Genomic DNA, 144179 nt, shown 5'->3' on the forward strand with positions numbered 1-144179 from the left:
GTTCTTCTGACAATCATTACTTTTTCGATTTCTTCACATTTTCATGAAGCCATTTCTTCCTAGCTTCCCTACAATTCCCATTTATTTTATTCCTCAGCGACTTGTATTTCTGAATTTCCTTACCTTTTTTGTACTTTCTTGTTTGATCGATCAGCTGAAGTATTTCTTCTGTTACCTATGGTATCTTCGCAATTACCTTTTTTGTACCTATGTTTTTCTTTCCAGCTTCTGTGATTGCCCTTTTTAGTAATGTCAGTTAATTGTACTGCCTACTAAGGTAATCCTTATTGCTTATTACTTCAAGGGGATGAACGACTGTAGCAAAGAAATATTCTATCTACAGCACGTCACTTGCAATACTGTCAAGAAAGCCATAATGGGGATTAGATCAGCATCTACAGGACATGATGGCATCACTATCCAGATGGTAAAACTTATTATTGATCAACTACTGCCCTATATAACAGACATTTTCAGCGATTCATTAATCACAAGTGTTTTCCCTGAGGCCTGGAAACTGGGACAAATTAAGCCACTGCCTAAAAAGGACATCGCCACAGCACCCTCTGACTACCGCCCCATCTGCCTTCTTCCTGCACTATCAAAGGCCTTGGAATATATAGCCCATGACCAGCTCACCAACTACCTAACTACTAACAACCTACTAGACGAATACCAATCAGGTTTCCGTAAACATCAAAGCACAACATCCGCAATGATAAAGGTGACAGATGACCTGAAACTTGCCATGGACTGACAAGAAGCGACTGTCATTTGCTTCTTAGATTTCAGCAAAGCATTTGATACTGTCGACTTCTACATCTTACTAGCCAAACTTAGCGGTCTAAATTTCTCGCCAAATGCAGTGCAATGGTTTCGCTCACACATGACGTCTCGTCAGCAACGCGTCCTGTCCGGGAATATAAAATCACAATGGCGGTAGGTAGTGTCAGGCGTTCCCCAAGGCTCAGTATTAGGTCCTATACTCTTCTCTCTGTATGTCAATGATGTGTCATCGGTTCTGACCTATTGCAAATATTATCTGTATGCTGATGACCTTCAGTTGTGTCTAAGTGCGAAACCAAGAAAGCTATTGAAAATTTCAATACTGACCTCAATGCACTATCAAAATGGGCACAGGACATAGAACTAAAACTAAATCCATCTAAAACCCAAGCGGTACTTGTTGGTCACTCTAAGCTCATTAGCCCAAAACATCAGGGATCTGTACCATCTCTTATCCTAAATGGAAAAAATATTTACTTCTCTCCCTCAGCAAAGAGTTTGGGAGTAGTAATAGATGCAAAAATAATTTGGACAGAGCACATAACTGCAGTGTGCAAAAAAGCATCAGCATCCCTTCATGTCCTACAAAAATATGAAATACTCTTCCCTTTCGATCTGAAAAAGAAATTTGTACAAACGCTTATACTCCCAATCATTGACTAGAGCGATATTATCCTACAAGGCCTCTCTCAGGAAAATTCGCGACGTCTGGAACCGGTTATGAATGCCTGTGTCCGATATATCTGTGACGTTCGACTTTTTGATCACATTTCACCAGCATATGCAAAATTGTCCTGGCTGCGTGCAGACAAACGCAGATATTTCCATACACTCTGTCTCATCTACTGCCTTATAAATGTACACTCTCCCTCATATCTCTCCTCGTCCTTAACGCTTATGTCGGAACAACATGACAGAAACACACGTTCCCATCATAATAAAATCCTCTCTGTTTCACTGCATCACTCAGTCACCTTCTCCAAGTCCTTTACAGTAGCGGGAACCCGACTCTGGAATAACCTCCCTCGTTATGTTAGAGAACTTAAAAACATGTCCGGCTTCAAAAAACAGTTAATGACGTATCTACTTAAGCAACAGTAATACCTTCCTCTATACATGAATGCACTTCACCTCATTACTTCCCTCTTTCCCCCTCCTTAAATCTTCCTTCCCCAAAACTCGCTATACTAGTAAACATCTACTTTACACACCAAGATATTAATGTACATCTGCACAAATCTTCATTACTATTGCCAATTTTTCTCATGTTTATCATTATTATTTGATTTTTTTAGTTATTATTATTGATTTTATAATAATTTGTATGTATAGCACCTGTTCTAAAAATACTGACAGCATTTACTTTATTGGTCTTAGTCATTACTCTTTATTCATATTGTCACTAGAGTAATCTAATTTTCTTATTTAAACTATTGTCGTGATGTAACTCTGATGTGTGAAATGCTGCATCTGTGGAACACTGATCCGATGTAAGAGAGGGCCTGATGGCCCTAATCTGATCAGGTTAAATAAATAAATAAATAAATCTATAGCCTTTGAAAACTTCAAGCGCGTCCCGTCATTCCTTAGTACTTCCGTATCCCACTTCATTGCGTATTGATTCTTCCTGATTATTCTCTTAAACTTCACCCTGCCCTTTATCACTACTACATTGTGATCTGAGTCTATATCTACTCCTCGGTCCGCCTTACAATCCAGTATCTGATATCGGAATCTCTGTCTGACCATGATGTGACCTAAGTGCTTTTTCCAAGTATATGTTCTTCTCTTGTGACTCCTGAACAGAGTATTCGTTATTACCAGCTTCCCCTCTCTCATTACTTGTCCCAAGCCCATATTCTCCTGTGACCATTCATTGTACTCTTTTCCCTACAACTGTATTCTAGTCTCCCATGACTGTTAGATTTTCATATCCCTCTGCGTTCTTTATTACCCTTTCAGTATTCTTATATACTATCTCTATGTCTTCATCTTCAGTTTGCGACTTCGGCATGTATATCTGAGTTATTGTTGTCGGTGTTGGTTTCCCGTCGATTCTGACAAGAAAAACCCTATCACGGAACTGTTCACAGTAACACACTTTCTGCCCTACCTTACCGTTTATAACGAATCCTACTCCCGTTATACCATTTCCTACTGTTGTTAATATTACCCCATACTCATCTGAGCAGGAAACCTTGTCTTCTTTCCACTTCATTTCACTGTCCCCTACTACATCTAGATTGAGCCTTTGCATTTCCCTTTTCAGATTTTCTAGCTTCCCTACCATGTTAAAGCTTCAGACATTCCACGCCTCGACTCGTTGGTTATTTAATCTTTTACTCATGGACGCCTACCCCTTGGCAGTCCCCTCCTGGAGATCCGAATGAGGGTCTTTCCCGGAATCCTTTGCCAATGGAGAGATCATCTTGACGCTTTTTCAATTACAGACCCATATACTGAGGACATGCGTTATCTGTCTTTAATGATGTGGTTTCCACTGCCTTCTGCATCCTTAAGCCGTTGAATATTGCTGATTCTTCCGTCTTTAGGGCAGTTTCCCACCCCAAGGACAAGAGAGAGCCCTGAACCATTTTCCTCTCCGCTGCCATCTTTGACAAAGTCGTTGGCGGAATGAGGGTGACTACTTATCCCGGAAGTCTTCGGCTGCCAATGATTATTATTATTCAAAGGCCACGGGTGCTTAAATCACATAATAAGGGCTAGGCCTCCGGTCTTGATGATATACCAGTCAAGTTCTTCTCAGACTACGCTGATACATAAGTTCCATATTTAGCAGACATAAACAACTGATCAGCGCATAAAGACAGGAAAGTTTCACAAGTCACACCAACACCCAAGAAGGGAAACAGGAATAACCACAGACCCATATCTGACTTCGATGTGCAGTAGGATTTTGGAACATACACTGTGTTCAAACACTGTGAGTTGCCTCGAAGAAAACGATTTATTGCTAACGGCCAACACGGATTAAGAAAATATCGTTCTTGTGAAGCACAACTAACTCTTTATTCTCACGAAGTAAGGAGTGCTATTGACAGGGGACGTCAAATTGATTCCAAACTTTTAGATTTTCAGAAGGCTTTTGACACCATACCCCGCAAGTTACATCTAATCAAACTGCGTACCTATGGATTATCGTCTCAGTTGTGCGGATGGATTCGTGATTTCCTGTCTTAAAGTTCACAATTCGTAGTAACTGACGGAAAGTCATCTAGTAAAACAAAAAAAATATCTGGCGTTCCCTAATGAAATGTTATACGCCCTCTGCTCTTACTGGTCTACATAAACGATTTACTCGTAGGAGACAATCTTAGTAGCACTCAGATTGTTTGCAGATGATACTGTCATTTACAGTCTTATAAAATCATCAGTTGATCAAAACAAATTGCAAAGCGATTTAGACAAGATATCTGTATAGCGTGAAAAGTGGCAATTGACTCTAAATAATGAAAAGTGTGAAGTCATCCACATGAGTACCAAAAGGAATCGGCTACACGATAAATACACACAAATCTAAAGGCTATAAATTCAACTAAATACCTAGGGATTACATTTGTGAATAACTTAAGTTGGGACGGTCACATGGCTAATGTTGTGAGAAAAGCAAACCAAAGACAACGGTTTATTGGCAGAACACTGAGAAAATGCAACAACTCGACTAAAAGGCTGCCTACACTACGCCTGTACGTCCTCTTTTGGAGTATTGCTGTGCGGTGTGGATTCCGCATCAGATAGGATCGACGGAGGAAATCGAAGAAGTTCAAAAAAGGGCAGCTCATTTTGTACTGTCGTGGAATAGGGGACAGAGTGCCGCGGATATGATACTTGGACTGGGGTGGCAGTCATTAAACAGAGTCGTTTTTCGTTGTGGCACGATCTTTTCACAAACTTTCAGCCACCAACTTCCCACTCTTAGTGTGAAGATATTTTGTTAGCGCCCACCTACATATGGCGGAATGATCGCAATAATAAAGTAAGTGAGATCAAAGCTGTTTTTTCTGCGCGCTGTTCGAGAGTAGAACATCAGAAAAATAGCTTGAAGTTGGCTCCATGAACCCTCTGCCAGGCACTTAATTGTGACATGCAGAGTAATCATGTAGATGTAGATGATATTTCCGGATGAATCTCTTAAATTTCCATCATTACTAAATTGTGAACTAAGTATATACATAGTCCAGTCAAATTACTGTGACTACCATGTATATTCGACGTCAACGTGCAACAATCACAGAGACAGGTGGCGGCACTAGCAGTGGAGTGTATAAAAAAACGTGTTGGGACTACGCGGAAAACAGTGTAGTCGTTGTCGTAACGTAGAAAAGGAACGATTTATTTGACGTCGAAAGAGCATGATCATTGGCTTTTAGGCCAAGGATGGAAGGATGGTTATTCGCATACCGCGATGGTTAAAGCATACAACCCAGTTGGATTTTGCCCTTACCTCCGTAAATTTCCCAAGTATACCTTCTACTCTCCAATTTTGTAACAATGCATTCGCTGTTACCAGCTGAAATTTATTCCAAAACTCATGTAGTCCTTTTCCTCTCTCATTCATACTAGCGAGCTCATATTCTTCTGTAATATATTTCCATCTATTTTTACAGACTGAATTACGCTTTCAGTGTTCTGACACACTTTCTATACCTCGTTGTCCTCTATTTGTCACGACGGCGTGTACATCATAACAATTATTGTTGGTGTTTGTCTGACCGTAAATTCCTATGATTTTTCAATTTCACTTTTCTGACGCCAGCTAAGAGGCCCTTTTCAATTTTTTTTAGCTTCCCTACCACATTCTTCCAACATTCCGCCCTCCGACACGTAGAACTTTAGCCTTCTGTTAGTTGTTCGACATTTCTCTCACTGCCACGTCTTCCGTGACAGTCGCCTTCCGGAGATCCAGATGGGACACTCATTCGGAGTCTTCTGCCAATGGAGATACCACCGTGATACTTCGAAGTACAGTGTGGATACACATTCTGTGTCTATAATGCTATGGTTTCCATTGCCATCTGCATCTTCATGCCGTTGATCACTGCTGATTCTTCCGTCTTTTTGAGTCAGTTTCCCACCCTAAGGGCAAGGTAGTGTTCTGAACCTCTGCCCCTCCACTGCTCTCCGCGCCAACGCCGTTGGCAGTTTGCAGGTGACTCCTTATATTAAAAGTCTTTTGCCGCCGTTGCTGATTATTTTTATACAAAATGGAAAAAATGGATGGAACCTAAACCAGACACACGATACTTTTATTACAAATGCGCTATCCCTATACCACTTATGATAACCAAAAATGTCTCTGCACTTCAAACGGTGAGGCTTAGGTCTTATCGTACCTGTCTCTTGAGTCACAGGTTCCAATTTTGAACTTGCTTTAGATCGTTCTTTTTTTTCTCGCATATTTCAAATTCAGATTAAGGTTTTTCTTCCTTATCCTTGCCTACAGTCCCCGATCTACCAAATTTCCGAATCGGGGCTAAAACTTGATAGTGGCGCCTCCCTCCCCACTCGAGATTTTGAGACAGGACGTCCAAATTTTTTTGTAAATCTATTTTTCAAAAATATGTTTATTTTTTAGCGTAAATAACTCTGAAGAGTTTGATATATAACACGTATATGTTCGAGGAAATGTAAGACGTTATTTTGTCTTAAGTGTGCCAAAGCGCAGGCCACGCCTCTTCACACAGCATTTTTCTATTGCACGGCACTATAATTTGCTCTGTGGAATTAAAACGTGTGTATTTTGTAAAGGAAGTCATCAAACCTATATTCAGAACAATGGAAATTAGAATGTCGTGTGGTGCCTCTCCTGCATCCACTTGGCCGGTTTGACATCCTACCCCCCCTTAAAAAAAGCTCACAATTTATACTTGGTGGGATTATTTGTGACCGGGCGAATAAGAACTGTTCAGAAAGTTTGCATTATTTCTTGTCTATTAGCTAACAAGTTTCTCTTCTGTGTGACATAAAATTAAATGTAGGGAAGATAAAACCAATAAAAGTAAGAGACGAGCAAGATAGTACGCATTTCTTCAGTCCTTAGGTCCCAGCATTTTTTTTTTCTCTCTAATCTTGCTACAGCTTTAGACGGTGTGCTTCCCTTTCTGTGAAAGAGTCTATTATCTCATCAAAGTTCGTCAAACATTTTGCTATTTAGCAAAAGATCAAAATGTCGTTACGTAATACCGAAAAAGGCGTTAAATCGAATACAATCCAAGACTGGTGCGGTTTCTCGATTTGATTAGGCTACGTCTATTTTGACACTGCCTGCTAGACAAAACGAATTAGGACTTTCTAATGTTGCAGCAATTGTAACACACGCCAAATAAGTGAGACTGTTTTGGCACAAATGGTCATTTTTATCTGCCTCATTTACATAAATAACACAGAATGTAGTTCACGAAGTAGCAATATCAAACGCCTATTATTCGTACCCCAAAAAAATGGTTTTGTGTTAATAAAGAGTTTCACATTTCATTCGTATCTCCAGTTTCTCAAGCATGAAATCAAAAAGTAGGAGTAAGAAATTTTTATATAAATTTGGAATCGCCATATTCTTTCCTATAATTTGTGAAATGTCCCCGTTTCTTCTCCTTCGTCGTTCTAACAATCAATCTTGGTCATGACTAATTCTGCAATTATTCCTGCCATTGTCAAAACTTGTTCTGCGGTTAACTTCACTTACCCTGCCAGAATCTCCGGTTCAGTTATTCCGCGTTTGTTCTCCCGTTAGACGTTATTACGTGTTCGTATAATGCATTTTCCGCGCTATTCCGCGAATACACGTTAAAGCGAGTGCTAACCGGGGACTGTACAACTGGTCCTTAGTAGTGCAGTGGTCTGGCAAAAATTTTCTTTCAAAATTTCATTTTCTTGGATACGCCGAGAAGATAATATGTAATCTTTGTTACCTGTTATTCCTGTTAGGAGTTTATTTCCGCTCTGGTAGTCTGAATCTATGGATTTCGCTAGACGATATAACAAAACTGATCTCTCGCACATCCAGTCAACCGCATAAACAAACAGTTATTGGTATTCATCCATTCGGGTTTACTCGGCTCAACAGGTAGAGCCCCGTCCCATTTTGTCTGCGGGAAGGTTTTTTAATTTCTAGATGCGACACAGATTCCCCTGGCAGCATTTAAAAATCAACTTATGATGCGTTCAAAAATCAACTTTGATTGTGTTCAAAAATGTTCAGAAACCAACTGGGATGTGTTTCAAAATCATATGAACAATCAGTAGACCAACGTGAGCTGGATGTGCCACCCGGGACAGATACCCCTGTTTGTCACCCCCCCTCCGCCCCCCCCCCTTCTTTCGAGAACAGTTACTGTCTTCATATACATAGCTAAAGGCTACCCAGCCATTGACCTTCGTCTGTGCGAATGCGCACAGGTTGCCCAAACTCTTACGGGAATCGCCAAAGCGTCCGCGAGTAATGAGTGGATGGGCAAATGCCTATAAGGTACATTACATATGTAGAATTGTGGACAGTTGGGAATGTGAGTCTCTCGGGAAGTGTGCAAGGGATAAATCCCTGCAGTCGCGTTATTCATCTCTGTCCTCGGTGGCTCAGATGGATAGATTGTCTGCCATGTAAGCTGGAGATCCCGGGTTCGAGTCCCGGTCGGGGCACACATTTTCAGCTGTCCACATCGAGGTATATCAACAACACCTGTCGGCAGCTGAGGGTTTCAGTTAGTCATCATTTATTCCAGGATAAAGCTGCATGGTCATCAACAGTATTCTGTTCTTTCGAGAACAGTTACTGTCTTCTTGTACATTGTTGTATGAGTTGAAGTTATGTTAGTGACACTGAATGGCTGGACGCCGTTCCCGACGTGCCCCCCCCCCCCCCTCTCTCCTAGGCCCTCCTCACCACACACCATCTATGTACCCCAGCTGTCTGCGTCTAGAGTAAAGCACATGTTCAATTGTGAGATGGTTTCCTGAATGTTTGCGTGTCTTGCTTCTGAGACGGGTTGTGGAAACCAGCCCATTATTTACATAGATGGATGTGGAAAGCCGCCTACAAACCACATCCAGGCTGGCTGGCTGGTACTCTGACCGTCGATCATGTTTTGGCGTGGCGACCCAAATCCCGGAAGTAGCGCATAACGCGCTCGGGTATCTGAGAGTGTTCAAAATTCATAGCCTTAATTTTTTCTGGGTATGTTCTTTGCAGAAGGAATAGCCACTAGAACACGTGTACGCTGTTCCTAAATTGAACTGTATAGACCGCGCTTCTTTGCGAACGTCATGTATTCGATCGTATGGGGCCACCATTTTCCTGAAACTGCAGAGACACGAAGTGTGTAGTGAACGAGCACTTGATGATCAGGGATAATTACGTAGTTTCCAACTGTGATCGCAACTGGGTGTTATGTCATCGCTATTTTACACATTATCTCCTGGCGTCCTTGATTAGTATGTCAGTTCGCGAGCCACTTAGTTATGTGACTTGACAGCAGCGCTCCTAGTGCGTAAAGTCAAAACTATATCGCCTGTGACGCTAATGTTTAAGTGGTAACGCACTGATATGAATGACACCTATTTCCGACGTGACATACCGATAGATTATGCCCCAAAAAAGTTTTTTTAGAGAACATTCATTTTGTGTTCACGGCATCATTAGATGTTTACGTATACGGTCTTGAGCATTGTTTCTTTATGGCCTTTTACAATAACTGTCTTAAACTTCCATTGCAAAATTCTGCAGCGCCGTTAGTAAAGAAACGAAGTTCACAACATATAATTAAATTCAAACATGAGAAGATGGGATGCCAGTCATCTTGAAATGTCACCACGAAAAAAATAAACACCAAAGGAGTAACTGGTTGTAGCTAATTCATTATAATACTGATCACTTTGAGCCGACAGCTGACATTAACGTTAATGATAATCGAAAACTACTTAACCTGTATTACTAAACATTGGCCTGAAGGTGTTCAAAGAAACGAAACCTGTCATAAAACAGTAAAAGTATAAATAATACAGCTGAGGTGGTTCTCAGCAATCAAAATAATTCATTATAAATTACTTTCAGTTTCGACATTTTAGTGTTTTATTACGTCCACAACGAACAAGAATTATTTACTAGTGTTAATACGAGAATGAATTGAAAAACATAGTACAGCAATGACACAGGCAATCAGGTCATTCGAGTTTTTGAAATTTAGTGTTTTAATATTAACAAGCATTATTAGCAAGCATTTTTAAATATTTGTCTAAAAATACTTTTGATGACTGATCACATAGGCATGAATTGTTTCTGTAACACTAAATTAAGATATCATTTCTCAGCTCATTTTAAAAATATTAAAAGTCTAAATCGATTGGACTTAAGATACATCGGTTTTATTATACAGAAGCCGAACAGAAAAATGCGAACCATCACTGGTCTGTGCCGCGAGCTGCAAACCCGAGGCGAAACGAGCATCGGCTGAAAGATCCGAAAATACGTCCCAGGTGGAGAAGAACACGAACGAATGAATCTTTCTCTCTCCGACGAATTTCTTTTGCGGGCCGGATTCAAACCAATCGCGGGCCGGAGCCAGAGCGTGGCTCTCCGATTGCCCATCCGTGAGATAAAGCCTAACGATGGGTTGTTCAACGTGAATTGCTATCGCAGCAGTGAAAGCCTCTCTACTGCATTTCGTTCCTTTGTGACTGATGGTGGAGCTGCAACACATGCTGAGACAGACGGCTCGGACAGTTACTTGCAATGTTAGACATAATAAATGGGTGGCTTTAATAGCTACCAACAAGATGCGGAAGGATAATGGTCAAACGGAACTCAGTAATACTGTGCTTTAGGCCAAGTATAGTTGATATCTTACACAAAATAGTACGCTCAAAAGGTTTACCTATTGTGCTTAGTATCTGGTATGCATAATGGTACACACAAGAATTTAAAACAGTGAAAATACAATGAATGCTTGTCTATATGCACTCTGCTACAGAGAAATAAATGAAAATACTTGTTATGAAAGTCTGCACTAACAAAATCAGCATCATCCTGCGCCCTTGCACGTGTAGAGATAAGTTATGTAACAAGGCAGAGCTGCAGCTGTGTATAGTGCAGACACGGCTAAGCTCGATTTTGTTGTCACTGAATGCTGCAGGTCTGTAAATAGAGCGGATGTGATTACACGTTCGACAAATCGATATTCAATGTACACGCGCTGCTAACAGCACCCGTAGTTTCCATGACTGCTTATTTCATTTTAGAGTGTTTAATGACGCAGCTGTCAAAAGCATTTTAACACGCTGACGCTGTTTGCCTTTGAGCGACGCGCGCAGCCCCATTAATAGATCCGCACTGAATTACAGGACAGGGAATGAGCTCGACGGAGTGGCCGAGCGGTTCTAGGCGCTACAGCCTGGAACCGCGTGACCGCTACGGTCGCAGGTTCGAATCCTGCCTCGGGCATGGATGTGTGTGATGTCCTTAGGTTAGTTAGGTTTAAGTAGTTCTAAGTTCTAGGGGACTGATGACCTCAGATGTTAAGTCCCATAGTGCTCAGAGCCATTTGAACCATTTTTGACAGGGAATGACATACCGTGCTTAATGTGCTACCTTAAACATGTAGGCCCGGAGCACCATTCTCGTAGAATTATAGCTTACTCCTTATGTTCGAGCCTTTTCACAGGCCAATCAGTTAAGACGATGGCATGTAATGAAACAATGGAAAGGTACGCAAGGAATATTGAATTATCTAACCTCTTGTAAGGCATCCACCGGAATTTTTGTGTTCAATAGTTGCATACAAACAAGCAGTTGATTGCGCAACACTACAGGCTACTTAAAAGTGTGAACAGTTACGCATTCTCGGAGACGCACGTAATTACGAGGCAAGGAACTACAACACAGTAGATTTAGTTCGTAAGAGACAGGAACGCTAAAACAGTCTTATGTTGTTGCTGTTGTGGTCTTCAGTCCTGAGACTGGTTTGATGCAGCTCTCCATGCTATTCTATCCTGTGCAAGCCTCTTCATCTCCCAGTACCTACTGCAGCCTACATCTTTCTGAATCTGCTTAGTGTATTCATCTCTTGGTCTCCCTCTACGATTTTTACCCTCCACGCTGCCCTCGAATACTAAATTGGTGATCCCTTGATGCCTCAGAACATGTCCTACCAACGGACGCTTCTTCTTGTCAAGTTGTGCCACAAACTCCTCTTCTCCCCAATTCTATTCAATACCTCCTCATTAGTTATGTAATCTACCCATCTAATCTTCAGCATTCTTCTGTAGCATCACATTTCGAAAGCTTCTATTCTCTTCTTGTCTAAACTATTTATCGTCCATGTTTTACTTCCATACATGACTACGCCGGCCGAAGTGGCCGTGCGGTTAAAGGCGCTGCAGTCTGGAACCGCAAGACCGCTACGGTCGCAGGTTCGAATCCTGCCTCGGGCATGGATGTTTGTAATGTCCTTAGGTTAGTTAGGTTTAACTAGTTCTAAGTTCTAGGGGACTTATGACCACAGCAGTTGAGTCCCATAGTGCTCAGAGCCATTCACTCTACTTCGACCATCGTCAGTTATTTTGCTCCCCAAATAGCAAAACTCCTTTACTACTTTAAGTGTCTCATTTCCTAATCTAATTCCCGCAGCATCACCCGACTTAATTCGACTACATTCCATTATCCTCGTTTTGCTTTTGTTGATGTTCATCTTATAGCCTCCTTTCAAGACATTGTCCATTCCGTTCAACTGCTCTTCCAAGTCCTTTGCTGTCTCTGACAGAATTACAATGTCATCGGCGAACCTCAAAGTTTTTATTTCTACTCCATGGATTTTAACACCTACTCCGAACTTTTCTTTCGTTTCCTTTACTGCTTATATACATCTGAAATACCACATCAACAGCAGACAGCAAAACACGGATTATACATCTGACATTCAAAGAGTCATTCTTTATTTATACACAGATGCTGTTATTGCTGAAGAAAAGATAGATATTTCCTTCAGCCACTACAACTGAAATAGTATTTCTTGTTGTGGTCTTGACTCAGATGATTAGTGTACCACCGGCCGCTGTGATCGAGCGGTTCTACGCGCTTCAGCCCGGAACCGCGCTGCTGCTACGGTCACAGGTTCGAATCCTGCCTCGGGCATGGATTTGTGTGCTGTCCTTAGGTTAGTTAGGCTTAAGAAGTTCTAAGTCTAGGGGACTGATGACCTCAGATAGTAAGTCCCATAGTGCTTAGAGCCATTTGAACCATTAGTGTACCCTGTGCAAGTCTCTACATCTTACTAATACAATCCACATCAATTTAATGTTAAAGCAATTACAGCTGCTTGCTACAGGCAATCTTTGGTATTCAGTGCAAATGCACACCATGCTCGAACTCTTACGAGAATCAGCGGAGAAAGTCCGAAAGAAACCGAGTGAAAGGATAAACGTTGATTTTGAAAAGGTGTCATGTGGCGTCCGCCCCGATTAACGCAACGAAAGATGAAGAATAACACGCCTAGTAACAGATTCGAATCCCAGTGCGGCAAACGTTTTCAACTTTCCCCATTGATTTCAATGAACGTCCACTCGCAGCCAGTGTCTGTAATTCCTTTCTTTCTTACTGTGTGGCGCCTCAGGAAGTGTCCTATCAACCCATTCTTCTTGTACTCAAGTTGTTTCATACAATTCTTCTCTCGCAGACTCGCTGTAGCACTTCGTCTTTGATGTTCCGACCCACCCTCCAAATCTTCAGCATTATTCTCCAGCACAAAATTTTAATAGGTTCTATTCTTTTCGTGTTGTGCTACTTTTCGTCCACATTTCATTTCCCTATTAGGCTACAAACGCTTGCAGAAAAGAAAATGGTTCTGAGCACTATGGGACTTAACATCTATGGTCATCAGTCCCCTAGAACTTAGAACTACTTAAACCTAACTAACCTAAGGACATCACACAACACCCAGTCATCACGAGGCAGAGAAAACCCCTGACCCCGCCGGGAATCGAACCCGGGCGTGGGAAGCGAAAACGCTACCGCACGACCACGAGCTGCGGACTTGCAGAAAAGACTTCCTAACACAATATTTACGTTTTTCATTATCACCTATTTTGCTGACCAGATAACAAAACTCGGCTATTACTTTTTTGTGCCCTCTTTATTAATCTGCATCACCTGATTTAATCCGACTGCACTTAACTTTTGTATCTTTTTCGTAATATAGCCCGTTTTCAGGAAATTACCCGTTCTGTTCAACTGAATTTCGAAATCATTTCTAGTCCACGACATAAAGTTTACTTCGTTTTCCAAATTACTTAACTGTTCGCTTTACTGCTTGCTCAATGCTTGATTAATGTGGATAATGATGTAGAACCATGTCTCATTCAATCCTCAGGAACTGGCTCTCTTTCGTGTCGTTCGACCCTTAGAACAGCTGTCTGGACTGTGTTAAAATAATAGGTAAACTTATCCCGGGCAATTTTAAAATTCCGAATAGTGCACAAAATTGTCAGAAACTTTTCAAATTCTACAAATGCTTTAAATGAAGGTTCGTTTATCTTCCCAATAGTGTGCAAAATTGTAAAAAGCTTCTCAAAATCTACAAATACGTTAAATAAAGAATCGTATATTTTCAAGCTGTCTTCTATCTTAGGGTCAGTATACATCGCATGTTACTACATTTCTCTAGAACCCACATGGCTCTTGCTCTAGGTGTTCCGCAAGTCGTTTCAGTATTCTGTAGATAATTTGCGTTAGCATGTTGCAACTATGGCTTACTAAACTGATAGGTCATTAATACTCATCAGTCTCAGCATCTGTTTTTGGTATTTGGAATATTGTATTTTTCTTGAAGTCCAAGAGTATTTCGCCAGTCTCGTACATCATGCGTATCAGGTACGATAATTTTGTCATGGTTGGTACATCTACGGCTCTTAATAATTCGAACAGAATGCCATCTACTCCTTTCGGTTCAGGACTCTGTTAAATTGTTCTCACGGTATCGTGTGCCCCACTTCTCCTTCGTATACTTCATTCCTTTTCCACAAAATTACCTTCGGGTTTTTTTGTTTATATAGATCTTCCCTACATTCTTTCCACGTTTCAGTAGCAGTAGGTTGCCATCTGAGCTCCTGACGTTCCTACGTTTTCAGATTTCATTAACTTTCCTGCATAGGGCATCTATTTTTTCCGTAACCATTCAGCTTACTATTTCTCTTGAAACATCCCTGCTTTGCCAGATATCTGTCAATCACATTTTCCCTTTAACCTGCTTGACTTTCTGCGTGTAAGTTTTCTCCTTTCAAAATTTGCACTTAGTATGTTAATGTTAACTGTAATGTGATAGCCGGCCGGAATGACCGAGCGGTTCTAGGCGCTACAGTCTGGAACCGCGCGACCGCAACGGTCGCAAGTTCGAATCCTGCCTCGGCCATGGATGTGTGTGATGTCCTTAAGTCGTCGGCGCACGGGTCGTGCCGTCGAACGTTAACGTTGAGCGTGCCAAGTTCAACGTCCTGCTGAACGCTCAGGAACGATGCGACTTGTGCATACGGTACGTGGGCCCTAACGTGGTATACGCGATCACAACGCACTCCAGCGGTAGGTGAGGGATGTTTCTCGTTCGTAAATCACATTGTTTGCTCAACGGGCGCTCGTAAAGTTCCCACGTTAGCTCTATTAAAACGCACATTTCCTCCATCGTCCACGAAAAGGAAAGTACCATGTCCAGTCAATAAGGACACAGGGTTATAAAAGTTCCATTACAAACAGTGCGGTACAAATTTGGAATACTACTCGGCATAAGATAAACATTATTTCATCATTCCCACATTTTAGTAAAACCCCAAGGTCAGTCTTAATTGATCACTGTTCCTACCCAGTAGCAGAATCTTTGCAACATATGAATTACGAAGCGTAAAAGAAAAAGGAGCAAAATATCTTTATACAAGTAGCGCAAGCTGTTCTGTAAATTAAGCCAATCGTACAAAGTCGCCCCTCAAAAAAAGGTGAACTTTTATTTATATAACATCAAATATTATAGTATATACTTATATTAAACTAATAATAAAGTATCAGAACCCAATAAAAACGCGAATTTTAGGAAAAAAGTAGGAAGTGGCAAGACGCGAACTACAGCCCCTTCACACAACTCAAAAACGGACAGTGACGGTAGTCATTACGCTACACCAACGACACACCCTGGGCATTTAATCATAGTATGTTACCCGTTGCTGAAAACCTTAATCGTACGTATGTTACCTATTGAAATTTAATTATAACAATTTGTACCAAGAACAATACGTTTTGGGTGGATCTTCAGTGTCTCGCTGCCTTCAAATAGCTTACTCTCATAATACGCAAGTTACAATAATTCTTTTGCCTCGAATATGATGTTTGTCATTATTTTATTGGAACGAATCACACAGTTAACAACGGGTTTCCCAGTGATTCTCAATTTGCTGGTGCTCAGAAACAGAATATATACATATAGGCTTGAAATGAATGCCAACATGGCGCCTCACAACTCTGTACTTAAGAGAGACGGCGTGCGTGTGACGTAGATGGCGTTGTGCCATCTCACTGGTCAACGCTCAGATGCACGCTCAGAATATCTGACATGCCAGATATTGCTCTGCATGTTCGGAAAGACTCCCGAACGTGCTATTCCACTCTATGACGTCATAAACTCGGCACGCTCAACGCTCAACGTTCGGATGCACGGTCCGTGTGCCGACGGCTTTAGGTTAGTTAGGTTTAAGTAGTTCTAAGTTCTAGGGGACTGATGACCTCAGAAGTTAAGTCCCATACAGCTCAGAGCCATTTTTCTAAAATGGTTCAAATGTTCCATAAAAACACGGGAGAACTGCTGTAAGTCAGTAACATCTTGCCACGATATTTCGGCACAAAGTCTCTTGGCCATCTTCAGGTGAGTACAGCTGTTGAAGTACTGGCGAATACGCGCTGAGTTCAAAAAAAAGCTACTGCTTCCCATGTAGTACAAAATACGACGTATATTTGAATTTTTGGTATCTCCGAGGTATTTATAATTCTAGAATCTACTATTCACTCGATTTTATTGTAATGACCCCAAGATTACTTGAAAAATGATTTCACAGAGAGTCCTTTTATAAGTGGGAAATGCACAACTTTTAGTGGCACATTGTTGGTTGTTGGCAAATAAGCTCTGCTATTTGAAGCCAAAGGGGGCTGCATTGCGCATGCGCTACACACGTACTGTTTAGCGTGCGCGTTCAACAACTCCGTGCGCTACGCCTGCCGTCCTCCGCAGTGAAAACTTGCCATTTCGATATCAGATCGATCTTCATCTTTATACCGATAACTACGTTGACTACGAAGTTTCTCTACAACAGGATTCCAAGCGGAATTTAACTGGTAACCGCCATCTCGCTGTCTGACAATTTTATTTCTATGGATTCATTTATAATTGAACTCCAGAAATTTGATGTTTGAGCCACAATTTTTGTATCATTGTAATTCATCCAGTGGGCAGTAGTAATACAATGTTCAGCGATTGCGAACTTGGTGGGTTGGAGAAGGCGAGTATGCCGCTGGTGTTCCACAATACGTTCCTGCACCGTTCTTGTTGTCTGCCCTGTATATGACTTGCCGCAATCACATGGAATCTTGTAGACACCTGATTTACGTAGGCCCAGGTCATCCCACCAGTGATGATATTTTAGGAGGAGGACGAAAGATGACTAACTTGATGCTTCCTCAATATTCCACCTATCTGTGACGAGATGTTCCCAATAAAAGGTAGATAGGCCGTTGGCCTGAAGACCTCTTCTTCCTTGTTGCGTCGTTTGTAGGACTGCATAGCTCTGTTCACTTGCTTAGTTGAAAAGCCATTCATCGGGAATCCTTTTTGCAGTGTTTCAGTTCCGCTTGGAGACTGTCGACGTTAGAAATAGTATGGGCATACTTGACAAAGATTGACTTTTTGATCCAGTCACGTAGTGGAAACCTGACGGCACTTCAGTGAAATAGGGTGCTGAACAATGGCCTTAACAACTAATTTAATAGCTACTTGTGTAGGTAGAGAACAAGGGTTGCTACGCCTACAGCTACAAGAAGTCTTACGGATCGATCATTTTGACAGATAGCAGAGAGTATAAGATAGTTTTCATGCCGCTGAAGGCATACATGGTACTAACGAACAGAAAGATAAACAGTTAGCAAAACGAGCACGAGGATAAGGGCAATGATTAAATCCCAGCTTTAGGTTTTATATCACATTTTAAAGTTTAAACTAAAGGTCAGTTAAAAATAGGAGAATTGCAAAAACATTATCGAGATGTAGCACAGCAGACACTCGCTCCAGCAGTGATATTCGAGAACTAAATGTTCCAGAAAGTTAGCAACAACTAGGGAACAGCCATCATGGATACTACGCAAACTGCTGCCGCGCTGAAGAAGAAAATAGAAATCGGATTTTTATAGATACGATTGATAATCTAACAAACTGGGTTTTTGTTTGCTTGTAAAAATTGAAGCAAAAATTCCGTAAGTTCAAAAAAAAGCTGCTGCTTCCCATGTAGTACAAAATACGACGTATATTTGAATTTTTGGTATCTCCGAGGTATTTATAATTCTAGAATCTACTATTCCCTTGATTTTATTGTAATGACCTCAAGATTACTTGAAAAATGATTTCACAGAGAGTCCTTTTATAAGTGGGAAATGTACAACTTTTAGTGGCACATTGTTGGTTGTTGGCAAATAAGTCTGGGAGCAAAATCGTAGATGTAGAATAAAGAAAGAAAGAAAACAGGAGATACTGAGAAAATGAATGTTCTTTTATACGTAACGTAGCATACAACAAAATAGTTTTAATATATTGTTTTAACTGATATTTGGAAACAAAAGTGTGAATATTCTCAAAAGCAAATCATAAAAATTATGCTTCCTTAACAATAGTGATCAATCGTAGCTGTAATTCACCCATCTGGTCTAAATCAAGTCGATGACGAAAGTTTTCATGTTTGCTGTGATTGTTCGAAGCTATATTTCAAATTCCAGTGGTCAATACACCGCTCTTCAGACTACTAATGCAATATAAGACACATTTTTAAAAAGTTATTGCTGTCCAATTCTACGCCTATCTGCTGCGTGAGAATTAAGTTTGTAAATTCGCCGCTAGATACCGCTCGCCGCCAGAGGTACTCACGTCTGATTGTCAGCACGGTCGCTAGATGGCAGGCAAGCCCAGTTGGCGAATACACTGGTATCCCTCTGTACACCAGATCGCAGCACAGTACACGACTACACTGACGTAGTTGGACTTTGTGATGTAACTTTGCGTAATCTACGGAACTACTACTTATTTCCCTACGATGAATTAAAATTAAGCAAGCCCGATAACACAGATATAATTTAAGGTAAATTTAGTGCTTCTTTTAAGCAAAATACACGAATAGGGGGGGTGACGTTGGATCTAAAGACGAAAATGCTTTTTTTAATCCAAGTAGGCCTCATCTCGTACAAGAAGCACAAGTTTCAAAAACACATTCTAGATATGCGCGGTACGTTGTGTAAAATTGTACGATGAAATTACGGACGGGGAAATCAAAAACAACCACAGTGCAAAAACTAACACAGAAGATTTAGAAAAGAAGATTTAAAAAATTGAGTGAAAGGAATCAATAATTAGCCAACATTTGAGCCAGAAATGTATCTACATCTTCTCTGCAACTATCCTACTAAAAAAAATGCACGGAGGAAAAGTAACATACTAATTACGTAATGAGGGGACGCCGAAAAGCCTAGTTGCCTTTGGCACAGTCCTGGCAGTCAAGACACTATATCCTTACTCAAGCAAGTAATTATTTCGAAAACAGATTGCGTCGAAATGTTTGCTTACACAAACATCTTGGCAATGGCGGAGGCAAAAATTACCTGGCTTTAGGCTATCTTGTTGCAAGAGTTCATCTCCTGTGTTATAGAAGAATAGGAGTTTTTCGAATAGTATTACATTTTCTTAACGTATAACCCAAATAACTAAAAGTTCTTACAGCCATGAAAGAACTTTAATTTTGACTACTTGTGCTACCGGTATGTGAGAAAAGTACTTGTTGAGGAAACTGTCGCGAATTCAACACTAATTTCGAGTTTCACTCAAAAGCCCCCTATAAGACGCTGCTGCCCATTCGTCCAACGACCTGTAAGCCTATTTTTTTTTTTTTTTTCGTGGCACGTGAAATGCTCTTCTAGGGAAATCAAGTGCACGAGTAAAAATTACAGTCGTTGACAAATTTTTTAGTCTTCCGATAAAACCGTGCCTAATGCGCTCTGATGTTCAAACCAGCATCTGTGTTGACAACCATTTTGCTTGGCATTTAGTTGTACCTCATAAGTATTCCCCTAAGCTGTTGAGATCAGATCGTAATCAGCGTGTTTCGTTTACCAATGAAAGTGCTGTATTTAAAAACGAGTGGTTTTAGTAGACATAGGATAGTTATACCCCGAAGCTGATGCGTTCAATCCCTCAGTTACTCGTAATTATATCAGGACTGATTTTCTTATGTTTCCCATCTTGTTCTGGGTTTGTCAACCACGTCTTTTTAACTGGTTTTTTTTCGTACGGCAGATTTTTGCTTTCTACAAGATGCCTTTCCAGTACATATTTTTCATTGTTTATGTATATTAAATACGCTGACAATTTTTATTTCCCATTTAGCGTCTCCACGTATCATTGTCGTTTGTCTTCTGATAGTTCATCACAACTGCAGATACGTCTGAGTTACTGATCAGCCAGAACATTATGGCCACCTACCTAACATGTCCATCTTTGAACGTATAACAGCGGCGACGCCTTGTGGCATAGAAGCAATAAGGCTTTGACAGGTCGCTGGATGGAGTTCACACCACATATTCACACGAAAGTCACCTAATCCCCGTAAATTCCGGGACAGGGGGTGATGCGCTTTGATCCCATGTTAAATCACATACCAGATGCGTTCGATCGGTTCAGATCTGGTGAGTTGCGAGGCCAGTACATCGCCTTAAATCCGCTACTGTGTTCCTCGAACCTCTCAAAACACTCCTGGCCTTGTGACGTGGCGCATTATGTTGTCGAAAAATGCCACTGCCGTTGGGAAACGTGATCGTCATGAAGAGACGTACGTGGTCTGCAACCAGTATACGATACTTTTGGTTGTCATGGTGCCTTGAACGAGCTCCGCTGGTCCCACTAGATGCCCACGTGAATGTTCCGCAGACCATAATGGAGCCGCCTGGCCGCAGTACACGTATCACAGAACTGTTCCCCTGGAGAACGACGGATTCGCGCCCTCCCATTGGTTTGACGAATAAGGTATCAGGATTCATCAGACCACGCAACGCTCTTCCACTGCTTGCCGACGTCAAGATCGGTACATGCATGGGTCGTCGGCTGCATAGGCCCATCGTTAGGGGTGTTCGGTGCACTGTGAGTTCAGACACACTTGTACTCTGCCCAGCATTAAAGTCTGATGTTAGTTCCGCCACAGTTCCCCGCCTGTCCTGTTTTACCAGTCTGTCCGGCTTACGACGTCCGACACCTGTAATGAGGGGTGGCCGCCCAACCGCAAGACGTCTGGACGTGGTTTCACCTCGGTTTCGAAAAGTGTTGGAGACACTCACTACAGCACTCCTCGAACAACCGCAAGTCGTGCCGTTTCCAAAATGCTCGTGGCGAGCCTCGGAGCCATCACAATCTGCCTTCGGTCAAACTAACACGCGGACAACATGCTCACTGATACTACATGTACTGTGCGTATGTCTATCTGCTATCGCCTGGACAGGTTTATATCGACAGTAGGTCGATGATCATAATGTTATGGCCAATCAGTGTACAATGTTTTAAGCCACCATGAATTACTGTAAGTACTTACTGGTAAGCGATAGTCCTGGTTTTTTGAAAAACCTTGTTTATAAAACAGTGAGTTTCATTCGGTCTTGTTAAGTTTAACTTCTGGTTTAAAATGACAATGAAACAATCAGTCACAAAAAAATAAATTTTCATTTACCAGTAAGATGAGAGAGTAGTGGGGAGTTGAACTAAAGTAAGTTCTCGCATTTAGGCTCCACAGCAAAATATTTGTTAAAGGACATACTTGTTATCCACCTCAACTGTGTTTCTTAGAAAACATGCATTGATGTACACACTACTGGTCGTTTACAGTTTAAGCCACAATCGGGTGTACTTCTGCGTTTCGCTCGGTGTACTGTTTGTGACATGTACGCATCCATTTGAAAATGACTCGTAGCGGAAATGAGCCTGTCATGCATTAAAAATACCATTGTAACACTCTAGCGTTGGCGTGACGTCAGAAACTTCACCTACTCGAAGTGATCCCGCGATTTGCTGCTGCCATACGAAACGGGGCCACAAACTGGATCATATTTCAGAGACTAATTACTCGATCTAAGTAAACTGATCAATTTAAATTAGTATAGTCGTTACAACTCGTCTTGGGCTCCAACGGTGCATCTAAAAAAAAAACTCAAAATCTGCACTGCTGAGAATTAGGAAAACACTGAGAATGTAACTATTTTTAAAACTGATCTGTAACAACAGAGCACAACCAACATCAAATATTCGTGTACGAATGACTAGACTACAGATTTCCCTTGAAAACGGCAACTGAATTGCCGGAACCTGAGTTAAAAACAATGCGCACTACTGCGGGTAATATCTGACGAGCCTGTATCACGAATGGGTTGAGATCAAGATTAAAATACATGCTTCAGTACTTGCCACACCAATACGGAGAGCGGCGTTGAAAATTAGACGCACGCCGCAGTTGACGATTATTAAAAAGATTATTTCATTGTACCGCACCCGACTAAAATTTTCATGGGAAAACTGAACTTTTTATCTATATTTTGTTTGCAACTTTCCTTCTACCCACCTCGATCTACACTGACGAGCCAAAAAATATGAGAATCCGTTCAATAGCGCGTTGGTTCACATTTGGAATGCAATACAACAGCGTTTCTGCACGGCATGGAGTTGACAATTTCTTGATAGGTTTCTAGAGGTACGTGACCCCACATATCTATGTAAAAGTCAAACAGCCCTCGTACCGTAAGGTGTGGTAGCTTGCGGGCGCGGACCTGGTGCCTGGTGCACGATAGTGTTCTGGGTGAGTTCCTTTTAGGGTTGCCAGACTGAACCTAGAGGCATGGCCATAGACTAATAGCTGGTCACAGACATTTGTTCAATACGGTGCAGAATTTGTTAAACTTGTTTTTCTGTATTAGAGTTGAACCCGATTTACACGTGTGTCAAAGGAAGGGAAAGATTACTTGTAACTCATAATTACTTAGAAGTCAATACAAATATCGTAATACACATAGTATGTTCTACTAAAAAAAAAAATACGAAGAGGCAACATTTTTTGCAAAAACAGACATAATGTCTTATGGGATAACAGCAATCAGTGATTTTATAATGTTACTTTAAATCCGTCTTGATTGCAAATTTTTTATTATTCATATGACCGGTTTCGGTTCATTCAGAACCATCTTCAGATCTGTAAAAATAATTATACTAATTTACTATTTCACGAAAGCAAATCTTTTTCATCCTATCTAATCAACATTAAATGTACCAGAACGTACCTGATATTTAAGTTACAGGAGTAACCCGTCCAATTCAGTAACTTTCACATGCTACGTCACATAAAATTGGTTGGCAGAGTGCACGTCATTTATATTAATTATAACACTATTACCGACAGGTGGCGTCTGGTACATTTGTTACATTCCATTTGCACATACTGTATTCAGTAGATCTTTTTTATATTAAAAATATTTAATTAAAATATGTAGATGTCAAAGCTAAAATCTGTACTTGTCAGGATTAAAAAACAGTAAAATTATCATTTTTATACGATCTAAAAGGCATAGGGCGATTTATATATCTATGGTGCTGGTGTGATCTTGTTTTCTTCTACGGTCTGCTTCCGTGGTTCCCGCCACTTTGGTGTTGTGCCGCGGTCCGCTCAGTCGTCTGCTGTCCATCGCCGCGGGCAAGAGGGCCGCACAGGAGGGCCCCGTCAACGACGCCAGGCGTTGCACGCGTCTTCCGGCTTCTCCACCGCGCACCATCTCTCATCCCTCGGCCTGGATCTCCATACGCAACAGTTGTCATCTTAGTAGGTCGTCATAAATGCTAAAATAGGCGTTATGATTGAATTCGCTTTGTTCGTTGAGGATTAAATCCGGATCTTTATTTTTGTGGGTGTATATTTCGATCTCTTCTAAAATGTTAAGAAACCGTCCCTTGTGAGCTCTATGCAGGATGTCTAAGTTGTTTTCAATATTCGTGACTGAGTGCTTTGTCGCAGCCATATGCGCCCCAAAAGCTGTTTTGTTTTGAGAGAAGGTGTGCTCCCTGAATCTGGTTTCAAAGTTCCTACCAGTCTGCCCTATATATTGTTTACAGCACTCATTACATTTGATTTTATATACACCTGAATCCTGAAATTTATTCCTACTATTACATATTCTATGCCGGAGCTTCAATTTTAACGTGTTATTTGTTCGGAACCCTATTTTAACGTCGGATTTACGAAAGCATCTTTCAATTTTGTCTGCAATTCTTCCATTGTAAGTGAGAGCTACATATTTTTTCTTGTTGTTCCTCTTAACTGCTACTTGCCTTCCTTCTGTTTGTTCCATTTGCCTCTTCTTTATCTTCCTATAAATATTCATCACCTGCTTACACGTATATCCGTTCGCTACGGCCACTTGTTTTAAAATACTTAACTCCTTTTCTACTTCGTGTTGGCTTAGTGGCAATCTTAGTAGCCTGTATACCATCGAAGTAAAATATGCCCATTGGTCACCCACCGCGATACAATTGCAATCAAGACGGATTTAAAGTAACATTAGAAGAGGCAACACTTTACATACGGCGATAATAACTGGGGAAAAAATTATTCTGTCTTGCTTTAGAGAAATTAGATACTATATGGTAATTGGCACTTGGTACTGTACAAACAACCAAGATTCAATACTGAAGAGAAAATACATAATTTTGAACTTCATCCTGCTTTAAAAAATCAAATACTTAGACTTGTTTCACTTTTCGTGCATTATGTGTATACACCTCAATTTTCAAACTTATTAATGAATCCAGAGCTTTTCACTACAACTTTTCGCAATAATGTATGGTCTGGGCACATCGACTGCACATCACCCACTTTAGATGCTTCAAAATTCAAGTCGTCTTCTCCATCTCGATCACTGTCACTTGAAGCTGGTCCATCTGCTTGATCATCACCATGTTTTTCGGCACACATCAGCAATAGTTTCCTCATCTTGTAGTTCCGCACATAAGGCGAGATTATCATCAAAATGTACAAAATTGCCGAAATCTGCACGCTACTGTAGAGCTACTAGACACGACTTAACCATCACCACCGCCATCATCGTCAGCGGCTGTCTCTTCCAGTAAGACACCAGCTTTACGGAAATAGTTGTTGATTGTGGAAGATGACACCAGCTGACAGGCAGCCGAAATAAATTACATGGCTGGCAGTAAGTTGATGGAGAGGCTTTTATTTCGTGCATCAGTCAGTGCTATCAAATGTTGAACCAGTTTCCTTCTATAATGCACTTTGAAATTTGAAATATTGTCAAATCGAGCGGCTGTAAAACAATGGTACAGTTCGGAGAGAAAAATTCCACTCGAACATTTTCCAAAACTACTTAGTGTGGATGTGCTTGCACATCGATCCATAAGAAGAGCCATCCTATTCTTTTTCTTTTTGAACCATTGTTCCATTAAAATCACGGTCATCTAAGAAGTTTTCTTGGATTCGTATTCTGTATGTTTCCCCTTTACACCTATGACATACGTTGGATTCTTAGATTTTCCTATCACAAGTGGGGGAAGTTTGTCAGATCCATTTGCATTCCTGGCGGAAAACACAGTAACGGGAATTTTACTTTACTTCCCTCCATGGCATGAGTCACCCTTTCAGCTAATATTTTACAACGAAGCAGACTGTAGAATAGATCGCTCTCGTCACATCAGTAGATGTTCTGAGGTTGATAATTCCTTAAGAAACACGGCAGAACCTCAATCCAGCGTTCCACCGTGACGTTGTCCACAGCTTTCGATTGGCCGTAAATTATTCTCCTTGTGATTCCATAAGGACCTTTAAATCGTTGTAACCATCCTGATGAAGCCTTGATATCAGCAGTGATGTTCCTACTTCTAGCTAAATTTGTCGCCTTTGCTTTCAGCATGTCGCCACTCGTCGATAAAGCTCCACCCAGTTTTGGCTGGAACCATGTAAAAGTGCCCTTTTCAGATCAACGCGTCTCTCTTCTTGCTGACGGCTATGTTTTGTTGATTTTACATCCAGTTTCGAAAACTCGTTCAAAACACTGTTTCCTTTGCTGATGATTGTTCATAGAGTGGTACAGGCATCCCTAGGCCTGATTCAATTTCAGAATTTGTTTTGTATGGATTAGCATCCATCTCTCGAATAAACTTTAATTTCTGATCTAGTGTGTAACTTTTCCTTTTTCTGTTCCCCATGGCTGATCGAAAGCGACTGAGTGAGAGTACCACTATTAAAAAAATTGCTCTAAGCACTATGGGACTTAACATCTGTGGGCACCAGTCCCCTAGACTTAGAACTACTTAAACCTCACCAGACTAAGGACATAACACACATCCATGCCCGAGGCAGGATTCGAACCTGCGACCGTAGCAGCAGCGCGGTTCCGGACTGAAGCGCCTAGAACCGCTCGGTCACAACGGTCGGCGAACCACTGTTCAACAATAAACGTCAGCCGACAACTTTAAACTTCTCGACTGCTACCACGAAAGAAATTCCCGAAACAACAGTGCCAGGAGTGTCTTTGGAGTGTCTTTGTTTCCATGCCGCCCGCTCTGGTTAACCATGTCGTCGCTTGTTCCCGCGGCGGCGCCCGCTCGCCGTACTAGCGCACATCAACGAAGTTAAGGACAGTGTCAAACAACAATGCTCTTTAAAATTACACAAAATTTAGTTTATTTCACCGAGATTTGTTACGTATAACAGCTAATTACGTAAAAGTTTAATTAACGCGTTTTTAAGTTATATTTTTCCAAGACCGACAAAACTCTACGTACAAAAAAGAATAACGCAGAACAGAGTTGAGCGTAATTCAGGTTCAACTGTATTACTGTCACGCCAACATAATAAAATTAACTACTACTGCTGCTACCACTTCTGCTTCTACGGCTACTAACCACCTACTAATGTTGCAGTTACCACTAACACAACTCATACCAAACCAAATAAAAACAATACTGGTAAAAAATCACCGTTATAAATTCATACGTTATTATTCATTTATTGTTTGTGATCTCGCTGCGTTCACGTGAGTTTTGTTTTTAAGAACCACACTGAAGAAATCTTCAAACATCATTTTCAAATTCATCCGACCGCTGATCTCGAGTTTCACAACTTCATCGGACGTTCTGTTTCTAGCATTCGATGATAACGCACTCATTTCACTAAACACTTGTTCAACTTGCGCATTACTCACAGGAATTGCGAGGACATGCTGTATTACTTTGAACAGATTTGGTGCATCTGCTGCTTTGAAAAACTCACTCTACAGTTTACAACAATTATTATTCCTCCTATCAAGGCCTGATGCCACCGATTTCAAAACAGAAAACTCATGATACAGTTCGTTTCCAGCGACACTAATTGTCAATTCTAGCACAATTCTAGAACAGACACAGCTTTATACATATTGTCATTCCCACTAAAGTTATCATCATTATCATCATCTTGGACAGTTTCCAGCCCCTGGCCGGGTCTATATGGAACATAGGCCTCTCCATCGTCTTCTGTCTTGCCACCATCTCTCCGTCTTCACCTTGGTCCAGTCTTCTCCTTTCTTCTGGACGCATTCCTCTACTCCTTTCAGCCATCTGTCTCTCGGTCTTCCTCTTGGTCTCTTTCCTTCCAGTTTCATCTCGTGTATCCTCCTGGGTATCCTCTTCTCCTCCATTCTCTTCTCGTGTCCATACCATCTCAGCCTTGATTTCTCTATCGGACCCTGTAATGGTTCCACCTTCATTTACTCTCTGATCATATCATTTCTTAACCTGTCTATTTTTGTCACTCCAATGCTGTTTCTCAAGTATTTCATCTCACCAGCATGTATTTTGCTTTTCTCTCTTCCTTTCATAACCCAGGTTTCTGACGCATATTTCAGGATCGGGACGTAGTATGATCGGTATACAACCTTTACACATCCTTGCTCCATATCAGGTTTGTGACACTCTTCCGAAATGCTTCTGCTTTTCTCCCCCGCTCGTTTATTTCTGTCGTTTTTTCCATCTTCCTGTAACAGGCTTGCTAGGTACTTAAAACTCTCCATTCTCCTCAATCGTCCCCCACCACTTGTTATTCAGGTTGTTCCTCTCTCCTTCTTTCTTGTTGTGATAATCATCTCATTCTTACTTACACTAAATTTCATCCCATATTCTTGTACTGTTCGTTCCCATACGTCCAACTGCTCCTGTACTTCCTCCTCCTTATCTCCTTATTCCCCCAAATCATCAGATCATCTGCAAACACTATAGCTTTCATCTTCCTTTCACCAATTACTTGTGCTACTGTACTCATTATATCATCCATCACTAGAACGAAGAGTAATGGTAAAAGTACACTTCCCTGCTGCAAGCTATTCTTCTGTTCAATCCAAGTTGATCTCTCTCCTCCCACTTTCATCACAGCTCACACTTTCATGGTACATTTCCCTTTTCCTCCAAATAATCTGTTCAGCTACTCCTCTGTTCTTCAGGTCTTTCCACACTTTGCTTCTACGTACACTATCATACGCTTTTTCAGTGTCCAAGAAGGTTATTAGCAGATCTATTCCATACTGATAGTGCTGTTCCTGCAGCTAAAATGAGATCGACTGTGGACCTTCCTTTTCTGAAGCCACGTTGCTCTTCTCACGTTCTTCCTTCTAATTTTGCCCGAAATCGTGCTGCCAAAATTTTCTCAAAAATCTTTGCACAATGACTCATCAATGTTATCCCCCAATAGTTCTTGCACTCTTTTCTATTTCCCTTCTTAAAATCGGGAAAACTATTCCCTTCCTCCAGTCTTCTGGGATCATCTTCGGTCTCCACACAATTTTCATTACTCGATATAGCCATTGTATCCCCACCTGTCCTGCCGCTCACACCATCTCTATACTTAGCTCATCCAGACCTGGTGACTTCCCTCCCTTCATCTTGCCCAATGCCTCTTCCACTCCTCCTCATGTAAGGTCTTTTCCTATTTGCTGTTCCTCCTCTTTTTTATCCTTGGCTTGTTCCTCCTCATCCGGGTTCAGAAGTTCTTCAAAATACTCCTTCCACTAAAGTTATACGACTTACTAATATAGTTTAATAATCTGTTATAAACAAGTTAGCAGTCTTTTAGAAACATATTCTTTCACATGTTTTTTTTCGGAGTCTTTTTTCCGCAGTTGCCTAGACGTATAGGTTATTGTCGTCTTTTGCAACTGTCATAAAAATCCTGTTAAGACCACACGCGTTTATTTTTAATTTTAAAGCGTCTTAAATGGTCACTACAACGATGAAAAAAACATATTCTTACAATGGCCACAGTAGGTGTTGTAGAATATAGTAAAACGTGTCTGGTCATAATAAGACTTTTATTACAAATGCAAAAGACGGCAGTTAACCAATACAGTTTGAATATTCTTTTCTTTTTCTGTAACATGTTCCAAAGACATGTTAACTTCAAATCCATAACACTTATCCTCCTCACTAGCCTCTGTTCTTCACTATCAACGGAAACCAGTGGAAAGTATGTTCTCACGTTTCCAGAAGTCTAATTGGTTTAAAAATACAGAAAACCCTATGGTACTATTAGCGAATCAGTAAATTTCCAGATTAGAGGGTTTGTTTTTTCTTCAACCAGTGCTACATAATACATCTTTTAAAGGCGCCACATCTTAACAAGGCGCTCCACAGCTGACTGCAAAGATAACCATCGCACAACAGTGTGCCGCAATTTCCACTATAGTCATGCTGCCGAAACTCGCAAAATGGCTTTAGTTCGTCGGCATTATTGGTGATGAAGGAAATTCTGAATATATATTTAATAACTAGACCTTCTACATCATAGTTTAGAAGCGTGATTCCAAGTTTAGCACAGTTATGTAATATATGACAACAACAATTATCACTGATTAAGTTTGTGTTTTCATCTTTTACTCTAGCAAAGACGGACTCACGACTAAAGAAATTAATTTTAGCATTGTCGGCTGAAAATGAAACTACATTGTTTAGTGTTAAACTTTTTTCCAATATAACAGATTTCAGTTTATTTGTAATGGATTCTACACATTAGTTTACGCCTTCATAGAAATCAAGAACTTCTTTACATTCCCTTACCTTTGCCGAGTTACGTAACAACTAGCAGGTAATGTTTTTATTACCCTTGTTTGAAGCCTTTGAACGTAACGGAAAGGGAACATTTTGCTTTAATTCGCTTAGTAGCTTTTCTTCAGCGTACGGCAGAAGCCTCTTTTTACTAATGCCTCACTTTTAGTTCGATGCTACAGAGAAGTCTCTGGAAATATGTGGGTATAACTGATTACCAAAATCTTGAGAATTGTAGAAATGGTGGTGTTTCACACCATAATAATTTTGCCGTCTTCTGCAGAAAACTGTTTCGGCAAGAATTTAAGAAGATATTATGTTGGTTCTTTTATAATATTCGCTTTCCGTATTTCTGATTTTAAATATGACGCACGGAAAAACACTATAAACATTCGAGTCGGCACTGCAGTGCGCCTAGCCAGTCTAGATCTACTTCTGGATGATGTCGAGCAGATACTAGGTACCAACTTCGACATACGATCTCGTTCTTCGGGCCACACCACAGTTGTGACCACGACTGACACTTGCAGCGTATTGAGAACATTGCGCTGGCGCAGTTCGTGGTCAAATTGAACAGTACAAACTGGAGGCTTGGCAGGCGTCTGCATTTATGTTCAGTCACACATTTCTCGTGGTATTTCCACATTTTTGTCCGCCCCGCTAGCTACCATAACTTGACGAAACTTTCAACATCGGAAAACAAAGACCATTGAGTGTAAATTGCCTAGGAACGAATCACAGCAGTAGAAACCCACTTCGACGAGCTTTTTCAGTGCGGGGGGAGGACAGAGGGCGTAACTAAGTTTAAAATATCGCTTTTTTATTGTGACTGACAACATTTGTTCGTAATCAAATACATGGTTATAATGAATGAAGTATATTATAACACATGTACGTAACAATATAATCTTATTTCGTATCTACGGCCTATGACGAAGACCCTAAAAATGAAGCCATTAACAATTCTGTAACAATATAATCTTATTTCATACCTATCACCTATGACGAAGAGCCTAAAAATGAAGCCATTAAGTTTTGGAATTACATTTCCTCATCACAGTACCCTTATCTTTCCAGCACAGCTACTGCTGAGAAATTAATTTATAGTTTCTAACAGAAACTACAGCTTTAGCGAAAGCTGAGCTTTGTTTTTCCAAGTTAAAATTACTTTTAAGGCAGATTTACATTCTGCAATGAGTCTGGTCTAGTCATCTGGTTTAGAAGTGTTGTCAGTAGGAGTAAGGTGCCGCTAATGGTCACTGATTTGTTTTACTGTAGGGAGGGTGTTACGAAAGTGTCGAAAAATCTTAACTAGCAGAGTAATCTCTCCGCTCCTTTCACTTCCATCTATTGTCCACATTAAACGGTGTCTAATCCAAGTAATTGATGAAGATTTGAGAGGAGCGAAGATTCGAAGATTGCAATAAATTTTCTAGTTCACTTATCTTGTCATGTTGAGACGGCCCCAATTCTTCTTGTCTAGAGGTCTGATTCTTGAAGCCGAAAATCTCACATCAGGTCCTCACGGTTGATTTGAACTAAATAAATCTGAATACTGATGTTGCAGCATCTTTTTTACGTAAATGTAATTTCTCACGTTTTAGTATATCATACAGTATTTTGATTTTTCACATTAACAAAGCCGAAATACAATGTTCGCACAAAATTACAAAAATACGTCCGATCGCATCAGAGGAATGCTTACGACTCCTACAATCTTCGGAAATAGCAATAATATTTTCCAAAGGGTTTACAATTTTTCTTATCAAATGAATTTCTGCTAGTTTCCGTTACATTATTATTTTCAATTATTCATAAATGAATCCAGAAATAAACATATTAAACAGTACAGGATTTCGTAATTATTAAAAGAAATTTTAAGTGTGCAAATAATTTGTAATTTCAAATGTTTTTAAAAAAATTTAACTATAGATTTTGTAAAGGAATTCCTTTTCACAAATTTTTGCTTGAAATATAGTACACTGTGTACAAAATTATATGAAAGTTTTCAGAAAAGCAATCGAGACATTATTGACCTGTCCATCATTCGAAAAATAATACTGGTATCAACAGCTGCTGTTGAGGAAAAGTAATGCTGGAGGAGGATATCCCGTTGCACAGAGCTCGAAGCAAGGCGCCGTACATCTCCCAAGAAAGTGTTTGGACGACACCTATACTGACCTTCCAGCACAGAAACGACAAATATTCTTCAGCTTCCTACGCACCTGTTCTGCAGAGAGCGTGCGGCCAAAATTATGGAAACTACATACCGCACAGGAGTATAGAGGCCCGCGCTCCGTCGGCGAATAAAAAAGAAACCTACAGTACTTCTATGAATCATTCTGTACACTTTACAATGATTCGCAATTTGCAGATGAAGACGTAAAGCTCTTATAAATTATATAGAACATGAAATAGTATGGATACGGATTTTTCTGAATGAAAGGAATATACTGCACATGCAAGAGAGGGGAAAAACTCACTAAGTAAGACAAGGATTTCGATAACTAAGCAAATGCATTTAATTAGTAGTTTATAGTTTTACTTGTCTATCAGAACTTTTCCATTTCTCTGAAATTATCTAGTCCTTCTTGTTTTGTCTTGCAGTATAGTATTAGACATTATTTCACGTTCGTGACATTCACAGTTTTTTACTTAATCAGGTTTAATATTTTAATTGTGAGAGTAAGTAGATTGTCTTATTAATTAATAAAATATAGATTCTCAGAAGAAACACTTTGCATTTATGGTTGTTATGCGCAACGAAGCAGGGTCAAGTACAGTAGGTATTTTGTGTACGGATGAATCGAGAAAAAGTTATTGAGAATATATTCGCTTCACCAAAGTATTTAAGATACAACAGGCTTTTTTTAGTTTTTCTAACTTATTTCACTTTTTGTCTCAAATTCGAGAAGAGCGACCAGGATAATAGTGTAACGGAGTCTGTGTGTGTATGTGTATGTGTGTATGTGTGTGTGTGTGTGTGTGTACGAGAGGAGAAGGGAGGATGGGGTGACTGAAAGGCTAGTGTGGGTGACGCATTGTTGAGTTGGAGTTCTCGCTTCCCACGCCCGGGTTCCCAGGTTCGATTCCCGGCGGGGCCAGGGATTTTCTCTGCCTCGTGATGGCTGGGTGTTGTGTGCTGTCCTTAGGTTAGTTAGGTTTAAGTAGTTCTAAGTTCTAGGGGACTGATGACCATAGATGTTAAGTCCCATAGTGCTCAGAGCCATTTGAACCATTTTTTTTTAGTTGGAAATGGGGTGGGTTTGATGCAGACTTGCAACAGGAGAGGGGAGGGAATGTTATGTACTTAGCTCGGGACCCCCATGACTGGGATTGCTACATATAGCTGGAACCTCGTAGGGTACTCTGAGATGGGCGTGTAGAAGTGAAGTAAAAAGTTTATTTAATAAAATTAATTTTTATTTACAACACAATCACGTGGAACCCATTGCGGCAGAAGTAGTTGGTACACCATATTTTTCGGAAGATGTCACCTTATTCAGTAGGCTTTTTTTCCCTTCTACGTATTTATAAAACTCCATGCAAGTCAGCTTGTAGTTAAACTGGCACTGAGAGATTGATTCCACTGAGACTGCATTTCCACGCTGCGCTAACGGCGTTACTTCAGCACTTGAGCCTAGCTCATAAGAGTATTTTGCAAAATCGGGACGAAATTGGGTCTTGTTGTGACAAGAAGGCCCATAACGGTAATGGTCCTGACACAAAGGCACGAATGACAACCCCACCAGTGACTGTACTTATTCCCCTGGGCGTAAGCGCAGTGACTATAAAACGATCCTAACCGACAGCGATAGGAGACGAGCATCGCGCCTGGCAACGACAGTCGCTTTCAAATCCGAAAGGAACTGGTGCTTTTAGGGACGTAGACCCATCTCAATCAATTTCCGAGCGAACTCAACTATCTAGCGAAAGGGCACGGCTCACAGCAGCACATAAAGCTGCATGTTTTCAACGAGCCAAATAACATGGAAACTGAACAACAGCTGTCTAGAGCGTGTAGTTCGTTCCAACAAGTTGCGATTTTGTCCCGTTTCATGTGATTCAGGTCTCGAGACCGACGACCCAATCAAGCCTTTAACCAACACTGTAGTTGGAGACGGAGAATGTTCTGGGGATGTTTTATATACCATGACCTGAGTCCATTCAGCCAAGTTACCTTGAACACGAACCAAGATGTACATTTCAACTTTCTCGATGACCAAATCTGGCCCTTACTTCTACATCTTCATGGCGAGTATCCTGTGGGCATTCCCGTCTTTAAAGATCACAATAGCAGTGTTCAAAGAACTTCATGCTTGCACTGCTCGTTCGAACACTCAGACATCCGATAGGTATTATTAGAGTCTTGTCTTGTACATGTTCACTTGAATTATCGTTTGTTATCCACTTCCCTCAATCATTCTAGATATTCCAAAGTATTAGTATGTACTCCTTCTGCCTTGTTTGATCAAGAACTTTTACAACACTTGTCAAACTCTGGCTCTAATATTGGATCCCTTACGTCCTTCACAATCGGCAGCCATTTATACTTCTAACACTTTATCATATCTTTTCTATCTGTCGTGCAAATCGTCGATATACTCTTTCTCCTCTGTGTCTAACTGTGAGACCTTACTATAAGGTACGATAAGAAGTACCCCATGCCACACACTTTACAGTGATTCACAGAGTATAGATGCAGACGAAGATAAACTGTTGCAACAAAACACTTTAGCGTCTCAAAAATTGAGTGAATGACATATCTAACGGGCAACTCACGTTGCACGTGCATACGTAATGGTGGACTTGTCGAGAAGGAAGGACTATATTGTGTCCAACACACTAAGCTGAAGTAGAATTGCCTGCTGAGAGTATTCCAGTACAGTGAATGTCAATGGTTGTGTCAACGTTACGAACTGAGGAAAAAAGTGGAGACGAGACCATTGGGGAATCGTTCCAGCATCCACAGGGCGTAAAACTGGAAATCCAGTGTCACAAGTGACTTCGACAAAGGGAAATCCATTATAGCTTGGCGCCTGGGAACGAGTATCCCGGAAGATGTGTAGACGATCCGTTGTTAGCGCGTTACTGTAGTAAACATACATGGAAAGATTTTTAAGAAAGAGTGAAACCATGTATGGTTGGTTCAAATGGCTCTGAGCACTATGGGACTTAACATCTGTGGTCATCAGTCCCCTAGAACTTAGAACTGCATAAACCTAACTAACCTAAGGACATCACACACATCCATCCTCGAGGCAGGATTCGAACCTGCGACCGTAGCGGTCGCGCGGTTCCAGACTGTAGCGCCTAGAACCGCTCGGCCACTCCGGCCGGCTGAAACCATGTATGGACGACAAGGTGTTCGACGTCTACACCTCATCACAGAATGTAGACGTTGGAGGCTTTTCCCCTCCGTAAAGCACGATAGACACCGATCTCAGCGATCTGCGATAGGTCTGGCGACATACAGCAATGCTTTGGTATGGACAAGTATTTGCAACGCCCATGTATTCTCATGTTGACGCAATGACATCGTCAGTTACCAGTGCAATGGGTTATCGAGACTGGGCCAAAGATCAATGGAAATGTGTCACATCGACTAGTGAATCACGTTTCATGTTACACCAGGTTGATGGTCGTGTCTGAATATGTCGTCATTCAGACCAAAGGCTGCTCGAAGCATCCACTGCGCCACGGACGCAGGCCCATGGGGTCATTATTATGCTATGGGGGATATTTCCCTAGGCTTCCATGGAACTTGAGGTGCCAGTTCAAGGCACCGTGAGAGCTGTAGTCTACGTGAATACTACTGAGGGCCATTTGCGTCCCTTCATACTTCATGATTTTCTCGACAACGATAGAATCTTCGAGTGTCGTGCTGCATTCTTCGATGAGCATGATAGTGAACTCACATTAATGTCCTAGCCACAAAATTCGCCTCACTTGAGTCCAAAGTAACTAGGATTACCAGATCTCCGAGAGCCACCCAGCGTGCCCAGGAAATTCGCCGGGTATACGGACAAATGGCTTTAATCTTTGGCCTACAATGTGACCTTACCCTTTAATCATTTTAAATAACTTTGTTCTTATTGCAACAAAACGCTACGTTTCTATTTTTATTCCGATAAATTTTCACTGCAACATCTATAATATTCGGCTGCCACATTATTAAAGAAACACTGACTAGTTGCAGCCAGGTGTCAGCTGGCAATGTCGACTTTGTATGTTCGTTCATTTTGAGTTATCAGTTGGAACACTCGGATCGTGCATAAGTAGACTGGAAATGGAAATAAAGTCCTATGCTTCTTGACAGAGCGTAGGGGAACGATGCGGGAGATCTGCGCCGCCGTACTAGAGAAGGTCCTAATGGAGGTGGTTTGCCGTTGCCTTCCTCCGACCATAATGGGGATGAATGATGATGATGATGATGATGAAAACGACACCCAGTCCTCTCGGGACAGATGAAAATCCCTGACCCCGCCGGGAATCGAACCCGGGACCCCGTGTTCTGGAAGCGAGAACGCTACCGCGAGACCACGAGCGGCGGACATCAGTAGACTAGCTTTCATAATTCTGAACAGTGAATAATAACAACGAAGTGAAGACATGATACCTAAGTTCGTTTCGTGAGAAACGGTTGCAGGACGAAAATTATAGAGAGTGGTTCAAATATTTGATAGCGATGAGTGTATGTCTGAGTGCATGTGTAGTTGTGAGTGCATTATATCGGAGCTCAGTGCATTCGAAAGTTGGTGCTTTGTGTGGTGGGCGGTTTCGTCACCAAAGTAGTCGAAGTGTTTGATGTGTCAAGAGGCACCATTTCGTAGAGTTACGCCGCATACAGGGGAAACAGAAAGACATTATCTACTAAGTCAACAGGCGGACGGAAATGAATGTTGAGTGATCGTGACGGACAGACATTGAAGAGGATCATGAAGGAAAATAAGAGGGCCACAGCTCGAAAAGACGCTTGAAAACTGAATGACCAAAACAAGACGGAGAGTATTCCATGAGATGGGAATTGCAGGACAATCTGGAATCCCAAAACCAGTGACTAGTGATGGAAATTCCGGTACCATAAAAATTTGGTGCCGAAGCTATAAAACCTGGACTACAGAGCAATAAAAGAATGTCATTAGGTCGGGTGAGTATTTTTTCACATTGTTTCTAATTTCTGAGAAAGTTAATGTCCAGTGAAACATGCGGGGGAGGAGGGGGGGAGTAGGGAAGGAGAGAGAGATCATTGGAGATGATCTGGACAGTCCCATCATGGTATTCCACAGGTGACATGGTTACTTTGCATGGTCGCGTTACTGCTAAGGAATATGTGACCATTTTGGCTCACAAGGTCCATCTCATAGTAAAGTATTTGATCTCCAAAGAGGATGCCGTGGTCCAAGGCGACAGAACCCGCATCGCCCAGGACTAGTTTTGTGAGCATGACGATCAGTCTCCACGGCCGCCACAGTCATCTGATCTCAATATTTCTGAGCCTTTGTGGTCTATTTTAGAGAGAAGGGTGCTTGATCTCCGTCCACCTCCACATTACCTGAAGTTGACACTATTTTGCAGCAATGATGGTATAAAAATTACGTAAATTGAAGGAGGAGGGGGAGAAATGAAACGAAAGGGGAGGAAATATTGATATCAGCTGCATCAGGACTATGTGTAGCATCAGCGACAACGAGCAAAAATGTCTGCCAATTCAGGATTTGAATCTGGTATTTCCTGCTTACCAGGTAGTTGTGTTAACCACTGTGCCACCCGTACACAGTGTATCTCGACACGCCTATCGGCCGACCCATATTCCCACATAGCGCAACATATCTGCAATCCCTGTCCATCATGTCCTACATGCTCGCTACTTGGTGACTCCCGCAGCTGATATCAATAGTCCCTTCTCTTTCCTTTCCTTTCTCCCCCACACTTCGTCCTCATCAGACTTGTACGAAAGAACAGACGCCATGCTTTCATACAAATGATGGTATAAGATATCCTTGAAAACCCTATCTGTATCTACATCTACATCCATACTCCACAAGCCACCTGACGGTGTGTGGCGGAGGGTACTTTGAGTACCTCTATCGGTTCTCCCTTCTATTCCAGTTTCGTATTGTTCGTGGAAAGAAAGATTGTCGGTATGTCTCTGTGTGGGCTCTAATCTCTCTGATTTTATCTTCATGATCTCTTCGCGAGATATACGTAGGAGGGAGCAATATACTGCTTGACCCCTCGATAAAGGTATGTTCTCGAAACTTCAACAATAGCCCTTACCTAGCTACTGAGCGTCTCTCCGCAAAGTCTTCCATCTCCGTAACGCTTTCGCGATTACTAAATGATCCTGTAACGAAGCGCGCTGCTCTCCGTTGGATCTTCTCTATCTCTTCTATCAACCCTATCTGGTACGGATCCCACACTGGTGAGCAATATTCAAGCAGTGGGCAAACAAGTGTACTGTAACATACTTCTTTTGTTTTCGGATTGCATTTCCTTAGGATTCTTCCAATGAATCTCAGTCTGGCATCTGCTTCACCGACGATCAACTTTATATGATCATTCCATTTTAAATCACTCCTAATGCCTACTCCCAGGTAATGTATGGAATTAACTGCTTCCAGATGCTGACCTGCTATATTGTAGCTAAATGATAAAGGATCTTTCTTTCTATGTATTCGCAGCAAATTACACTTGTCTACATTGAGATTCACTTGCCATTCTCTGCACCATGCGTCAATTCGTTGCAGATCCTCCTGCATTTCAGTACAATTTTCCATTGTTACAACCTCTCGATATACCAACAGCATCATCCGCAAAAAGCCTCAGTGTACTTCCGATGTTATCCACAAGGTCATTTACGTATATAGTGAATAGCAACGGTACTACGACACTCACCTGCGGCACACCTGAAAACACTCTTACTTCGTAAGACTTCTCTCCATTTAGAATGACATGCTGCGTTCTGTTATCTAGGAACTCTTCAATCCAATCACGCAATTGGTCTGATAGTCCATATGCTCTTACTTTGTTCATTAAACGACTGTGGGGAACTGTATCGAACGCCTTGCGGAAGTTCAGAAACACGGCATCTACCTGGGAACCCGTGTCTATGGCCCTCTGAGTCGCGTGGACGAATAGCGCGAGCTGACTTTGACACGATCGTCTTTTTCGAAACCCATGCTGATTCCTACAGAGTAGATTTCTAGTCTCCAGAAAAGTCGTTATACTCGAACATAATACGTGTTCCAAAATTCTACAACTGATCGACGTTAGAGATATAGGTCTATAGTTCTGCACATCTGTTCGAGGTCCCTTCTTGAAAACGGGCATGACCTGTGCCCTTTTCCAATCTTTTGGAATGCTACTCTCTTCTTGAGACCTACGGTACACCGTTGCAAGAAGCGGGGCAAGTTCCTTCGCGGACTCTGTGTAAAATCGAACTGTTATCCCATCAGGTCCAGCGGCCTTTCCTCTTTTGAGAGATTTTAATTGTTTCTCTATCCCTCTATCGTCTATTTCGGTATCTACCATTTTGTCATCTGTGCGACAATATAGAGAGGGAACTGCAGTGCGGTCTTCCTCTGTGAAACAGCTTTGGAAGAAGACATTTAGTATTGCGGCCTTTAGTCTGTCATCCTCTGTTTCAGTACCGTTGTGGTCACTATCGAACCAGTAATTATCCACTCTGAGGCGGCTGGAAGCTGTTTTGCATGCCAGCTGTTTTTCTACACTGTTTTTTGTTTTTGGTGTTTCCATACTTTTGTCTGACCCCTATATTCCTGATATGAACCGAGCAATTAGTCGCACTGGTAAGGCACTGGACTCGCATCCGTAATAACGATGGTTCAAATCCCCGTCTACCCATCACTTTCCGTGATTACGCCCCAAATCGCTTGAGCTAAATACCGGAATGGTTGTTTTAAAAAGATATGTTCGATTTTCGTAGATATCTTTCCATAACCTGAATCTTCGTTGCGTCTTAATGACCTCGTTGACAATGTGACGTTAAACCCTGACGTTCCATCTTTGTTCGAACAGTGCCTTCCCTAGGAAGTCGTACGCAACTGAAACCTTCATACCCTCACACTGGAAGTCCTTAGATGTTGTATTAATTCCTTCTAGTGTCTTATATTGAATCTGTAAAGGATAATATTATGTTTTCGAGACTTATTGTTATACTTCGTTATATTCCTTAATCTTACCAATTATTTCTTATTGTATAAGAACATCAGTGTGTCTATATATGTGTACATGGATCGTTAGCAGCCTGCCCCCCTGCGTTGGATTGGTTTCACCTTCGAAACATGGAAGAAGTTTTTAAATCACATGAAAAATTTTGTCATTTGTTTCGAAATACAGGCGCCTTCCTGATTAGCCTCTTACAGTTAGACGATCAAATGACGTTGTGGGCAATAGGCCTGAGGCAGTCAGAGAGTACTCATTGTTTCATGTTATGCTTCATTTCAATGGCATGTAATTTGTAGTAATAAGTATGATTTGTAAATGATCTCTTACGTCTTTGTGTTATCCCTGCTCTATCACAACAAGTATTAATCGTTCACTCTCAGAACCCTATCAGAGCAGTAGCTGACGGGAGTAGCTGTTTCGATACAAATCGAAGGACTGTGTACGACTTCCACTTGATATTCAATTTTTTGTGGTCACTACCAAGCTTACCATAAAACATCTAGTGGGTACAGTATCTTCATTGAATATATCAATGATTTAAACCATATCAAACCAAACTATATGTGACATTTTTGTGATTTTAAGTCCACATGTCATATCTGCTTTGGTTTACGAGTATTTTGACGCGCTGAACTCTGAATCAGCCTGGTCTGCTAGCTGAAGATATTAAATAATTTGCAGTTCTTTACGTGAGACTGATTTCCAAAAACAATATTGATAATTTTAGTACGGATTAAGATTTCATTTGACTGTAATTATATCGAACTAGGAATTTCAGGGAATAAACGGAAAACAAAAGTTCTAGTAAACGGGCGTAATGTCAATAGCAATTGACCGTTTTGGAAAACAATTTTTTTTACAGAGTCAAAAAAGGATATCAAGACTCAAAGTCAATCGAAAGTTTTAGTTATTGGTATACGTCTGCAAGGGCTTTAAAGAATCTAGCCAAAATTACGGGAGGCAAGGTTACTGAGAGATGTAAGCATGAGAAAGAGCTATATTTCGTGATGTATGCCGATTTCTGTGCTTGATGATGTTACAAAAGCCATTAACATTACTTTTCCGGTATTATATAAGAATGAAGTTCCATAACTAGCTCATTCCACTATAGTTCCACAGGATTCTTCCGAAATGTGACAAGCAAATCTTAACCGCATACAGTCTCAAACTGCGATGTGAACAGGAACATAGATCTGTGCGACCCTGCAAACAGTTCTGTCGCGGAGAAAACTGTTTGGAAAATTAAAAGGATAATTTGCTCAGTATCAGAGATGCACAAAGCGCTGCTATAGTCCCAACAATTTTTCTGACTTGGTTCTCATGGTAAGGTGATATCGTGTCACAGTCAGAATATGTCTTGAACGATTTATCCATTCGTTGTTTAAGCCATATATATATATATATATATATATATATATATATATATATGTGTGTGTGTGTGTGTGTGTGTGTGTGTGTGTGTGTGTGTGTGTGTGTGTGTGTGTGTTTGTAAATAGCATGTACCTTGAGTTTCGAGTTAGGGTACCACATTAAGTTGTGAATGTACTTGTGTCGTATTAACTAATTCGTGCAGCGGTAGAGAATATTGTAATTCGTGGTCCAATAATGGATGCAAATAAAACTATGCGCAGATTACTTCGTCAAAAATCTCACTTTGAATGCGAGTGCATCAAAGAAAGTGCGTGTTAAATTAGAAATTGGATCATATTCGATTACATCATTTGTTATACGCTTTTGGACTCTGAAATCGCTGTAAAATTTCTGAGGATATCTATATGGCAGAAACGGAAGCAAAAAATAAATAAATGAAAATAAATTAAGGCAAAGGAAGATTAGGACTAAACTAAAGGTCATGGGACACTAAACCAGATTTCTGATTCGAGAAAAGAGGAAAGACAAAATGGGTATGCGCTTTTGAAAGTAACATCCCCGTTATTCTATTTCAGTGATTTAGGGAACCCACAAAAAATTTATATGTGGATGGCAGAGCAAGAATTTAAACCTATGTCATCCCGAACATGAGTCCAGTGTCTTCAGCGCTGTGCTCCTCTTCAGTAGAAGGTGTTCCGGAATGAGTAAGCGTATGGACTACATTAATTTTGAAAAAAATGTAGCCTGTGGTATTGTAACTCGAGCATCGCATATTACATCACTTCGAAAGCCGCTTTCTATTGCACCCAGCTGAACACTAGCACGCCAGCCTGAACTGTTGTGCAATCTCGCCTTCTTACATAGAGTTTCCACTTCAGTGAAGTCACAAAATGCAATCTTACCTTTCTTCGACAAAGAATCCAGCTCATCCAACCAGCTATCGTGTAATCTTCAATGGAACTTGCTTTCTGAGCCAACGGACAATAAAGCATTTGGTTACTTGAAGCTTCAAAAATAATCCCTAAAACCGTATGGGGTTTAAGACCAAGGAGTGTTTAAAGCTGAAAATATTTGCTCTTACGCTTAACAAAATGCGCCACGTAGCCATTACCTACTTAAACAACTATTCCTCCTTATTATCAGCTCGTGGACAGGAGTTTTTTTTGTGAATTAAATATTTTATTTTATCTAATAAATTAACTTTTGTAGCGTACAAACACAACAGCTCACGGGAAATTTTTGTAACTATAAAAAATGTAGGCAAGGCCAAGCGATACCTTACACTGCAAAATATATTCTCTGGAGAAAAAGCGGTGTGAAAGTATTTCAGTAAACACCCTTCTTTCTGATTGGGCGATGAAGAATCAACATTTCCAAAGTCTCTAACAATTAGATGGAAGACTTCTCGAACATAATGGACCCTACACCGCCAGTATTCGTGAGAACCACATGGGTACTGACGATGTCTTAGATGAAGTCATAGGTCTTCACTGGATTACCCAAGTTAACTGCTCTCACACTTAACAAAATGAGCCACGAAGTCAGTGCCTACTGAATCATCCATCCCTTCTTATTATGGTCTCATGGATAACAGTTTCTAGGGAAACCGTTTACAACAAAAGAAACCGTCTTTCTTGAGTTCTAAATGCGAGTATGGGTTGGCAGTAATCTGCCTACAGATCTCCAGCGAAAGCGTCTTTCTGCTCTCTTCTTCATTTTTGAGTAGGAGTTAAAGCCGAAATCTTTTATAATTGATCTAAATATTTCAGATGTGATCTTCCTCTACTTCTTTTTTCATTGGCACATCGCTCTTACTGTTGGATTTAGGAATCTCGCATATCTCTGTAGGCAATTAGTAATCCATTGTTTTCTTGTTACAACAGTGTGCCATAATTTACTCTCCCTCTCTTTTAAGCACTTAATCGTTTGTGATCAGTGTATTTGTTTTTTAAGATACTTTTTAGCACAACATCTCAAAATAATGCAATCTTTCCTTAGTCGCCAGAGCACAGATCGCACAGCCATTGAGCACCTCTGATTTGTAAGATGTTTTTGAGGTACATACCTTATATTACCACGACAACACACACGACACTGGTCTCATATTTTATAATATTTATTATTCCCTTTTACAAACCGATTTCAGCTGTTCCGCCATCATTATATACGAAGATAAACACGTGTGGATGTGAAAGTGGTGTTGTATCAAAGATTTTAAAATAGCCGAAATAGTGCATCTACAGAGCATATGAGTTCGTTTCCAAAGATAGCAACGGTTAATTTTTGATTTTGGGCTACAACGAGAGGAATAATTTTATTGACAATGTGATGAAAAACTATTGAACTTAGATAAAATATGTGACACATTAAAACAAAACTGTATAACAAATTTCAATAATTTTTCTGAGAGAGGTCGAGGACAGGGTAGAGAACAACCTAAAATCTCAAGACCTCAATAAATGGGGCATGCTTTCTTTTCTAAGTCCCTCTGAATGTGCCAGGGAGCTTAAATTCAGAAACCTTAAAACATGATTTTAAGGGCACAACACTAATAGTCACATGCTTTGATCCATTATAAATGGTATATACAAGGTAACATGCCGGGAATGCTCCATGTTCTACCTAGGACAAATAGGCCGAAATTTCAACACCGCGTACACAGAGGACATTAAAGCATACACACACAACAGACACACTAAATCAGCCATAGCAACACACGTGCATTGTTTGTTGTAGACGTTTCGTACCATGCCTAGTGATTTCCGTGTCTTCTGTTGTCTGTCTTCGTAAGCCAGTTTCTCTGTTCCGGTCGGTTCGATGATTTCGCCTAGGTATCTGAAGTGTGTGACCCCTTTAATTTTGCCGTACTTGGTTGTGATGTCGTCGCCTTCTCTTGTTAGGACTTGCGTTTTTTCAAAAGAGATTTGTAGGCCGACTTTCTCGGCGCATTCTTTCAGGATTTCGATCTGTGTTTTTGCTGATGTTGGGTCATAGGTCAGTATCGCTAGGTCGTCTGCGAATGCTAGGTAAGGGATTTCCAGTCTTTTCCTTCCTAATGTGACTGGTCTCCAGGTGTTTTGTCTCCTGACTTCAGCTTCCCATTCGCTCATTACTTTGTCCAGGACGATGTTGAACAATAGCGGGGATAGTCCATCTCCTTGTCTTAGGAGAGTGTGGATTTCAAAGGGGTCCGAGATTTCGCCCATGAATTTGACTTTGGATTTTGTATTGGTTAGTGTCTGTTCGATTAGTCTTCGGGTCTTTTGGTCTAGGCCTTTTTCTCTGAGGATTTGGATGAGGGACTTTCTGTCGATCGAGTCGTAAGCCTTTTTGAAGTCGACGAAAGTGCAGATGATTTTTTTGGGGCTTGTCATGTGGGATTTTATGATTGATTTCAGGTTGAAGATTTGTTCGGGGCAGGCTCTGTTGGGTCTGAAACCCGCTTGGTATTCCGAGATGGCGGGTTCCAGTTGTCCTTGCGTTCTGGTGAGAAGGCAGGTTGATAGAATTTTGTAGATGACCGGTAGCAGGGAAATTCCTCTATAATTGTTTGTGTCTGTCCTGTCACCTTTCTTGTGTAGCGGGTGAATGAGTGCGGTCTTCCAGTCGTCAGGTATGATTTCGGTTGTCCAGGTGTTCTGTATGATTTGTGTGATTTCGTTTAGCGAGTTTGGTCCTAGGTTCTTCAGCAGTTCTGCCGTTATTCCGTCTTCACCGGCTGCCTTGTTGTTTTTCAGTTTCTTTATGCAGTGGAGGATTTCTTCTTTTGTTGGTGATGGTGAGTCTTCCGGTGCGTTGGCCGGTTCTCGGGGTTCGAAGGTTGAGTTAGGTTCCGGGCAATTTAGTAATTTTGAAAAGTACTTCGCGAGCTCTTCACAGTTTTCTTTGTTGGTAAGTGCCAGTTTTCCGTCTTCTTTTCTGAAGCAGAGGTTCTGTGGTGAGTATCCTTTGACTTGGTTGGCGAACGTCCTGTAGAAATCCCGTGTGTTGAAATTTCTGAAGTCTTCTTCGATGGAGTTTAGCTGATCGTTTATGTATTAGCGTTTCTCTTGTCTTATTGTTTTCGATGTTTGTCTTCGAATTTCATAGAAGTTGTCCTGTGTTTCTTGTGTTTTGTTGCTGTTGTAGTTTGTGAAAGCTGTTCTTCGATTTTGTAGGGCGATTTCGCAGGTAGTGTTCCACCAAGGGTGCCTGGGTTTTCTAGTCAGCGGGATCAGTTCTTTGGCTGTGTTCACAATTTTTTGTTTAAAGCTGGTCCAATCTTCCGCCTCTTGTTTTTCCCAGTGTTCTGTGATGTTCGATTCTCTGATCTTTCTTGTATCAAATTTCGGTGAGGTCAATTTCTTTTTGTGTTGTCTTCTTGGTGTGAGTTTGATTTTGATTCTTGTTAGGTAGTGGTCCGAATCTATGTTGGCGCCTTTTCTCACTTGGACGTCGTAGATTTCTTTCTGGTATTCATAGGAGATTGCCACGTGATCTATCTGGAATTCGCCTAGTGAGTGGACTGGTGATCGCCACGTCTTTTGTTTCTTGGGCTTTTTCATCAGGGAGGTTGACATGATTTTGAGGTTGTTTTGCTGGCAGAGTTCGATCAGTCTGGTGCCGTTTTTGTTGGTGAATTTGTGTGCAGGGAAATTTCCTACTGTTTTTCTGTAGCGTTTTTCTCTGCCGATTTGTGCGTTGAAGTCGCCTAGTAGAATTTTCGCGTTGTCTTGGGGTATTTTTGCCAGGGTGGTTTCGAGTTTGTCCCAGAATTTGTCTGTTTCTTCTGGTTTGTCCTTGTTGTCTGCGTTCGTGGGGGCATGTACGTTGATGAGGGTGTAGTTCTTGTTGGCGTGTTTGATTCGCATGGTCATGAGCCTGTTGTTGATCGCGTTGACTTCTTTTACTGAGTCTAGGATGTTTTTGTTTACTGCGAAGGCCATGCCGAGGAGTGCTCCTCCTTTGCCGATTTTCCTGTTGGTTCCACTCTTGAAGAATCTGTAGTTTCCGTAGTCTATTGTGTCTGAATCCGTGTATCTTGTTTCTTGTAGCGCTAGGATCGAGATCTTTTGACTGGTGAGTTCCGTTGTTAGATTGTGTAATTTTCCCGTTTGTTTTAGTGTCTGTATGTTGAAGGTGCCAAAGTATGTGTGTGTTTTCTTGGGTAGTTTGCCAGAGCGCTCCGACTCGCCCTTTAGTACATCTCCAGGTCCCCCAGAATCCGAGTGCCTGGTTGCCGTCTTGCGACGGGTGGATCGTCCACCTGGGGTAATGTTGTTTTTAGGTGTACTTGCCATTATGCTTGTAATTCGTCTGGCTTGCGCCAGTTTGGTAGAACCAGGGATTTTCAGTTCCTGGAGCTCGCATCAGCCGCACCATTGGTGACAGACGCTGGCCAGAGTACCGGTGGTTACCACACAGACGTGTCTGGGCTTTTGTGTTAGTTATTATTATTATTATTATTACTATTATTGGAGGCAATTTTTACTTGTGCCGTTCTACTTCTCACTTCTTCTTTGTTTCGTACATGTCGAGTGATCTTGCTCCCTACATAAGTAAATTAGTAAACTTGTCACAGTAGCTTGTTACTTGCAAGTACTCTGTATTTAGCTTCTTCCTACCTTTTGACAAAAAATGGCTCCTTTGTTTTACATTCGTTTTTATTCTTTTCACAGAACCCGATTCTATTTTTTCTTTCTTTACGTGGCTTCAAGGTCTTCATTTTCAATTAAAACAGCTACTACATGTTGTCAATATTTCTCAGCACATCAGTTCTTCTGCTATTTGTATCTACACGCCACGTGGGGTAGGCGTGCGGTCTTGGGCGCCTTGCCACGGATCGCGCGGCCCCGCGATGACCTCAGCAGTTTGATCAAACAGGAACTTACTACAAATTTCCAAATTTTTTCTACAAGTATCTCTAACAGTTCTGCGATACATTTATGTGCCATATATAAACTGTTAGATGCTAATAAGAGTGCCAATAACGAAGCACAGCCTTTGTCGAGTCCTTTCTGAAGCTGTTTCTTCTTCCGTCGAGTTCCACCAGAAACACGTGTGCCGTTTTTGTGAAGTTTCGGTATCAGTTGATCTCTATACTTTATTCCTGTTTTCTTCACGTTTTCACCAAAACCTTTCTGTATATTTAAGAAAAGTTACGCATTCGTTCCTCTGTAATTTAGGTTTTTCTCCGGAAGTCAGTACTTACCTTCTGCGAATGTGGCCTCAACTTTCTTTGTATCTACGTAAGGATGACATGGTTGCTATTTTTGATATGCATGCAATAAAGCTAAGCGTTCGTAAGTTTCACATTGTAAAGTATTCGTCGAATGAACTGAAGCAACTATTAAATATTCCGCTAATAAAGCACCTGGATTTGTTCAAATAAATTGTTAGTTTCAATGTTTGCTTTTTATTGTCAGTATTAGGTTCTTTAGCCCTTAGGTTTCACAGAAGTAATTAGTTTATAGCAAATTTTGTATTGTGGTCATCCACAGCTGCTGAATTGAACCATGATGAGTAAGACCGCTTCAGATGTGTGATAAATCTTTATTTGCCACCCAACTACGTAGTTTCACGGCGTTAAAGTCATATCTTGGGGGATACAGATTTATTTCATTATTTACTCCAAAAGATGACCCAGCATTCTTTATCCAGTTGCGATAAAACTGTTTAACCGTCAAGAGGTCAGTACTCCAGTTTACAATAGTCCAGAATCCACGAAACATCACCCCGATAAAATAAAAGTAAGGCATGACATGAGGTCCGCAGTGACCTACTAGACGAACTAGGTGGTCAGGTGATGGGAAAAACCGACAGGTTAAAACCGACATTCTGAATTCTGAATAACCGTATTTCTCGATATTTGTTTGATCTCGATTGTAACATGTGTTCTTTATCTTTTACTAATAACCGGAAATCTCACTAAGCCATTGCAGGTGTGCTAAAACATTTCATTTTTAAGTAAAACTTTTTTTTAAAAAAACGTAGTAATTTTTATTGATAAAATTTGTATTGGTTTGAAATATTACGTCATTATAGAAAATGAGAAACGCGATCTGTGCTATTTTAACAATTCGGACAGAAACAAAACCATGGCACAAGAATTGGTACAGCATTGCTGAGACAACGTCTCTGTCGCCGTTTGTTGTGGCTTTATAAGGTACGCATGTACATGGATTTGTCTCCCATTTCTATGAAATGATAAATGAGGAAGGAAATTGGTTAGAGCAATAAATTAAAAACATAACAATTCGTACACAATACACAATAAAAATAAAAAATAGCTGATGTGCTGCATGTGTTTGGATATTATGCATTTATCTGCTTGTAGCCCTTGAAAACGGACAAACTGACGTGAGAAACATAGTTCTTGAATCACAGTTTTTACCCTTTATCACTGACCATTCTTAATGTCCAAATAATGGCATGATTGCCGATTGCATCATGATTTTTGAGCAGAGTTTCAGAAAATAAGAGTAAATAGGAGATACTACCGACTTTATGTAGTATTCAACCACTTATCACTTTTCTAGAAAATCAGCGAACGATGGACGGACTAAATTTTCTTTTATTTCCCTATTTCATGTAATATTGTATTTTATGTACATTGGAACCTGGAGTGTCAAAATTTTTCAGTCTTTTTTCGAGTTCCACGTTCATTAGAGGAAATAACAGCAATGAAAAACCTAAAATCGGTCATTTGAGAAAGTGGTTGAGTGGTTTTAGCTGGCCGTTAAACTGGAGTGGAAAAAAACGATATAACCGAAAACCGAATGTTTCAGCGATAAACGCCATCCCTAGTAGTTACTGCAGACCTCAGTGTTGTTACGACGACTTTAAGCCTTAGTTATTCTGTGTCGGGATGACGTTCCCTACATTCTGGTCTATTTTAAACTGGACAGCTAAGCTCTTGACGTTTAAACAGTTTTATCACAATTTGACAAAGAATGTTATGTATCTTCTGCCTATCGCTTGGAATAAATTATGAAATAAATCTGCATCTCTGATGATGTAGCTCTAACGCAGCGAAACTAGTTGTACCATGAATAAAAAAAATATCATGCAGCTAATTAGATTAGTTGGTATAGTCTTCTGTTACTGAGCATCTATTAAATGTACACCAGGAAGCAGGAAATGAGCAGGCGTACGAAATACATACAGAGAACACCACATACCTGAGCCAACGTTAATGGAAGTAAGAGATGTAATCAACAAATTGAAAAACCATAAAGCACCAGGATCAGATTGCATAACTGCAGAATTAGTTAAAAATGGGGGACAGAAATTGGTGGAAGTAGTTCGCAATGTGATAACTAAAGTATGGAACTCGGAGATGATACCTGAAGAGTGGCAGGAGTCGATACTGATCCCAATTTTTAAGAAGGGCGACAGAATGGATTGTAGTAATTATAGAGGGATATCGCTATTACCAGTATGTTCCAAAATTTTCTCGAATATTCTGCTAAGCAGGCTTACACCATATGCAGATGAAATTGTGGGGGATTACCAAGCTGGCTTTCGGAGAAACAGCTCAAATATAGACCAAATATTCACCCTGCGTCAAATTTTGGAAAATAAATATGAATACAATAAGCCAGTTCATAATCTTTTCATAGATTTTACAAAAGCATATGATTCAGTATTGCAATAAAAATTGTACTGAATTCTTTTGGAACTTGTAATATCAAAGAAGTGCGTTAGACATATAGAAGCGAGTTTGAAAAACACAAAAGGTACAGTACGCTTGGGGAAATCGGAGTCAGAAGAATTTGTAATAAAGAACCGACTTAAACAGGGAGATGCCCTGTCTCCGCTACTTTTTAATTTAGTCCTAGAATATATTGTACGAATGGCAGCAGATTATTGAGAGGGAGTGGAGTTAAATCTAAATATTAAGATATTAGGGTATGCAGATGATCTAAACATCATTAGCGATAGGAAAGAATCTGTAACAGCAAAAGCGAATGCGTTAATCAAGGCTAGTGAAGATGTAGGTCCAAGGATAAGTGAAGACAAAATTAAATACCTGGTTACTACTAGAATGCCAACAGCAGTAGATCAGGAAATATTAAGAGTTGGTGATATGCAGTTTGAAAAAGTGAACACATTTAAGTATCTAGGCGTGGACATCACTTCGAGAAACGAGATTGAATCCGAACTGAAGAAGAGATTACGGGCGGGAAATGCGTGCTACTTCTCACTGAATAGATTACTTTCATCACGGATATTGCCTAGGAATTTAAAGATTATAAAATACAAAACTATTGTTCTACCAGTTATGCTGTATGGGTGTGAGACTTGGTCTCTCACTGTGCAAAATGGAAAGCCGTTTCGAGTATTTGAAAACAAAATTTTGAGGAAAATTTTCGGAGCAAAAAGGGATGACATTAGTGGAGAGTGGCGAAAACTGCATCACGAAGAGGTTCACGAACTCTATTCAAGCCCTGACATAATCAGTATTATTAAATCACGTAGGCTGCGATGGGCGGGTCACGTAGCTCGAATGGATGAGGGCAGGGAAGCGCGCAGAGTACTGGTAGGGCACTTAGAGGGAAAACGTCCTGGGGGGAGACCGAGGCGTAGATGGGAGGACAATGTGAAGGCTGATTTGAGGAGCCTAGGTATTGAAGGTGAATGGAAGGAAATAGCTCAACACAGGGACTGATGGCGAAAATACGTTGCTGCGGTAATGGACTCTCGAGTCCGGTATGACCAGTGAGTGTGTGAGTCTTCTGTTATGCTCCACAATGTTGTTCATCTGATTCAGTCACACTTTTTCTCCTTACCAAGAAATGAAGCGAAAAATTACGATGGAAATATTTATACTTAAGAGTTCTTATTAATAACAGTTGTTGGAATTTTGGAAGGTACAAGTATGCAAACGATACGGTCTGTCTGGAAAGGGAAATTGCTCTTGACGGACATTGTGTTTTGATGTCACGCAGTTCCAGGAAGGAGTACGACTGCTGTACGCGGCGCGCCCCTGTTGCAGGTACGTGCTGCCGCTGCTGTGCATGATGTACCTGTTCGTGCGCGCGCGAGTCGAGATGAACCTGCGCGGCCCGCCGCTCGCCGCCATCATGTACCGCGCTCGCAACCACGACCGCCCCGAGTCGCCGAGCGTCGTCTTCAGGTGCGTGCCCTGCTGCTGCTCCTGCCGCTCTCACCTCCTCCCTCGAACGAAACTAACCAGGCCACAAGACTCTGGCCCGCTAAAGCGAGGTTCCAGTGCAACTTGATACACTGTCCTCTCATATGCCATAATAATTTACATTGGAAACTTCCTGGCAGATTAAAACTCTGTTTCTCGGTCCGGCACACAGTTTTAATCTGCCAGGATGTTTCACATCGGCACACACTCTGCTGCAGAGTGAAAATTTCACTCCGGAAACAAGTTACCTTGTTTATAATGTACAATAGCAACCAGCCGCAATTCTGTTTTCGTATATTTTATTCCATAAGCAGCGTTAGCGGTCTCGGATTTATGCATTCATAGTCAGATGGCTTGCATTCTTTTATTAAAATACACTACTGGCCATTAAAATTGCTACACCAAGATGAAATGCAGATGACAAACAGGTATTCATTGGACAAATATATCATACTAGAAGTGACATGTGATTACATTTTCACGCAGTTTGGGTGCAGAGATCCTGAGAAATCAGTACCCGGAACAACCACCTTTGGCCGTAATAACGGCCTTGATACGCCTCGGCATTGAGTCAAACAGAGCTTGGATGGCGGCTACAGGTACAGCTGCCCATGCAGCTTCAACACGATCCACAGTTCATCATGAGTAGTGACTGGCGTATTGTGACGAGCCAGTTGTTCGGCCACCATTGACCAGACGTTTTTAAATTGGTGAGAGATCTGGAGAATGTGCTGGTCAGCGCAGCAGTCGATCATTTTCTGTATCCAGAAAGGAACGGATAGGACCTGCAACATGCGGTCGTGCATTATCCTGCTGAAATGTAGGGTTTCGCAGGGATCGAATGAAGGGTAAAAAATGGTTCAAATGGCTCTGAACACTATGGGACTTAACATCTATGGTCATCAGTCCCGTAGAACTTAGAACTACTTAAACCTAACTAACCTAAGGACATCACACAACACCCAGTCATCACGAAATGAAGGGTAGATCCACGGGCCGTAACACATCTGAAGTGTAATGTCCATTGTTCAAAGTGCCGTCAATGCGAACAAGAGGTGACCGAGACGTGTAACCAATGGCACCCTATACCATCACGCCGGGTGATACGCCAGCGTGGCGATGACGAATACACGCTTCCAATGTGCGTTCACCGCGATGTCGCCAAACACGGATGCGACCATCATGATGCTGTAAACAGAACCTGGATTCATCCGAACAAATGACGTTTTGCCATTCGTGCACCCAGGTTCGTCGTTGACTACACCACTGCAGGCGCTCCTGTCTGTGATGCAGCGTCAAGGGTAACCGCAGCCATGGTCTCCAAGCTGATAGTCCATGCTGCTGCAAACGTCGTCGAACTGTTTGTGCAGATGGTTGTTCTCTTGCAAACGTCCCCATTTGTTGACTCAGGGATCGAGACGTGGCTGCACGATCCGTTACAGCCATGCGGATAAGATGCCTGTCATCTCGACTGCTACTGATACGAGGCCGTTGGCATCCAGCACGGCGTTCCGTATTACCCTCCTGAACCCACCGATTCCATATTCTCCTAACAGACATTGTATCACGAGCAACGCGAGCAGCAATGTCGCGATACGATAAACCACAATCGCGATAGGCTACAATCCGATCTTCATCAAAGTCGGAAACGTGATGGTATGCATTTCTCCTCCTTACACGAGGCATCACAACAACGTTTCACCATGCAACGCCGGCCAACTGCTGTTTGTGTATGAGAAATCGGTTGGAAACTTTCCTCATGTCAGCACGTTGTAGGTGTCGCCACCGGCGCCAACCTAGTGTGAGTACTCTGAGAAGCTAATCATTTGCATATCACAGCTTCTTCTTCCTGTCGGTTAAATTTCGCGTCTGTAGCACGTCATCTTCGTGGTGTAGCAATTTTAATGGCCAGTAGTGTATTTAGTATTTGGATTTATAGAAGAGTTGCCCTAGTATAACCAGAAATCCACAGCTTAATAAGAGTGACAGTAGTATTTGTGCTAGATGTGCCACTTAAATGAAATAATCACCTGGTAAATTGTTTTCGTCACTTATCTCTCATGATTAACATTGCTTTTGATGTTGTCACATATAATCACAGTCGTCTTCATTATTACTAACGATCGTAGGACACAAAGAAAAATTACATAGATGCATCGATTGTTTTGACAGGTTTATATTAAAGGAAAACAAATACAGAGAAGTACAGCTTTTATGATTAATTATCAAAGATGCAGTAATGTACACTGGGATACAGCACTTCAAGACAAGTAAGAATACATTATTGCTAATTTAGACTCAAGCCGATATTTCAGAATAAATATGGGAAGAGAGAGAGAAAATACCATTTCTGTATTTACAAAATCACTAATTTAATTTACAAAATAGCGTGGAATTTAATGTCATTTAGTAAAGCACGTAAAAACACAAATGCTCATCTAATGATACTGTCATCAGTACACTACAACTTATTTTTATATATTCACCGCAACAAAATTTATTATGTCCAACCAATAGATACGTAATATCATAAAACTTACCGCCTACAGCAAATACAAACAAAATTATAAAATTAATAACATGATCTGCGTATAGGTGGAGAAGTTTTATTTACTGTGTAGTGAGGAAAACACCTTGTGAAAGTTTTTTTAGGGAAGGGTTATTACACAACTCAGTTTGTTCGTTGAGAATATGGTCAGGGGAGTTATTTTTATATGTGTACTCCTGTTTCTTCTACCAAATTCATACGGGTCTGTCATCTGCTAGATGGAGTATCTTCGTATTATTCTGAATGTTGCTCCCCGGTTTTCTATAAAAAATGGTAGCTGCGAGTGCAGATTTGTTTAAAGTTCCAAGTCTCAAAGAATCAAAGTGTGTTCTTTTTATCTTATTTCAAAACTTCTGTCTGCCTGACGAACTTAGAAATCTGGTTATGTCACATTTGAGCTTTATATTTACTGCAGGAAGCAGGCGAAAGATCTGTATCGTGCGCACTTTTTGTGGCAATTTATTGTTAGTTGAGAAGCTGATTTTAATATGTTCTTATATAATAAATGTGCTATCTGGCAGTATAGACAACCTATTCAGTACAGCAAACTGAAAACAAATTGTGGTTACTTCCTTCTGTCATGGTTCTCCAGTCATATCGACAGAATATCAAAACACAATTGATGCCTGTCATACATATCTGACACGATCCAAATTTTCAAATATTGTTTTCATTACATGACGCTACAACAACTGGGCTACAGTCCGTCTAGATATTTTAAAGGGAGATGATCCTTAAGGATTTATCCAAGACGGGACAAGATATTATAACTGCAGTTATAAACAATCTGAATGTGTATCATGTAACAAGCAGTTAATTTTACAAGACAAGTACAACAATAAATTATTATAAGCGAAGTAATTTAGAGACATACACTCAATTCTTCTGTAGGTTGATTACTTTGAAACCAAAATAAGAAACATGATTGCTTTAACATGTACTAAATACATCATGTCATATTAATAAAATGACTAGAAGTGGCGCCTTTGATAGATATTATTGGAGAGTCGGAGATTTTGGGAAGTTCTCGACTAAAAATACAAGGAGATGAGGAATGAGGTAAGATGAAGTCTGCTATTTACTGTGGTATGAAAAGACCAGCTACACACACTCACACACATACACACACACACACACACACACACACACACACACAATGAGCCAAAACTGGCGTTGACGGCATGTGACGCGGTAAGGAAAGTATGCAACTCGAGCGTAGACGAATGGGGAATCAGTCTTAGCCAGGGTTTTAGTGGAGGCTTCCCCTGGCTGCAAAACAAGTGCTGGGACTCTTACTTCTACCTTTGCATAGAAAGAGCTATACCTTTGTGCCCTTGCAAATCCCAAATTACTAAAACAAAGTGACAAAACAACGTGAAAAACAACAGGCTGAAAAGAGCTTCGCCCTACTGCAGCCCGCCATCTTCTTCGGAGATGGATTGAAAGATAAAAAAGAAAGAATTCTAGTTACGATAGAGACCGAAAATTGGGAAATACAATGACATAAGCGACTTTCCAAAATTGCAAATTATCGTGGCCCGATGTCTGGGAAGGAAGATGTCTGAAACGGCGTAGCTGGTCAGCTGTTCGCGTGCCAATGGCGTAACAATCTATAGATGAAGGATGGTGAAACCAGTAGTAGGCTGTAAGGCACAGGACGTCCACGCTTCGTCACAGGCTGGAACGCGGTGGTTTGCTCGCCCTGTAAAGCAGCTTAGACGGAGATCTGTGGCAGTTCTGACGACAGAATACAATGCTGATACAGGCACATACGTTTCGGAGAACACGGTTGAACGTGGAGCTCTGCTCCGGGTGATACATATGTTTTTCCTTGTTGACGCAATGACAGTGAGGACTGCAGTGAGAACGGAATCACCGAAACTGGAGGCGGAGGCCTGTCACCAGGTCGGATGAATAAGCATCTTGTTACATCATGTCGATATTCGTGCCCGAACGCGTCGTTATCATGGCAGAGGTTTGCTCGAAACTTGCACTGCGCCAAAGACACGGGCTGGTGGGGGTCAGTATTATGCTGTGGAGGACGTTTATTTGGGCTTCCATGGGACTCGGGGTTGTAATCGCAGGCAACGTGATATCTTTGGACTCCGTGAACATTATTGTGGAACATTTGCATCCCTTCATGCTTGTTGCCTTCCTCGATGGCGATCGCAGTTTTCAGCAGAATAAAAGTACATGCCACACAGCCCGCCCGGTTGGCTGTGCGGTCTAACACACGGCTTTCCGGGCGGGAAGGAGCGCCTGGTCCCCGGCACGATTCCTCCCGGCGGACTTGTGTCGAGGTCCGGTGAGCCGGCCAGTCTGTGGACGGTTTTTAAGCGGTTTTCCATCTGCCTCAGTGAATGCGGGCTGGTTCCCCTTATTCCGCCTCAGCTACACTATGTCGGCCATTGCTGCGCAAACAATTTCTCCACGTACACCACCATTACTCTACCACGCAAACATAGGGGCTACAATCGTCTGGTGTGAGACGTTCCCTTGGGGCTCCACTGGGGGCCGAACCGCACAGTAACCCTGGGTTCGGTGTGGGGCGGCGGAGGGGTGAAGTGGACTGCGGTAGTCGCCATGGGGTTGTGGACCACTGCGGCTGCGGCGGGGACGTAGCCTCTCCGTCGTTTCTAGTCCCCCGCTTAACATACAACATACATGCCACACAGCAACAATCGTAGTGTAGTATTTGAGGAACGTGATGTTAAACTCAGGCAGTTGCTTTGGTGGCCAAACTCGTCTGACCTGAACTCGATGGAACACATCTGTGACGCCACTGGGCGCTTGCTCCGCGTCTCAAAAGTTTTGAGTCAAATCCACCGGACCGTAATTTACGGGAATTGCGTGACCGGTGCATGGAAATCTACTGGAAACCTAATAAGAGCTCTTGGGTTCATAACTCGCAGAACTCTGCTGGTCACTGTTACACTGTGTTCTGAAGGTGGACCAACACATTATTACGCACGATATTGCAGTTCCTGTGTTATTAAAAAGAACAATGCATTGTTCCTAGGTCATGCATGTATATCCGATGGAGCAGGCACTGTGGCGACTACAGCCATTATGAAATACATTAAATGTATTCGCAGTTGCGAATATGAACAACCATCAACTAATGGTGCTAGTCAGAAAAGTGATGGGATTAATAGGAGTCCTAAGAACGTTCTAGTTCAATTTAACGATAAATTAAATATGTCAGTAAATAGATCAAATGTTGAGAATGACGACAGTGAAAATTTGTGCCGGACCAGGACTAGAACTGGGATTTCCTGCTTTACGTGAACGGTCGCCTGATGGTTCCTTGTATTCGCAACTGTGAATATGTTTCACGCACCCGATTAAGCAGGTGGTCATATTGTTTTGGATCATCTAAAACTTGCACCAGCGCAATGGTAAGTGCTATTCATGTGTGGTTTTCACAGAATGGATTGATAGTAATGGGCTCATGTTTTCACCCATTACACAGGTTCTAATAATACTCAGAAAGTGTACTTTTTGTGCAAACATGCAATTTTTTAAATGAAACAGTGCCCATTGGCATTAACAAACTAAAAGTACGGTAAATTAGAATGTCAGTGGTATATGTTGCAAGATTCTAGAGTGAGCCGTTTACGACATATCGTATGTTGAAAAGTTTCCACCATGGCACCTGTTTGCCATTCAACCTGTGTAGTTGCTATGTAAGATGCTGTTATGTTTACTTACAGTGTGCGTGTGTTTTCCTTGAGCGCATTGCGACTTGCTGGTCAGTTAGTGTATGACAGTCCAAGCTGGAGGTCGTGAGTGAACGATGCGATTTACCAATGCAATGCAGAAAAATCCAACATGCTCATGGTGTATGGAGAGTGTAGGAAGAATGCAGCTCGTTCTCGTACGGTGTATGAGGCGACATGTCCCAATAGACGTCAACCATCTCAGCAATCATTTGTACGCCTCTTGAACCACTAGCGTGAAAATGATAGTGTAACACCTAGACAACGTAACAGATGGAAACAAGTGACAACAAAAGAGGGGGAAATTAATGTTCTTGCAGCTGTTCAAGTTGATCCACACGTTAGCTCCCGTGCAATCTCACGAGGAAGTAGCACGAGTCAGGCATATGTATGTCTGCTTACAAGGAAATACCAATTACACTCTGTTATATGCAACAATGTATTACTGCAACCTACTCGGACATCTCCGCTGAAATGCTAGCAGGTGTGCAGCAGTCGTTCCGTACCAAACTGGAAGCGTTTATTACCACTGCCGGTGGTTACATTGAACTTGACCTATGACGGTCAGTTGTCTCGTTACTGGTCAGAATCTACATAACTAGTGTATGCCCTAGTATTGTTCTGTAGTGTGGGCGACCACAGGTATTGGTGTGGCAACTTGTCAAACTGCGATATCTCGTAAATGACTCGCACTAGAATCCGGCAACAAACACCCCTGACATTCTAATTTACTCTACTTTTAGTCTGTAAGTGTCAACGGGCTATGTTCCATCTAAAAACTTTTAAGTGTTATCACAGTCTGTTTCTGGCCTGACAATACGGGCCCCTGACTACCGATCTGTTTTGTGAATATCGCAAATGAATAGCACTTTCCATTTCTGCAACGCGTTTCGGTGCAAGTTTTAGGTGATTCACCCTGGATATGTGTGATCAGCGTGTCTAGCTGTCATCTGGAGGTTCTGCGTTCAATTACCGGTTCTACCAGAGTTTCTTGCATTGTGGCAGAACTGTAGTGGGATGGGACCAGTTGAGGACCTGCTTGAATGAGAAGCAGCTGTTTCCAGGCCTCAAAGCTGACAAAGGTCAGGAGACCCCATTCCCCTCTTTACTGCATACAAATGACGTTATATGACAGAGGATAACGCGATAGCCAGTCGGAATCGCGAATTGTTCAGGGTATTATCAGGGAATTAGTTTTTTACTTTTACTAATATTCAGAGAAGCCTGAAATGTTATAAGAGCTTACACACTACATAGAAAGCCCAGTCAGTTGTTCCATTCCGTTCAGCCATTCTGCTCTTCAACCTGCAACTGTTATGATGCCACATAGTCATAGGTGTACTCTGACATGAGCCACTACCCTACATAATACTTCATATCAGGAGACGAATGGTGTTCGGACTCTGGCAGAGTGCAGTTGTAGTTTTGAGATCTCAATGAGCTCCGCGCAGCACCTCACTAACGTCTTCAGAATGTGAGCGGTGCTGTAACCCACGACATAGCGAGTTACGTTCTTGGAACTATGCAGCCAAAAATCAGATGGGGCCCTTTAGGGCAGTAATTGTTCCCAGTAACGTTCGAGTGACATCACCTTCTCCCTCCTGCGTGTACAAAGATACTCCGCAATAGAGTGAATGGCGGAAGGTACCCTGTATCACTACTTGTCATAACATTTTCTGTTCCACTCGCTAATGGAGTGAGGGAAGAACGACTGTCTGTATTCCTCCGTATGAGTCCTAATTTCTCGTATCTTGTCTTCGTGGTCCTTACGCGCAGTGTATGTTGACGGCAGTAGAATCTTTCAGCAGTCAGCTTCAAATGCGGGTCTTCTAAATTTTCTCAACAGTTTTTCTCAAAACGATCATTGCGTTCCCTGCATTTGAGTTCCCGAAGCGTCTCAATAATACTTACGTGTTATTCGAACCTACCGGTAACAAATCTAGCAGCCCGCCTCTGAATTACTTCGATGTCTTCTTTCTATCCGAAGTCGTAAAAATCCCAAACACTCGAGCAGTACTCAAGAATGGATCGCACCAGCGTCCTATATGCGGTCTCCTTCGCATGTGAACCACTCATTCCTAAAATTCTCCCAACAAACCGAAGTCGACCATTTGCCTTCCCCACCACACTTCTCACGTGCTCATTCCTCCTCAATCGCTATGCAACTTTATGCTCAGGTATTTAAACGGCTTGACTGTGCCATGCAGGACGCTAGTAATACTGTATTTGAACATTACAGAAGTGATCTTCCTGTTCGTCCGAATTAACTTACATTTTTCCACATTTAGGGCTGGCTGCCATTCATTACACCAACTGGGAATTTTGTCTAAGTCGCCTTTTATCTTCCTACAGTCACTTAACTTCGACACCTTACCGTATACCACGGCATCATTAGCAAAAAACCGCAGATTACTGCACTCCCCACACATGGCGTTCTCCGCCGGCGAGGTAGCGACGAGCAGCGGTGGCTTTTGTCTAAGTCGTCTTTTATCTTCCTACAGTCACTTAACTTCGACACCTTACAGTATACCACGGCATCATTAGCAAAAAACCGCAGATTAATGCACTCCCCACACTTAGCGTTCTCCGCCGGCGAGGTAGCAACGAGCAGCGGCGGCTTAAGGTTGTGTGGAACCCATAGCGCTAATAAACTACGAGTCCCTACTCAGGAATATCTACCGACAATATGTAATGTAATACTTTATGTCCCTGTAGTACGTGAAGACAACGTCTAATAAAATGAAATTTTACTGATTACTGACATTGCTAAAAAAAAATACTAAGCGGCTTAAGGTTGTGTGGAACCCATAGCGCTAATAAACTACGAGTCCCTACTCAGGAATATCTACCGACAATATGTAATGTAATACTTTATGTCCCTGTAGTACGTGAAGGCAACGTCTAATAAAATGAAATTTTACTGATTACTGACATTGCTAAAAAAAATACTAAGCGTCTTGATTTTTGAACCATTATATGAGAAGGATTATCGGATTTACTCTTGAGACTAAAAGTAACCATCTCATTTGCCTCATTAGTTCCATTCATATGCTAAGTAAACAAAATCCGAATAATAAGACTCTCCATCATAAAATGAAAAAAGATTTGAAACCACTGCTTACTTGAGGGATATATGCACAAAAACTGAACAAGTGATCGTGGTTCGTGTTTACACTAAGAGGAATGAATACGATAAGTTACCAAATATTTTCCATCTCTCGAACTGTCAGCAAGCTGAATTGTATAGATTTCTCGAAATTGATAACAATTTTTTATAGTTCATGGTACAAAGTAAATGTTTAAAGTAACGTAAAACAAGTCGCAAAAAACAGCACTAAGTGAGCTCGATTAACAGTAACCTTAATTCAAGTGAATATCTTTCAGTCTTTGGGAGTGCTCTGGATGCCCCACTGTTTCGCTGAACGGCCAATCATTTGATGCAAGACTATACCAACAAACGAATTTTAAGGAAGCTTTATTAACCGTGTAAGCCAAACAACCTCTAACGACAGTAAAGTTCGTTACAATTCACAACAGTTCATAGCGCAACAGAAGATGGAAATAAAATTCTTGTATGAATTTGTAATATGTCTGTTATTTCATGGCAGAGTCAGGGAGGAGACAAGCGATTTTAGAAGTTTAATGAAGCAAAAAAACTATAAACAAAATCTTTTAAAAGTCCATATTGTAAATGTACAGCACACGATGATCACTAGTTTCAACTGAATATTCATCCATCTTCAAAACAATTCGAGTTCCGTGTCCAAAGCAATTAGAGTGCCGTCTCTGATCGTAAGATTAGACAGAGACACATTGTCATCAACTTAGCAATAGCTGTGCAATGGCTCCAGGATCTAATCACTGAAATAACAGTAAATACTCTCTCATCTCGTTTCCTCTTCCTTTACTGAATACTTCACTTTCTTTGTCAGGCAGTGTATAAGTATGGAGGAGGGCACGGTAAGTCTCACTTTTCACCCCATCTATACCTCCGTTGTCACGGTCCAGCACAATGGACCCACTGTTCGACTTAAGTAAACGAATCAGCCGTTTGGCCTAGCGTACTTATCCAAACAAACTGCTCCCTCGTTTTCTTAAGTTATGTTTATGCATGTTTATTTTATGACTAGATGCTTTCAGCTTAACGTTAATTACTATCATTTACGACCCAAAATGGCGACCTTCCCCACTCCTGTAGATCTATTGGGTCATGTATAAATGTCAGGTCAGGCTGAATTATCTTAATTACTATAATCTATGACCCAAAAAACGGCGTCATAGTCACCCAGAAGAAGTGCAAGGTGGTATAATCTTATCATGTGATTACTATAATTTGAAGATGTCATGATTTCCCATACGCTTTGGCATTCACATTCCAGTGTATGACTTCATTCCATTGCTATTTATAGTTGTGGGCTAATTCGTCACAATTTTAGGCCAATTTATTACAGTTTATGATCGATTTTCTTCCCGTATCCCAAATACCCACTTGCAACTACTCTTTATGATCATCATCAAAATAAAGACGTAGACTATCGTGTCATGAGACTTTTACTCACCCCTCGCCCCCACCCTATGAACCATGAACCTTGTCGTTGGTGGGGAGGCTTGAATCCCTCACCGATACAGACAGATTTCCGTAGGTGCAGCCACAACGGACGGGTATCTGTTGAGACGCCAGACGTGTTGTTCCTGAAGAGGGGCAGCAGCCTTTTCAATAGTTGCAGGGGCAGCAGCCTGGATGGTTGACTGATCTCTTTGTAACATTAACCAAAAAGGCCTTGCTGTGGTGGTACTGCAAACGGCTGAAAGCAAAGGAAAACTAAGGCCTCAATTTTTCCCCGAGTGCATGCAGCTGCACTGTATGGTTAAATAATGATGACGTCCTCTTGCGTAAAATATTTCAGAGATAAAATAGTCCTCTATTCGGAACTCCAGGCGTGGATTACTCAGGAGGATGTCGTCATCAGGAGAAAGAGGTATCGGAACGTGGAATGTCAAATCCCTTAAACGGGCAGATAGGTTACAAGATTTAAAGAGTGGAATGGATAAGTCAGTTAGATGCAGTGGGAAGTAGTGAATTTGAGTGGCAGAAAGACAGAACTCCTGGTCTAGTGAATACAGTGTTCTAAATACAAAATCGAATAGGGATAATACAGATGTAGGTTTAATAATGAATAAGAAAATAAGAATACCTGTAAGCTACAATGAACAACATAGTGAACCCGTTATTGTAGCCAAGATAGACATTAAGCCCACACCTACCACAGTAGCAAAAGTTTATATGCTAACTAGCTCCACAGATGATGAAGAGATTGAAGAAATGTGTGATGAGTTAAAAGAAATTATACAGATAGTTAAGAGAGACGAAAATTTAATACTGATGGGGGACTGGAATTCGATAGTAGGAAAAGGAAGAGAAGGAACAATAGTAGGTGGATATGAACTGGTAGAATGGAACGAAATATGAAGCAGCTTACTAGAATTTTGCACAGAGCATAATTTAATCATCGCTAACACTTGGTTTAAGAATCATGAAGTAAGTCTGTATAAGTGGAAGAGATTGAAGACAGCGGAAGGTTTCAGATTGCTTATACTCGTATGATGGTAAGACAGTGATTTCGGATCCATATTTTAAATTATAAGACATTTCCAGGGGCAGATGTAGACTATGACCGCAATTTATTTGTTATGAACTGCAGAACTGTGGAAATTAAAGTCGGGAAATTAAGGAGATGGGACCTGGATAAACTGAAAAAAAAAAACAGAGGTTCTAGAGAGTTTCATAGGGAGCATTAGAGAAAGACTGACAAGGACAGGGGAGCCGGCCTGTGTGGCCGTGCGGTTCTAGGCGCTTCAGTCTGGAACCGCGTGACCACTACGGTCGCAGGTTCGAATCCTGCCTCGGGCATGGATGTGTGTGATGTCCTTAGGTTAGTTAGGTGTAAGTAGTTCTAAGTTCTAGGGGACTGATGACCACAGATGTTAAGTCCCATAGTGCTCAGAGCCATTTGAACCAAGGACAGGGGAAAAGAATACGGTAAAAGAAAATGAGTAGCTTTGAGTGCTGAAATAGCGAAGGTAGCAGAGGATGAAATAGGTTAGAAGAGGAGGCTGAGTGGAAATCCTTGGATAACATAAGAAATACTGAATTTAATTGATGAAAGGAGGAAATATAAAAATGCAGTAAATGAAGCAGGCGAGGGAATACAGACGTCTAAAAAATTAAATTGACAGGAAGACCAAAATATCTAAGCAAGAATGGCTAGAGTACAAATGTACGGACTTAGAAGCATATATGCCACTAGGGGAAAGATAGATATAGCCTACAGGAAAATTAAAGAGGGCTTCGGAGAATGGAGATCCACTTATATTAATATCAAGTGTTGAAATGGAAACCAATCCTAATCGAAGAAGGGAAAGTTGAAAGGTGGAAGTAGTACAAAGAGGGTCCATACAAGGGAGACGTTTTATAGAAATGGTAGAGGACGTAGATGAAGCTTAGAAGGGAGATATGATACTGAGAGGAGAATTTGATAGGGCACTGAAAAACCTAAGACAAAAGAAGGCTCGAGGAGTAGACGACATTCCCTTAGACCTACTGACAGCCTTGGTGTGCAAGATGTCAGACTTCCAATTCCAAAGAAATCAGGAATCAACAGGTGTGAATGTTATCGAACTATTAATTTACGAGACCGTGGTTGCAACATACTAACATGAATTCTTTACAGAAGAATGGAAAAACTGGTAGAAGCCAACCGCGGGGAGCATCTGTTTGGATTCCGGAGAAATGTAGGAACACGGAAGGCAGTACTGACCCTAGAAGAAGAATAAGGTAGTTTTAGGAAAGGAATGCTTAAGATTATAGCATTTGTACACATGGAAAAAGCTTTGAGAATGTTTACTGTAATACTCTGTTCGAAATTCTGAGGGTAGCAGGGGTAACATATAGGTAGTGAACGGTTATTTAGAACTTTTACAGAAACCAGACGGGGATTATAAGAGTCGAGGGGAATAGAAGAGAAGCAGTGGTTGAGGAGGTAATGAGACAGATTTGTAGCCTATCCCAGATGTTATTCAACCTGTACATTGAGCAAGTAGTAACGTAAACAAATAGAAAATTTGGAGCATAAATAAAACTTTGAGGTTTGCCGATGACAATGCAGTTCTCTCAGACACAGGAAAGGACTTGGGAGAGCAGATGAACGTAACGGACAGGGTCTCGAAAGGAGGATACAAGCTGAACATTAACAAAAGCAGTCCGCAGCTCGTAGTCGTGCGGTAGCGTTCTCGCTTACCACGCCCGGGTTCCCGGGTTCGATTCCCGGCCGTGTCGGGGATTTTCTCTGCCTCGTGATGACTGGGTGTTGTGTGATGTCCTTAGGTTAGTTAGGTTTAAGTAGTTCTAAGTTCTAGGGGACTGATGACCATAGATGTTAAGTCCCATAGTGCTCAGAGTCATTTGAACCATTAACAAAAGCAGAACTATGATAAAGGAATGTAGTCGAATTAAATCAGATGATACTGTGGGAATTACATTAGTAGATGAGTTCTGCTATTTGGGCAACAGTCGAAGCAGAGAGGATATAAAATGTAAATTGGTAATGGCAAGAAAACAGTTTCTGAAGAAGAGAAATTTGTTTACAGCAAGTATAGTTTTAGGTGTTAAGAAGTCTTTTCTGAACGTATTTGTATGGAGTGTAGCTATATATGGAAGTGAAACATGGGCCATAAATAGTTTAGACAAAAGAGATTAGAAACTTTTGAAATGTGGTGCTACTGAAGAATGCTGAAGTTTAAATGGGTAGATCACATAACTAATGAAGAAACACTGAATAGAACTGAGGAGCAAAGAAATTTGTGGGAGAATCTGACTAGAAGAAGGGATCAGTTGGTAAGACATGTTCTGAGACTTCAACGACTAACTAAGTTAGTACTAGAGGGAAGAGTGGGGGATAAAAATCGTAGAGGGAAACCAAGACTTGAATAAAGTAAGCAGGTTCAGAAGGATATAAGTTGCAGTAGTTACTCAAAGATGAAGAGGCTTGCACAGTATGCAGCAGCATGGAGAGCTGCATCAAACCAGTCTTTGGACTGAAAACCACAACAATGAGACTTTTATTAGTGTTTATAAATTTCCACAGTGCATTATTTAAATAAATAAACTCTTGCTGTGTGCAAATTACAGTGACAGCCACTGGTTTTATGTTTAACATTACTATCAAACATTACTTTAACAAATATACCCTTGTTGTTATTACACCGCCTAAGAGGAGTCTATCACCATGGCAGTACTGTGGACTTGTGAAAAAAATCCACTTACCCCAAACTTACAACTGTATAGTTCACTAGTTTTCAGACACTCATCACTGTTGTTTTAGTAGAACTGGAATGGGAGAAGTATGCATCTTATTATAAAAAAACCATACAGAAAGGCCTCTTCGGTGGCCACTGTCACTCACACAATGCACAAGACGACTTCACTATTGGATGACTGCCAAAATTGTAACGTAACAATTTCAGAAAGAGAAGTGTTGATGACAATAATCAATTCGCAATTCAGAAATGTGAGAAATTTACATAAGCTTTATGTATCGAAGGCAATAGTTTTAATGGAAAGAATATAGGGAAAGGCAATCTAATTGTTCTCTACACTCAAGATCAAGTAAGCTTTGTTGCTGCGCCATTAATTATAAATTACTTAGTAGAACATCCACAGACTGGCATTACTGCGTACAACAGTGTCTCCTACCAAGGTGATAACACAAAATACAGAGCTACATAAGAGTATGGAACGATTATGCAAATTAAGTGTTTCTTGTGCCGCAATATTATCTCAATATCCGATCTCAGTGCAACAGTATCACTAAAAACTACGTGTTGTGGGGGGAATTATTATTATTCTTTATTGTTCCCTAGGAAGTCACTTTCACAGTGTTCGATCCTATTGTATCTGATTGCGATTTACCTGTTTTATTGGACTAAGCTTCCTCAAAATGCCTTGGACACAAAGGTACTTTGCCAATTAAGACGAATAGGTATACGCTATTAACTGCATTACAGAGTCAGCAGTTGAATGGAACTAGAACATTTATTAGAATAGAAAGTTGTGGAATCGAGTTATACACATTTACGTTTCATTGGTACATAAACGGTGTAAAATACTACTACTAACTTGGGATCCTTATGGGACTACTGATGCAACAAATTATCATCTCGTGGTCGCAAGAAGGAGTAAACTGGGGAAAGAAATAGAATACCTACGATAAATGAAGCCACGCGGTTTACGTGTTGTGGCAGTTCCAAAAGACATTTGCTGCGATCTTCGTCATATTAATGTAAGTGTGGATTAAAACATGCATTTAACAGAAACCACCATCTCCTAATCGGAATTTCGTAGGCAGCTCTTGCAAAGCAAGCATAGGGCGGTGAATGACTATGTAGTTCATTTTATGAACTTAAGAAAAGAATCTAACGAATTAGCTGAGATTAAACTAAACCAAATGTTTGTTTCATGAGTATTGTCTCCGAATGACTGTAATAACTGATCTTATCAATGGGCATCGCTAGGCAGCTCTTACCACCTGAAGAAACGACGCCACATCTCAAGTCTGCTTCTTCACTCCTAGCTGTCTTCATGAGAAAAGTACCATATAAAGCTAGAAAGAGAACAACGATAACGTGCAACAGTGACAGTACCTGTTTGAGTGAGCAACGTTCTGGTGCCGCAGCGTTGGACCATTTGAATTCCTTCTGAAAATCCTCTGTTATTAGGCTATCTACGGCCCCAATTAAGAAATTCGTGATCTTCTCACTATTTTAGACTGAGTGGTGTTAAAACACCTAGCAAGGACACATATTTGATTGTCTCCGCTCATGTTTGTCTCCAACGATGGCAACAAGTGTATCGACGCTATTGTCAGAGAATAACCAGGTGCGTCTAGTCTGCTGTGGCCTCGGCTCATTGGCACAAGCGGATCAAATACGTGAAGCGAGTCAGACCTCCTAAACAATCAGAATACTTTGCTTTTGTCTATGGGCCTTCCCGTATTGCGGACTCAGCCCTTGTGTAGTTCCTGCCTATAGAAAACGTGCGCAAGTGCGCGGAGTGTAGTCTTAATTGACAGATGGACTCCCCTTTCGCGGAAGCCCGGCACAGCTGTGGCTGGAAGCCATAGGGCTAAAAGCACATCGAGAATACTTGCTCTTATATTTAGTCATAAGAACTACTCATGATTTGTTTATACAATAAGAGAAATAAAACCACTATAGAAAATGTGGTAAACGATGCATTATGCACCGACCTCCTGTAACTGCTCTTGCTGACTGTCGTTGCCAAGCTTATTCACTATATTCCGCACCCTCAAGGAGATCAAACGTATCGACTCTATAGATTTCACTCTTATGTTCTCGTTATATCCACCCTTTCCTCCATATCATCCATGCGTTTAACTTTGAAACTACCTGTCGACATTCTAATTGTAGATTACATATACACAAAGTATAAATGCCAAAGGACAAGCAAGAGCAACACGAGGACAATCACATGACTATCTTAACACGTAATTATTGCAAAAACTGAACTATCCTTTACAATAATAGACACCGTTACACAATACTAATACTACAAATGACCAGTGTATTATTTGAAAACAAGTGTCATAAACCACTTAAATAAATACATTTCCAAATAGAAACTGTTCTTTACAAAAAGTCTTCTTGCACAATATTAATATACAAATAACCAGTGTATTATCTGAAAACAAATGTCATAATACAAGAATAAATTTCAAAACAGAAATCATTTTTTACAAAAAGTGAGATTCTTATACAATACTAATAATACATATGACCAGTGTATCGTAAGTGTTGCAAACAATACTAAATCTCACGTCTAAACTAAATCATGAGTATTTCAAAAATAGAAAGATGAGTTTCACAAAACTGACCTGGAATGGCTTCAATAATGAAGTGCTGTAAGTAATTATTCTCTAAACGATCGTTCATTAATTCCTGTGGGGTTACTCTTCATTCATATTAATTTTTATTTTTATTCGTTCTGTAAAATTAATCTCGATTAGCTTACTTCTAGAGTTACAGATGTACAGCGTTGAATATGTTCGAGCTGAAATGGTCGAATTAATTTACCCTAGTACATACCAATATAATCACTGCTTCTTCCCTTACACGTAAATAAACTACCTCCCGCACTCTCTGTTTTGAGGAAACCTCCATGGATAACACACGCTCACGCTCTTCTCTCTTTCGGTGTGAGGAAAACTTCCATGGTAAAAGATTCTAAACCTTTTTAGGGGACAAAAGAAAAACACACAAAAAAGGAAACAACCCTTCCGCTCTTTAGCGCGAATCCAGACTCTACAAATTTCGTGGACCTACACGTTAATCTCAAGAACACAGCTAACTACAATATATCCATGCAGACTATTTGCCCAGCTCCAACCAAGAACCACAACAAGGCACACTGCCAGACAGCCGTTCATATACGGGAATCCAACAACCCCTTCATTCTTTTCAATAATCCATATCTCATTACAAAAAAATTTTGCCATATCAACCTCTGCTTTAGAGGGAAATCACAACTAAACAAATATTCACTTCAAGTAAGTTCATTATTCACAGAACAAATTTAAAAGAGCATCATAGCCTGAGAAAGAAACATTATTTGCAAAAGCAAAACCTCCTTTGAACCACATTCTTCAGGACTGAAGCTCAATAATTTCTCTTCCTACAATGCCTGCCATGACAACCCAATTATTCGACCTTTATTTATTGCCTTTAATTTAGACTTCCATCCACTCTTATACAGTAATCCCACTCAAAACTCGCACCACAATCGTGATGATAGTCACGGATCCACACTCACATGTATATGGCACAATAAAAGAAAAGACAGCACCACAGAAAACTGGAAATGGAAATTTGGTTACTACCAGCCAGAAACATCGGTTTGCCATATCCGTAATATACAAAGAAAGTATATTCTCCAATTAGTATACAACTCACAATTATCAGCAAAAAAAAAAAGGTTAGCATCGGAACAAAGAAAAGAAAAGAACAAATATACAGAGATCATGGCCATGACAAACCTAAAAAGACTGACACTAAACATAAAATCAATACGTGCAACTCTCGATCAGAGACAAAACCTGAATCATTCACTCACAAGAACACATTCCCCTCTCCCCCCAAACTGCCGATCAAACCTTCTTTCAGAGCGATAAACTAGCAGACCTTCACATTTTCAGTCTATTCCCGTGATATTCACACAATGTCTGTTTCCTAATAGAAACAATAATTAAATAATGCACACAAATAAACATCCTACGAAAAAATTGTCCATGTCAGTCCCTTACAAGGAAGGCATTACTCATTCCTTATCATTTCACACATACAGTCACGAAAGTGCCATTACACATAAAACTACTAGACAAACGTAATGAAACTGACTCAAGGGAATATATAAAATACCTAAAAAAAATCTACATGATTAGTAATAAGACGAAAAATCATCAGAAAATCCTTATGTATCTCGAATTGTGTGCCAACCACAATGAAAGTAATTGATATTAAATATAAATTACGGACTAAAGAATACAGGTAACTGCCTTGTTCCCTGCACATACAACAACAAAAATTTCACTCTTACTTCTCAATATTCTTTCCTACAACACGTTTCTATAATGACATGGGTATTTTTTGGTTATTTATAAGTCTCTGGTCAGTTCCTAAAAGATCCTGCTTCGGCCACGATCAGCAAGTTATTCTGCAGGCCAGCTGTTTCTACTGGATCGGCATGACTCGGCGACCTGTCATTCCTATCGAAGTTACGCCGATTACCGTGATTACTTCTTGGAGACCAATGTCCTCGCCTGCGATTGTGGTTCCATGTGCCATTGTTTCGAACTGGTTGTTGATAAGGCGGCCAACCTCTCCATTCCTGTGACAATTGTTTCCAAAGCTCTTCAATATGTCAAGGCTGTTGTGCCCACCCAAAAGGAACCGTATGTTTACGCATGTAATAACTCCAACACGGTGAGTTTCCTTACGTTTCCTAGATGCCATCACGTTGGGCGACACCGCACGTAAATTCACTACAATAGTTTTAATGAATTGTAGAAATGTTAATAAGAGCACTGGATAATATAGAATGCATGCTAATAAGTAAGTAATAATATTTACAGGTGTCTATTATTGCTTCAGACTCAATACATATTTGGGAGGCGCATGTTTGGGAGGTTTTACAATTTTCTGATCTGCCCATAGCTCACTGATTTAGTACTGCCGCAGTTTCCCATAATCACTGTAATAAATGCCTCCAGTGGTTCATCTAATAAAAGATATTCGACTTCTTCCATGATCATCAACAGCGATTACAATGCCAACATACCTAATCTCTGTTGTAATGAACCACACATAGATACGCGATATGACAATAACGTACTTTTAATATACAGAAATTTATTTCCTTCTACACATTTTTAGTATACTGCAGCTCTCACGCCTTGTTGTGCCTTTGCCGGCCGCGGCAGTCGAGCGGTTCTAGGCTCGTCAGTCCGAAACCGCGCTGTTACTACGGTCGCAGGTTCGAATCCTGCCTCGGACATGGATGTGTGTGATGTCCTCAGGTTAGTTAGGTGTAAGTAGTTCCAAGTCTAGGGGACTGATGACCTCAGATGTTAAGTCCCATAGTGCTTAGAGCCATTTGAACCTTTTTTTGTTATGCCTTTAATCTGATCAACATTGATGTCCGATCTCCTTCCATAAAGGAATCGTCCATGTTCTCATCTCCTTGAAGTTTAGCACCGTTCCATTTCACAAGCAAGGCTTTTGAAATCTACTCGCTCGTTAAGTGAGTTGAGAAATGTGTTCTCACACAGTTACTGTCTTCATAATTTATTGATTTCCTGAAGTGCAAGAACTTACACAATTTGTTAGCAATTGTTGAATAAATTAGAAACACACATTATGCTTCGATGAATGATTAAACCCACAACTGAAGATCATAAGAGCCCTCTTTACAAGTATACAAACTGCAATAGTTTTCAGTGTTTTACACTCCTATGTTCTCATGTACAACAAAAAGAATGATGGCTATTGTGACGGAGAGTGTGCACTTCTGTCGCTATAGTGATTGAGTGACAGGTCGTCGTAAATTGGAGTGGACACAGGAGTGAGAGTCTGACAACGCATCCGACACTGACAAGACATCTGACATTAACGCACTCGATCTAGATCAGATTGAAAGTGTCCGACGCATGATATACTCCAATTGCCATGTTACGGCCGAGTGGGGTGGCGTAATGGTCAAGGCACTAACTTCATATTGGGGAGGATGGCTTTTCAAATCCCCGTTTGCTAGCGATATGTGGACCTTCCGTGGATTTCCTAAATCGTGATCGTTCCTTGGTTAAGAAGACAGTTGATATTCTATTGCATTTTTTCCAGGGAGAATTTATGCTCCGCCTGCTCTGACTTCGTGGATGATGGGTCTTTAAACCAATACCTGCCCTGCTTTTCTTCCTTCTGTCTGAGCTTATCTAGGTACTGGTCATTTTAGTTGTCATTGTGTCGAGAATGTATCTGTACATGGAAGAAATACCGCCATCAGAATCAAGTGCTGTGGGCAACAATGTTAAAACAAGGGCTGACGCTATCTCGGATCGTATCAGTTCTCAAAAACACCCGAGGAGCAACCACACTATAACTACCTCTATGTTATGAGGTAAAGAAGTCGCCGCCTTACACGTAAATCACTGCCCATCAAAGATCACTGTACATTGAGAAAACAGACTACGCATTTACCAAACCACCACTAGTCCAAGGGCCCAAACCGTTTCTCTCTCTGCTGCCACTGTAGACGTAGCTGAATCTGCCATGTAAGATACGGATCTGGTTAATCCTGTGTTTCCCTAATTCTGAAATTACCTCTGTCGCTGTGTGTTGTCGATTGCTTATAACCCTTCTTGTGACGTCAATTATGAAGGACTCATGATCTATCTAGGCGTTTTCCTTGCATCATTTCCCCTTTCGTTGGTGTAGATCAAGTAACGCATACTTACCCACAGTGGTAAGCTCCCACCCTAGCTCCTGCTACAAAGCGCACAGAGAGGCTACAATGTCTCAGTATCTTTTTGTGACAGCCCTATGACATAGACATTTTATATCATTTTTTTGCCATGATTTTATCTCTGAATCTCTCCCCGTCAATGACAAAGAATAACTAAAAGTAAAGATGCAAGCAGAAACATAACGTAATAAAGACAAACTAAATCAGAAGACCATGTTACGAATAAATAACAACTTGTTAGCGCCTTGTTTGGCCCGGTTGTTCTGCAGTTTTCCCAGATCACTTACAACTACTTCAACTACCAGAATGGTTCTCTTGAAAAGGATACTGTCGATTTTCTTCCGAATCCGAACTTGCGATCCGTCTGTAACGACCTACCGTCAAAGAGACTTCGACCTTAACATTTTCTTTCCTTCCTCTTGTTTCAATTTTGTTTTTAATGTTCTCGCACTTGTTTCCGGTAAAATTTCAGCTGCAGTCAGCGTAAATATTCCGTCAGTCTTGCTTCGCCCTCTATTTACTTCCTCTTTTGACATCTTTCCCTTGTTCATCTGTACGCAGTCTCCCAAAAATTTTAAAAGAGATTAAGATTGAGGTTTTGCAGTTTCAAGGTAACCGCAGGTGCAGTACATGGCGTTTATAGTTCAGGGGGGAACTTTGATTAAATTTGTACAGGACTGAGCTGCAGTATTAATTTTTCTATAAACACTCTTTTAAATTATTAAACAAAGATGCGCCGACCGGCGTAGCCGTGCGTTTCTAGGCGCTGCAGTCTGGAACCGAGCGACCGCTACGGTTGCAGGTTCGAATCCTGCCTCGGGCATGGATGTGTGTGATGTCCTTAGGTTAGTTAGGTTTAATTAGTTCTAAGTTCTAGGCGACTGATGACCTCAGAAGTTAAGTCGCATAGTGCTCAGAGCCATTTGAAACAAAGATGTATGTAATCATAGGAACACGCGCAACGCGCACACACGCACAAATAAACTTTCCTACTGCGCTCAGCTATGGTAGGGACTTTTCCTTTCACTTTTCTTCATTAGTATTGCCCTGAAGAAAGTAAAATCATTTAAGTTTGTCTCGCCGACGACGAGGTGTTTAGAGATGGAGCACAAAGTCATCTGATTTGAGAGAAGGTGGAAAGTTAGAAAGAAAATCGGCTGAGTCTTTTTCAAAGGAACCCTCCATGCCAGTCCACTTTCTTACCACCATTGTACCTGGTTCGATTGCCTTGCTTCACATTTACATCATAGCACCTGGTCACTATCCACTACGTTCACCTTCATCCACAAATGCACCTTCCCGTCACTCGGGCTCCTCACTAATGTAGCTCCTTGCGATGCCCAACGTTTGCATTCGGTTCATGTTGCTAATGTTGTGCTTTTTTCTTGCTATTCATCTGGTAGCCATGGTTATGCAACAGCCTTCTTTCTCTGACTTAATCTTCTTATTTCTCTCTTTGGAATGAGTTCCAGTTACACATGTGCGTGGGCAGAATCTCTTCACCCTCTCCCTCCCCATCTCTCTCTCTCTCTCTCTCTCTCTCTCTCTCTCTCTCTCTTAAAGCTTCTGTGGAGGCCCCTTTACAACACTCAGTCATTTTATCATAATTTCTGTATCAGCTATTGATACCGCTAACTTTGAAGTGGGATATCTTAAACAAAACAATTTCCATGGTGACGAATGATCATCAGCAGTTGCTAATCGAAGGATGTGTTAGGATTTCTATCTCACCATTTCAACTTCAGTACTGCTGGAGCGGATGAAATCAATTTTAGCACTACAGTAGGCATCGGTAACACGTCGATGGCGCCGGCCGGTGTGACCGAGCGGTTCTAGGCGCTTCAGTCTGGAACCGCGCAACCGCTACGGTCGCAGGTTCGAATCGTGCCTCGGGCATGGATGTGTGTGATGTCCTTAGGTTAGTTGGGTTTAAGTAGTTCTAAGTTCCAGGGGACTGATGACCTCAGATGTTAAGTCCCATAGTACTCAGAACCACGACGATGGCGATCTGCTGGTGGATAACGATCGCTTATTTTGTACATTGCGTGAGAATGCAGTAGAAAAATTGTTGAATAAAAATGAAAATATTGTTTTTCGTTTCACTGGAAATGTGCGGTCTTTGGGCACAGGTTTGTTTTCTTTGTTAACAAGGGCGCGGGACTGGTACCATCTGTCTTTAACCTCTAAGACAGTCTTAATTATACCTAAACATGAAACTTCCTGGCAGATTAAAACTGTGTGCCGGACCGAGACTCGAACTCGGGACCCGAGTTAGAATTTCAGTCCGGCACACAGTATTAATCTGCCAGGAAGTTTCATGTCAGCGCACACTCCGCTGCAGAGTGAAAATCTCAGCCGCGCGAGACTAGCCGAGCGGTCTCAGGCGCTGCAATCATGGACTGTGCGGCTGGTCCCGGCGGAGGTTCGAGTCCTCCCTCGGGCATGTTTGTCCTTAGGATAATTTAGGTTAAGTAGTGTGTAAGATTAAGGACCGATGACCTTAGCAGTTATGTCCCATAAGATTTCACACACTATTTTTTTTTTTTTAATCTCATTCTGAATACATAATCATGTTTCTCGAATTACTTCAGTCAGCCGTCAACTGTACGCAACTCGTTGCTATATTATGTTATTTAAAAAGTGCAGTAGTTTTTAGCTGCTGCGAAAATGGCCACCTCAAGAAACTTGTTATTTCATTTATCTTTATCATTATTGGTTCGGTACATGTCAGGAGAAGTCGTTGAGTTTCATGCACTACCAACTTCTACGATGCAATAGTATATGGAATAGACGTAGGGAGTAGATCGTAACATGGAATAAATAACATAAAGGTAGGGAAGCAAAGGGTGGTCCCTCTGATTTATGTGAACCAAGCGCTGCGCTCGACACCATACTGAAACCGAGAAAACGTGTAATCATAGCTGCTTATTACGGACATTCTTACGAATCAGAACTAATATAGTCAACTCAATAAAACCTTTTACGGAAGGAAACGCTGAAGGAACACCATGTAATAAATCTTTTACTAAAATCTTATCAAATGAGCTTTCAAATTAATTACTGTTCACATGTGCAAGCTGTGAAGCGCCACTGCTTTTAGGTTCAGATGATAATGAAGTTACTTTGTTCTGCAAATACCGGCTTTTTCCTTGCAGTAAAATTAATTTACCCCTTAATTTTTCATTTCTGAGATTGTAAACTGATAAATAAACTTCACTTCCAACAGAGACATCTTTTACTGAACACTCTACAGCAGTTTCAATGTTGGAATCAGTGATGGAATTTGCATTTATCTTTTCAACCTGAAAGTAACGCATAGATATTACTTTAAATGAAGCCAGGAGGCAGATTAAAATTTAATATACGCAGATGTTTTGAATTATGCCCCGAGCTTGCAATTCACTCTAACATATTACGTAACTTGAATCATATTCATTTAATAAATAATGATTGATAAGTGTCGTAAAGTAACTTTTCTCAAATTATGTCCTAAGAATAGGATGTGTTCAGCTTTTCCGTCATGTAATTGTTGGTGTAGAATGTCTTTTTATCATTATTTTCCTTCAGCTATAAGTACTACAATAAATCGCAGCCATAGTTTATTTCCACGAACTGTTCACAACCGAAAAGGAGACCGCGTCTACTGTTCGTCACAGACTTCCTCCAAATTTATGGCATCACAGTGACTGGCCAGAAATGAGACTGACAGAAGGGGGTGCTCCATACGGCCTAGCGTTTAGAAAATAATAGTATTTTTGTGCGGAGCTATTAGTCATTTACTTAAGCTGGCGTAGTCTCTGGCCAGCGGTTGGTGTGGCGGAAAGAATGTAGAACGGAAATCCGGCAGCCGCAGCGTAGAGACGTTCTGCGGAAACAATTTTATCTTTATTTTATGTTTTTTGTTTTCATTTTTGCGTTACTACATTGAAAATAGACAACTAATCCTCGATATATTGTATTTATCAATACGTGCATAAAAGGCATGAAAAGGAAAGGTGAAGGCAAAATATAGGAATGTCGTCATTATTTAATCAAAATCTGTAAGCTTATAAAACTCTATTCAAAAAAAATATTACTGATGTGTTGAAGCCCTAACTACAAGACAGTAAACTTCTTCTGTTAACTTACTCGTCGGCAGGATAAACAAATCCATAATTAGACGAGATCTTTCAAGATTAAGAAGGACTGTCATAGCGCAGTGGTAAAATTGATTCACCGAAATGTACTCCGTTAATGCAAACCCGCGATGTCTGTCTTCATTGCCGGCCGGAGTGGCCGAGCGGTTCTAGACGCTTCAGTCGCTACGGTCGCAGGTTCGAATCCAGCCTCGGGCATGGATGTGTGTGATGTCCGTAGGTCAGTTAGGTTTAAGTAGTTCCAAATTCTAGGGGACTGATGACCTCAGAAGTTAAGTCCCATAGTGCTCAGAGCCATTTTTTCTGTCTTCATCGCCAGGTAAAGAAATTGATCAGAAAACCTCAAAGCTGCTCTTATCTCATCGAGAGAACAAAGGAAATCACATCCCGAGTAGAGTGCATCAAAGTACTTTCTACCGTCCATGATTCGCTGCGTTTAACAACGCTTGGTGACATGATGCGTTACGTGTGGTCTGCTGCCAAGCAATGACAGAGAACATTTTTATGAACATAAGCCATGTTTGTTTTTCTATAGGAACAATCATGCAATTGTAATGCAACGTTCATAACGTGAGCAGCAGGCCAAGAAAATTACGGCTTTCCCTGTTTTTATGATAAATATCAACCCAATAAGCTTAAGTCATCAACTGTAATATAATGAAAACATCTAATTTTATATACAAAGCTCTCATATTCAGATTACAATCGCTGCCTGTAAAGTCATATGCAATCCCAAATTTTTGTCTGCCTTTCCTTTTCATGCCTTTTACAAAATCATTAACAAATACAAAATATTATTTCTATTTATTCTGCAATGTAAGTAACGTAAAAATTGAAAATGTGAGAGATAAAATAGTTTTCATAAGACAGAGTCGAACCCGCGGTACCACCCATCCCTTATGAACTGTGCTACCCGAAATGGCTCATGCCTGGCCACCTGGAGCCCCCATGTATGCGACTTTCATTTCTCACCAAGCCCAGCGTATAGCATAAACATGGACGTAGTCGGTGATGAGTAGGCGCGGTGTGCGGTCCCCTTGTGCGCTGTAGGCTACTTGTGCGTGTCGGTCTATTTTGTCCATACTGTGGTCAGATGTGACTTCCTTCCATTTTTAAAAACAATTACGATATGTTAGCTGCATTTAGTATACAGCAATGTATCACCTAAAATGAACCAAACGCAGAGTAGCCAGAGACCACATTTTTCACTGCAAACCCTTCAAATTTTATGCTACCCAGTACTTGGAAGCTAAGTATCACAGCAACAATTTCCCATATCGAAAAATAGACACTTCATCAACAAGCTGTGGTAAGACACTATAAGTCACGAAAGAAATTAATTTTATGTATCAATGATTTCCCTCAGAAACGAACGAGAGATGATACACACGGGAGTGGAGAAGGCACATAAATGCGAAGAAAGTCGTTTTTAAGTTTTTAAAGGAGAAGTAGAACCTGTATCGAAAAACTTACTCCAGGAGCAGATGCAACTTTGTTTCATTTACATTCAGTATTTTTTATTGTTTAATGTATTTTTATTGTTTCCAACAAGAAAATCAGAAAACCTTCTGCTTATTATATTTACTCAAACTTCTACAGCACATCAAACAACGTTTTACTTGTAGGTAAGCGCAGTAGCTAAAATCACAATTTATAAAATAAACTAAAACTATACGTTGTAACCTCCCCACAAAATTCATTCACATTTTAGTGTAACCTCAAAACAGAAAAATTGCTAAACCTCTCAACAGTAAAAATTATAATTATGTCGTTCACATTCAGTATAACGTCCCAACAAAAAAATAAATTCAGTAACCTGGTAATAATACAATGTAACTAACCTCTCAATTAAATTGTCGCCTCACTTATAACTTTTCAATAATTGACTGTGAATTTAACCTAGTAAATTTTGGACGTCAGCAGTGCTGCGTCATGGCCCTGAAAGATCGTTCTGAATAAAAAAAAGAATTATTACCTCAATGAAGTCGCCGGATAACGCATATATATCTGCTCTTACAATAAATTTTTCTGGCACAGCCCTGTGCAATGCTGGCCCATAGATTTGTCATTTATGAAAGGAAACAACTGATTTTTCTTTTGCAATAATCGGGATGATCATGGATTGGAGTAATTAGTAAGTTCTTTAAATTGAAATGAATGGTTGTTAAAAGTTACTTTTTATGAGAAAGATTATTATTAGGAGATTTTTAGAACATTTACATGGGACTTGAGATAACAATACTACATATGCGCGAGGCTGCTTTTTTACCTTATACAATAATGCTCAGGCTCCGGCATCGCTGCCCCACGACCGGCCCAGCCAACACGATACACCAGACCAGACTGCTTGCTAGCAACAAATTACTGCTACAGCTACACAGTTCCTACTGCAGTCAACACTGCTCTCTGGTCTGAGATTCTCTTATACCTTACATATCGCAGACAGCGCGTGAGCAATACATCGAAATTACATCTGCTCGGACCTCTTACAAGTTCACCTTTGGCTTAGAAAACAGCTGTTCACTTGGTTTCAATATGGTACACTTCGCACTTGCACGTTAAATTTTGATGTATGGATTTCACCCGAGTTTCTGCATCTACATGTACATCTACATCTACTCTCTGCGAACCACTGTAAATTGAATGGAAGAGGGTATGCCTCATTGTACCAGTAATTTTGGTTTCTTCCTGTTCCAGTTACGTGTGGAGCACGGGAAGAACGATTGATTGAATGCCTCTGTGTGTGGTGTAGCGATTCTAATCTTATCCTCAAGATCCCTATATGAGCGATATGTAGAGGTTTGTAGTATATTCCTAGAGTCACCATTTAAAGCCATTTATTAAAACTTTGTCAGTAGACTTTCTTAGGATAGTTTACGTCTGTCTTCAAGAGCCTGCCAGTTCAGTTTCTTCAGTACCTCTGTGACACTTTCCCACGAACCAAAACAACTTGTGACTATCCGTGCAGCCCTTCTCTGTATACGTTCAACGTGTCCTGTTAGTCCTATTCGGTTTGGGTCCCACACACTTGAACGATATTATGGAACTGGCGGCACCAGTGATTTGTAAGCAATCTCCTTTGTAGACTGACAGCACATCCCCAGCATTCTACCAATAAACCGAGGTCTACCACCTGCTTAACCCACGACTGAGTCTATGTGACCATTCCATTTTATGTCCCTACAAAGTTTGACATCTAGGTAATGGTGCCAACTGGCCGATTCTTACAGTGACTCACTGATATTATAATCATCGGATACTAACTTTTTTCGTTTTGCAAAGTGCACAGTTTTACTTTTATGAACATTTAAAGAAAGTTGGCAATCTTTGCACCACTTCGAAATATTATCAAGATCCGACCAAATATTTATGCAGCTTCTTTCAGACAGTACTTCATTATAGATAACTACATCATCTCCAAAAGGAGCGAGATTACTATTAATATTTATATGAAAATGGTATCTGTTCTTTCGGACATGTCTGTTCTTTCAGACATGTGCGAAAGAACAGATATCACTGGTGATCTTGCAGCTCTCGAAGAATGAAATTACAATGAATCCAGTCCATTAGCTGCTGACAGGCGTTGATAAATATCAACGGGGACAGCCCGAGTGGGAATCGAACCCGGGATCTCCTGCTTACATGGCAGACGCTCTATCCATCTGAGCCACCAAGGACACAGAGGATAGTGCGGCTGCAGGGACTTATCTCTGGCACGCTCCCCGTGAGACTCACATTCCTAACTTACTGTCCACACACTACATTTGTAGTGCCCCTACCCACTATACTCATTCCTCGCGGCAGTCAGTCTACGAATTACCCTAAGAGTTCGGGCAATGAGAGTGCATCTGCACTGAAGATCATTGGCCGGTAAGCCTTATCTATATCAAGATGGTATCTGTTCCTACGAACATCTCCCCGCTGATATTTATCAACGCCTGTCAGCAGCTAAAGGTCTCGATTCATTGTAATTTCACACTATTAATGTTGCCTGCAAGGTCATTAATATACAACGTGACCAGTAAGGGTCCCAAAACACTTCCCTGTGTAATCTGTATTCTGTCGTCGTAAATACTTTGTTTGTGCTGTCAGTGCTGAACATCCATAAATGATGACACACTGTGCGGGAATGTAATCTCAGTTCACCACGAGAAAGTGAATGTTATCTCAAGGGTCATGTTTGGTCATCAGGAAGATTTTATGACTAAGATTTTCAGACGTGATCTTGTATTCAGAAAATAACGCGTAGTGCAAAGACTTCGCGCATAATGAGCTGTGTGTCAGAGAAACGTGAAATTTATCATTTTCATACCGAATGGTAACATGACTTTTTCGTAACAGAAAGAAACGGCAAATGTATTTGTTTATTATGTTAGGTCACTATTGCATTTGTGAAAAAAGATAAACGCTGAATGCCGAGTTTCTTTTACATTGCAACCAGGAAAAGAAAAACTCAGGAAACTTTTAAAACAATTCAGTTTTCATCGAAATTTGTTCACAGCACCAGTAGAAAAAGTATTGCTACCACTCTTCCTTCATTTCGTGTTAAGAATGTATTGACGAAAAGGAGGAAAGGCTTTGAAGACAGTGAATCCGTAGAAGAGGCACTTCGAGAAGCTGCTGATGAGTTGCCCAGAATTTGAAAAACAATTCCTAAATAGTGGTTGCCATCGAATCCCTTCGATTTTCATCAAGATTGGTCAAAAGAAGAATTGAAATAATGTCCAATGATGTTTTTCTCGGAATTCAGAACAGACTGGGATAAGTATTTTTGTTTTTCAATGCAAGTAGATGAGTCTAATGACACAATAGGCACTGCTCAGTTGCCAGTTTTTATAAGGATGAGTTTTAGTAACTTTCATGCCGAAGAAAAACTTTTGAAAGTAATTTTATTGAAAAGATGTACAAGAGTAGAGGATTTTTTTTTTTTTTTTTCGCCGTGAAGCAACTCATCGTATCTGAGATAATAGCTATCTGCGAGCTTTAAGCATTACTGCACATGGAACTTCAGCCATAAGGGATTGTAAAACTTGCTTTCTTGTTCAGTGCTGAAGAGATAAAAGATTTCCGCAGTTTTTAACATATCACTGTATTTTACAACAGCAAAATCTGTGTAGAAAGTTTTTAAATTTGAATGAAAATGTGAAACCTGTTGTGAAAATAGTCAAAAAAGTTAGACTTTACAAAAATATTTGACTTTTCAAAGATTTGGCAGAAATGGAACTGCAATATGGAGATTTACGTTGGCTCAAAAATTTTTAAACATACATTCGTATGCAGTAATAGGTCTCTGGTTGCCTACCCCTGGACTACATGGTCAGAAATTGGATGTGCACATGTAACATAAGGACAAGGTGCTTGGTAGATGGATTTTAAAGGGGAGGTAAGCTGATGCAAAGTCCTCAGTGCCCAAGGCTCATGGGGGTCTCTTAAGTGCTCAAATCACCCAGGGTGCAAATTTTGGCAGATAGCAGACCGCTATTGTAAAATAAATTTTGTAACATATAATAAATGATATTACTCCAGCACCAGCATAACCAGTCCAGCACTTTTTTTCCGCTTCAGTAATTCAGTTTTATGAGCCATATGGACCAGTTGCGTACAGTTCTGTTTCGTGCTTAATTTCGAATGCAATGTATTTTATTTAGACATCGTACACTAAAACCATCTTGTACAATTCAATTCGTGTTTCATCTTTCATATGCCATATTTTCTTTAGATATCGTGCTCTAAAACCATGTTGTATGGAACTGAAAATGTGATTTCTCCTTGAAAATTGTACCAAAACAAATCCCCCAACAAATGCACATGGTAACAGCCGCGAGACATGGTTATAATTCAGTAGGCTTGCCACCAGCATTCTAAGACAAGGCACATCACAAGAAGATTTTACATAAAAAACGAGTGTACAGAAAAAATAATATATATTTAACTGTATTTATATAGTTGTCCTGGGAGAACAGGAAACGTGAAGAAATTTACAGGAAAGAGATTTATTGAACAAGCAGAGAGGTAATGTTGTTCTTTTGTTCATCTGTTGAATAGCCACCTTACGTGGGAACTCTCATGTTATTTCTTCGTCAAAGAGGCTTGGCCTTCAGAGATTCAGCTCAGAAAATAGGAGATCCAAACAGTGGATACTTCCTCAGAATATTAGAGCTCTTAGCACACTGATCCATTTCTTGTAAAACACATTAGCAAGGCCAAAGCCCACCAAGAACCTGAAAGGCAGTTACAAGTGCACAATCCCTCAAGTGATACTCAGACTAAATTTATTTCTTGTTGTGCCCATCATTTCATAGGTGCCAGCTTGGAATAGAGAGAAAATGAGAAGTAATATTCAGTTTCTGTTGATGCAATTCCTGATTCAAATCACACAACATTCATCCTGTGTTAGTGTTACTTCAAGAAGATAATTGATAAATATGAAATAGATGAATCGTTTTTGGAATTTGTAGACTGTAACCAGAAAACAAAAGTTGTTACTGTATATTTAATTCGATCAACACTTGTGAAACATTCACTTCTTATCAACGAATGCTGTAGACAAGGTTATGATAATGCAAGCAATATTAGAGAATCTTACAAAGAAGCTTAAATACCAATGGACTTAAGAATAAATTACCACAACCTCGAAATATTATGATTGATGTTGAGATAGGACACACTGAGGGCTTATTAAATGAATAAACATATCTTTGTGAATATTGGAATGCTGTTCTCACTGATCGCAAATTGTTTGTTGCCAGTGTAATTAATATCAATCCTGAATATCCAGAGGTGGGTACCACGAAGAGGAAATCACTTCGTGATGAAACCAGGAAGGATGTGACAGGTGTGAACTTAGAAGATGTATTCGAGAAAAGTGTAATTTATGTCACTATTGGCAATCTAGTGTGTAACTTAAAAATGCAGAATGAAATACTTAAGATTTTAGGTGAAACATTTGGGTTATGGAAATACTCCAAGATGACTGTCAATCACATCACTGAGGTATGCAAATTATTTATCAATGAATAACATAATGATGTCATGACAGATTTAGAAGATGAAATTAAATATTTGAAAACAAATCATACTTCAACCTTAAAATACATTACTTTAGAGTCATTGTAATTCTTGAATAAGACGCACAAGCTTAAAATTTTAAGCTTTTTTCGCGGCTTTGCGCATATTTTATGCTCTTCCAGTGACTGTAGAGTTGTCTCGAATCAACTATGCATGAACAATGCCTCACAGATTTGGGAACCCTGGCAACTGGATATAATTTGGCAATGCAACTAGACTCTGATACACTGATTCAAAAATTACCTCAACAAAAGGTTTGTAAAGCGACACTGGCTATGCTATAGTCAATTAGGTTATAACACTCTACCCTTTGCATGACTCACTGGAGTTCACATGTGAATGCACTTATGTCTGTTTAATGAAATGTGTTGGCACGCCAAGGAAGAAGAGGAGTCAGAACACTCCTATCACAGTGTTACTGGCTAAGGTATTTCGTCAATGTAAAAATCAATATAATACTTAGTCTTTTGTAAAGTGGGCTAAAAAAATAAAGCAGTTTAAAAAATAAAATGAAATGGAGCATACCTACAGTTTACAATAATTCATTATTGACTAGCATCTGAAGTCAAACTTGTAAGTCATATCAGTTTTCTCCCTTCCCTTGTATCTGTTGTTGAGCTATCTTCCAGCTCCCTACTTGTGGTGGTCTTGGACCCCTGGTAACAGTCTTCTACTTCTGAAACCAAATTATTTCAGTTCTTTCAGTCTCCTACTTCATGAAAACATTATGGAGCTCATATTATTTCTTTGCATATTTAACCTTTGCACACTCATTCATGATTCATCTGACTAGTGCGTTAGTTCTTTCAAACTCCACAGTGCAAAACTGGAGACATGATTGCCGTCTATTTTTTTTTTTTACTACCTTCCAAATAATTTTAACTGTAACAGAACATGATATGAGATGTATCACAATAGCTATAACTAGATTTAAAAAATAATAGAGGGCATGAAATTAAATATTTTTCTCAATAAAGCAATATCCAGTTATGTGTCATTTTGAGCTTCAAAAAAATGGTCGAAAAGGCTCTGAGCACTATGGGACTTAACATCTGAGGTCATCAGTCCCCTGGAAGTTAGAACTACTTAAACCTAACTAACGTAAGGTCAGCACACACATCCATGCCCGAGGCAGGATTCGAACCTGCAACCGTAGCGGTCGCGCTGTTCCAGACTGCACCGCCTAGAACCGCTTGGCCACTACGGTCGGCTTTTGAGCTTCCACTGGGATGTTACATATTGTAATAAAAGTGCTAGAAAGACTTCATTGCAAAAAGAGTTGAAATTTACAGCATAATCTTAGCAATAGCACATCACACAGGTATGCTACGAATTGCTTTCTTTTTATGAAATTATTATAATTAAATACAAAGAAAATTACGAATATATTTATAAATGTTATTTAAGTTTGTAGTTAGCGCAGTCTACTCTAATTCTGATTGAAAAATGTGAGTAAAGCAGAAATGTGAATACAGAAAATGTGATTGGAAAAAAATTACATACTGGAGGCGGAAAATTAAATTACAGACACTGTTTTAATGATATCAGAAAATTAATACTAGTTACTTTGATACACCTGTATAAAAACTTTCTTCAGGGGCATCCACTTTCTAAATTCAATGCAATGACAAGTCAGTCTGTATAACTTCCTCGAATTTTACATGTTCTGTAATGAGGATAACACTGCACACAACAAGCAAACGTGTGTATGCTACCGCACACTCTGAATCAGCGTATTCCACCTTCTTTGCCAAAAATTTTGCCATGCGAACTTATTTGTGCTCTTTTAAAACAGAACATTCTACATTCTTTTACACATCCTACGCAGTGAAGCCTTCATAGCATCTTCCTCTCAATATCACTATCTATGTCTCTCTCCAGCTGTATCGTTTTTCTGCCATTGATTTACAGTACATCCACTACCACTGTCCCTCCTCTCTCACAACCTGTCTCCTTTTATCTATTTGTCATTGTCACTGTCTTCACCATTTCTCAATAGTTCAGAAATTCTGGTGGGGTAGGGGTCCAACTTAATTTCCCCTATACTCGTTTATTTAAAATTTCGGTCCAAAATGTACCCTCCCTAATACTCACGTTCGCCTATCTGGGAGGGTCCACATTCCACCAAGCCAGTGAATAATGTCCACTCATCTCACCTTTTCATTTCCGCTGTCTCCTCTCTCTTTTCCTCTCACTGCCTCTACCTCCATGCATTTTTCTCTGTCTCTCTTTTACTACCATTGTCTCTCACAGACCTTCAATATCTCCTTCTCTTTGGTTCCCACTACTATTGTCTTCATCCATCTATCTTTCCCTTTCACTGACACTGTCTCTCCCACCATCACTGTCTCCTCTCCACCGTCACTATCTCTCTGCTTCTCTCTTTCAACACAAATGAGCGAAAATGTTCACATACCAAAATTTTTGGTGAGGAAGGCGGAGTGAGGATTGGGACAGCTGGTTCCCTACTTTTTTGTCAGAATCTTTTCAAGAGGAACATATTTGCCTTTTTGTGCTCCGACAGCAGCATTTTTCTACAGGTTCCCTTTGTTTTCATGCTACAGCATATTTATGTATCTGCACACACACAGACGACAAACAACCAGGCATAATATAAGGTTAACATGAAATTGTTTGCTTCATTGTTTTTCTTAAATCACTGACAACGCCCAGCTTATGATTTATATTGTAAAGGAGTAAAAATGTTATTAGAAATATTTTACTTAATTCCCAGTTTTGCATAATCTTTGACACTCAATTTAAGTTCTTTTCAGGCTTGTTAACACCCTTTTGAGCCTATTATTTTATTACTACAGTATCACTTTGGCCATATTTGTGTAGGCGTAAAGTGAACATTACACAGACACTGCGTCATAAAATTATATTGGTGACAAAATGATGACTAAAAACATGGATTGGTGACATAGTAATGGCACTAGAACCCTTGCCATGTGTTCACTACGTCAGTTAAAACTACATTTACGCCTCAAACTTGATACGCGCACAGCTTATAGCATCAGTATAACTAATGAGGAGGTATCGAATAGAATTGGGGAGAAGAGGAGCTTGTGGCACAACTTGACTAGAAGAAGGGACCAGTTGGTAGGACATGTTCTGAGACATCGAGGGATCACCAATTTAGTATTGGAGGGCAGCGTGGAGGGTAAAAATCGTATATGGAGACCAAGAGATGAATACACTAAGCAGATTCAGAAGGATGTAGGCTGCAGTACTTACTGGGAGATGAAGAAGCTTGCACAGGATAGAGTAGCATGAAGAGCTGCATCAAACCAGTCTCAGGACTGAAGACCACAACAACAACAACGACAACTTTGAACCTCTGGATCTTGGTGAAGGATACAGAATCGAAAAAAGATTCGAAGTTCCTATAAAATAACATCTTAAGAACATATGGTAAAATTTTTGACGATACATCATCAATATGAATTATGGAAGTGACCATCCCCACAATTAGTACACAATCTTCATAACGGATACAGATTTTCGAAAATGAGGAAAATAGGGTTCACAGATGAATGTCTAAGTAATGTACAGTAAAAACTTGTCCCTTTTGCTATGGTTAGTTATTTAGAGTATTGTGACCCACGACGCAAAAACGTCTAAAAATCGGTTTCTGCGGTTTCCTGCGTAAGTTCAGTAACTTTCAACCTCTGGCTACCGAAAAATGTTTCGAAGTCCCCGGTAACGTCTTCTTCTACAGAACTTATAGAATTTTCCATCCCCACCACTGGTGTTTTTCGTACCCAAAGATCGTGGTTTTTCGGGGTTTCTCAGGAACCGCCTACGAACGAATGGTGCTTTTATAAGCCACCTAAGGTCCTCCCTAGATCACATCTAATGCAAAAGAATCAACCGATTTCCTTACTTTGCCTGGCCTGGAGAAAGAGTGTAGTGTTTGAATTTTGATTCTCTGATAAAGGACAGCCCTTTCTTTCGTTAGGTACACAAATGGTTGGTGGGTCAAGGGTTTTCTTGACCCCTTATCTCTGTTGTGAATAGAAACCGGGATATGACCCCCTGAAAAATAGCATTTTCGCGCGCGGCTTGTTGGAACATTTTGGTGCTTGTGCAAGATCTGTTTAGCGTTTTAATAAGAAATTATATTTATTCTGTACTTCATCCCAATGAGATTTTTTGATGTATCTCCAATATTCCACTAATTGCGTTTTGTTTAAATCATGTCAAACGTTCTTTAAAATAACAATAAATTTAGGTCGTGATGTTTGGCATGGGGCACTATCATATATTTTGTCCCGTGTCTAGTCCTGGCTCTCAGCGGCTCGGACACCATTTCATCGTGGTTTCCGTTCCGAGAGAGTACACGGGTTAAGTAACTCCGCCATTAAATTGAGATCCGTTAACAGCGTCCTAACGAATACAGTTGCCTGCATTTTAGGACCGAGGGAAGCTAAACAGAAATTCTAATTAGATGATCTTGCAAGTGTCACATGAGCCAGATGCTAACAACAATCTAGAATGCCTAAATGCTAGAAAATCACATTATGCTTTGCATGTTGTTGTGTACTGCTACTGTATATCAGATTAGTTATTGCTACTGAGAACTGTACACAGGTACATAATGAAATATTAGTTTATTTTCATTATCTAATTTTGAGCCATTTTATGAGCGTGCAGAGATTTGCATAATTACCTTTAGAGCGTCCCACAAACCTCCTCTGGTAGTTGTTGCACGTTCTATCGAAAAGTGAACTTTCTTCTGTGGTAACACGGGTGGCATTGATGCTAATGGTAATCCAGGATGTCAGTGGGACTCCACCAACTCATGCCATGCAAGCGGCGCTATTGCTGATACATAGTGGGCAGAGTTACATTCTGTAGCATACAACTGATACTTCATTCACTGCCAATATCATTTTATTGGTCTTATAATGTTGACGAAGAGACAAAGTGCAACATGGCACAAACGTATCTTTGTAGTATATGAACGCCATACAGTTTGCAAAAAAACTGATGTTTGTCGCTTCGTTGAGCACAAGAAAATGTGATACCAACACGTCCAGCTCATGGCTGTCATTTGGCTCTCCAAGTATTTTTAGTTTGTTCTTTGTTTTCTTATGAAATGCTAAAGTTAAATTACAAGAGGCATGATAAAAGTCTAATACAATACATGTTAACTGACCAACTATCTAAATAAAACCACGAACGGTATAGCGCGACACAGAAGTATGCGTAACTGACAATAAATATATCAGTTCGTCAAACTGTTCGTTATTAGAAACCAATGTCGACCTCTACCAGAATATGTGGTGTTCGATAGGGAAAAACAATACAGGAAACTCAGAGAACAATGATCCATTACACACGTCATAAAGAATGGGATTCTTTTACGCTTATAAAATTAGGGTTGTATTGTTGATACTGTCAACAATGTTGTGTTGCTTAATTTATTATAATTATTGTCAATTTTCGACATATTTTTCTCAGTAGATAACATACAAAAAATAAAATATATCTAATCTACCGGTGTTCTCTGTATTTTTTTTTCTCCTTCTGAAGAGTGGAGAAACATATAATATTAAAAATAGTTAGCCAACCTTCACATCGAAACGCTTCAAATGTGAACGAATGAGGGAAATCTTTTGTAAAAAAAAAAAAAAGAAAGAAAAACCTAAACTCAATTTGTACGTAGGAATGGAGAAATTATGTCAGAACGACACATGAAAAGTGACACGCCTTGAAATTAAACCTCAATGAATTTAGCTCAGTCGTCAATCCGAACGGTTAATGACTTTAGTCTAACTGTGCTGAACTTAAGAATATGCGAACCCGTTTCCATGATGTAATATTACTTTCCTTAAATGAGGAGACAAGTAAAATCTGCATTGTGGGAAAAAATAACTAGAGAAAATTTGAGACTTCAGTCGGAACTGTAATGTGCTTGAGAACCGGAAGCACTCATTTAAGGAAATATGGAAGACACATTCTGTGAAACAACGTCATTTTCTGAGGTGAAGAATAGGTGTGCGAGAAACAAAATATATTGCGCAATTGCGCGTGAAACACTATTTTTCCAGAACGTTAATGTTATTTTGCTTTGTTAATGGAAGGCACATGAGATAGCAGAAGCTGTCATTGACCAGTACGTTGGCAATCAATCTCGGACTGCGACCCTCTCTGTAAGGACGTCCTGCTGTGTAGCTAGCTGACGCATTTCCCAATATGGCGGTACTGCGCAGTACTGTTCCGCCAAGGCCAGCCCAGGAAAGTTCGCTGCGCGGTGGCGCCGCTTAGTGACGACCTCTACAACTACGAACGGCGACGTAGCAGGCTAGCAGCCGCCTGTTCGCCATATTACGAGGTCAGACACCTTCAAAGGTGTCATGTCTCACACGAAAGTGGGAGAGTCCTGAGTCACCATCATAAAAGAAACGTATTCCATAGTAATTCGGCGCCACACGTATTTTTCCACTAGTAATTGCGCACGCTTCATTATCTCAGTCAGAGCTGATAATAACGACAACGACTCGGAATACTGCCCGCCAGTAAACAGAGCGTAGCTTACTGCGCAGTTTCGAAACAATGATTTGTTAGCACATTATGTGCAACCGATAACGATTTGCCACGACGCTATTGGATTTCAACCTTGGTCCCGTAGCAGAATAATTCCTTCCAGCGCCAGCTAACTTGCTGCGTAGTCAGCCGATCTAATAAAGACAGTCGCATCTGTCCATAATATTTCTTACACAAATTCTTGATTCCAAAAGTCGTCCGTCGTAAATTGACCAGAGAATTACGTTGTTCCTTGCTGTTGCGTCGGAAGACTGGTTTGATGCTGTTCTTTCCTTTGCGAGGCTGTCCATCTCCCGATAACTACCGCAACCTTAATCCTGAATCTGCTTACTGTAGTCATCTCTTGGTCTCTCACTGTTCCTCGGAAATTAAAAAAAATGGTAATCACCAAGAGAGTTGGCCTAACGATGAGATACTCGACTCGTATTTAGAGGATCCAGTTTCAGGGTTAGTCCTGTGTGGCTTTTCTGATTTCAGTGTTTCCAAAGAAGCATTTCGAACGAATGCCGTAGCAAGTACTCCTCAGAGACAAGCTACTATGCACTGTATGGTTTCTAACAGTTGAGCTAATGCTTCGTCTTCTATAACCACAATGTATCAATCAAGAAAAAAAATAAAAGTTATACGTTGTCTCTTGCGGGTGCTGGTCGTTGCACGTAAACGTAGAACACCAGTTTTATGAAATGATTTTATCTGAGATCTGCTTCACATATCTCACTAGCACCATTTAAGACATAAAGACGATTGACGGCCAGTACGTTATAGTTTCGTCAGTGCCTGTACTTGACAAGCGACAATAATTTCGCAACCGGCGAACGCTACATATTCCTCAGGTGAAAAACGAGTCGCCTGCATTTGTGACTCGTCTCTGAAGATTCGTGTCTTCTCCTTTACTCTGAAACCTTTTTGTAGCACGAGTACTACAGTTCAGTAACTAGCTGTCTCAACTCTGATTATACTCTTCGTTCGTTACACTTGGCATAAAATCCTAGGAGCGTCAGTCATGGATATGACGGTGTATAGTTCCGCATTATTTAATAGAAATACGAAGTGTGTAAAACCTTTAGACACAGAATTATGAACATTTCAAATTCATTATGGTCAACTTCAAGTTTTGTAAATTAATAAAACATTAACTTCTGCAAGTATGCAGCTGTGCCACCTGCATTTATCTTTAATCAACGTTTTTCGAAAAGTGTTCTGGGAAATATCTATAAGCTCAAACAACGTCCTCAGAGCACTATAATAGTCGTCCGTCTTAGACGAGGAAAATTGTACTGAACAAACTCTAGAGAATGTAGTACTGTGATTGGAAAAATTTTCTTTCTAGGGGAAAGTACGTTTACCGGCTCCTTAGTGAATGGAATGTACCGAATTTATCTACTATATGCATTTTAAAGGCTGACCATCACCATATTAATGGCTTTAGGTATTTCCCAGAAGGCCGCCGTGACCGAGTAGTTCTAGGCGCTTTAGTCCAGAAAACTGCTGCCGCTACGGTCACAGGTTCGAGTCCTGCCTCGGGCATGGATGTGTATGATGTCCTTAGGTTAGTTAGGTTTAAGTAGTTCTAAGTTCTAGGTGACTGATGACCTCAGATAGTAAGTCCCATAGTGCTTGGAGCTATTTGAACCATTTTTCAGCTATGGTAATTAGACCTAGTCCTTTTTTGGGAAGTGTAGTAATGAGAAACGTCATACTGATACTACTAATTCAGCCGTAGTGTTTTTTGTCGTCTAGTGGCCTGTCGTCAGATTCATGTATATATTCCTGTTTTCTTATTTCCATAATGGGAAATGATATCACGCCATAGACTCTTCGCTCACCTCGTGTGTCCGTAGATGACGACGGTAACATTTTCGTTCTCTTTTTCGGCATTGTTCCTTGACTGAACTGTCTGTGAGCACACTTCACGGCGTTTCAGTTGCTTTCAGAATTTCATGTACCGGCCTGTGAGAGGACATGCAGAGCGAAACTGAACATGTCACGCGCCAAGTCCCGGCTCGTTGCTTCAAGTTTCAATATATCGTACATAGTTACCCCGTATCATTCTTGGTGAATGCGAAGTAGTTGAGACATAGTTCATCTGTTTCACTTAATATGACCACGAAAAATACAGCTAAGGGGCTTATGTCGCTTTGTTTGCGTGTCTAAAGCGCCTATGTCACCAAACTTACTTTTTATATGGGGTTGTGGCAGTACTGCACGTAAACATAAAATAACGTGTTGTTGCTGCACAGAATCTGGAAATTAATGTTATTAGCTAAACGCTTGTACACCTGAGCTCAGTCACGAGTTGCGATTTACGTATAACGCTTCGTTCGTCACTTGATAGAAGTATGGTACTCCATTCTCTGGATTAAAAATCAACGAAAAGTATGCGTCGTCAATGCCCATTTCAGGGCACTTCATAGAAATACAATTCCTAACAGAATGCCGTCGCCCTGACTGCGGGAGAAAACACCATCTGAAGAGATCATTTCGGTGCGAATGAGCACATCAGGTAAGTCAAAAGCCTGTCATGGCAATCATCGGACGCAAGCCATATTAGCAACCTTCAGACTCAAGCCATATTAGCAGCCTATCTTCATAGGGTTGCATATCTAGCTGGGACCGTGAGGTGGGAGTGCAAATGATGTAAGAAATTTATTTAATACAATTACTTTTTATTTAGAAACAATTACATGGAACTTGTTGCGACAGTAGTTCGTACACCGCATTTTTCGAGAGATTTCACATTTTTCAGCAACTATTTTGTGTAATCATCCGAAATGTGAGACTTTCTCTTTCCATCCTTAGGCATTTTCAGAAACTATGATAAGTTTATTGGACGGTAAATAGCCGACAATAACACTTAAATCGTCGAAATACACATCAGTAAACACTTCACGCCCACAACTGCCTTTTCTGTTACTATTAGTGGCAGCATTTAAGAACTAAAAAAAGCATAAACTTTTTGTTACTGATAACTGGCTTCTTGTTTTCTCACTGTTTTTCGGTAAGTACTGGATTCATAGCTGATTTGGAATGAATGCATATCAGCGCTGTTCTTCTGTTTCATATAAGCGAACTGAACATGAGTAAAACAGGACATCTCAAGGGGTTATATTGTACTATGTAATTGTATATTAATACAGCTTCTAAAAGTCTAATAAAATATTTAGATTTTTCTCTATGATTTAAGGTTTCATTAAAGAAAAATCTTGTTCCGCCACATGCTAGGACAAATAACCAACTGATTCAATTTCTGTACTCACTGTTTCACAAACTTGCGTAATTAAATGCGGCATAAAGGTTTGCAATAGCTGTTACTTTTGAAGTGGACATTGAAATAGCAGTTTTGTTTGTTTCAGGGAAGAGCCACAGGGACTATACGAAGCGCAACTGGATTTGGAAGACGAGAAACGCGTTCACGCGAACTTCGTTTCAATGGTGGTCACCTACGCACTGCTACTGTTGCCGCTGATGACTCTGCGGTAAGATCACAGAGAATACTTCTGGAGCAGCGGCTCCCAACTTCTTACGCTGTGTGGTCTCTGTCCGTAAAAAAAAAAAAAAAATAAAAAAATAAAAAAAAAACCTTAGAGGCCCAGTAACTAAATATGCAAATACAAAATACAAGCACACACAAATAGACGCATATATAAATGATTAAGATATGTATTATGTAACTTGTGCACATATATCAGCAGACTAATCTGTAAAAACACTGTATGAGATGGACTGAATAATATTTACGCTTTTTTTTCTAAAGAAAAGATTTTTATTGTATTCATTTAGGTGTCACAAGTATATTGAAACTCAAAATCGTGTGGTCAACATTCAAAAGAACTCAATGGGATATTTGACACTGTTCCTCCCGCACAAATGAATATCAGGATTAACTTTAGCTCCAAAACGCTATCTACATTGAATCCATTCCTAGACTTATTTTTCAAAAAAGTAAAGTTGAAAGGACTCACCCACATCGATATGTTGTCGAAATGCCCATCAAGCTTCTCAGTGCAATTTTGGCAATTGCCAGATACTCTTGCCAAACGCTTATCCAGAAAGGGAACAATGGTGTTATTTTAAAAATGGATTTTACAGTCGGGTCACATGATGCTCCAGTTAATCTGGCTTCTTCACTCGACGACATTTTCAATTTCTTTAAACAATTTTCTTCCAAGTGATTTTTGATACATTGGGTTTCGCCCTCAATTTTAGGCACACAGTTCCTAAAAGAAACATGAAAGGCTTAGGTATTGCTCTAGTAACTTTAGTTAATGGATTTCTCAATTATATCAATGAAGAATAAAAGATGTAGTCAGAGCATAAGACTGAAATAAACAGTTTTTAATCAACAGAATCACAGTGTTCGAGGTATCAACCATTTTAGATAAAGTAACTGTTTTTTTACAGAAATGTGTTCGCAGTTAGATGTGTTAAAAATATTGCATATAGTATACTGTTTTAAACAACCTGAGACTGGATGCCAAGGATTTGAGGTTATCTTTTAAGGTTTTTGAGAATCTCTTCTCTACTGTTACCGTAGATAGAACATAAGAAACTTCGAGTACTTGGTACGGTCTGTTTCGAAGATGTTTTTCTTCATTTGATAGAAATCGAGAGACTTTTCGATACATAGAGGATGTTTAGTTGATAGATGCCTTTCAAGTTTAGATAGTTTCATACATCCTTTGGATAGTGTTTGGAAACAAATCCCACACTGAAGTACAGGCTATTCTTCGACACCAGAATACACACACTCGTCTTAAAAAATCAGGGTTATATATACGAAAGTATGTTTTAGACCTCTTTGCTATTTCGCTGCTACTTGGACTCGATATTGGTTAACTAACAATCTCAGAACCTACAGAATCTGAAGTGGAAGTTCCCTCACCAATTCACTGCTGCGACTTACGGCCAGACCCCGCCCGAAACCAAGCATCCATACTGACGTGAAGTAGCAGTAAGAGCAGACGCAACCCTACATACGTGTCACTCATTCTTTTAGGTTTCATATTTTTAACTAACAACTTTGTCACAAAACCTCTGTGTCATTATTAGACGCATTTTGACACAATGGATAACTACCAACGCTGCATTCTGATCGCATGCCAAGGGTGCCTTAGTTGTTAGAGATGATTTCTGTCTTCATTGTTAGTAATTTATCCGTTGGAGCTAGGCATTTTTAAGGAAACTAAAAGACAATAGTATTTACAAGCCGTTACAACCACAGTCATTGTAATCAACCACACTGTTTCCATTGGGTCTCTGCAGTTTCCATATCTCTTTAGATCCGCCTCTGCATACGGAATATGACAGTGTTAATAGTTGCTCTGTTGCGGTTTTGTACAGAACTGTCGAAGACAGTGAACGATACACACAGCCGTCAGTTGTCAGCTATAACAACGCATAAGTGGTCTGTATGCAACCGACTTTTCGATATATTCAGAAATTTCATCCTTGAAAATTGCGGGCAATATTCAGTAGGAATTTTCTCTTTTCTCTCCCTCTTTCTCTATTTCGCAACGACTTATCTATGAAGGTTAACGTACATGCTCAAAAGCTAGTATCTCGATATCAGCTCTACAAACCTGTACAGATTCAAATTCTATTAGTAGCCAAATATGAAATAGACTTATTCATCATCAGTTATCTGCTATATTAGCAGGTCCTTTGCCTCTCCATTTTCTGCGATCAATTGCTTCCTTCTTAAGGCTGCTGTATGTTGTGCCGTCCATCATGTCATCCAATATCTGGAATCTCTTCCTTCCTCGCTTCCTTTTCCGTTCTACATAACTTCCTAAAACTGTTTTATCAGTCCGTCATTCTTTCTTAATATATGCCCAATCCAATTTCTTTTTCCTCTCTTTATTACATCTAGTAACTGTCTTTTCTCTCCCACTCTTCTCAGTACCTCTTCATTTTTTACTCTGTCCATCCAACTAATTGTTTCCATCCTCCGCCATGTCCAAATCTCAAAAGCCTCCAGCCTTTCTCTGTCTTTTTTCCTCATAGTCCATGTTTCAGCGCCATATAGAAGAACACTCCGTGCAAAACATTTTATGAGTCTCTTTCTGAGTTCTCTGTCCAGACCGCTGCAGAAAATTCTCCTTTTCTTATAAAAAGCCTCTTTTGCCATTGCTATCATTTTTTTAATTTCTGTGGTGCACTTCCAGTCGGTGTCTATCCTGCTTCCAAGATACTTAAAATTTTGCACCTGTTCTAGTATTTCTCCAATCAGCATAAGTTTTATTTCCTTATTTCCTCCTAGTGCCAATACTTTTGCTTTATTTGTGTTAATTTTCATTCCATATTTTTTCCATTAGTTGCAATGCTGTCCACCAAATCCTGTAATTCTTTTTCCCCTGTGGCTAGAAGGACCATGTCATCAGCAAACCTCAAACACCCTACTCTTCTTCCTCCAATTTCTACTCCTTTGTCGTCTAATGGGCATTAGTCAATTATATTTTCCAAGTAGAGGTTGAAAAGAGTCACACCTAGTGATGCGTGGCTGGCAACCACGGGGCCCCGAGCTGAGTCCTGGCATTGCTTCCACTTACTTATGCCAGGCTCCTCACTTTTATCTTTCCTATCTGGCCACCCTCGGCCAGCTCTTGTTCTTTTCCGACCCTGACGCTATTAGGTTTCGAGGGCTAGGGGGCTTTCATTTTCCAATCTATACTTCTCATGCAGCGTCTGACCCGGAGCGGGCTGCTGCAAAAGGCGTCTGTATCCCATGTTAGGGGCGGCCTCCAGAACTGCAGAAGGCAACGGAATACCACCGCAGATTATCTTCCCTGCATAATGCAGTCTCCATTTTATGCACAAAAATGAAAAAGACATAACGAATAATAACTCATCATTATGTCCATGGAGACTGAGTGAGGTAGTGTATTGGCTACCACCCTCAACTCGCTTTCGAGAGACCCAGTTTCAATTCTCGGGACAGCCATCCAGATATCGGTTTTCTGATCAGATCACTCCATGCAAATGCCGGGATCGTTCCTTAAAAGGGAATAAGAAATATAAGGGAAGCTCTGTCACTAATAATCTTAGCTGTGGACGGAACGTAGAACACCTATCTTCCTTCCTTCCTTCTTGTTGTCTATGGATATTAAATGACGAAATTCAAGCGAATCGTTGTGAACAACTGCGTCCGAGAAACTACCAACTCGACAAACTACGATCGCATTGTGAAATGTCATGTGATTACGCCATGAGCAGCCAGCCACGGCCACGCGCCAGCCCTATAGCGCTGTCTGTAGGAGTTTACACTTCCAGCCGCCTTGTGGCACACGATATTGGTAATTTTCGACTTTAAAACAAAAAGTGGCAGTCCGTCTTATCAGCATCTTATGACGGTACAGGGCAGGTATCGACAACGGGCCATTCCTTTTTGAATGGTATAGGATAAAGACAGTGCATTTCAACTCTTATTTCATTCTGTACTCGCTGACGTTGTCAACTGACATAACGAAGCCTCTGAAGTTCCCGACAATTTTTATCTAGTATTCAACTGTCGTACAGAGCCCACGCCCCAGTGCCACGCAGTCGCGGCCCCCGCCTGCGAGTAGGCCGTGGCCCATGGTAAAGGAACTGCTGTTCTAGAAATTTCCTAGAATTGCGCCACGTTTCATGACCTCAGTTCAGCGATCGCTGTCACTTCCGGGAAACGATTGTACAGCGCGCTTCTACCGGCTTGTGGAGTCTCTCTTGATACTAGCTTGTCACCAAACGGTCCCGCTATTCTGTTATGTCTTCGAGAGTGGGTCCTCAGCATCCTGCCCAATTGATTGTACGACGCGGATACTGCAATGGTTAGCAAGCGTAACGGCAATAACTGTTGACCTCACGTTTTTTTCATGACCTAAAAGCCCATGCCTGCTTCAAAATACGAATAGGTCACGTTCCTTCGGAAGAAAGAAAGCTGTTTCCTACAGGACATGTCAGTGAACGAGAAATCTATTTCGAAGTATTGCTTCTCGTTGAAACAAAAATATAGGGTTTGTTTGCTGCGGAATAATTCTTGCTGCAGTCAGCCACAGTTTTCTTTTATTTGTTTATTTCACGACGTTTCTCGGGAGGTAATTCTCATTGTCAAATTCGTTCTTCGTGCATGATAGCATTTATAAGTGATGTTTTCAATATGTGAGCTGCTGCATTATTTTATTTCGTTTTGTAAGCAGGTGCAACTTAGAAAAAAATTTGGGAAGGACTTAGTAAATTTCTGCAGATGCTTCGATACTCTTCTTAAATAAGCAAATAAAATTATGATACATGGAAACACGTACGCTTGTAATTAATAGGCTTAGCAAATAACGACGCCGATTACATACATAAAATATTTTCTGCACTAAAGAATACATTCTCACAGCTGCGGATCTACGACATTTCCTAACCGGGGCAAAAATTTGACAGAGGTACCCCTCTCTTTCCCCTCTCCCCCTCGAGCGTTTCAGACAGGACCTCAAAAATGTAAAATATCGATTTTTCTAATATACGTTCATTTTGTAGCGCACGTCTTTCGGAAGAATTTGATATATAAAACATATATGTATCTTGAGAAAATCTGAGACAAGTGATTTGGTCTTAAGTGCAGTACCATGCCTCTTCACACAACGTTCTTGTATCGCTCGTCGCTGTATTTCGTCCCAAGGAATTCAAATGAGTATATTTTGTAAAGGAGCCATTAAACCTATTTAAGGCTAGTGGATATTAAAGTGTCGTGTGCTACCCACCTTTAAAAAAGCCTCACAATTAATACTGAGTGGGATTCCATTAAATATGTGGGATTATTTGCGACTGGGAGAATAACAACTCTTTAGAGGACCTGCACTCTTTATTGCGTATTAACTAATAACTCCATTTTTTGTGGAATAAAATTAAATATGGAAACATATAACCAGTAAGGACAAGAGACAAGCAAGATAGTGCACATTTCTTCTATCCTTAGCTTCCAGCATTTTTTCTCTCTAATCTTGCTACTGCTTTACATGGCGTGCTTTCCTTTCCGCGAAAGAATCTATTACCTCATCAAAGTTCGTCAAACGTTTTGCTACGTGAAAAATCGAAAGTCCTTTCTGTTTTGTGATTGTCTGATAGATAAAACGAAATAGGCCTTTCTAATATTGCAGCAGTTGTAGCACACGCTAAACAAGCGAGACTATTTTGGCACAAATGGTCATTCTTATCTACCTCATTTACGTAAGTAACACGGCAGAATATAATTCACGATGTACCAGTATCAAATGCCTATTAGGCCAATTATAAGCAAAACGTTTTATGCTAGGAAATGGTTTCACATTTCATTCATAGGCTCGAGATTCTCATGCGTGAGGTCGAAAAGCAGCAGTACGAAATTTTTACATAAATTTGGAATCTTCATATTCTTCCATATAATTTGTATTATGTCCCTGTTCCTTCTCCTTCCTCGTTCTAACAAACAATCTGGTCATCACTAATTGCCGGCCGGGGTGGCCGAGCGGCTCTAGGCGCTACACTCTGGAACCGCGGGACCACTACGGTCGCAGGTTCGAATCCTGCCTCGGGCATGGATGTGTGTGATGTCCTTAGGTTGGTTAGGTGTAAGTAGTTCTAAGTTCTAGGGGACTGATGACCTCAGAAGTTAAGGCCCATAGTGCTCAGAGCCATTTTTTCATCACTAATTCTGTAACTACTCCTGCCATTGACGAAATGTATTCTCCGGTTAACTTCACTAACCCCGTCAGAACCACTAGTTATCCCGTGTCCGTTCTCCTGTTACGCAATATTATGCTTTCGTACAACGCGCTTTCCGCGCTGTCCCGAGAATAAAACTTACGTGGCTGCTAACACGACAGGGAGACATTGTTTATTTTGAAAGTACTATTTGACTTGAATGAGACTAATTTCATATGCAAGTGCCACGTCCTGTATGATTTACGAGCTTCGCGTTTCATGAAGGCAACTAACGATTTTCTGTACTGTCGCCCCATATATAGATAAACACACCCTGTTCGCCACATTTCAGGTGATAACTGGACATGCTTTTTCATCTGCTAGATACCAACACAGTCGGTAAAGATCTGTGTAACTGTTTTGTTTAAGCAAAATGTTTTCGATGTTTAAAAGTGTACAACAAGTTGTGTGTGATGTTAAATGTGTGTGAAACTCCGCACAAATGGACCATAAGGAAACTTAAGTCAACGAAATGAAGCAGAGTCTCGCACATCGGCAACATCACATAGAAATGGCATAACAAACACAAAAAAACCGCACTCGAAAATAGGAATCATTTCCCGAAACGCGTCGTGCGAAAAATAAAATACAGAAAATCGTGACTGGTAGCAGATGAGTTATTTATATTCAAACCTACTCCTGGTGATAAAATGCACGTTCTCCACTAAATAATATTTCCGTAAATACCACCACCTCGTCAAACCTACAATGGTTTGCATGCTAAAACCTGGGAAAGTATGTATTTCAACATAGTAAACCGCAGCCTGTTGCTGTTTATGGCTTTTATGGCTGTATATTATCTTTGTATCGACAATCACTTTTATGGAATATCACATAATGTAGTCTGATGTGGCATATTACATTTTTTGAATAGTGGATCGAAGCAAATAGACCGTTTGCAATTTAGCAACTTACGGTGGCGACGCGCTGCATCTAATCCCAATAGATTTTTCTAGCAAATCGAACTTTGTAGGCTAGACATGTCTCCCGCTCAAGAACAGATCTACAATATCCCTCTTATTCTAAACGATGATCCACTATGCTTGCTTCTAGTCAATGCTGTGTTGTGGTCGCCGCAGATCGTCCCCCTGTATCATTTTCTGTGTAGTGAGCTTTGCCGCGGTGTTTGTTTTTTCATGTAGGAGAAAACGTCCGCAGTGAAGCTGCAGGCGCTCCCTCGCGAAAGGTCACCGCTTTGTGCGCAGTTCCGTGCGCCAGCTGGCAACCCGCTTTGAGCCCCTCACGGACGTTGGGTTCAAGCCGGCAACAGCGCGTCCCGGATAAGCAAGGCTGCACGAGGCCTACGTCACGTAGCGGATGCCTGAGTCACGTGCGAAGGTTCTGGGCGGCGCGCGGAGACGATAAGTCTAGCAGCGGGGGCTGCGAACGGCGATTACCAATCCAAACAAATTTTCCACGCACCACTCTTTCATGACCTACAAGCGTGACGCAATAGGCAAGGGGTTATTGTTTTGTCTGACCTAGTAACGTGACCAAGTTTAAAAATGCTAACTATAAAATAAATTCATCGTTCATTGAAATCTAGCTTAATTTGACGTTTTACGCAGTACAGCAGTATTTTGGTATTCGTAAATAGTTTTTTTCTAGCATCTTACGGTGATGAGAGTCCTTGCTTGGACTTTAATACAAATGGTGCATTGCGTGCTGTCTGACTCAGAAGCACAATATGCTCATTTTCCGTGTAGACATAAAAAACTTCACAGTTTTGCTTGCGTTTCGTCTGTGAATCCGCTGACACGGTAAAGAAAGTAAGCGATCCAGTCTGACAGATTTATGTTTAACGTCCCGTCGACATTGAGGTCATTAGAACAATCTGGTAGACACTGACAGAATTTGATGTAGTTGTGAGGCATATAATTCAAATACGCTACTAAAGAAGCTAATGTGGAAGTGAGAGAACAACGTGTCTCTTTCTGTTTTTCTTCCTGATCGGGTCAAGCAAACGTAATACGAAGATATTATTCCACGAACAAGGAAAACAGGACCACCTCATTTTATGTAAAAATAATAAAACGGATGTTTTTGAACGAGTTGTTACCCAGTGAATTAAGTGAATTGCGGTAGATAAAGACATTATTCACATCTGGGAACTTTCCAAAGTGATGACGCTTTGATATGGTGACTCAGTGTTGTACACGTTCAGCCGTCTGTACATACTTATTGTAACCACTTGCTTTTGCTATAGCGAAACTGTGTCAGCCCCTGTGATACACGGAAAGCACAACATTTCTGAACACTTCTAGTGGAAGGGTCGAGCGAGGTAGTGCAGAGGCTAAAATACTGGACTCGTATTCGGGAGGACAGTGGCTAAATTGAGTCTTCTTCGGACGACCCGAAATACTGTATGTTTTCCGTCGTTTCCCTGCGGGCTAGAAGACTCCGTTGAGAATGTCGCAGCCAGTTTCTTTCCGCGTTCGTGTCCCAATCCGACCTAACGCGTATCTCGTCACCTCGTCGTGGAAAGGCTGTAAGTAACCATGTTATTATTAATGTTCTTTCTCTCATTCGTTTAGATGGCAACACCTGATAAAATTTAGAAATGAATACATTCTTGCCTTCAGTACATTGGTGATGGAAATAGAATTCTGACAACGTGATACCACTTGAGCTGACAATGCCGTACTCCGTAGGAAAAAGGGAGTATAATAGCCGGCCGCTGTGGCCGTGTGGTTCTAGACTCATCAGTCTGGAACCGCGCGACCGCTACGGTCGAAGGTTCGAATCCTGCCTCGGGCATGGATGTGTGTGATTTCCTCAGGTTAGTTAGGTTTAATTAGTGCTAAGTTCTAGGCGACTGATGATCTCAGAAATTAAGTCGCATAGTGCTTAGAGCCATTTGAACGAGTAGTTTTAATTTCTGGTTCAGGTGTGTTAATATCTCGTAAGTCATGGAGCGAAATTTACAACAAATCCTGTTCCGAATTGTGGGCACTGTATCACAGCTCTTTATCCTGGTTTTCCGTTGTAAATTCTATAACCCTGAAATTCAAATGGACTTTCTGTTGTATTTCTCATTCCTTGGAGTCCTGGTATTACGATGTTTTGTCTGTCCATTTCATTTGTGTAGTTTTTGAGCTTTCCAGTTTTCAGTAGAGAGTTTGTTATGTTCAAATGGCTCTGAGCATTATGGGACTTAACCGCTGAGGTCATCAGTCCCATAGAACTTAGAACTACTTAAACCTAACTAACCTAAGGACATCACACACACCCATTCCCCCGGCAGGATTCGAACCTGCGACCATAGCGGGCGCGCGGTTCCAGACTGTAGCGCCTAGAACCGCTCGGCCACCCCCGGCCGGCTTTTTGTTATGTGTTGCAGTGTAGTTACCACGTTTATGTTTTATTTTAGTATTATAAGCTTGATGAGAGATGGTTGATTTCAAATGCTACGATTCATTTGAGTATCCAATTTGACTACCCACCAAATCCGGTGTAGCTTTCTCATACCCCACTGGGTTGCATGGTGGAAATGTTTCTCTAAAAGACCTTTTCATCTTTGACTGTCAGAGGCTATAAACCTCGAGTGGAACAAGCTCCTTGTTAGAACTATGGTTGTTATCCACAGAGGATATTAATCAGCCACCACTAACATGTGGAACAGACGCTGTTGGGGTACCACCACTGACATGAAGTGGTCGTTCCCGTGGTACTAGTTTTGGTCAACCCCCTAGGTATTTTATTTCCCCGGTACCCTCCATATCTGCCACCTGGAAAGGCGCTCGGTAGGAGACTAGCAACTCCCCCAAGTTCTTATTAATTATTAGACCTAGTCTTGCATTACGTCTATGTGATTTGTATTTATAGTTCTGTACTCGCCCCACTAGAAATCCTATCGTTCCTGCAACTGCACGTGACGAATTCCCATTACATTCAACGACAACTTCTCCATTTCCGTTTACATACAAGTTGTCTAGCCTACTTGCCCCATTAAGGAATCTAACATCCCACGGTCCAAACTGTAGGATGCCAGAGCGTGATGTCGTGGTGAGGGGGGGGGGGGGGGGGGCAACGGCTTTAGTTCTTCCTTGCTTTAGCCGTTCGTTTTATCAGCACAGTGAAGCCAAGTCGGCAGTGTTACAAGGCCAAATCAGTTTTGAAACTGGGGCGCGTCCTCCTGGGGAGACGTGGGGACGTATAAAATAGCGCGCGGTCGGGGCAAGAGGAACCAACGCATTACGTTATTAAAAAAACTAGCTAACACGGATCTGTTAATACTTAAGCGGAACTGTCTGCTGGGTATCCAGTATTTCCTGTGTACTTTGAAGTTCATTTTCGTCTTTGGTCATCACCCTGAATGTAAGCACAGTAACTGACCGTAACCAATGCGTCCGCTGGAAATCGTAGCGTACGAGTACAGTAGTGCGCAAACTAGACCGATCGTCGCACATCGGCCCGATTTGGAACAATTCGAGGCAAGTGTTTTCTGTGTAGGCTTTCTCACAGCTTCAAGATATAGTAGTTGTTACCAATAGTGGCTTTGTATCTATGCAGCGTTGTCGCTCGAGTCTTAGTCGAATTGCGTTGTTTAGTCAGTATCAGTCAAGCAGTTCAATCGTGTGTGCGTTTGATGTGACGATGAATTATCGATTTGTAGAGCCACTTTTTTTTCTGTAGTGCGTCATGAGCTTGTCGAAGACACGTAAATACAGTGATGATTACATAAATTGTATCATTTGCTATGAAGTCATCAGCAATATTGCCATGAGACCTTGTCGTCTCGAACGGCATTTGTGGATTAAACATAGCGCTATGAAAGATTAGCCGATGGGAATTCTCTGCTGAAAGTTGTGTGAGTTTGAATTGTATGAAATTGGATGGTGCTGGACCCACTGCTTAGTTTTCCGAAAAAAAAACTATCCTAGCTTCCAACGAGTAATCGCTACTCATCGCAACGGCTAAAAAATATCATGTTTTGGAAGAAATAAAGCACTTGTCAAACTTTGTTGAAAGCAACTGATATTGTTCTTGGACCATAAAGTAGAAGAAAAACCTCCCAGATACTGCTTTTTGACAACACTGTGAAACGACGGATTGATGACACGGCAGAAGACATAACAAATCAGGTAGTGCAGACCCTGAAGGATTAAGAATTTTTCGCGACGGTTAGATGAGAGTACAGATGTTGCAAATTGTTGTCAACTGTTAATTTTCTTTCGATACATACAAAACGAAACAATTAAAAACGAGGTGTTATTTTCTACACAGCTGACGACTGCCTCAAAAGCAAATCATATAATGACAACGGTATCTGAAGTTTTTTGCAAATAGGAACTGCTGTGGCAAAAGCTGATATGCGTATGCACACAGGACGTCCCGTCAATGCTTGAATCTCTGTCAGCATTCGTGCGGATGATTGGAGAAGAGAATTCCAATGTTACATCAATTCAGTGTGATATACACCGTCAAGCCCTGGCAGCTAACACACTTCCAAACGAAGTTATCGACTTGTAAAAACTGAATCATTTTAAAAAGAGTGCGTTAAATACTGGTCTTTTTATGGCCCTCTTTGAAGATTTGGGAACAGAACATAAAAAAATTGCTATTTCGTACGGAAGTACGCCGGCTCTTTAGAGGAAACATGTGAGTTAGTGTATTTGAACATGGAGAAGAAGTGATTCGGTTTTTGGAAATTCGAAACCAAACTGAAGTGTGTGTGGGACTGCGAAAGCCAAGTGTTCAAGTTGTGTTGGCTTATCTGTGGGATATTTTCCATTCATTGAACTCACTGAGCTTGAAATTGCAAGGTGGAGATTCGAACATAGTTTGTCATCGGCATGCCATCGCAGCGTACACTGATAAGTTGCCACTTTGTAAATGTAAAATTGTAGCCTGCAATTGTTCCCCTTTTCCTAAATTGTTTGGAATCCTGGAATAAGAATTCTTTATGGAGGTCTGTAAGCAAGCTGATACTGCGAATAAAATATTATATCATTTGCGGCAGCTGAGGAATTCAAACGCTACGTCCCTAGCTCGCGTGATAATAATATTGACAGATTGGCATCAGATCTTTTCACGTTGTCGTAGATGCGCAGTTGGAAACACTGCAAGAACAAGCTTTGGAAATTAAAAACGATTTTGCAGTCGAATATGACTTTGATAACATAGATAAGTCATTATTTTGGGTAAAAATCTCGAAGTTTAACTTAGCATGGCAAAGCAAGAACTACAACTGTACTTACCATTTCAGAAGCTAAATTTGTGCAAAAGGGCATTTTCAGCAGTTGTAGCAATGAAAGAGAAATACAGAAACAAACTCAATATTGATTAACGTTGTAAACCTTCTTCTTTTCAACCAAGAAATGAAAATCTTTGAAAAAATACACAAGCTCATGCATCACACATGTGTGTGCAAATCGTATATGTGTGCAATAAAATATTTATATTGTAAAGCTTATGAACTTTTATTGTTGCACTTGTTACTCTTCACCGCGCGAGTAGTTAAGACAGGCCGTAGTTCGGTCGTCCAACATCACCTCCATTCTGAAGCACTTTGTGCGACCTGTCTTCTGTGTCAGACTGCTCGCAGCCTCACTGATCTATAAGCAGTCGCCATTGTTCGTCTATCCATTATGACGTATTCCAACAGACTTAATTATTTGCACAATATTTTCTACAGATAAGCGCCGTATTTGACACTGGCCGTCTCTGTAATGAGTAAAGCCATGTACCAGTACGACGTTTAAAATTGTAGAAAGTTTGAGATTCCTTCTACAAGCACCTAGAGTCGTTGGCTGGTCTGTCTGAAAAGCTTATTAGACACAATAGGCTTTGCAAGACGCAGTGTTTCGCATGGGTGGAAGGTTAGGATTACCGTGCTGTTGACAACTAGGTTCTTGGAGATGGATCCAATGCTCGGATTGGCGAAGGAAACTGACCGTGCCCTTATCAAAGAAACCATGTTGGTTACTAATTTTAATCGATTCAGGAAACTCGGAAAGAGAGCATTATATTGTCCGAAAGACGAATTTAACCACGAATATTCCAAATACGAGCCCCAAAGTCTTATGTACCTCTCTCGGCCAAATGGTTAAGGATCTAGTGTAGTTCAGTTTAGAATTTCAGTGAGTTAGCGCGAGCTTAAAAATAAACGATTTGAACATTAATCGAAACAAGCTGTAAGTGGATACTATATTTCTGAAATCACCACGAGTGGTAGGAATCACCTGAGACTACTGAAACGCGTAAATGAGCACTACGGATGGGAGGGTTCATAAATTGTAATTTGACTTACGGATGTAGCTTTGGCCTTAGTTTTTTTTTTTTTTGCTTTAAAAACTTCTCGGGTTTTCTACTGTCAGCTCGCACGGTGTTTGCCACATTTAGGGAAGCATAACTTTTCTTTACAAAAAATGTAACGAGGGTGATACTAGAGATAAATGAAAAGAAAATGAAAGAAAATACTGGGGAGGATCAGTGCAGGTACAGAAACGCAAAGGAGTAAAAGATGCTATAGGTTGAGCAAATAGGTTGAGCTATAGGTTGAGCAAATAGGTGTTTTGTCCACTAGGAGAAGGCATTCGACAGAGCCAACTGGAGTACCTGTATATTGCTGGGAATTTTAAAAGATATTGATGTAGACTGGAAAATTGGAACGCTAATAAAGGAAATTTACATAAAGCAAAAAGTGACATTGTAGGAGTGAGGAGATAGAAGAGATGGGCACTGGAAGGAATGAAATGCAAGCATGCTCACTGTAACCGAAGCTGTTCAACATATTTGGAGAAATAGGTAAGGACGTAAAGGTCGCGAGAGACGTAATTGGACGATAAAGGATAGAGAGTATACAATACTCGCATGATCAAATAGTATTGGCGGAATCAGAAGACGAGCGAAAACACGTATTGAAGACTGTTACAAGAAGGAGTGAACAATTAGGAATGAAGATATGTATAGGAAAGACAAAAGTCATGAGAGGAAGCAAGGAGGAAGTTCCCGTTAACATATTCATAGATGGAAAAAGATAGAACAAGTAAAATATTCTATACCTCGGACGTTAATAACATGAAAAGGAAGCTGCATACAAGAAATACGGAGGAGGCTATCTATGGAAAAGTGAGCATCCGAGAATGTGGAACAGTCACTGACAGCCTGAATTCCAGTGGAGCTGGTGAAGGATTTGCTAAATGTTATGTCTGGAGTGTCGTGATATACAGCAGATATTTAGAAAGTCATGAAATGTGGTTATGAAGAAGAATGCTTAACGTGAAATCATCGACAGACAAGAATGAAAAAAGTAATGCAGAAAATAAGGGAAGGATGAACATTACCGAAAGTGTTTGAGATAGAATAGAGAGCCTCAAGTTGGAGCAAGTGGTACGACGTACACTACAGAAGAAGAAGAACTTTTCCTCCAGCCTTCCGGTAATGAGTCAGTGCGAGATGACTGGCTTGCTCATACGGGCCTCAGTGGCGACAGTGGTGTAAATGGCCCGGGCCCCGCTGGTGCAAAACATACCAACACGCCCGCCGGACGGTCCTGTTTACGTGAGCGGCTGCCGTCGGCTGCTGACGCACAACATGAGGGCCTGCTCGGCTATTTTCGAGCGGCCGTTTCCTGCCTTTTGAGTGCCCATAGGCGAGCCTTATTTAGGGAATCGAGCCAGAACTCTCGGTATATTGTCAGAAGATAGGAGGAGAGATATTATGTTTCGTGAAATTTAACGGTATTTAGTTGCCTGCGTCGAAAATAATCAGACGAGCCATACTCACTTAGAGAAACACACTCATCGTACTGCAATTTTTTTGTTATGTATTTCAGCTTGATGCCGTTCAAGTTGTATCATTACCGAAGAGGGCAATGTAATGTTGAGAGCTCCTCTCGGGATCTATAAACCTGGTGGCTTCAAAGACAGTAAATTCTTTCGGGACACACTGCATGGCTTTTGCAAGTGGAATTCGACGGTTGCAGCAGGAATAGACTTTATTGGGAAGATAAGGCATATGTTTGAAGACATATGAGGTGTGGTGCTGACGTTCTGTGACCTCAGCAAGGCATTCGACAGCGTTTCCCATAAAATATTGCTTAGTAAATTAAAGTGTTATGATACTGGAGCTGTTGCGCTGGCTACTCTTCAATCTTATCCTGAAAATTGAAAGTAGATAGTATCGGTTCATGGTGCAATTTCCCAAGAACAAAACCTGGAGCATGGCGTATTCTAGCCGGCCGGAGTGGCCGTGCGGTTCTAGGAGCTACAGTCTGGAACCGAGCGACCGCTACGGTCGCAGGTTCGAATCCTGCCTCGGGCATGGATGTGTGTGATGTCCTTAGGTTAGTTAGGTTTAATTAATTCTAAGTTCTAGGTGACTGATGACCTCAGAAGTTAAGTCGCATGGTGCTCAGAGCCATTTGAACCACTTGGCGTATTCTAGGGGTCCGTCATTGGACCTCTCCTGTTCCTTATTTACGTCAGCGATCTGGGTTGTACCAACCACAATTTACAGTTTGCTGATAACACCACTCTTTTTGCGAAATGAAAAACTGCTGCACAAGCTCTGCAAGCAACAAATGTGCTCTTTGAAAACATCAAAGAAATCTTCATCGACAAGAAATTGTAAATGAATGAAGGAAAAACACAGTATCTGATATGTAGCCGTAGCAACGTTGCATATCACGATAATCTGGAGCCTGTCAAACTCTTGTGATTCGAGATTGACAGCAAACTATCAATGAATGAGCACACAGTGTATGTGTGCTCCACGTTCTCCCGTGCAATATATTTTCTGAGGAGAGTAGGAGGTGCATTAACGGACCTCTACCTTATAACAGTGTATAATGCAGTACTTCATTGCAACATAAATTATGGCCTACTGTTAAGGGGACATTCTAAAGTTTACAAGGATGTATCAATGCTACAAAAGAAAGCAGTCAGAATCATTGCATCAGGTAAAAGACTGGAGCACTGCAAGCCTGTATTCACATGGATAGGAATAATGACAATCTTCAGCCAGTATGTGTTTTTATACCTCATCACTGTGTAAGTAAACAAAGTGTTTTCAAGCATGAGGCAAGATATATATAGTAATCACACCCACAACGAGGGGAGCATTGATCCCCCAAGCTGTGGAATATCTGGAACACAAAATAGTTTTCCAATGATTGCTTTAAAAATGTTCAACTCACTGCCACGAGAAGTTCAGTACCTGCCACCAGGACTATTCAAAAGGAAGGCTGCACAGGCTCTGAAAGACTAAACATTATACTGTGTTGGAGAATTCTTCAATAGTGACCAAAGTGAATGGACGCAAATAACACTGTTATATATATATATATATATATATATATATATATATATATATATATATATATATATATATATGATATACACATTGTGAATATTCCATCCAGTCATGACTGGTAAACGAGGCAGATGTTATTGAAGAGTTACTGTGTAACATATTCAAATGATTTGACGAGGACACGATAGTAAGTCGAAAAAAAAAAATGGCAGAAATGTTGTCAGTTGAAGAATTCATAGTGACTTTGATAACAAAGGAAAGGAAATACGTGATTTTTTTCTGTTTTTCAACCAAAGATCTTCTACCTGGTCTGACCGGCCCGCCACGAATTCCTTTCTAGCACAAACCTCTTACTCTCAGAGTAGTACCTGCACCTTACGTCCTCAGTTATTTGTCGGATGTATCCCAGTGTTCCACTCTCTGTCTTCTCCTATAGTTCTTACTCTCTACAGCCCCTCTCCATAAATTAAGGTTCAAATGGTTCAAATGGCTCTGAGCACTATGGGACTTACCTGCTGTGGTCATCAGTCCCCTAGAACGTAGAACTACTTAAACCTAACTAACCTAAGGACATCACACACATCCATGCCCGAGGCAGGATTCGAACCTGCGACCGTAGCGGTCACGCGGCTCCAGACTGTAGCGCCTAGAATCGCTCGGCCACACCGGCCGGCCATAAATTAAGGCCTCTGTTTTATACCAGTAGGCTTCTATACGCCAGGAACGCCTTACTTCACTGTGTTAGTCTGGTTTTATATCCTTTTTGCTTCCTCCGTCGTGGGTTATTTTGCTTGCATGGTTGCAGAATTCCTTAACTTAGTCTAATTCGTGATGACCAATTTTGATATTAAGTTTCTTGCTATTCTCATTTCCGCTACTTATTACTTTTGTCCCTTTCCGGTTTCATATTCTGTACTTATTAGATTATTCATTCCATTCAACATATCCTGTAATTCTTCTTCACTTTGGCTGATGATGGCCATCTCATCAGCGAATCTCATCACTGATACCCTTTCACCCGAAATTTCAATGCCAGTCATGAACCTTTCATTTCCGTTATTGCCTCATCGATGTACAGATTAAAAAGCAAGGGTGAAAGACTGCATCCCTGTCTTACATCCTTTTTGATCTGAGCACTTTTTTCTTTGTTATCCAGTCCTACTGTTCTCTCTCGACAAATCCCATGGGTGGATCTCAATTCTCTTCAGACTTGTTTCCATTATAAAGCGCAACGTCAGAACTGCCTCTCTGCTGCTTTTACTTTCCCAAAACCGAACTGATTATCATCTAACAGATCCTCAGTTTTCTTTTTCATTCTTCTGTGAATTATCGTTGTCAGGAGCTTGGATATATGAGCTATTGACCTATCGTGCGATGGCTCCGGCATGTATCTGCCCTTGCTGTCTTCGGAATTTGTCGAAGATTTTTTACCGAAAGTTTGATGTTAAGTCGCCAGGCACATAGATTCTACACATCGGCTTGCATAATCGTTTGGTTACCAATTCCCCCAATGACTCAAGAAATTCCTTCTCTCTTACTTGATCTTAAATCTTCAAGAGGTATTTTCCCTCTAACACTAGCACACCTGTGACTTCCATATCGACTCCAACTTCTTCTATCAAGTCATCAGACAAATTTCCCGCCCCCGTCATAGAGGTCATAGAGGCCTTCGCTGTACTCAGTCCACCTATACGTTATTTGCTCTGTGTTTAACAGCGTGATTCCCATTGCAGTCTTAATGTTACCACCCGTGCTTTTAATTTCACCGAAGCTTGCTTCGACTGTTCTATACGCTGTAACTCCACCCGACGATCACTTCTTTTTCGATGTCTTCACATCTTTTCTGTTTATTTCATTACTGTCGGCTTTATGTCATTGTATGACCACCTTTCTCTGAACATTTTTGTACTTCCTTCTTTCGTCGATCTATTAAAATATTTATGTTGTTACCTAAGGTAACTTCCCTCTTACCTTTGATATACCTATGCCTGTCTGTCCATCTTTGATTGTCTTCATTAAAGATGCCCACGACTCTTCAGATGAACTACTTCGTGTAATATTCCTTATAGCAGTATCCACAACCTTAGCGAATTTTAAACCGTCTCATCACTTCTTAGTACTTTAGTACCCCACTTCCTTCCAGAATGATTCTTCTGGACGATATTCTTACAGTTGAACCCACTCTTCATCATTACTAAGTTGTGATCTGAGACTATATACGCCCCTGGGTACGTCTTACAATCCAATATCTGATTTCAGAATCTCCATTTGACAATGATGTAATGCAGCCGGAATTTTACCTTGTTCCAAGTCTTTTCCAACTATACCTCCTCCACTTGTGAGTCTTGAACAAAGTATTCGCTATTACTATAGGAAATATATTGCAGAACTCAAGAAGCACTCCTGTCTCTTCCTCAGAAAACAGTAAACCACACTTAAAACAAATGGGCGTCCGTGGTACATGTAGAAATTATTTGGCAGCAAACTAAAATCGAGGAAATATACTCTAGCTTTTTATCCTTGGAATACTGTTGCGTACATTCTGTTGAACGGTAAAGACAAAATCACAGTTTTAGAATAAAATGGAATTTGTAGGATTTCCTACACCTTTGTGCCAGTTTATACGTAGGGCAAGCTCACTGGGTGACAACTATTAAACTAGCTGAGCATGGAAGGAGTTGGAGACTGAAAAAGAAAGATTCCATCTTTGCTGAAAACGCTCTAAATGATTATAATTCTGATGGTATTAAATGTGATGTTCTACTCAGAGGAAGTAAAAGCAGAAAACTAACATTACTCGAAATTCTGGCTATTAATAAACACCAAAAAAGAATCCTGATCTGATCCTTACTGACAAAACAGTATTCGTCCTTACTAATGTTGCCGTGACCACTTAGTATATTCCTCACCATTACATAAAATGCTTGTTACAAGTGTTGACCGCCAACATTCTGTAGACTCCTTTCTCCTCTTTGGCGCCCCACCTTTTTTTTTTTTTTTGGCCTGTTCATCATATATCATATTCACCAGTTTGTCCATATAATAAAGTAAGCTGTGAATAAACTTGTCGTAGCTGGGATTCACAGTCATAAAGTATTTTTTGAAGGACATCATCTTCAGCTTACATTATGTTGACATGGCTTAAAGCCATAATATCAGCACTTGATAATTGCCTAAGGCCAAAATCGCAATAGTGTAATAATAACTTATAACAGTCACTGGCGTGAAGATGATGTCTTAAAAAAAAAAAAAAAAAAGTAAGCTGTGCTATTACCCCCTCACACAGTGTTTTTGGCGTATATATTCCTATACTTTTAATCTAAGCGTGTAAATTAACGTTAGATTTATTTGTTCAGAGCTTCTTTGTGAATTATGTTATACGTGGGAGTGTATCAACATATAGTCGTTAAACGTCATATATATTTGGAAAACAATCTTTCTACAGCTATAACCTCTCACTGATGTTGTGTAGACTCTCTGCTTGGTATTAAAATATCTGACGAAAGCATAGAAACCCCAAAGCCGGTTCATAACGAACTATTAAATAAATATTATTGTGGAACATCAATGCTGTGTATTCAAGTTTTTAAGTAATGCTACATGTTATGTTAGTGTTACTATTTGTGTTGGAATGCAGCTCCTAGTGAATGCATGATAGGCACCAATATCTGGGTCACTAAATACGCAAACTTTCAACTTGTTACAGACTAGTCAATCAGATGGTGGCTGAGACGTACGACAATGGTGCCACGTATGACGTCATATACACCATCTTCGTGTGGTTTGCATTCTTGCACACTTTCACCACACCTTTCTACTTCTATGTCTGGAACGATGGTCCGTAAGTATCGTCATATAGTATTACTTGCCAATTAATGAGCTGTTCATTTTTAAATATTGCCCATGACTTAATGCAAACGGCGTACCGAACGAGGACCAGGCGAGAACAGGTGACCCCTCCCGCCAAAGAGGGGAAAGAAAACCTTCGCAGACCCATCTAGCATCCTGTCTTGCCAAACAGACAGACGTATGAGTCTGAAGAAAGGCAATGTAATGTATTCTGATTAGTAGCAAGGGTACCCACAGCTATTTGGAAATCTCAAAACTGTCTCGTCTTTCATCGCGAAACCAAGCTTGAGTTGTTCCCCTCTATAGCACCGATACTGGGTACTGTCTTGTTTAATACAGTAGATATCCAGACAATCATTATACACTCCTGGAAATGGAAAAAAGAACACATTGACACCGGTGTGTCAGACCCACCATACTTGCTCCGGACACTGCGAGAGGGCTGTACAAGCAATGATCACACGCACGGCACAGCAGACACACCAGGAACCGCGGTGTTGGCCGTCGAATGGCGCTAGCTGCACAGCATTTGTGCACCGCCGCCGTCAGTGTCAGCCAGTTTGCCGTGGCATACGGAGCTCCATCGCAGTCTTTAACACTGGTAGCATGCCGCGACAGCGTGGACGTGAACCGTATGTGCAGTTGACGGACTTTGAGCGAGGGCGTATAGTGGGCATGCGGGAGGCCGGGTGGACGTACCGCCGAATTACTCAACACGTGGGGCGTGAGGTCTCCACAGTACATCGATGTTGTCGCCAGTGGTCGGCGGAAGGTGCACGTGCCCGTCGACCTGGGACCGGACCGCAGCGACGCACGGATGCACGCCAAGACCGTAGGATCCTACGCAGTGCCGTAGGGGACCGCACCGCCACTTCCCAGCAAATTAGGGACACTGTTGGTCCTGGGGTATCGGCGAGGACCATTCGCAACCGTCTCCATGAAGCTGGGCTACGGTCCCGCACACCGTTAGACCGTCTTCCGCTCACGCCCCAACATCGTGCAGCCCGCCTCCAGTGGTGTCGCGACAGGCGTGAATGGAGGGACGAATGGAGACGTGTCGTCTTCAGCGATGAGAGTCGCTTCTGCCTTGGTGCCAATGATGGTCGTATGCGTGTTTGGCGCCGTGCAGGTGAGCGCCACAATCAGGACTGCATACGACCGAGGCACACAGGGCCAACACCCGGCATCATGGTGTGGGGAGCGATCTCCTACACTGGCCGTACACCACTGGTGATCGTCGAGGGGACACTGAATAGTGCACGGTACATCCAAACCGTCATCGAACCCATTGTTCTACCATACCGAGACCGGCAAGGGTACTTGCTGTTCCAACAGGACAATGCACGTCCACATGTATCCCGTGCCACCCAACGTGCTCTAGAAGGTGTAAGTCAACTACCCTGGCCAGCAAGATCTCCGGATCTGTCCCACATTGAGCATGTTTGGGACTGGATGAAGCGTCGTCTCACGCGGTCTGCACATCCAGCACGAACGCTGGTCCAACTGAGGCGCCAGGTGGAAATGGCATGGCAAGCCGTTCCACAGGACTACATCCAGCATCTCTACGATCGTCTCCGTGGGAGAATAGCAGCCTGCATTGCTGCGAAAGGTGGATATACACTGTACTAGTGCCGACATTGTGCATGCTCTGTTGCCTGTGTCTATGTGCCTGTGGTTCTGTCAGTGTGATCATGTGATGTATCTGACCCCAGGAATGTGTCAATAAAGTTTCCCCTTCCTGGGACAATGAATTCACGGTGTTCTTATTTCAAATTTCAGGAGTGTAGAACAAACGACCTGACTTATACATAACTATTCATGAACATATTAACCAACTGACTAAACACAGTGGTTTCCATTTCGCGACCGATCGTTCCTCTCTTTCCTAATATCCCTCGTACATTCTTCTGGCGGGAAAGATGCAATGCAGCCACGATCTGGGCTGCGTTGGATATAAACCAGATATAATAAGTCAACTGTGCGAGAAACAACTGCAATTCCGTCACATTCCGCGGGGTGGAGAGTCTCGGATGGCCAGCAAATATGATTGAACAGGACGAGCATCCTGTATATTAAGAACATGGCCTAAGAACTGAATTTCAGTCTGAAAAAAGACACATTTGGCCAGGCGATACTTCAAATCTGCAGCTGAGAGTACTTTACCTCTCTCGTAATTTGATAGAATGGAACTTTTACAGTAAGCTGTTCTGAGTAGCGTTGGAATATGGCAGGTGCGGAAGTGCTGCCAAGGGGTAAGCGCAAAAAATTGAACAATTCTAAATTTGTGTTGACCGCCAACACTTTCTGAGGCTCCTCACCTAGAGGAATTTCCAAAACACATCTCGTAAATCAGTTTTTGAAAAACAGCAGCCTGCACCAAGCCTGTCCATTACTTCTCAGAGCTAGGCAATGGATAAGTATCGATTTTCTTTTTATTCATGGTGGATTTAAAGTCAACACAAAGGCGAAGTCTTCCAGAAGACTTTGGCATGATTACTAAAGGAGAAGCCCATTGAATAGCCTGGATAGGAGCAATAACTCCATTGTCTTGCCATTCTTTAAGTTCACTTGCAACTTTGCCTTTAAATGCATGAGGGCAGGACGTACCCGAATAAACTTAGGTTGCCATTGTCCTTCATTGTACTCCGCGGCACAATATTATTTGCTCTGCCAAGTCCTTTAGAAAATAAAGGAGGAAACTCAGCAAGCAATTGAGTAACACTGTCTTTAGGGATGAAAGCATAAACAGAAAGTACATTGTCCTGAATAGGAAGACCAGAAATATAAAATGCATAGAATATAACTCAAAAATATTTTCACAGTCTCACAAACGCAAAATTACAAATGTCACTTTTCTGGTATGAGACTGGAATGTGGCAGGCAGACTACATGTAACGAGAACTGGAAAGTTGTGTGCAACTATTTGCCAACTGTGACGAGTCCAGCTGTTCATAAGTGGCATGACTAAGCGATGTAACGAAAGTGCTAGTTTCTAACTGAAGTCACACACAGTGTCCGGCAATGACTAAGATCACAAATAGTTTGGCTGACAGCACTTGGTCGGGGTGAACATATCCTGAATATTTTTTTCAATTCAATAAAGTTTACCAACAGCCGTAGACTGTAAGATATTTTATTTTATTTTTAAAGCAACCAGTTTCGGCAATTCATTTTACCATCTTCAGGCCCCATACGCTTGTTTCGACTCAACAGACTTATCGTATAGCGCTATAAAAGTGGATATCGTGAATCCCAATTGTTGTGCAGCTGATTCATACGAAAACGTGACGCAGTTGCTGTCATGCTTTCGTATGAATCAACTGTACAACGATTGGGATTGCTTCTTTTATCGATTATCTGAAGTGTTTCTTCTGCCACCCCTGATTTCTTCCCGGTTACCTTCTTTGTACCTATATTTTTCTTTCCAACTCCTGTGATTGCCCATTTTAGAGATGTCCATTCCTCTTGAACTGTACTGCCTACTGAGCTATTCATTATTTCTGTATCTATAGCTGTAGAGAACGTCAGGAATATCTCGTCATTTTTTAGCATTTCGGCATCCCACTTCTTTGCATACTGATTCTTCCTGACTAACCTCTTACACTTCAGTCTACTCTTCATCACTACTAAATTGTGATATGACTATCTGCTCCTGGATATGCCTTACAATACAGTATATTATTTTGGAATCTCTGTGTGACTTTGATGTAATCTAACTGAAATCTTCCCGTATCATCCGGCCTTTTCCACATATACCTCCGGCTCTTATTCTTGAACAAAGTATTCACTGTTACTACCTGAAATTTATTCCAGAACTCAGTCTTTCTCCTCTATCATTCCTTTTCTATTCAGATTAAGAGAACGCCTTTCATGTTCTAGTATCGCTCCCTGAATCTTTTCCGTAACAGACTTCCAGTTGAGCGTCGCCGTTTTGAGTGGTAACGATCAATGATGATACCGTTAGACGTATGCCCATCCACTGCTGTAGCCCACGGAAGAACCGTGCCATCAAAATCTCGCAAAGTAAGAAGCCTGCCTTTAACTTCATTAAGTAGTGCACCATAATCATCGATTACAGCCTTCAGTCGATGATCTCTGCCGGATCGCGGAGTAGAACCATTAAGTCATCAGCATATGCACGAACAGTTATAGCCCCTCCGGAAAGCGTCCAACCTTTCAGCTGGGATGCTAGAATTCGAAGTAGGGGCTCCAGAGACAACACACACAAAATCATTGACAGTCGCGCTTCCTTGAGACAGTACCCGACGAATATTTATGGGGGGCGTCAGTTGGCCATTAACAACCACCGAAGGTGAAATAACCGTAAACAGATTTAAGAGCACTCGCCGTGTGTCAACAGTAAACCCAACTGCCTCCAGAATCCGAAGCATAAAGTCGTGGTTAACACGATCAAATGGCTTGTCAAAGTCTAGCAAAGGAAAGGCACAAGGAACGGACGTTGCAGCAGCAACCGAAACCACGTCACGACACTGGATTATAGGGGTAAGAATGGTACTACCAGATACGCAGCTTTAATGTATTGCGACAATCGTCTCCATTAGAGCCGACATCCTACAACTCGAATTAACTGCCTTCAGCACAGTCTTACATTCAAAATTTAATAAAAATAACTCGGCGAAAGCTATCAGGGGCAGCCGGTCCAGGGCGTTTCAGGATTAAAACAATTTTCCCACTTTGAACAAGGTCGGCATAACTCTACCCTGCAACACTTCATTCAAGAAGTCCGTTTTTTCTTCTTTTTTCGTTTCACCCTCTTTGGGGTACGCTGGATCAATCATTTCTTTGTACGTTGTTCTTTTCTTAGGGCCCAGTATTTCTTCATTCTTTCTGATCTTCTTCTCCTCTCTTCTTCCGAGATGAAGGGTTTGGACTTTTGTGTGGGTTTGTCTTGGAACCTTCATCTTTAGTAATTAATTTAGCAGTTCGATCAATAAGTGAATTTTCTGAAATCTTTAATTCCACTAGGTCTTTCTCAGTTTCTTTAAACCAGTTGGGCTTCGTTTTTCAGTTACGGAAGAAGTCAAAGATTTGTTTAGTTAATCTGTTGGAATTCATTCTGAGAAGATGACCATAAAAATTTATTCTCCTTTTTCGCATAGAATCTGAAAGTTTTTCAATTTTCTTGTAGAGAGTTTCATTTTTGTTGTATATAATCTTATTGTCTTGAAATTTTGGCCCAATGATTTTTCTTAAAATTTTTCTTTCCTTTAGCTCAAGTTTCTCCATTTGGCCTTTGAAATTCATGTTAAGTGTTTCTGCTGCATACAGTGCTTCTGGCTTAATCACTGTCTTGTAATGTGTAATTTTGGACCCCCATTAAAGGGATTTTTTGTTGTATGTATTTTTTGTTAGTTGGAAGGCCAATTCAAGTTTATAACACAGTTTATAACACTTAAAACACTTGATAATGGCACTTTGAAGCTGAAATCATGATTGTGTAAGTGTAAATGTAACACCGTATATAAACAACAGTCTAATGGCGGTACTGACTTTAAAGAGACAAGGATTTATGGTCAGATGAGTACAGGGTAATATCAACAGCAACAGAGAATGGCATAACGGGAGAAGGATTTGTTGCGAATAGGAAGGTAGAACTGAGAATGAGTTACTGCGAACAGTTCAGAGATAGGGTTGTCTTCATCAGAATCGGTAGCAAACCAACACCAACAACGATAGTTCGGGTATACGTGCCGACATCGCAAGCCGGACACAGAGACAGAGAAAGTATATAGAACCGGTAATTCAGACGCAAAGGGAATGAAAATCTAATAGCCATGGTGGACTGGAATGAGATTGTATGGGATGGTGTAGGATTAAGAGAGATTATGGGCTTGCAACTAGAATGAGAAAGGAAGAACAGTAATTGAGTTCTGGAATAAGTTTCAGCTAGTAATAGCAAGTACTGTGTTCAAGAATCACAAGAAGCGGAGGTACACTTGGAAAAGGCTGGGTGATATGGGAAGATTTCAGTTAGATTGCATGATGATCAGACAGAGATTCCGAAACCAGATACTGGAGTGTATGGCGTGCCCACGAGCGGATTATAGACATAGATCACAATTTAGTAGTGATTAGAGTAGGCTGGAGTTTAAGAGATTAGTCAGGAGGAATTAATGTGCAAGGAAGTGGGATGAGGAAGTACTAAGGAAAGAAGAGACACGTTCGAAGTTCTCTGAGGCTATAAATACTGCAATAAGGAATAGCTCAGTAGGCAGTTCAGTTGAAGAGGAATGGACGTCTCTAAAAAGAGAAATCATAGAAGATGGAAAGAAAACATAGATACAAAGAAGGGGACTACGAAGAAACCATGTGTTTAGATTAGATTAGATTTACTTTCATTCCAATTGATCCGTAGTGAGGAGGTCCTCCAGGATGTGGAACATGTCAGAAAAACAACAATACATGACAAATATTTAAACTAAAACAAATAAGCTAATGTACCATTCCACAGGCCCAAGTGGAATGATCGTCATTTTTTAATGAACACTAAGAGTCATTTTACAAATACTATTGCACTGAATTTAAAATAAAAAAGTTTTATATTTATTTATAAGGTAAGAAACATGTAATACAACTACTGTAATACTTATTTACAATGAACACATTACTGCACTGAAATGGTGCAGAAGTTAGATTATACTTACACACACACACACACACACACACACACACACACACATTTTCAGTGAACACATTACTGCACTGAAATTGTGCAGAAGTTATGTTGTACTTATATACAAATCAGTTGGTTTTCCTCAGAAATTCATCAATGGAGTAGAAGGAGTTGGCCACCAATAAATCCTTTAGGCTTCTCTTAAACTGAATTTCATTGGTTGTTAAGCTTTTTATGGCTGCTGGCAAGTTATTGAAAATGTGTGTTCCTGAATAATGCACACCTTTTTGTACAAGACTAAGTGACTTTAAATCCTTGTGAAGATTATTCTTATTTCTAGTATTGATTCCATGAATTGAGCTGTTGGTTTGAAAAAGTGATATATTTTTAATGACAAATTTCATTAAGGAATAAATATATTGGGAAGCTGTAGTTAGTATCCCTAGTTCCCTAAACAGGCTTCTGCAGGATGTTCTTGAGTTCACACCACATATAATTCTTACTGCACGTTTTTGTGCCCGGAAAACTTTAGCTTGGCTTGATGAATTACCCCAGAAAATAATCCCATATGACATTATGGAATGAAAGTAAGCATAGTATGCCAGCTTTTTCATTTTTATATCCCCTATGTCTGACAAAATTCGCATTGCAAACAGAGATTTGTTAAGACGCTTCAGCAGTTCTGTGGTGTGCTCCTCCCAGTTGAATTTATTATCAAGCTGTAATCCCAAGAATTTAACACCGTGTAATAGAAGGAATACTTCAGCTGATCGATAAAAGAAGGAAGTACAAAAATGTTCAGGGAAATTCAGGAATACTGAAATACAAGTCACTTAGGAATGAAGTACGAGTAAATAGGAAGTCCGGGGATGCTAAGACGAAATGGCTACATGAAACGTGAAGAAATCGAAAAAGAAACGATTGTCGTAAGAACTGATTTAGGATATAGAAAAGTCAAAACGATCTTCGGTGAAATTAAAAGAAAGGGTGATAACATTAAGATGAAATGGGAATTCCACTGTTAAATGCAGAGGAGAGAGCGGGTAAGAGGAAAGAGTATATTGAAGGCCCCTGTTAGGAGGAAGATTTTTTGTGATGTGATAGAAGAAGAAACAGGAGTAGATGTAGAAGAGATAGGGGCTCCAGTACTAGAATCAGAATTTAAAGGAGCTTTGGAAGACTTAAGATTGAATAAGGGAAAAGGGATGGATGACATTCCATCAGAACTTCTAAAATCAATGGTGGAAGTGGTAACAAAACAGCTATACACGTTGGTGTGCAGAAGTTGTAAGCCTGGTGATATACCATCTCACTTTCGGAAAAATATCATCCACCCCATTCCGAAGAATACAAGAGCTGACAAGTATGAAAATGATCGCACAATCAGTTTAACAGCTGATGCAGCCAAGTTGCCGACAAGAATAACATACGAAACAATGGAAAAAGAAATTGAGGCTGTTAGATGACGATTAGTTTGGTTTTAGGTTCAAATTACTCTGAGCACTATGCGACTTAACTGCTGAGGTCATCAGTCCCCTAGAACTTAGAACTACTTAAACCGAACTAACCTAAGGACATCACACACATCCATGCCCGAGGCAGCATTCGAACCTGCGAGTATAGCGGTCGCGCGGTTCCAGACTGTAGCGCCTAGAACCGCTCGGCCACTTCGGCCGGCTTGGTTTTAGGAAAGGTAAAGGCACCATCGAGGCAATTCTGACGTTGCGGTTGATAACGGAAGCAAGACTAAATAAAAATCAAGACACCTTCACAGGGTTTGACGACCTGGAAAAAGCGTTCGACAATGTCAAATAGTGTGCAAGATGTTCGAAATTCTGAGGGAAACAGGGGTGAGCTACAAGGATAGATGGGTAATATACAACATGTACAAGAGCCAAGGAGGAATAATAAGAACTGATGCATAAGAACGAAGTGCTCGGTTTAAAAGGAATGTAAGACAGAGATGTAGTCTTTCGCCCCTCCTGTTCAATCTATATATCGAAGAAGCAATGATGGAAATGAAAAAGGTTAAAAACTAGTATTAAAATTGAAAGTGAAAGGATATCAATGATACGATTCATTGATGATAAAGGAATGAAAGGTTCAAGAGTAGAATCAAAAGTCAAGTTGAAAGGGTATCAATGATACGATTCATTGATGATATTGCCGCCGCTGTGTAAGTGAAGAAATATTACAGAATCTGATGAATGGAATGAACAGATTAATTAGGGCAGAATTTGGATTGTGAGTAAATCTAAGAAAAACGAAAGTAATGAGAAGGAGCAGAAATGAGAACAGCAAGAAACGTAACTTCAGGATTGATGATCAATTATATAGATGAAGGAATTCTTCTACTTTGGGAGCAAAATAACCAATGACAGGCAGCGCAAGGAGAATTCAAAAGCAGAGTAGTACTGCAAAAAAGGCATTTCCGGCCAAGAAAAGTCTACTAGTATCAAACGTAGTCGTTAATTTGAGGAAGAAATTTCTGAGAATGTATGTTTGGAACACGGCATTGTGTGGTAATGAAACATGGACTGTGGGAAAACCGGAAAAGAAGAGAATGGAAACATTTGAGATGTGGTGCTACAGACGAATGTTTAAAATTAGATGGGCTGATAAGGTAAGAATCGGAGAGGAAAGGAATATATGGAAGACACTGACAAGAAGAAGGGACAGGATGATATGACATCTGTTAAGACGTCAGGGTGGACTTCCATGGTACTGGAGGGATCTGTAGAGCGTAAAAACTGTAGAGGAGGACAGAGACTGGAATACATCCAGCGAATAATTGAGGACGTAGGCTGCAAGTGCTACTGTGAAACGAAAGATTGCACAGGAGAGGAATTCGTGTCAGACCGCATCAAACCAGTCAGAAGACTGATGACTAAAAAGAAGTGAACCATAATGATGATTATACCCGAACGTACGTACAGCTCTTCGTCCAAAGCACATCGACGGCCACGAATGTCTTTCTTGAGATCCCCAAAAATATGGAAATCGCACTGGGAGAGGTCGGTACCGTATAGAAGACGTGTATGGGTTTCCCAGTGAAACTTTTGCAGCGTAGTCGACTACCTGCTAATAATATACCCGCCCACATGTTGCCGAGGTTGTGTCAACTACACTATAGAAGTTTCGATGGTAGCCTTTACATATTCTCCACGCAGCCCCCATCTCCCCCCCCCCCCCCCCCATGCGATTTCCATATTTTTAGAGCCCTGAAGAAAGACGTTTGTGACCGTCGAGTTTCTTCGGACGAAGAGGTGCACAACTGGCTGCAATCGTGGTTCCGTAGGCAACTGTGAACATTTTTTCATTGAGGCATTGACCCTCTTGTTTCACATTTGAATAAATGTATTAACAGTTATGGCGACTAATTTTGAAATAACAAACAGTTCACTTATTTTTTTCCATCTGTCTCATTTTCATCTGCCTGCCACTTATACACCGTGCAACGCAATTAAAGGATCGCTTTTTAAAAACCCCGTAATTGTCTCTCACTGCGACGTGGAAGTTTGAAATTCCACTCAAAGATGCCTACAAGCTTCCTCTGTAACGATAGAAAAGAGTGACGGCCTGCGACGTCACCCTCTGGATCGACGACACATAAGAGGAAAAGTCCAGAGCTCAGATATTCATATGACCTATAAAATTGTTAATGATATCATATTGGCACCAAATTTCACCACAATTCTACCCAACGCCACCATGGATCTGTCACATGATGGGAAGATTATCACACGTCTTATTACACTCCTTTCGACGCCTCTGCAGTGGAGGTCAGAACTGTAACACTCAGCGTTGAGATCACACGGTTTTCATGTGAGTGGCCAAGGGAAACATTTCACATATACCACCGCTCAGAATCGACACAAAAATACCCAGGGAGTGGCATAAAGGGCGCCAATGAAACGACCCCTTTGCTTGGAGCATTGATTTCCATACATTTCGCTGTCGAAAACAAGAGTTCGCATTGCAGTGAGCAACAGGACGACATTTCTGACAACCTTTGCCACTTCTGGCAACGGCCTTGCCGCAGTGGTACACCTGTTCCCGTCAGATCACCGAAGTTACGCGCTGTCGGGCGTGGCCGGCACTTGGATGGGTGACCATCCGGGTCGCCATGTGCTGTTGCCATTTTTCGGGGTGCACTCAGCCTCGTGATTCCAACTGAGGAGATACTCGACCGAATAGTAGCGGCTCCGGTCAAAGAAAACCATCGTAACTACCGGGAGAGCGGTGTGCTGACCACACGCCCCTCCTATCCGCATCCTCAACTGAGGATGACACGGCGGTCGAACGGTCCCGATGGGCCATTTGTGTCCTGATGACGGAGTTCTTAGTGCTTTTGCCACTTCTACAATCCCAGAAGTTTCAACCCTTCGGTAGGACATTGGGAGTCTGTATTTCCACTGAACATAATCGCGCATCTTTGGAGTGAAAGTTGGAACCACAAGGGGCTGTTCTGAACCTTTCGACGAAATCTGCATGTGAACCAGAGCAGCAAAGTGTGCTTATGCATTTACGCTCTCCTGGTTCACGTCCTACTGTGATGTTGTAAGAGGGGGAGCGGGGGGGGGGGGGGGGGGCAGCAGTCTTGTTGGAGGTTGGAGGGATCGTTTGCCATGTTATTCACAGATGTGTCAATGTCGCATTCCACTGTGATCACGCCACGTAGAGCGTGAAACAGGAGGTCTGAAAATGCATAAACACTGTTTTCAACTTTCATCGAATGGGTTTCAACGGTCCCTAGTTGTTCCAGCCTATACACCAAAGCTAAAATTTGGCTCCCACTGCACTGCAGAGTGGTGTGATTATGTTCAGTGGGGATGTAGCCCCACAATGTCCTCACAGAAGTGTTGAAACGTCGGGGAGAGTCAGCAGTGTCGAAGATTGTCAAGAACGTCCTCCTGTTGCTCATCGCAATAGCAAATGTCGTTTTCGACCGTAAGATGTGTGGGAGTCAACGGCTCAAAGCGAGAGATATGACTTCCTTGTTATGCCAACCCCTGAGACTTTTTCGTGCCAATTCTGAGTGGCGGTATGTCTGAAATGTTTTCTTCGGCCAGCCCTAAAAAATCGGCTTAATTTCGAAGCTTAGTGTCGCGGTTTTAGCGGTTTTAACCTCTATCACAGAGGCGTCAAAAGAAGGGATTAAGTGTGAGAAAGAGGGGCTGTGATGACCTGCCCGTTTTGTAAGAGGTCCACGGTAGCGCTGGGCAGAATTGTGGTGAAATGAACTTCTGAGCTCCGACCTTATTTTCCCGTGTGTCGACACCTTGCTGTTCGAAGCGATGTCGAGCTCGACGCTGATGTCGGAGTGCGTCACACTTTTGCACCGTTAAGCCGTCGGCACAGGGGACGAGTTAGCTAACGTTGACGTGGCGCTCTACCTGTTTCGTGACGTCACTTCCTGGTATTTTGTATTGAGAAGTTTAACGAAATCGGTCGTAATGAATGGGATTGATTTGAAATTTCGTTAAAGAAGAATAATAAAATTTATCTGTTGTTTTTAAGTTAATTTTCTTTCGTGCGAACTTTGTTGTAGAACCACTCTCTTATTTTCGTGTGGTAATAAAAATTTTTTACTTACTTAATTATTACGTACATTTAAAGAAAAAATAATATTTACGTGAACTCATATGAACTGGTTAAGAATATTAGGTTGAGAATTGGGTCCTTTAAATCATTCGGCCTTGGCATACACTTTCCTGATGCAGTGGATTTTTTGTTAAATATTTTTACTGAATTTTATCCCGGCACTAGCCATAGAACACAAGATTACCTCTATTAGCAGAAAATGTTTTAATTATTGCCAAGCCGACATTTATCACTGATCAAACCTACTTCATTACACATTTAAGATATTTTGAAAGAACCAAACTGTTTAAATTTCAATGTTAACTAACATTAGCTATCCGCCTACGAATGCACAAATGTATAATTAATTCAAATTTTATCAGCCACAGGATCACTGAAAAAGAAGAACAATTTCTTAATTCACCATTGATTTTTATGCATCTGTTCCCGATTTACGGGTCTGCTATTGTTGGTCGCGGCACAGCCCAGCAACACCGCTAAAAAATGCTGAAAAATTCTTAAAGAAATTTTATAGATGACGTGGGCAAGCTAATTTACATAAATAATTCACACTTTTGATAAACTCTAATATATTTAGATCAAACAACAATACAACTCACATTAATTCGTAACGCATCGTCTAATGGCGGCTAAGTCCAGACAGAGACAAAAGAAGTCTACCCATTCGTAAAAAACTCTTTCACAGTGTCCTACCGCAATGACTTCTGAACAGAGAAGACCAAAGAATACATAATGCATTGTGCTTAAATAGTATTGCTGACTATTAACATTTCTTTGCAAATTGACGATATTATTCTCTTCTGGCAACATATCTCTGCTATCGCAAATACTGACACATTTTACAATCACATAATAAATACAGAAAAAATTCCTATCCTAAATACAGACAAATATTACAACAAAAAATATAAGGAGAATAACAAATGTCTTTTACACCACATTCAGTAATATTTTTGTTCAATAATTACGATATATACAACTTGCCCAGAGCGGCGTATATGGTACAAATAAACTCTTTTTTTTTTTTTTAATAATGTGAGTTTGCCAGGGAACGTTACAGAAGCCATTTCATTAGATAATGGAAGATGCGCGATACGTCGGCGACGTGTCACGTAAAGCACAAGCAGTAGGAAGCAAGAACGCTCCGTACGTCACATTAGAAAGCTCCAGGTCCTCAGAAAGCAAGAAGCCATATTGTAGTTATCTTGTTCAGCAGACGCCCATATTCTGTGGGTTTTGTGTTATACCTTATCGACCACGAATATATGCTGTTTCTAAGGACCAGCACATTCATTGTATCGAGAACGAATGGTTATTGGTACGATTTGTTGCAATGAAACTACGGGAAACGTCATATTGGTGCTTAAAGAAATTTTCGTATTTATTGTTCTTTTAAGGCAACGGCACATTAAAGATTCTTGCTGGAATTTTTTATAGTTAAAGGTAAATTAGCAATATATCAGCTATTAAATCCCATAAAAGACTATGAGATAAAATCCAAAGTTTCTTACGACGAACCAACAACCTAGAATAGTGTGTAGAGGTACCATGTTACAATGAACAGATTATAGGCGGGTATATGGCCTCAAGTCCTACTGCATGTATTTTTTTTTCTTCATCTTCATGTTTTCCGGAAGATTGTGGGACTCTGTTACACAATTAATAGACATAATTTCTGTAGTAATTAGTATTATGCAAATGCAAGTGCGTTCTCTGTCAGGAGCGAATTTGTCCGATTTGGTGAACTCCTGTAAGCTGATATCCTCACTGACCTGGACATGTATCTTTCATTTTTGTCTTATAACATGTTCACAAATATTTAAGTTTCCACTTATCAATACCACAGACAGAACGACACGACTGGTATATGGACAAGGGAGGAGCTAATGCAGGAATTTTAAGCTCGTCCGTATTAGTGAAGAAACTGTACTTTTTGCTAGCCAAAAAAGCCAACTCCGATGGGGAGTGGTCAGAGCGCAAAATCACTTAACTAGCTCGTCCCCTGTGCCCACAGTGCCATGTCTCGTGACGTCGGAGATACCGTCTGCGGGCACGCCAGCATCAGCTGCCTCGTTCCATGTGCCGATAGTTTTACAGATGAAATTGTAGAAACCTTTGAGCAAAATTTCAAACTTCTGCGTGTAATTGGGAGACAATTACAGTATTTCCAAAAAGAGACCCTTTAATTGTGTTGCGATGGAAGAAGAAATAGCTCCGAGATTAAACGCCAGTTAGTGTGGGTACCCTTGCAACCAGTCAATATTCGTTACATGTTCTGGATTTCTTCAACCCACCAGGTTAGCCGAGAGCGCTAATGCGCTTCTTCCTGGACTCGGGTAGGCGCACCGGCCCCGGATCGAATCCGCCCGGCGGATTACCGACGTCGGCCGGTGTGTCGGCCAGCTTGGATGTGGTTTTTAAGCGGTTTTCCACATCCCGCTAGGTGAATACCAGGCTGGTCCCCACGTTCCGCCTCAGTTACACGACTTGCAGACATCTGACTACATTCGCACTATTCCATGGATTACACTAGACGCAGAGAGCTGGGGTACACTGATTGTGTCCCAGGGAGGTACAGGGTGGCAGCAGGAAGGGCATCCGGCCACCTCTTATAACTAACCTTGCCAAATCCGTTTCTAACCGTACCGACCCTGCGGGACAAGGCACCAGCGAAAGAAAGAAAGTTCTGGGTTTCTTCAAGCTGATACCAAAGTGATATACATTAATCTCTTTGACGGGACAATCTGCGAGTTCCGTCTGCCGAGATCGGATGGAGGTTTGCTTCTCAAGTCTGCCTTTCAGTGGGAGCGCTCTTGGTAAGTGTATCACTTAGCATTTGAACAGAGTAGTTTTTCGTAGGAAATCCCGAGCACTCTCGGCGCGGGTTAAGGATGTGGTTGGCTAACGTAATAAATCATCGAAAACAAACTGTAGGCAGAAATTCCTTTTGCTCTGATATAAGATTGCCTGTCAGCTAGTGCTTCTGTACGGTGCGCAAGTGTGTGCGTGGCGTTTGCGCAGGGTGACGAAGGAGCAGCTGACGATGTTCCTGTGCCCGGGCAGCCGGCGGCGGCTGCGGCGGCGCAGCGAGCGCGCTCTGGAGGCGGTGGTGGCCCAGCAGCAGCGCGCGCTGCCGCGCCGCCCACAGTCGCTGCCCCTCGAGCTGCCCCTGCCTCCGCTGGGGCCCGCGCTGCCCCCGTCCGCCGACGAGTCGCCCGTGGCTTGCGCGGCCGCAGCCGCCGCCGCCGACGCAGACAGCGACACCGTGGCGGCCGCCTGATGCCAGCTCTCCGACCCGCTCATCCAGTAATGGGCGAGGTCGGCCGGCTGCTCGCCGACGGCAGCCTTCCAGGGCATTGGGCGCTCCCTGCTTTGCGTCACGCCCACTGCTAAACTGAAAAGCCCGCTGGGGTATTGAGGAAAAGGAAACACTACTAGGACCTTCTTTTGCTGAACAGGAACCACTTTGGTCTCGAAATCGTACCGTCTTGCGTATTGCCACGAAAAATGTCCAATTTCATTCTTGCCGCCCGCTGAAGGCTGGGTCCCACTAGGTCACCAAGTTAGTGGAGTGGCGAGTGATTATAGGTGCTCTGATTCAAAACAGTTGGCACGACCGCTGGTGGATCGTACTACTCCAGCCAGCAGTACACCAATCGAAGCCTTGCATTGTCAGCTCCCCGTGTGCTGCCACATCTGCTGTGCAAAGCAGTCTGCCTGCCAGTTCTCGAGAGGGACACCCTTCCAGGACGCGAAAATTTCTTCTATCGCACTCCAGTTCTTTTCTACGCCGGCCGCTGTGGCCGAGCGATTCTAGGCGCTTCAGTCCGGAACCGCGCTGCTGCTACAGTCGCAGGTTCGAATCCTGCCTCGGGCCTGGATGTGTGTGATGTCCTTTGGTTAGTGAGGTTTCAGTAGTTCTAGGTCTAGGGGACTGATGACCTTAGATATTAAGCCCCATACTGCTTAGAGTCATTTGAAGCTAATTCTACATATGATCATATTTCTGACGTGTTCAGAGACACTGTAGAGTTATGTACTTTGTGAATTGCGAAATTAGTACGAGATTTTTGTATAAGATAGAGAGTTCAAACTTCGTTCTTGTTACAAGCTATATACTGAAAAAATTTGCAACAACAAAAAAATGCCATTTTCCTAAGGCTGCACGTAGCAAATGTAAGGAAATACGTAATTTGGTAAGTTCCACTACAGAGATAGATATTTTTGCAATCGAAAAAAAAAGAACAACATAACTCTGGCCATAAGTAAAATCAAGAACAGATTTTTCAGTTACCTGGACACACTACAGGCGTGTGTACCTTATTTACATTTCAGGCTTTTCATATGGTTTTTGTAGGAGATAAAGACTTCAGTTCTACTTTCTCTCGCGGGAGAGTCTAGGGCGCTACGGTGGTTACTTACAGACAATGTATTGGCGATACCGCCACAAATTGTGACCTTCAACGTCAACTGCCAAGTAGTTAAAGTCAAACTACAGTAGTTCAATGGGGAGGGGCGTGGAGTGGGACGGTTCGCCTTCTCGTATGATACCGTTAGTGGTCAACTTTCGACTACCTCGGTAATTTTGGAAATTTGCGGTAAGGTTCTATAGGACCAAACTGCTGAGGTCATCGGTCTCTACGCTTACACACTAATTAAACTTACTTAGGGTAACTTACGCTGAGGACAACACACAATCCCATGCCCGAGGCAGGACTAGAACCTCCGGCGGGGACTGTCTTGGCGTGTGCTCTGTAGCAGAGTTCTTCCTGGAAAGAGGTTAAACGTATGAAGGAGAGAAGATGGTTACGAAACTGACTTGGTCGAGGAGATTTGCTTGGAGTGTACAATGAGACTTTTTCATACCTCATCACATCTCATAACCACTCCTTTCGTATGTAATTTGTGTCACACGTGACGGTTGTATCATCACATGTAGCCGACACGTGATGCTCAGATGACTGGAGACTGAGCGACAGAAAAACGAACTGCTAAACTTTAATAAACGGAGTTCACACCTCTTCTCTTGGTTTGGGGCGAAGTTGCTTGATCGGCTACTATCCAACTTCCTAGACCGTGGTCAGTAACCTGAATCACTCGCCACTCGACGAAATTACTGTTCCAAAGGGAAGCGGCCTCAAGAGTTCAGCTGCACTACTCTGATGTACTTTCGCCATATGTGCTGTCGGGTGCAGCAAATATATGCTCAAATCATTCGATTACCTATGTTCTCTGATAAAGCTGTGGAGTTTCTGAGAAGCTCCTCACTCTTTAAGAATCGATAAGCTAATTCCGTAAGGGAGATTTGTTAATAGATAGGATTAGTTTCCTTTTGGCTGAGGGGCAATAGTGACGAATCCTCCTGATAGGTGCCGCTGCTAATCACTGTTCTGAATCAGTTGAACAACGGTCATCTGTGCAGCAGTGTCAAGTTGACGCTTGTTTCCAAGACACTGTTTCACATGTTCTATTAGTGTCCATCACCCTTTCTATTATATCTACGCTAAGGAAATGAAACTGCCAACATTGCTGACGAACTAATTGTCATTACATATTATTGAGCCAATTTATTTCGACCTCGAGTTTTTATAATTTACGTGTATCCTGTGGAAACCACCTTTAGTGGTCAAGTTAAAACTAAAGGAAATTGAGCTCACACTCAGGCTTTCCAGCAATTGTTCTTCCCACGAACCATTTGTGACTGGAATGGGAGCAGGGGGAACTGACAATAGTACCGAAAGTATCCTTCGCCACACATGGTAAGGTGGCTTTCCGAGTATAGATGTAGATGTACTATATGTAGGAATTGTGTTTTCTGGATTTTCACTGACCACTGACTACCTAAAACCACATGACGCCCTTATTTATCATTATAGGCACGTGTAGAACCTTCTCGATTCCTAACACAAGCATACTGTTGCCGTAACTGTCTTCTCACAATGATCAACTAAGAGGTTGGAATTTACCCCATCCGAACTATTCCCTCCTTCAAAATCTGATTCGACTGTCATCATCCGCCAAACTGACTCATCACCTCACCCTAACAATTCCCTACATCTTATCCCCACCATGCAATATACTATCTGTTTCGTCACAACTGTCTTCCAAAATACCCGTTCCTTCCAGCGCCATCCTGTTGTTCATCAAATCACACTGGTTGTTCATTCAATATTTCACCTAAAGGTCACCGCCCCATATTCCCAGACGTACTCACATTTCATATTATACCGTATAGATAATCTTGTCTCATTTCAAGCCTGCCATGTGTATCTTATCGGATCTTTCATCATGTTCCATTACCCTAACCTTACAACTCCTCTTCTCCAACTTCCTATGTTAGTCGACGCCCAACTTCTCCCCTCCCCTGTGTACATTTGCTATCCATGTCTCACTTCCTCTACTTTTTGATCCCATCGCAAAAACCGTATCTCTCTGGAGCTGTTTACTGTGCCTCTAAACATATCGACCCGACCTACAGAAGGACGATCATCATCATCATCATCAATTGTCTTGTACAATATAGCCATCGACACATATAAATCATCTGTTTTGAGTTGTATCATCTATATGTTTCTCATCCAATTTTTTTGACTCGTAGTACACTCTAAGACACAAAACGATGCACCACGAAGGAATTATCCGAATGCGACGGAAATTGGTAAATGTGATGTATATATACAGACAAACAGATGCTTACAATTTTAGAAAAAATTAGATGATTTGTTCAAAAGAAAGAGCTTCACAAATCGAGGAAGTCAATAACCTGTTCATCCAGCTTTGGCCTTATACAAGCGTTTATTCGGATAGCTACTGATTTATAGAGTTGCTGGGTGTCCTCCTGAGGGATATTGTGTCAAAATTCTGTCCAATAGGAGCATTAAATTGTTAAACCCCGAGGTAATGGAGGGTCCTCTCATAATCCTTCAAATGTTCTAAGCTGGGGGGGAGCATTGGCTACCATTCTGGCCAAGGTAGGGTTTGACAGACATGAAAACAACCAGTAGAAACTTTCACCTTGCTGAAATATAAGCCCAGGATGGCTTGCCATGAAGGGCAACAAAACGGGGCGTAGGATATCGTCGGCGAACGTCTGTACTGTAAGGATGCCGCGAATGACAACCAAAGGGGTCCTGCTATGAAAAGATTGGTACCCCGGATCATCACTCCAGGTAGTCGGGCTGTATGGTGGGCGGCAGTATAGCTGGTATCCCACCTCAGTCCACAGCGTCTCCGGATACGTCTTCGGCCTGGAATGTCACTGACTGGAGTAGAGTTCAGTGATGAATCCCGCTTGGAACTGAGCTCCGAAGACCAGCGAAGACGTGTCTGGAACCGACCCGGACAGCCAGGGGATACCAACCAGGATAGCGTCCACCATAAGACACAACAGCTAGGAGAGATTGTCTGAGGTGCCATTTATTTTCCTAGAGGACCTCTTTGGTTGTCACCCACCGCGCCCTTACACTACAGTAGTACAGCGACGATATTCCACACCCCGTTATGAAGGATTATATTTCAGCAAGATAACGGCTGCTCGCACAGCGGTGAGAATTTCTACTGGTTGTCTTTGTTCTTGCCAAGCCGTACCTTGGCCGGCAAGGTCGCCAGATATCTTCCCAATTGATAACATATGGGGCATTATGGGCAGCTCGGTATCTTGGCAGTCTAACGCGCCAATATGGTACGATACCCCTCAGGAGGACATCCAACAACTCTGTCAATCAGAGTCAAGCTGAATAACTGATTGCATAAGGGCCAGAGATGGGACCAATGTATTATTTACTTGCTCAATTGGTGAAGCTCTTTCTCTTCAATAAGTCAACCATTTTTTCTGAAATTGTAATCATTTGTTTGTCTGTACCATGTACATCACGTTTCCCGGTTTCCACCCCTAATTCCTTCGTGGTGCCTCGTTTTTTTTCTGAGTGTAATTTAACACGCTGTACAGCTCGAGAGTAGCTACTTTTTGCTTACGGTGTGTCTTCCTTTCAGAAAATGAAATGACAATAAAGAAAAAAGACTTGCTGTGTGGCAGAGGGTACCTCCGGTACCTTTGTAATTTCCCCCCATTCCCTGTTCTATTCATGAATGGTGCACGGGGTGAATGACTGGTAGTAAGTTCTCATATGAATTATAATTTCTGTAGTTTCATTATTGCTTGAAACGTACGCTTTGGTGTCCTAACACTGTTCAAGATTTCATCCAAATTAGTCAACTTTTAGGATGAACAATTTACTACAGATGTGCTATCGCCATACAGTGGATGCAAAAATGGCGGAACACGTGCACATTATCGAGAGAACCGAGATTCATAAATCTCTCGAATGGTAGAGGAAGCAAACATAGACCTATGTGGACTCAAATAACTTCTGCTTTAAAGGCAACTACCAAAAAGCGAATATATGTAGTAAGTACATAAATTTGTAACATAAGTCAAGATTCTTTTGTTTCAGACTTCGTGCACTACATTTACTTGTGATGTACAAGGACAAGACTGTATAAGGCTAATTATCGACTGCCTCTGAACTGATTGATTCGGATTAAAACTCAAGCGTTAGGACACAATTGAGGTTCGACAATCAGTCATGTATTTTAATAGTTTCTTAGTAACGCGAGTGGCCTCGTTTCCGTGTTAACAATGCTTTTCATCCTGAAAATCCCTGCCTTTTAGATTCTTTCTCATTCGACATAAAATATCGCTGGGAGCTGAATCCAGTGAGGAGGCCGTGTGCAAAACCGCTGTCATTTTGTTTTCGACCATTATTGTCAGACTTTCTCGAGGTGCAGGATCAAACCCGTTGATCACTAAACTACAAGCCGTATTTTTTTTGCCCCAAAGTGCCCCAAGCAATCGTTTTATCCCTGAAGATGGTAATACCAGAGTATTTTGGAGAACAAATTCGTGTTGCATTTATATCTTCATATCGAAAGGCACTAACAGTAGGTTCACACTTATTCTGATTTCTTAAGTGACAAAGCAGTCTTCCATGGGCTCGATTTTCCTTTCATGTAGCACCAATTCTACTCGCCTATGATTTTCGTCGACGTTTGTTTCATGTCCATAGCTGTAAAATCACAGACCACGTGGAACAATGTTTACGAAACAGGCAATCGGATGTAACTGCCTCTACCGAAAGGATGTTAGTTGCTCAAGTGTTTGTAGGCTGCCTATGGTGGAAGTTCCAGGCAGTATTACCCGTCACTGCCATCACTTTGCTCGTAAAAAAGGAATTCTGGTTACTTTTGGACCCAGTTTCGTACATTCTTTCCCAACTCCAATCTGCTTTGCTCCAGTATGCGCCTTCGATTCGTTCAGAAAAAAAAATGGACATCACGTCTACATGATGCCATATTACCGACCAGCACTGTAACTCTCCTCCTCGTGAACCTGGAAAACTCGATAGTGTGGCAATACATGGGAATCGCTGCATATTTTTAACTAAACTGTCATAATTTAAATGATAAGCTAGCCCATGTGAAAGAGAGACAGTTTTATGTTCTTTAAAGAGACATCACGAACGCCACCTGCCTCTCAAAACTACCATCGCATCTTGTAAAGTTAAAAAAGGGAAATTATAGTTGAAGTTAGAACTAAACAGGAACTAGAAGACATATCCTGTTTACGAGCTCTGCTTGCAAAACATGAACTTTTTGCAGCGCCGTTTTCGGCAGCTAGACGTGTTGCGGCTAAAAATGTGCGGTTTGATTCCTGTTGTCCAATAACATAGCCTCTGAAATAGTGGCTGTACCAACCACGCTCTCTGATGCTGTAAAAACACCGAAGATATTTGTTTCCATTTGTCCACTGGCAACACTATGGAACTATCATAAACTTCTGTGTTTTTCACCAAATTCAGTCTACTGTATAAAGATTAAGTAGTCTGCAGTCCGTTCAAATCAGGCTAGTACCACAATCCGCTTTATGTTACAATCAACTATTACCGTAATTCGACTCGTAGTTACTCTCGAAAATTTGTTAATGTGATACACTTCTCTTATAGGGAGTATTTACATTTCTCAGCAAGCAGTAACTATTATATCGTGATAAATTAGAAGCATATTCATATCTGAAAAGTGATAATTTTGCATCATTACCGACTCCATGTACTAGTAAATCGATCATAAAACAATCCCCCGCGAAGTCAAACTAGGAAAAAGCAAACAGTTGAACATTCTTACAAAGGTAGTGTTCATTAAACATTCTGAATCTTAATTATTTTGCGGATATGCAATTATTTTTGGAGTTTCAGTTTCAGATTTTTTCTTGCAGAAAGAAACTGTCTAGCCAAAATGAGGGTGAATGAAGCTCAGCAGCTACTGCCTTTGCAGGTATTTGTGAAAACAATCACAAAATTACTTGCAGTGCGCTCAGTGGCTCTGTAGAGTTCAGCCGTTTACTAGGTTCCATAATGATATGGCGTTCATAAAAAAAATTATACTATCTTCTGTCTCAAAAATCAACTATAACCTTACACAGCAAACTATTTTATGTGTAATTAATTAAGGAATGAAGAGAAAAAAATAGTTTAGTGCAAGATGCATCGAACATATCGACGGTGCAGTGCTAAAGGTGTCAATTATCTGCCTGTTTATTTTGCTAATTGGGCACTAGCTCTTATCACATAATTAGAACTTTATTCATAATCTTCAGAACTGTGCATAAACTCTCCATGGAGCTGTTACCGTGCAACGAAGTGAACGGTAGCCTATTTTGCGTATCATAGTTATAGTAAGTACGGTTACAACATCCATCGGCGGTCGAAATTGCTACAGTTCTTCATAGTCAGACATTTCCTGTAAGAAGCGCACAAATCAAAGCTATAAGCTTTAGAACAGTGGTTTAAAGGGGTACTTCAATATCGCAGAATCGTTAATTCTAAACAGTTAGAGTCGGAACTGCTGTCGAAGAATCATTTTCTCTTGTCTAGACGTTCCTCTCTACGCACAACAGTTTATAAGATTCTAGAATTTTTTTGAAAGTAAAATATAAAGTACGATTAGCTTCGTTCTTAGTCATTCAGTGGTCATGAGATAACCTGATCATTTTTTAAAGTCGACATCAATAACGTACTAGTCATATAAAAAGTAGAAGTTATTAAGTGGCTTACGTAATTTAGTTTTTACAGTAACGCTCAAGTTGTTGAATCACTTAGTGGCGGCAGTCTTTCTCAGATGGTTGTAAACAATAAAAAATGCAGTAATTCTTCTTACAGAAATAATCAATTACATCAAACTGAGACAAGAATTTAGAAAAAAGTTTGAATGTTTTTCTTTTCCATAGCAAAGCTCACAAGATAAGAAGCTGCAGCAGCTATGGATGTTCTTGTGTTTGTGGAGATTGCGAAGGCTGGCTTCAGACTGCAGACTGCCATTCTGGATTATTTACATGTTGACAGGTACTGTGGAAATTCCCTGAAATGTACAGACCAAGTCCAAATCTGAGGAACAAAGGCACAAAACTTTTAGTTCGAGTGATCCATGGAAAATAAGGAACCTGGCGAATATATATACCCGTCCTATTCTTTCACATTACTTTTCACAAATTATTCAACAAAGTTTATTACAGAAACCTTAAAATTTGTGAAAAGTCCCTTAACTTTGCCTTCAGATGTGCAGTCTGTGGAGAGGCAGAAGGAACGTAACATCCTTCGTTGAACAAAAAATACCGACAACACTTCCTACAAAATAGTTTACCACTTGAAAACTACGTAAAAGTTCGATAAGGGCCCAAGGTACAAAACATAATTTTGTTGTTCAGTGCTGCTTTGTTGTTACCTAGGAATGACAACATAATTTGCTGTCTATGTCATGTATGTAGCAGTAATAATCGATGGTGTATCAGTAGTTTATCTGAACCTCTAGTCCACATACGTAATGTATGAAATTGATGATAATGAGGACCATGAAGGGTTGGAATACGTAGTAATTCTGTGTGTGGCAAGTTTGACATCTGTTCTTTACATTGTGATTCTAGTTTCACGAGGATTACAAACTTTATAACTGTCAAAAGGCACTATTGTTACTAGCCTACATTCATGGTTGTGAGGTAATATTAATAATAAACAAAATTTTAATTAATCTTTCATAACATTAAGTAGGTATATTATTTTTTTGTAGGAAATATAGGGTGTTGATACTTTGTGAAACACAATTCAGACATATGTAACTGGTGTTCTCTATAAATTTGATTTTCATACACATCTATTTTTCTCAGACCTTTATTTCATACTTTGGGTACTTATATGGTTCTCAGTGCCTCAGTTCAAGAATGCCTGCAAAGTAATCTATATTATTTATATTCAGCTACATTATGAACTCTAAAGATACATGATTTCATTTCTGTTCAGTTTTAATTTGGTCAGCAAAACTTCTTTGAGACAAGCATTTCATATCATATCTTTGAGGTTCAATATAAAAATATTCAATGCAAAGTAATAGTCTGTATAATGATGATAATATCACCAAAGCAGAACTGTATACTGAACCTACCTGTCAGTGTAAAAAAGCTTGCTGCAAATGTATGTTCAAGATGTTGCCCACTTTAGTTTTAAGTAGCAAAGAATTTACATGAAGCAGTAACATGTGACATCAAAGATGAAACAGCACAAGACCTCTCCTATGTTTGGGAGAAATTTATGTACTTCTTCCTCAGCAAATCTATCCAGCAGCTTCTGTGGTGATCCTTACCTGAGACATATATGGTTCCGAGATTTTTCCATAGATAACAGATCACTCATCAATTACTGATATCTTCTATTGATATATCTTGAGGAAATATTGGCATGGATAGTAACAGAAATGACTCTTTTTAGGTAATGTTTGCTAGCATTCTAGTAAATTTGACTGACTTAGTGAGAAGTGTATAATGAAATTTGAGACTGTGATATCTGTTACTTGAAAGATAGCAGTGTGTGTAAGGTAAGTAAAACAGTAAACTGGTTGACTTGCCAGAGTCAATGATTACTCGTGAATATACTTTACCAAAGATGAGGACCAGATAGCACAAAAAATGTAAATAAGTCCTGTCACTCCCTAGTATGAATTCTGTTTTGTCTATAGTACATACTGTATGTAATAATTTTTCCTCTATCTGAATTATTTTAAAAATATTAGTGTATTACAAAAAGTAGATTATTATTTATGATACAAGCAAATAACCATTATGTGATGTTGTAGTAAGAATTAGTGATGTAGATATGTGAAGCTTTTTATACTTGAGCATTCTCTCTGTTATAACATATTGAAAGGCTGGTAGATTTTGATGACGCAGAGGATATAAGGGTAATATAATAATAAATCAAAATATTATTGAAAATAAATAAAATATTTTTGAATGGTTTAAAGTGAAGAGATATAAAGTGTGGATGCAAAGAACAAAATATTTTCTGATTCTGGAAAACAATTAATTAGGAGATAGGTTGGTCCATGTCTATAAAAATGTATGAAACTAATTAGCATTTGCTACTGACTATACTGGATTTATGTGCCCTCTACCTATTGCCTTCATGTGTTCTCTCATCCACTTCCTCATATTGTTAGAACCAATGATAGAACTGATGATGAAAAATCTATGACAGTGAATGTTCTACAGATAAATGCATATTCTGTCCTTTAATGTTATGTGGTTATAATAAGCAGCATAATCAATTTGTAAATTCATAGTATCTGCCTATGAAAGATATATGGAACATTAGATTTTTAATGATTTTGATGTATATTTAATCTCAGAACTTAACATCTGGAGTTTAACCATTAAAATGTACCGCCATTTGTGAAATACTTTTCGTAAGTGTTAATATGTATGTTTGGTGTTTAAAAATGTTATACCAAGAAGAAAATAGAGAAATAATGAATTGATATTCACCTAATATAAAATGTCATTTTGATTGATGTGTATTCTAGGTGTTGTGTATGATATTCAGTGTCAGCATATGTTATTTAATAAATAAAGTATATATATCTAATGGTACTGAATATTTCAGTTTACATTAACCTTTGAGTTCACAGTAGATGTGCAGTACTTCACTGATATGAACAATGAGCAGCTTGATTCTCATATTTTAAGCATTCCAGTGTAATATTAGGAGTGCAGAAAATTACTCCAGCTAACATGTTCCTAAATTATTAAATATTTTTGAAGTGTTTGCGCATTTTCAACTCTAAAATTCTATCAGAGACTCATCTGCAAGCTGTAAGAACTTGTATGGCATCAAATAACTGATATCGCCTTACTGCATTTCACTTTTGATCTCTGAGACTTACACAGCTCTTTCTGAACCCACTATAAATGTAAAATACATTATTTTCAGCTTTTGGTTTTGTCATTTTCCTACTTAGTATCACACACAGTACTGGTAGCTGTAATACATGACAAGCACATCTGCATGCACTCCATAAAGATCTTGACATTCTTAAACTTATTTTACAATGTATTTATCCACAGTTGCAATATATGACCAATAATAAAAGTCACTTGAAATGAACTCTAACAATAACAAAACATACAAAAACGTTTCATATCTTTAATTTGCTTCTTTGGTCTTTGTTCAGAGTAGTTTCTTTATATTTGGGTGCAATGTGATAGCAAATTGAGACATTCAAAAGAAAAAGTTTTTCATTGGTCATCACATCTCCAAAACATGGGTTATATCATTATTAGAAAACTTCACAAGCTATGAAAGTTTTTCCCTGATGATGCCACAGTACTTTTTCAGGTAATTTTGCTAATTAATTTGTCACTTTATTACTTGTCACATTACCATATCTTCTCTGATGTTGTCAAAATAGTGTAGTATTGAGATTCCAATAGGTAACCTTCTTTGATGATGTTCTGTGCATACTTGATAGATTTTCCAGTTTTCTGCAGTTTGAAGTATATGTCCAATGTGGTGAAGTCTCCTAGTTCTACTTTGAGGTATGATGTCTGATTCTCCAGACAGATTGTATACTTCTTTGTTTGGTAATATCTTGCGATCTGCTGTGCTATTTACCTTTACTCCCTCGAGCTATATTCTTGAAAATTTTCATTTCTAAATCCTTAATTTTGCTTCTTATGATTTTGTTAGTGACCATGTCTCACAATCATATTCAGAATATATATGACAAGAGTTTTGTATATCTCAGTCTTTGAACTTCTTGAAATAAGTTTGCTTTTTTAACCATAATGAAAATAAATCTGTTGGCTTTCTATATTCTGTTGTTTATTTCTTCTTTGACATTGATGTCTGTAGTCAACAAAGAAAGCATAATTAACAATAACATTAATTATAAACAGGCCTCTATTTATACTGTACAAAAATACCTATTATTTTTGGACAAATTACACTATAGATATCTAATTATTAGCCAAGAAATAACAGATAAACAACTGTTAGACCTATTTAACATAGCTAGTTCACATCTATTTATACAGTTCTGAAGTGTATTTTTTGCACTGTTGCCAATTCTCAGTCATGCTGCTCACAACATGGGTCTTGTCCTTCTGTGATGACATAGTCCTGCCCATTCTGGCTGTTACTGCTCGGTGCAAATTTCCACTAGCTAGCCCATCTCACAGTCCTTTAGTGCACGTCGCCATACTATCCTCACTGGGTAGTAACAGTACACTGCCTCCTCCAGGAGGACCCCTCAGATCTTGCTCAGTACCAGTTCTCCACTGTAACTACTTCCACCCTTGATCCATGAAATGAATCCACACCCCTAAAACTACACTACAATGGCAATTTTAAATCCTATACATTTATAACATTAAATTTTATTGTTGTTCCCCATTTCCATAACTTCTTTCTTCAAATTTACTTGCGCTATAATATTCCTCATGTACTTACTATGGGTACTGTCACCTAAGAATCCCTCCTTGTGTTTCTTAATCTTAAAACATCTTTCAAAGAACACTTGACCTGCTTATTATCTAAAATACTAGAAAACATTTCGCTGGTAGGCCTCTTGCCATGCTTGTGCACAAGTAACTTTTAACTCTGCATTCCACACTTCTAAACCAATAATGGCACTCTTTCTTTCTTAATAAATTATCCTCAACATATCAAGTTTTACAAAACATAGCCTGGCATCATTAAATTCTTGCACTTGGCGTTTCTCCTATCTATCCAGTGGTTTTTATCCCTTGCCTTGTGTAACAAATCCAACTCGTGAAAGCCATACACTGGCAATTGCTTTCTGCCACTGAAGGTTAACTTTAGCATGATGTTCAGTCAGAATGTTTATTGCCACGTTCATGTTGCACCCTTCGCCCACTTCAACCCATTGCATATGTCAGACTTTGTCTGTGCTGTAATAGCTCACACCACATGTCGGTTGCTTGCCCTGCAAGGCTGTGACCCACTATTTGCACTCATACTACATTCTAAACCTCTGGCATACACTTTTTAACAGATTCACCGTTCTTGATCACCTACTTTATGAACTCATCTCCTCTTCCTTTTCTTCCATTCACACTGCTTCCAAGGAGCTATATGTGCCTGTACTATTTATGCCACCACAACTACAAATCGATAACTTCATGTGCATTCCCCATAGCACCTAAAACAAAAACACTGTCTACATTACCACTCTACACTGGCAGATGCACTTCCCAGTGCCCCTGGCCCAGACTGTCCAGCCTCAACACAACACCAGTTACCATTCATTGGGGCAGATACCATGGCACTTGAATAAACCATATTGCTATCACCACTAGTGACTGTTGTTACAGCCCACACCACACTCATTCCTTCTTTCTTAGACTCCACAACTGTACTTTACATAGGGTCTGGTACATCTACATTACTCATCTTAACCTCAACAATGACATTGCTCTGCAGATCACCTGAAGTATCAGAAATTTTTATTACTACACCCACTACACGTTTTTCCATCCTGTCAATCATATGATTGTCCATCCTCCTATGATGTTCTGCCCTACTCTTCACAGGATCGACAGGTTTAACGACATTAACGACAGTCGGTCGATCTGCAGGAACAGAGAAACTATCCACAAGCATGTTCCTCTCTCTTTCAGCTTCCTCCTTCTTCCTTCTTTCAGCTTCATCTTTTTCCACTTTTTTCATTCTCCGCAAAATTAACATATTCCTCACACCCTGAGACCAATTGTAGGTCAGCTAGTTATCGTACT

Source organism: Schistocerca piceifrons, chromosome 1 (assembly GCF_021461385.2).
Source record: "Schistocerca piceifrons isolate TAMUIC-IGC-003096 chromosome 1, iqSchPice1.1, whole genome shotgun sequence".
Taxonomy (NCBI): Eukaryota; Metazoa; Arthropoda; class Insecta; order Orthoptera; family Acrididae; genus Schistocerca; species Schistocerca piceifrons.